The 144,179-nt window shown below is 37.2% G+C and overlaps 2 protein-coding genes across 5 annotated transcripts; one reads left to right on the top strand and one right to left on the bottom strand.

The window, feature by feature from the left end:
• Window positions 1-47,006: 47,006 nt before the first annotated feature.
• Window positions 47,007-90,126, bottom strand: METTL4 (methyltransferase 4, N6-adenosine). 4 transcript variants are annotated; one of them, XM_073790565.1, is made up of 9 exons: window positions 89,761-90,014; window positions 88,910-89,304; window positions 87,365-87,427; window positions 78,045-78,414; window positions 75,840-75,909; window positions 71,763-71,937; window positions 69,248-69,354; window positions 68,775-68,866; window positions 47,007-48,317 (listed from the first exon to the last, which is right to left on the bottom strand). In XM_073790565.1, exons 2-9 carry the CDS (start codon window positions 89,297-89,299, stop codon window positions 48,187-48,189), a joined length of 1,398 nt encoding a protein of 465 aa, XP_073646666.1. In that variant the 5' UTR covers window positions 89,300-89,304; window positions 89,761-90,014; the 3' UTR covers window positions 47,007-48,186. The 4 variants fall into 4 exon arrangements, with proteins under 4 accessions (XP_073646666.1, XP_019776360.1, XP_004320794.2 ...); XM_019920801.3 differs by lacking the exons at window positions 47,007-48,317; window positions 89,761-90,014 and adding exons at window positions 61,759-62,688; window positions 90,037-90,126; XM_004320746.4 differs by lacking the exon at window positions 47,007-48,317 and adding an exon at window positions 61,759-62,688 and having other exon boundaries at window positions 89,761-90,011.
• A 60-nt stretch (window positions 90,127-90,186) lies between these two features.
• NDC80 (NDC80 kinetochore complex component) lies at window positions 90,187-143,324 on the top strand. The gene is made up of 17 exons (XM_004320745.3): window positions 90,187-90,307; window positions 91,852-91,961; window positions 93,342-93,419; window positions 96,300-96,423; window positions 96,528-96,700; window positions 97,390-97,492; window positions 110,474-110,563; window positions 112,723-112,816; window positions 114,285-114,391; window positions 115,144-115,288; window positions 117,663-117,868; window positions 120,763-120,915; window positions 123,797-123,886; window positions 131,131-131,223; window positions 131,747-131,877; window positions 132,712-132,814; window positions 142,902-143,324. Exons 2-17 carry the CDS (start codon window positions 91,861-91,863, stop codon window positions 143,037-143,039), a joined length of 1,929 nt encoding a protein of 642 aa, XP_004320793.1. The 5' UTR covers window positions 90,187-90,307; window positions 91,852-91,860; the 3' UTR covers window positions 143,040-143,324.
• Window positions 143,325-144,179: the final 855 nt, after the last annotated feature.

The raw sequence follows: 144,179 nt of genomic DNA, 5'->3' as shown, positions 1-144,179 counted from the left end.
TCCAGATCTTCATCCATAAAGTATGCACATATATGTGTGTTCGCTCATGTGTGTGTCTGTAAGGTGTAGTGGGGAGAATTACTCTATAAAGTCTTTTTTAATTCTAAAAAGAACATATATTTTATACCAAAATGTTCTATTATACAACACTTTTATTCTGAAGTCACTAAAAGAAACATAAACTCCAAACATCACAGCTGTGACTATTCAGCACTCCTTAGTTACAAGTAGTTATACTACCATTTAATGGTACCATTAAAAATGCATTGTCACCATAGTAACTGCAACATTACAAGACACCAGATCTCTCCCTGAAATTCTCATGCTGAGCAGCATACATCGTCTTATGTAATAGTTGCTTCCACATTTTATTTTTTTAACTGAGAACACATAGTTTTCCCTTCTTCCTCAATTTGTTTGTAACCATGAAAACCTATCAAGAATCTGCTTTTTAAAAAATTTTATAATACTTGGAAATATATAGTACCAGTTGTCAACTGTGCCACTGTCTTGTATATTGGGAAACAAAAATGTTTCCACTCTAGGCAAAATTCTGATGTAATTCTCCTCCCACCACCCTTCATCTCTTTATCCCTATTTTTCCTCTCTGTTGGCCCTTTGCCTTTTGGCTCTGTTTTTTAATTCCCCCACTCCTGATACTCTGTCATTTGCACATCCTATATCCTATTTCTCCCTAGGTGGTCACTAAGAACCAAAACATTAGTAGATACTGATTTGAGAAATGAACTCACAAGGTTATCTGCATTTTAAGAGAGGAATCTTGAAGGCTATGAATCTTTCAAGACTCAAAGAAGGAAAGCTTTAATAGTCCTGGGTCAGTCATTTGGAATAGAGCAGCCAGACTCATGCCCTTTCAACCAACCCTAGACAAACTACCTTCTATGCCATCTAATTTTGAGGTCCCTCTTTTTTCCGTGAAAAAAATGTTTCTTGAGTACCTACCCAGTGCTCTCCTAGGCACACCCAGCCAATGAGACAGATAAGTGCATATCAAATATTTCTATCTAGTTCAAGGGGAGAAAGAAAACCAAAAAGTAAACAAAAAACATAAATTCAGGTCCAAAACAGCTTTCCAAGTAAAGGAACCCACTGATGCCAAGTCCTGAGATAGGGAAGAATTCTACATGTTTTTGGAAGAGGAAAAGGCCAGTGGGTCTGGAGCACAATGTATGAAGAGGAAATTGGTTCAGGATGAGGTCAGAGAGAAAAGTACAGGCCAGTTCCTATAAGATCCTAGAGACAGTAGTGAAGAGTCTGGATGTTATTCTAAATCTAATGGGAAGTCAATGGAAGACTTCAAAGAGGGGAATAAAATTACCTGAATTACATTTTAAAAAGATCACTCCTGGCTTCTACATAGAGAATAAATGGAGCAGGAGACAAGGGAAGAAAGGAGACAAATTTGAGGAAATTTCAATAGTCAAAGTCAGGTACATTGGTGGTAGTAATTGCCAACAAGGGCAACAGCATGGGTGTCAGAAGCTTCTTTTCAATTAAAATGAAAAGCCTTTGACTAGGATGTTAGAAAGTTTCATTCACTTTCACATCTCCCCAAATGCCATCATGACCTCTATTATCTAGTCCAGATTCTGATGGACAAGTGAAAACAATACAATCAAACCTCTTCTATTCCAGGACTCCGTGTCCAGCTCTGATTTGGTCAAATGCTTAAGTGAAGCACATATCACAGTCTCTCACAACATTTAATAACCAAAAGTAAAAGCGATAAACACGACTTACACAAAACAGAACAGAGTCAGAACCCAGGCAGACACCAGCATTCTCACCTCCCAATGTGTACTTCTGTCCACTAGCCCATACCTCCAGTGATTCCAAATATGTTCCATTATCTTAATACATAGTCCAAAAATCCTTATCTGTGCAGCAGCCATCCAAAAAGAATGCAACAAATAAGTGATGGAAATAATTAAGTAGTTAATTAACCTTCAGATGTCAGGAGAAACTTTAGCAGAGGTTTGCCATTATCTTATTTAGAAAACTGAATCTATTCCACATTAGTGTCTATGTTATGTGCTACTTTTATGTAGAATCATAGAACGGCAGGTTGTTAGAGCTGCAAAGAAACCTTAGAGTTTATCTTAATACAACCCCTGATTGTATAAATCAGTAAATTTAAATAATTTTGCCGAGATCACAATGCATACCAGAATCAGGTGCTAAACAATAACACCGGTGGTACCTTCCCTCACAAGTCTGTATTCAGTCCACTTATTTTATCCCTTTCCCAAAACCCTATCCTATCTCATGCCCTCACTTCCCTGCTTTATTAGCTTATATTCCACGGGCACAGCTATAACCACTCCCTTCCACGTATGCTCAATTATCTTGACCCTCACACACTGTCATATTCTAAGCCCCAAGCATGATTAAATCCACCTTTTAGCTACTCCACACTTGTACCTCAGCATCTGAAAATGTCTGGAGAAAAGCGCAGCTGACAGTTCTCAGTTAAGTGTAGAAACGCTAACCTCAAGGGGCTTCTGGTGTTTCCCTGTGATCCTAGTGAATTTCCATAGTCAATTTCCCTCCCACTCTGCAAATCACACCTTCTCCTTTAGCCTCAAACTCTGTGACTCCCTACCACCTTCATATCTTCACAAGAAGAAAACTGAAGCAATCACAAGAGAACGTTGAAGCACTCCCCACCAAAACTGCCCTCTTGTCTTCAGGTGTACCCATGTATCCTGCCTTCCCTTCTGTTCTAGAGGGTGAACGTTCCCATGCATCTAGTTCCTTACTTCTTTCCTCTCCAGAACATCGCTTTTGCAATTGTCTATCTCTGACTTGATTCATCCATGTTCCCTTTCTACTGGAGATACATGTGCATTTGTCCATGATTCTGCAATTTAGGCTGGGTTCAGTCACTCATGTGGCTGCAGTCACCTGGCAGGTCACCTAAAGCTGAGGTCTAGCATGACCAAACTCCCCTGTCTAGTAGTTAGCTCAGACAGTTGACCGGGGTGTCTCAGTTCTCTTCCACATGGCCCTTCCAGCAGGATGGCTCCAATTTCTAGTAAAACGGTGGAGCATTCCAAAAGGGAGTGAGCAGAATCTGCAAGACATCTTAAGACCTTGCTGAGAAGTCACACATCACTATCACTGCATTGTAGTGCCCAAAGCAAGCTACAAAGCCAGTCCAGATTAAAAGAGAGGAGAAGAGACTCCATCTCTTGTTAGGAGGGGCTGCAGATAATTTACGGCCATATTTTAATCCAACACAATCAAGGTAACTGAGGAACTATCAATGTCTCACTTGTTGAAAGCAAAAAGAAGCCTCCTTAAACACTATCCCGACATCTTCAAATGTTCTTATTAAACTTTCAGAGAGAGAATTATGTCCCAGGCTGGAGCTATGTTAATCATCTTCTCCCAGAATTCCCCTTCTCAGTAACATTGGAAATAACTTCAAAAAATTGTTGTTTCTTCCTTCCAGGATGTTTAACATGCTGCCCTCTCAGACACACCCCCATTTTACAGCAAAGTGGTTGCCAAGAACAGTTGGGGGAAGTAGAGAAAGGTGAGAGTGAGGGAGGGATTGCTATGTATAGTATATGCATTTATTTTGAGTTAAAAAACAAGTCATTTCAAACACTTCACTCAATTAAATCATAAAATATTAGGAGATGGTAGAATTTCAAAAGGTCTTCAATGGAAAAAACTGAATATTTAGATTGTATCAGTCAACTTGGGAAGTAAATGATAGATTCTGATGATAGGTGTATATAAGTTTGCGTGGAATATTGGGTGGAAAAAGAAGAGTAATAGATATACATTAGCTATTTAGAATAAAATGTGCTGATACCGGGCCTTGAAAATTACCATAGGGAGCTTAGTTAATGAGGAGAACAATCTAAAAACATTGTGTTTGTCCTAATATGGAGAAAATTGTATTCTCTTAGCAGTCGATACAAAAATTCCTTTGTAGGGAGAGCATCACCTTTATTAAGAAGAAGCCGCTTTGCAATAGAAACAAATTGGCTGGGCTTTGGTTTCTTGAGGAAGAGAGAAGGCAGTTAGCATTAAAAAAGAGAGAGAGACAAATGTTTTGCTTGAGTGAGTGGAAGAGAGGAAAACCCAAGGTTGCCCAATGCTGATAGTGGAGGGGAGTCTAGAGAAAGACACTGGGTTCAAGGGAAGGAGAGACTCTGGGGCAATAAAATGCTGGAGGGAGATATTTTACGGGAAATGTTGAGTGTAACAACCCCCTCTCCCCAAAAAACAGCAAAGTCTACCAAAATCCATAAAATGCTGCATGTGCCCGAATTTTCTTCCTTTACAGACTCTTTAGGTTGCAAGTGGAAAAAAAAGTCCTCATCCTAACTAGTTTAGGCAAGGGGGGAGGGGTGGGAGAAAGGGTATGGGGCTGGAACCAGGGACTGGAGCACATTAACTCTCTCCATCTCTCATCTCGCCATCTCTGGATGCCAGCCTCAGCCCGTCTCCTTGCCAGCGTGAGGGACTATGAGTCTCAGCTGCTCCAAGCCCCACATCCCACAGCTTCACCACTCCACTGAGGCCAGAGGCGCTCCTATCACGGGCCCAGCATGGGTCCAATGTCCACCCCTAGACCATCACTGTGGCCAAAAAGATCACAGATCACAGCTTCCATTGCATGACAGTGGAGGTGCTGGTCCAAAAAAGGGGAGGAGTTTTGACACACAAAACAGTAAACGTCTAGTCCAGTCTTTACGTGGAAAATACTGAAGGGTCTAGGTCTACATGCCAGGTGGTTCACGAGTGAGAAATAGTCACCAACATTTGGTGCTACAAAGCCAAATACTGAATTACTTTTAGTGTGAGAAACAGTTTAAACCATATACTAATCATTTTTTCTTTAGTCATCAAGTAGAATATTGTGTCATTTCTGCTTTCTGTTTTTTCAAGAAGAGGCCCTTAGCAGGTGGCAACAGACTAGGGTTAGGATATGCTAAACACAGTAAATCAAAAGACAATTTCTCACATTAACTTTTTTCTAGTCCCATCAGGCCTTAATATATAAACGCATACATATATTTCTGTGATATCATTCATACACACAAGTGTTCAAAGGAAATATTAAAGAAAATTTTAATTACACATACATGAAATACAAAAGGGCAGGAACCTTGTATCTGTTATGCAACTAAAGCAAATTGGAACTGAAATATAGCTGTTTTGCCTATTAGCAAATTTCTCTCATGTATGGTATGAAATCAAACCCTTTAGGTTTTATCTAAGTTACTGTCTCCAAGTCTTTCTTGCTTATTTTGAGCTTAAAATAGAAAGCAGTAATACTTTGGGGCAGCTAAATATGAAAAGGAAGCAAAACCACTCAATATCCATCTTTAGATGGTGAGCTTTATATGTAACAATAACTGTCACGTTATAAAGGTAACTGTCCATCTTCTCGCTATACATGCTACATACCTCAGGGTGTTCACTTCTGTCAGGAAGCAGCTTCACTACCACAAACCATATTTTCCAGTAAGGGAAGAAAGAGTCAGCTATGACTTCTGGGTAGTTCGTGACCATAAAGATCTCATTGCTTAGAATAGGAAGCACAGGGACACTGCTGGGATTTTCATTGCTGGTAAATTACCAGGAAGGAGAGAAAGCATGCAGCTACTTTCTTATATACTCTCCTTACCAAAAAAGGCCTTCTTTTCCATGCCTTGTTAGATGTCTGTGCAGGAGGATAACACAGGAGACCAAAGAGGAAATAAGCTTACTGCAGAGAGAGACTGTTTAGATATGTTTTGAGCTGGAGTAATCACACCCAGGCTCATCTTTTCTTATCCTTTTCAAGCAGATGATTGCTTCAGATAAGCCTGCCACTCTTTTCACACCAGGTGATCAGGTAGTAGTTGTCCAGAGTTGATTTTAAACAGAAAGTGTACTGCCTAAAATAGAGTCCCATCAGCAGTTAAAGGAGCTTTGTACCCTAGTCACTTGTATTCTACTTGTTATAAAAAAAAAAAAAAAAAAAAAAAAAAAAAAACACATTGCTGATCCAAGCAAAACTACATGGCACACGAGGTAGAAATAGGCCTAAGCAGAGTCCTCCCTGGAGGGGGCTACATACCTATTCTGCCCACCTGGATAAATGCAAATGTCAGTAAGAGGAATTGACCCAATTCAGGTATTTCTCCTGAATAATCTCAAAAGGCTTAGGAGTTTCTGTTTGATTATTTGTTGGTTGGCTAATTGATCAGTTTGTTGGCTCAGCATCTTAAAAATACAAGTATAAGCAATGTTGACTGAACATACCTATTGGAATGTATTATAAAGAATACAGGGAAGATTCAAGATGGCAGAGGAGTAGGTGGATGTGGAGTTCATCTCTCTCCATGGATGCATCAGGAATACACCTATAGATGCAAAAATTCTCAGAGAACACCAGCTGAAAACTAGCAGAAGACCTTGGACACCGGAAAGGACTATAAAGATCCCTGCATAACTGGGTAGGACTGAAAAAAGAAGGGAGAAGGAGGAGGAGAGGAAGCAGGAAGGGACCTGAACCCTGGGGCGAAGGAGCTGAAGCAGAGGAGAGATTCCCGAATTCAGGGAAACCCTCTCTCCGATGGGGAAACCCCCTCTCCTATGGGGAAATGGATTGGGACAGAAGGGAAGCATTTGAGGCTGTCAGAAGAGGGTGAAGCCACCAATCTGTGGCAGACAGGACAAAGTGAGAAATACACAGATGTACCACAGCCTGTACCACAGGCTCTGTACCACAGGCTCTGTGGCTCTGTACCACAGCCCTACAAGCCCCGGACTGGACGTGTGTTCACAGGACACTATATAATGACCAAGAGATCAATCCAAGAAGAAGATATAACAACTGTAAATATCTATGCACCCAATATAGGAGCACCTCAATACATAAGGCAAATGCTAAAGCCATAAAATGGGAAACCGACAGTAATACAATCATACTAGGGGACTTTAACACCCCACTTTCACCAATGGACAGATCATCCAATGTGAAAATGAATAAGGAAACACAAGCTTTAAATGACACATTAAACAAGATGGATTTAATTGATATTTATAGGACATTCCATCCAAAAACAACAGAATACACTTTCTTCTCAAGTTTTCATGGAACATTCTCCAGGATAGATCATATCTTGGATCACAAATCAAGCCCTTGTAAATTTTAAAAAATTGAAATTGTATGAAGTATCTTTTCCAACCACAATACTATGAGACTAGATATCAATTACAGGGAAAAAATGTAAAAAATACAAACACATGGAGACTAAACAATACACTACTAAATAACCAAGAGATCACTGAAAAATCAAAGAGGAAATCAACAAAACCTAGAAAAAAATGACAATGAAAACACGATGACCCAAAACCTATGGGATGCAGCAAAGCAGTTCTAAGAGGGATGTTTATAGCAATACAATCCTACCTCAAGATACAAGAAACATCTCAAACAACCTAACCTCACACCTAAAGCAATTAAAGAAAGAAGAACAAAAAAAAACCCAAAGTTAGCAGAAGGAAAGAAATCATAAAGATCAGATCACAAATAAATGAAAAAGAAATGAAGGAAACAATAGCAAAGATCAATAAAACTGAAAGCTAGTTCTTTGAGAAGATAAAGAAAATTGATAAATCATTAGCCAGAGTCATCAAGAAAAAAAGGGAAAAGACTCAAATCAACAGAATTAGAAATGAAAAAGGAGAAGTAACAACTGACACTGCAGATATACAAAGGATCTTGAGAGACTACTACAAGCAACCATATGCCAATAAAATGGACAACCTGGAAGAAATGGACAAATTCTTAGAAAAGCACAACCTTCCAAGACTGTACCAGGAAGAAGAAGAAAACATGAACAGACCAATCACAAGCACTGAAATTGAAACTGTGATTAAAAATCTCCCAACAAACAAAAGCCCAGAGCCAGATGGCTTCACAGGCGAATTCTATCAAACATTTAGAGAAGAGCTAACACTATCTTTCTCAAACTCTTCCAAAATGTAGCAGACGGAAGAACACTCCCAAACTCATTCTATGAAGCCACCATCATCCTGATACCAAAACCAGACAAGGATGTCACAAAAAAAGAAAATTATAGGCCAATAACACTGATGAACATAGATGCAAAAATCCTCAACAAAATACTAGCAAACAGAATCCAACAGCATATTAAAAGGATCATACACCATTATCAAGTAGAGTTTATCCCAGGAATGCAAGGATTGTTCAATATATGCAAATCAATCAATGTGATACACCATATTAACAAACTGAAGGATAGAAACTATATGATAATCTCAATAGACGCAGAAAAAGCTTTTTGACAAAATTCAACACCCATTTATGATAAAATCTCCAGAAAGTGGGCATACAGGGAACCTACCTCAACATAATAAAAGCCATATATGACGAACTCACAGTCAACATCATTCTCAATGGTGAAAAACTGAAAGCAGTTCCTCTACAATCAGGAACAAGACAGGGTTGCACACTCTCAACGCTATTAGGCAACATAGTTTTGGAAGTTTTAGCCATGGCAATCAGAGAAGAAACAGAAATAAAAGGAATCCAAATCAGAAAAGAAGTAAAACTGTCACTGTTTGCAGATGACATGATACTATACATAGAAAATCCTAAAGATGCTACCAGAAAACTACTAGAGCTAACCAATGAATTTGGTAAATTAGCAGGATACAAAATTAATGCACAGAAATCTTGCATTCCTATACACTAACAATGAAATTTCAGAAAGAGAAATCAAGGAAACACTCCCATTTACCATTGCAACAAAAAGAATAAAATACCTAGGAATAAACCTACCTAAGGAAGCAAAAGACCTGTGTGCAGAAAAGACACTGTTGAAAGAAATCAAAGATGATACAAACAGATGGAAAGATATACCATGTTCTTGGATTGGAAGAATCAACATGTGACTATACTACCCAAAGCAATCTACAGATTCAATGCAATCCCTATCAAACTACCAACGGCATTTTTCACAGAACTAGGACAAAAAGTTTTACAATTAGTATGGAAACACAAAAGATCCCGAATAGTCAAAGCAATCTTGAGAAAGAAAAGTGAAGCTGGAGGAATCAGGCTCCCTGACTTCAGAGTATACTACAAAGTTACAGTAATCAAGACAGTATGGTACTGGCACAAAAACATAAATACAGATCAATGGTACAGGATAGAAAGCCCAGAGATAAACCCATGTACATATGGTCACCTTATCTTTGACAAAGGAGGCAAGAATATACAGTGGAGAAAAGACAGCTTCTTCAATACATGGAGCTGGGAAAACTGGACAGCTACACAGAAAAGAATGAATTTAGAACACTCCCTAACACCATATACAAAAATAAACTCAAAATGGATTAAAGACCTAAATGTAAGGTGAGACACTATAAAGCTCTTAGAGGAAAACATAGGCAGAACACTCTATGACATAAATCACAGCAAGTTCTTTTTTGACCCACCTTCTAGAGTAATGGAAATAAAAACAAAAATAAATAAATGGGACCTAATGAAACTTAAAAGCTTTTGCACAGCAAAGGAAACCATAAACAAGACGAAAAGACAACCCTCAGAATGAAAGAAAATATTTGCAAATGAAGCAACTGACAAAGGATTAATCTCCAAAATATACAAGCAGCTCATGCAGCTCAATATCAAAAAAACCAAACAACCCAATCAAAAATGGGTGGAAGACCTAAATAGACAGTTCTCCAAAGACATACAGATTGCCAACAAACACGTGAAAAGATGCTCAACATCACTAATCATTAGAGAAATGCAAATCAAAACCACAATGAGGTATCACATCACACCAGTCAGAATGGCCATCATCAAAAAATCTACAAACAATAAATGCTGGAGAGGGTGTGAGAAAAGGGAACCCTCCTGCACTGTTGGTGGAAATGTAAATTGATACAGCCACTCTGAGGAACAGTATAGAGGTTTCTTATAAAACTAAAAATAGAACTGTCATACGACCCAGAAATCCCACTCCTCGGCATACATCCTGAGAAAACCCTAATTCAAAAAGATACATGTACCACAATGTTCACTGCAGCACTATTTACAATTGCCAGGACATGAAAGCAACCTAAATGTCCATCGACAGATGAATGGATAAAGAAGATGTGGCACATACATACAGTGGAATATTACTCAGCCATAAAAAGGAATGAAATTGAGTTATTTGTAATGAGGTGAATGAACCTAGAGTCTGTCACACAGAGTGAAGTAAGTCAGAAGAGAAAAACAAATACCGTATGCTAACGCACATATATGGTATCTAAATGATGGTACTGATGAACCTAGTGGCAGGGGAGGAATAAAGATGCAGACATGGAAAATGGACTTGAGCACACAGTGGGGGATGAGGAAGCTGGGACGAAGCGAGAGAGTAGCAGTGACATATATACACTACCAAATGTAAAATGGATGGCTAGTGGGAAGCTGCTGCATAGCACAGGGAAATCAGCTCGGTGCTTTGTGACCACCTAGAGGGGTGAGATAGGGAGGGTGGGAGGGAGGCTCAAGAGGGAGGGGATATGGGGATATATGTATACTTATAGCTGATTCACTTTGTTGTACAGCAGAAACTAACACAACATTGTAAAGCAATTGTATTCCAATAAAGATATTGAAAGAAAGAAAGAAGGAAAGAAGGAAAGAAAGAAAGAAAGAAAAGAAAGAAAGAAAGAAAGAAAGAAAGAAAGAAAGAAAGAAAGAAAGAAAGAAAGAAAGAAAGAAAGAAAGAAAGAAAGAAAGAAAGAAAGAAAGAGAATCCAGGAATACAGAGAGACATAAACCCAGCATACACAGACCCCACACCACAAATATAGCAGAGTCATCCTGGTGTTCACCCCCAGCACCTCTCTACTGAGGCACTGGTAAAAGTGCTAGCCAGGGGCAGCTGAGGGAACCATTCCTGTTCTGGTTCTGTACAGATCCTTTTTTCTTTCACTGTCCAATGTACATAATTTGTTAATTCTCTTTTATGGCCAAATAGAAACATGTTCTATCTGCTTTGGTCACTTCCTTACACCAAAGCTGATAAATTTTCTCTGTCTGAAATTGCCCAAAGTTCAGATTCATAAACTTCTAAACCGTTACAGCCTTTATTCGACAGCCCGTAACAACATGGCTTGTTTCTAACTCATCCCTCATGCAGGTGATGTAAAGGACCACTACTCCCTCCACCGCTGGTGAGAATTAAACAACTTCTGGGCTAAGTGCTACCTCAAGGCCTCTTTTCTTTTTTTTTTTTGCGGTACTCGGGCCTCTCACTGTTGTGGCCTCTCCCGTTGCGGAGCACAGGCTCCAGACGCGCAAGCTCAGCAGCCATGGCTCACGGGCCCAGCCGCTCCACGGCATGTGGGATCTTCCCGGACCGGGGCACGAACCTGTGTCCCCTGCATCGGCAGGCGGACTCCCAACCACTGTGCCACCAGGGAAGACCCAAGGTCTCTTTTCTTATTACTCAAAATAAAAATCACTTTAGGATTTCTTTCTGTCAAACACCCCCACCCTTCACATTTATTGTTGAACAATTTCAGGCCCACTAATGAAGGCATTAAAAAATACATTACAAAATCTATAAATTATGGAAACCTTGTTTATTTTACAAATGTGTTCACTGTAAAATTCACTTAACACATTCTTCTAGCTTCTGTGAATTCATTGCAGCTCTATTTACAATAGCCAGGACATGGAATCAACCTAAGTGTACATCAACAGATGAATAGATAAAGATGTGGCACTTATATACAATGGAATATTACTCAGCCATAAAAAGAAACGAAATTGAGTTATTTGTAGTGAGGTGGATGGACCTAGAGTCTGTCATACACAGTGAAGTAAGTCAGAAAGAGACAAACAAATACCTACCATATGCTAACACATATATATGGAGTCTAAAAAAAAAAAAAAGGTCATGAAGAACCTAGGGGCAAGACGGAAATAAAGACACAGACCTACTAGAGAATGGACTTGAGGATACAGGGAGGGGGAAGGGTAAGCTGAGACAAAGTGAGAGAGTGGCATGAACATATATACACTACCAAACGTAAAATAGATAGCTAGTGGAAAGCAGCCACATAGCACAGGGAGATCAGCTTGGTGCTTTGTGAACATCTAGAGGGGTGGGATAGAGAGGGTGGGAGGGAGGGAGACGCAAGAGGGAAGAGATATGGGGACATATGTATATGTATAACTGATTCCCTTTGTTATAAAGCAGAAACTAACACACCATTGTAAAGCAATTATACTCCAATAAAGATGTTAAAAAAAAAGAATTTTGAAATTATTTAATTTACATGCCACATTTTAGGATCACACTATTACTAAGCAAAATTGGTTTGCTACTCTTTCTAACATATACTTTTTTTTTTCATTTTAACATCTTTATTGGAGTATAATTGCCTTACAATGGTATGTTAGTTTCAGCTTCACAACAAAATGAATCAGTTATATATATACATATGTTCCCGTATCTCTTCCCGCTTGCGTCTCCCTCCCTCCCACCCTCCCTATCGCACCCCTCCAGGCGGTCACAAAGCACCGAGCTGATCTCCCTGTGCTACGCGGCTGCTTCCCACTAGCTATCTACCTAACGTTTGGTAGTGTATATATGTCCATGCCTCTCTCTCGCTTTGTCACAGTTTACCCTTCCCCCTCCCCATATCCTCAAGTTCTCTAGTAAGTCTGTGTCTTTATTCCTGTTTCACCCCTAGGTTTTTCATGACATTTTTTTTCTTAAATTCCATATATATGTGTTAGCATACGGTATTTGTCTCTCTCTTTCTGACTTACTTCACTCTGTATGACAGACTCTAGGTCTATCCACCTCATTACAAATAGCTCAATTTCATTTCTTTTTATGGCTGAGTAATATTCCATTGTATATATGTATCACATCTTCTTTATCCATTCATCCGATGATGGACACGATGGTTGTTTCCATCTCTGGGCTACTGTAAATACAGCTGCAATGAACATTTTGGTACATGACTCTTTTTGAATTTTGGTTTTCTCAGGGTATATGCCCAGTAGTGGGATTGCTGGGTCATATGGTAGTTCTATTTGTAGTTTTTTAAGGAACCTCCATACTGTTCTCCATAGTGGCTGTATCAATTTACATTCCCACCAACAGTGTAAGAGGGTTCCCTTTTCTCCACACCCTCTCCAGCATTTAATGTTTCTAGATTTTTTGATGATGGCCATTCTGACTGGTGTGAGATGATATCTCATTGTAGTTTTGATTTGCATTTCTCTAATGATTAGTGATGTTGAGCATTCTTTCATGTGTTTGTTGGCAGTCTGTATATCTTCTTTGGAGAAATGTCTATTTAGGTCTTCTGCCCATTTTTGGATTGGGTTGTTTGTTTTTTTGTTATTAAGCTGCATGAGCTGCTTATAAATTTTGGAGATTAATCCTTTGTCAGTTGCTTCATTTGCAAATATTTTCTCCCATTCTGAGGGTTGTCTTTTGGTCTTGTTTATGGTTTCCTTTGCTGCACAAAAGCTTTTAAGTTTCATTAGGTCCCATTTGTTTATTTTTGTTTTTATTTCCATTTTTTTAGGAGGTGGGTCAAAAAGGACCTTGCTGTGATTTATGTCATAGAGTGTCCTGCCTATGTTTTCCTCTAAGAGTTTGATAGTTTCTGGCCTTACATTTAGGTCTTTAATCCATTTTGAGTTTATTTTTGTGTATGGTATTAGGGAGTGATCTAATCTCATACTTTTACATGTAGCTGTCCAGTTTTCCCAGCACCACTTATTGAAGAGGCTCTCCTTTCTCCACTATACATTCCTGCCTCCTTTATCAAAGATAAGGTGACTATATGTGCATGGGTTTATCTCTGGGCTTTCTATCCTGTTCCATTGATCTATATTTCTGTTTTTGTGCCAGTACCATACTGTCTTGATGACTGTAGCTTTGTAGTATAGTCTGAAGTCAGGAAGCCTGATTCCTCCAGCTCCGTTTTTCGTTCACAAGACTGCTTTGGCTATTCGGGGTCTTTTGTGTTTCCATACAAATTGTGAAATTTTTTGTTCTAGTTCTGTGAAAAATGCCAGTGGTAGTTTGATAGGGATTGCATTGAATCTGTAGATTGCTTTGGGTAGTAGAGTCATTTTCACAATGTTGATTCTCCCAATCCAAGAACATGGTATATCTCTCCATCTATTTGTATCATCTTTGATTTCTTTCATCAGTGTCTTTTAATTTTCTGCATACAGGTCTTTTGTCTCCTTAGGTAGGTTTATGCCTAGATATTTTATTCTTTTTGTTGCAGTGGTAAATGGGAGTGGTAAATGATTTCACTTTCAGATTTTTCCTCCTTAGTGTATAGGAATGCCAGAGATTTCTGTGCATTAATTTTGTATCCTGCAACTTTACCAAATTCATTGATTAGCTCTAGTAGTTTTCTGGTAGCATCTTTAGGATTCTCTATGTATAGTATCATGTCATCTGCAAACAGGGACAGCTTTACTTATTCTTTTCTGATTTGGATTCCTTTTATTTCCTTTTCTTCTCTGATTGCTGTGGCTAAAACTTCCAAAACTATATTGAATAAGAGTGGTGAGAGTGGGCAACCTTGTCTTCTTCCTGATCTTAGTGGAAATGCTTTCAGTTTTTCACCATTGAGGATGATGTTGGCTCTGGGTTTGTCATATATGGCCTTTATTATGTTGAGGAAAGTTCCCTCTATGCCTACTTTCTGAAGGGTTTTTATCATAAATGGGTGTTGAATTTTGTCAAAAGCTTTCTCTGCATCTATTGAGATGATCATATGGTTTTTCTCCTTCAATTTGTTAATATGGCGTATCACGTTGATTGATTTGCGTATATTGAAGAATCCTTGCATTCCTGGAATAAACCCCACTTGATCATGGTGTATGATCCGTTTAATGTGCTGTTGGATTCTGTTTGCTAGTATTTTGTTTAGGATTTTTGCATCTATGTTCATCAGTGATATTGGCCTGTAGTTTTCTTTCTTTGTGACATCCTTGTCTGGTTTTGGTATCAGGGTGATGGTGGCCTCGTAGAATGAGTTGGGGAGTGTTCCTCCCTCTGCTATATTTTGGAAGAGTTTGAGAAGGATAGGTGATAGCTCTTCTCTAAATGTTTGATAGAATTCTTTTGTGAAGCCGTCTGGTCCTGGGCTTTTGCCTGTTGGAAGATTTTTAATCACAGTTTCAATTTCAGTGTTTGTGATTGGTCTGTTCATATTTTCTATTTCTTCCTGATTCAGTCTTGGCAGGTTGTGCCTTTCTAAGAATTTGTCCATTTCTTCCAGGTTGTCCATTTTATTGGCATAGAGTTGCTTGTAGTAATCTCTCATGATCTTTTGTATTTCTGCAGTGTCAGTTGTTACTTCTCCTTTTTCATTTCTAATTCTGTTGATTTCAGTCTTCTCCCTTTTTTTCTTGATGAGTCTGGCTAATGGTTTATCAATTTTGTTTAACCTTTCAAAGAACCAGCTTTTAGTTTTACTGATGTTTGCTATTGTTTCCTTCATTTCTTTTTCATTTATTTCTGATCTTATTTTTATGATTTCTTTCCTTCTGCTAACTTTGGGGTTTTTTTGTTCTTCTTTCTCTAATTGCTTTAGGTGCAAGGTTAGGTTGTTTATTCGAGATGTTTCCTGTTTCTTAAGGTAGGATTGTATTGCTACAAACTTCCCTCTTAGAACTGCTTTTGCTGCATCCCATAGATTTTGAGTCGTCATGTCTCCATTGTCATTTGTTTCTAGGTATTTTTTGTTTTCCTCTTTGATTTCTTCAGTGATCACTTCATTATTAAGTAGTGTATTGTTAGCCTCCATGTGTTTGTATTTTTTACAGATCTTTTCCTGTAATTGATATCTAGTCTCATAGCGTTGTGGTCGGAAAAGATACTTGATACAATTTTAATTTTCTTAAATTTACCAAGGCTTGATTTGTGACCCAAGATATGATCTATCCTGGAGAATGTTCCGTGAGCACTTGAGAAAAATGTGTATTGTGTTGTTTTTGGATGGAATGTCCTATAAATATCAATTAAGTCCATCTTGTTTAAGGTGTCATTGAAAGCTTGTGTTTCCTTATTTATTTTCATTTTGGATGATCGGTCCATTGGTGAAAGTGGGGTGTTAAAGTCCCCTACTATTAATGTGTTACTGTCGATTTCCCCTTTTATGGCTGTTAGTATTTGCCTTATGTATTGAGGTGCTCCTATGTTGGGTGCATAAATATTTACAAGTGTTATATCTTCTTCTTGAACCGATCCCTTGATCATTATGTAGTGTCCTTCTTTGTCTCTTGTAATAGTCTTTGTTTTAAAGTCTATTTTGTCTGATATGAGAATTGCTACTCCAACTTTCTTTTGGTTTCCATTTGCATGAAATACCGTTTTCCATCCCCTTACTTTCAGTCTGTATGTGTCTCTATGTCTGAAGTGGGTCTCTTGTAGACAGAATATATATGGGTCTTGTTTTTGTATCCATTCTGCGAATTTGTGTCTTTTGGTGGGAGCATTTAGTCCATTTACATTTAAGGTAATTATCGATATGTATGTTCCCATTCCCATTTTCTTAATTGTTTTGGGTTCGTTATTGTAGGTCTTTTCCTTCTCTTGTGTTTCTTGCCTAGAGAAGTTCCTTTAGCAGTTGTTGTAGAGCTGGTTTGGTGGTGCTGAACTCTCTCAGCTTTTGCTTGTCTGTAAAGGTTTTAATTTCTCCATCAAATCTGAATGAGATCCTTGCTGGGTAGAGTAATCTTGGTTGCAGGTTCTTCTCCTTCATCACTTTCAATATGTTGTGCCAGTCCCTTCTGGCTTGCAGAGTTTCTGCTGAAAGATCAGCTGTTAACCTTATGGGATTCCCTTGTGTGTTATTTGTTGTTTTTCCCTTGCTGCTTTTTATATGTTTTCTTTGTATTTAATTTTTGACAGTTTGATTAATACGTGTCTTGGTGTATTTCTTCTTGGATTTATCCTGTATGGGACTCTCTGTGCTTACTGGACTTGATTAACTATTTCCTTTCCCATATTAGGGAAATTTTCAACTGTAATCTCTTCAAATATTTTCTCAGTCCCTTTCTTTTTCTCTTCTTCTTCTGGAACCCCTATAATTCGAATGTTGGTGCGTTTAATGTTGTCCTAGAGGTCTCTGAGACTGTCTTCAGTTCTTTTCATTCTTTTTTCTTTATTCTGCTTTGCAGTAGTTATTTCCACTATTTTATCTTCCAGGTCACTTATCCGTTCTTCTGCCTCAGTTATTCTGCTATTGTTCCCATCTAGAGTATTTTTCATTTCATTTATTGTGTTGTTCATCATTGTTTGTTTTATCTTTAGTTCTTCTAGGTCCTTGTTAAATGTTTCTTGCATTTTGTCTATTCTATTCCAAGATTTTGGATCATCTTTACTATCATTATTCTGAATTCTTTTTCAGGTAGACTGCATATTTCCTCTTCATTTGTTAGGTCTGGTAGGTTTTTATCTTGCTCCTTCATCTGCTGTGTGTTTTTCTGTCTTTTCATTTTGCTTATCTTACTGTGTTTGGGGTCTCCTTTTGCAGGCTGAAGGTTCGTAGTTCCTGTTGTTTTTAATGTCTGTCCCCAGTGGCTAAGGTTGGTTCAGTGGGTTGTGTAGGCTTCCTGGTGGAGGGTACTAGTGCCTGTGTTCTGGTGGATGAGGCTGGATCTTGTCTTCTGGTGGGCAGGTCCACGTCTGGTGGTGTGTTTTGGGGTGTCTGTAGACTTACCATGATTTTGGGCAGCCTCTCTGCTAATGGGTGGGGCTGTGTTCCTGTCTTGCTAGTTATTTGGCATAGGATGTCCAGCACTGTAGCTTGCTGGTCGTTGAGTGAAGCTGGGTGCTGGCGTTGAGATGGAGATCTCTGGGAGATTTTCGTCGTTTGCTATTATGTGCAGCTGGGAGGCCTCTTGTGGACCAGTGTCCTGAAGTTGGCTCTTCCACCTCAGAGGCACAGCACTAACTCCTGGCTGCAGCACCAAGAGCCTTTCATCCACACAGCTCCTTAATTTGGGATGATTCGTTGTCTATTCATGTATTCCACAGATGCAGGGTACATCAACGTGTAGGTCGCGGGAGGGCGTCTGTTCTTTGCTCAGACAGGACGGGGTTAAAGGAGCCACTGATTCGGAGGCTCTGGCTCACTCAGGCCGGGGGTAGGGAGGGTCACGGAGTGCAGGGCGAGCCTTCGGCGGCAGAGGCCGGAGTGACGTTGCGCCAGCCTGAGGCGCACGGTGCGTTCTCCCGGGGGAGTTGTCCCTGGATCCCGGGACCCTGGCAGTGGCAGGCTGCACAGGCTCCCCGGAAGGGGGTTGTGGATAGTGACCTGTGTTCGCACACAGGCTTCTTGGTGGCAGCAGCAGCGGACTTAGCGTCTCATGTCTGTCTCTGGGGTCCGCACTTTTAGCCGCGGCTCGCGCCCGTCTCTGGAGCTCCTTTAAGCAGCGTTCTTAATCCCCTCTCCTCGCGCACCAGGAAATAAAGAGGGAAGAAAAAGTCTCTTGCCTCTTCAGCAGGTCCAGACTTTTCCCCGGATTCCCTCCCGGCTAGCCGCGGTGCACTAACGCCCTGCAGGCTGTGTTCACGCCGCCAACCCCAGTCCTCTCCCGGCGCTCCGACTGAAGCCCGAGCCTCAGCTCCCAGCCCCGCCCGCCCCGGCAGGTGAGCAGACAAGCCTCTCGGCTGGTGAGTGGCGGTTGGTTGGCCCTGATCCTCTGTGCTGGAATCTCTCCGCTTTGCCCTCCGCACCCCTGTTGCTGTGCTCTCCTCCGCAGCTCCGAAGCTCCCCCCTCCACCACCCGCAGTCTCCACCCGCGAAGGGGCTTCCTAGTGTGTGGACACTTTTCCTCCTTCACAGCTCCCTCCCGCTGGTGCAGGACTCGTCCCTATCCTTTTGTCTCTGTTTATTTTTTTATTTTGCCCTACCCAGGTACGTGGGGGGTTTCTTGCCTTTTGGGAGGTCTGAGGTCTTCTGCCAGTGTTCAGTAGGTGTTTTGTAGGAGTTGTTCCACGTGTAGATGTATTTCTGGTGTATCTGTGGGGAGGAAGGTAATCTCCACGTCTTACTCTTCCGCCATCTTCCTGGAAGTCCCATATACTTTTATTAATGTACAAATATTCATTGCCATATGGTCATTTACAAATATGCATTGTCTATGCGGTTCCAGTACATTAAAAGCTGGAACAAAGCAGTGGAGCATACTACTACAACCCACTCCTTCCACAACAAGGTCAAGTGTAAAGTTCTTCTCCAAATCCCTGACAGGACAGTCAAGTGACTTGTGGGGGAAAAAATTAAAATACTATCTCTAGGGAAGATTCAAAAATGCCAGATGGAAACTCCCATATCAAACAAGGTGGCAGACTAGACAACCTGAAAAACTATAAATGTTGACTTCAGTATACTCATACCCTCTTAAATGTATTCCTGAGAGAACAAGACAGTAAGAGAATCCTCCAAAGCTAAAAAAAATCAACATAGTTCAAGTATGCTGAGTTTTAGCTATACTCTGGAGTGGACATGTGAGTATGTTTCAATAAATTAAGGTCACGAGTTTTAATGACCATATGGAGACAGAAAGTAAGACCCTGGGCTCAGACAAGGCAAGATATTGAAACTGAGACCTTCACATCAAGCCAGAACTCTCAAAGGTCAACACTCTCAGTGAGAGGTGCACTAGGAAAATTTCTGCTCATAACAAAGAAAGTAAGAACTCTTGTCCCTCTTACCTTGACTCTGTGCATCTGTTATCTACCACTGTATCATAACAAATACCCAGAACTTTGTGGCTTAAAGCAATGATGATTACTATTTTCTAACCTAAGTCATTCTTGCAGTTGCCATCAAATGGCAGCAGGAACAGCTGGAAGATTCAAGATGATCTCACTCAGAGGTCTGGAGCCTGGGTGCTGGACCTCCTCCCATGTGACCTTCATCCTCAAGATTAGACCAGGTTTTCTTACATCTTTGCTCAGGCCAGCCTTGCATCATGGCCTGACCATGCTTCCAGCCCTCCCCTGCTCCCTATCTGCTTCCTTCCACACAGGCATTTTCCTATGAAATCCCTGCACAGTTAATCCCATCTTGGTGCCTGCCTCTGGGAGGACCTGGATTAACACACTAATTTTTATGCAAAAAGTATAAATTAGGAAGTGATTATTTGCTTAACAAAATAATTCCATTAAATAATGAATTCCCTTAGAGCATTTTCCTCCTTTTTTAGTTTGAATTTTTTTTAACTTCAGAAAAGTACTGAAAATAACATAAATACTTATGTACCTAACACCTGTAATGGACTAAATTTAGCACATTTTATGTGATTTGATTTAAATACAATTTTTTCAGGAAGATGTCTGCTGAGTTAGACAAAGTATTACTGGATTAGTGTTCTGACTCTCAGAAGTATTCTGTTCTGTTCATTCCCCCAAAATCACAGGTTCTAGGGCAACTCCAGAAAATTAGTTGTCTGATTCCTCGGTGTTGTGAATAATGGAAATGCTAAAGGATTACAATAAGCAATCTATAATGTGTACTGCTTGTTCATTTTTTATTTGGGGGCCATTTGTTTATGACCCTCCTTTAAAGATCCCATTATATGTCTCTGTAAAAGTCAGTATAGTGGTTCAGCAGCATTGATACTCAGGTAGGAAAATGTAAGCCTCAGTATTCCTACTTCTCATGTCTTGTATTGATTTACCTAGTGGGGTACCATCGGTGTCACTTACACCCATTATTTCTAAGAACAGTTAAACCAGAAAAGCTTTAAAGACCTAGACTTCAAAATGAAAAGAACATCTTTGAAAGAAAACACATTTGGAAGCAATGCTTTTATCATAAATATTTTTTAACAGCAGAGAAATATATAAGAACATCTACTTTTTTCTCTAAATAAAAAATTACACTTTCAGAAGGCTTTGGGACTCTTCCTCTCCAAAAGAAATGTGTTCCACTATATGTATAAACAAGGCATGGTTTTTATTTCTAGCTTTGTATCAATCATGAGAAGACTTGTTTACTTCTCTTCACTGAGGCTTTATTGCTTTTTCCCATTCACTCAATCAAATACAAAACTTGTGGCTAAAAAACACCAGGACATCTAGATGTACTCCACTGTCCAGTTATGTTGACCATGTAACACTAAATGTCCACCAAAAATTAGTTCACCTCTGTTTGGAACAGCAATAAAGAAAAATATCGCCTTTTAATTCCATACCACTCAACTTTTCCCTAAACTCTGTTGAAGGAGCAGCTTCAGGCAGCTTTCCTTGCATATAATCTACTACCTGCTTCCTCATTAAGACACCTCTTTAAATACAAAAACTGTCTATAAGTTGAAGAAAATAAAGTTTTTTTCATGAACATGTTTATCATAAACCTGAGTGGTTCCAGACACTTCTCTGTACTGTCTTCAAGGCTAGACTTCCTGCTTTCTTATCGGAAATTTTACTCCATCATTCTACTGAGTTTCCTTCAGCTATGACTTTAGGATTGGATGTCTGTAAGAAACACCAAGGAGGTGACCAAAACTCAGAGACATGGGCCAGAATCCCTGATGTCACTGCCCCTCCTGCCAGAATCTTTCCTCTGGAGAGCGCTGAAGAATTTGTGTTTAGTCATTTTGAAAGTAATCCCCTCAAAGTTTATTATCTTAGTCTGTTCGGGTTGCTGTAACAAAACACCTCAGACTGTGTGGCTTATGAACAACAGAAATTTATCTCTCACAGTTCTGGAGACTGGAAGTCCAAGATCAAGGCCCCAGCATGGTCTTTGGTGAGGGTCGTCTTCGTGGTTCATAGCCAGTGCCTTCTTCCTTTGTCCTCACATAGTAGAAAGGGTGACAGAGCTGAATTCCTTCCTTAAGAAAGTCTTCCCAAGGCTCAGATGAAAGCAGAGACCCATATCAGAAACGTCGGCTGAGAGGTCTGGCATTCCTTGTCTGGTATGCACCGCACACACAGCCAGGCCTCACTGATCCCCTGGCAGGCTGTCACTGCAGGCTCCACATGCCTGTGTGGCACTCCTACTGTGTTAACGACTCTGCCCTCCTCACCCCCAGGAGCCTGTGACTTGTGCTGGATCACCCACTACCTGGCCTCAGTGACTGGTCTAAGGAACAGGCATGTGGCCCATGACAGGTTCCCATTGTCACCTGGAAATTTCTAACTGTATTCAGGCTAGAAGGTTCTCCTTCCTCTTGAGCTGGGATGTGTAAGGCTTCAAGCCCAGAGTTAGCCAAGGCTCTGTGCCCTCATAAATGGGAAAAGCTGGTGTGAAGTAGGAGAAAATGAAGTAAACAAGTAGAGGGAATCAAGACCAAAGGATGGAAAGAGCACTTTGAAATTTTTGATTATCTTAGTCCAGTCATCCTTGAGATAGCAGATAGCTCTTTCCCACCCTCTTCATAGTCAGTTAACTGAACCAATTAATTCCCTATTTTTGATAAAATTTGTGCAAGTTAGGTTTCTGAAATACAGAATCAAGGAGTCCAGACTCCTTGTCTTCTACTGTCTTCTCCTGTCTTCTACTTTTTATGCATACACAAAGCCACAGTCTTAAACAAGATTTTGTGTGTGTGATCATGTAATAATTAAAGCTGTTTTATTGAATTTTGTATTTGAAATGAATATCTCAGTATTTCCTGAGGATGGGAGTCCGTGAATAAGTGCCACCCTCCTGTCACTCAGGTGGACAATTAATAGGTGCAATCGACATGGCTCCTCGGAGAGTCCAGTAGGATGCAGCTTTAGCTCTCACAGTGGTAAACAGCCAGATGATGGATCAGCTTTCCCTCCTGCCCTCACCCACACACAAATTCTTATCTCAGCCTCTGCTCGCAGGCTTAGACAAAGACACACTTTTGGTAAAGCACTTTATAAAGACGTGGCTCATGAAAATTCTCCCTCTCCCCTTCTGCCTTGCAAGAGTCAGTGACCAGAAAAGAGCAGTGACGATCAAATTCTGACCAGAGTCCAGAAGAAGAAAGCAGAAAGAGGACTTTATGCTCATCCCACCCTTCCATCTCAGTACACTCCTCTCTCCAACCATCCACCCTTCTGTACCTCAACCCATATACTCATATTTTCTTTAAAACCCATCCAGTAACTCCTTGATGTAAGATTCTAGAGATTCTATTTATTGAAGCCCTGTTTTTCCTGACATTCACCTGGCCTTGGTCCTGCAATAATCACACTGGAAGAGAAAACATGATCATGACTCAGGCTCTGAATGAGAAGAAGAACAAAATTCATTATTTTACCAATAATACAATAAACTAATTTAAAGGAAGTAAAGTACTCTCAAAACACCACTTTAAAAGAATAAAGGACAATTGGACTCTTGGCTATAAGAACCACATTCTGATAACTATAAAAAAATTATATATCGGGCTTCCCTGGTGGCGCAGTGGTTGAGAGTCCACCTGCCGATGCAGGGGACACGGGTTCGTGCCCCTGTCCGGGAAGATCCCACATGCCACGGAGTGGCTGGGCCCATGAGCCATGGCCACTGAGCCTGCACGTCTGGAGCCTGTGCTCCACAACGGGAGAGGCCACAACAGTGAGAGGCCCGCATACCGAAAAAAAAAAAAAAATTATATATTCTACTTGCTTTATATCATATGTTACAGTATTGTACTTTGTTCTCCCAAAATAGTATCCTTTCTTTCATACCTTTTATTCATCAGCACAGTTATTCAATAACCTAAGGAGCCATACTCAAACAGGAAAACTGTACAAAATAGTAAAATAACCTTGGCTGACCAGACTGATTGACCCTCCAATCTGGGTTCTGTCACCTGCTAGATGGACACCATTAGATAATTTCAGTAAAAGCCCAATAATCCAATAGGATCCAGACTGATACTGTACCAGTATAAGTATTGGATTTTTCTATACTACAGAGTATTACACTACTGATACCATAGATACCAAAATATATCTCAGTTTTCATCATCAACTCTCCAATACAACACTTTGATATTTTATTATGAAAGTATGGTACTATAAGTAGACAACATAATAGAAGAGCATATTCTAGAAACCACTGAAAACAATGGACTATCAATACACTAGTAAATCAATACCTATTAATATTATAAATGGCATAAATATTAGTTTGATTTTTCACAGGGCACTTACGTTAGTATATAAGATAATTCATTGCAGGAGATTAGGATGCATAGTATCTACACTAAATAATATTTAAAACTTTAAAAAATTACCATATTTATAACTTAAACCATAGTTTCTTTTTTCACCAAAATTATAACACACTATTTAGAGTAAATGTAACTTGAATGAACTTATTCACACATTTATTCATTCAATAAATATTTCTTGAAGACAATTATGTGTCTGGGGATAAAATAATACATAAAAAAGAAATGTATCCCAGCCTTTGGGAATTTATAGTCTAGTCAGGAAAACAGACAAATAACAAGCAATTAGAATACAGAGCAACATGTGTCATGATGGGAGAAGTCCAACCTACTTTAGCAGTGCCTAAGAGGAGTACTTAACCCATATTTGAGGGGTCACAGAAGCTTCTAGGAGGAAGGGACAATTAAGCTGAGACTTGTAAAATAAGGAGTAGGGGCTGGCTAAACACAGGACAAGCACAGAGATGGAGAAAATTTAAGTCAGAGAAGCCATATGTTCAAAGGCCTAGAAGCAAGAGAGCAAGATATACTCTTTGAGGGACTGAAATAAGTTTCATAGGACCATATAATCCAAAGATTTTAAATGCTTCATATTCCTTAGTGTGAATAAAACTTACTTTATATAAATTAACTTAAAACTTTCCTCCCTGGTGTGGCTGCTCCACCGCTGGGATGGATGCACTACTGAGGCATCAATACACTGATGCCACTGATACAGTCCCTTGGTGATCTTCAACCAGTTGTCACCAAGGAAAAGTCTTTCCTTCCCTCTTTACAACCTAATCATAACTGTTTAACTGATGTTACTTAAAGAAGTGCCGTGCTTTTTCTCACACAAACTATTAACTAGAGCTAATATGCCTTATTAACTATAGGCAGATGTACAACTTCAGTAACATAATTCATCAAATTTTAGAGTCATTTATTTAATGCCAAGCTTATTTGCTCCTGGACTCTTTTTCTTCCCTCTTCCTCATTCATATCTTGTGGCATTTGTGGATAATAGTTTGAATAATTTTTTCATCAATACCTCTTAAACAATGACAATGATTGATCCTTTGTCTCATTGCAGTGTATTTAAAATAACACTAATACCAAATTTAATTTCTTCCTTGTATATGCTTTTATTATTTTCAGTTTCTGAGATAAACTCAGAAGATCTTGTTGCTCTCATTCTGTGAGTTTACCACTGAAATCCACAACCACAGAGGGTTTGAAGAGTTAGCTAAAAAGCTGAACATGAGGATTATCTAGCTTATTTTCAAATAAAGAATTAGGTTTGGCTAAAATCTAAATCACTCAGATCTATACACTACAGAATGACACCTTTTTCGGTTTTTATTTTACGTAACCTCTCCATGCCTCGGTTTAGGTTTCCTTACTGGTCAAATGGGGAGAGTAATGTCTACTTTACATTCTTAACAAATGAAGAATTCCTGGTGTGTTTAAGTGAGCTTACTGATTCAGATAGATAAGGAAGTACCACAGAACAAAGCCCAAACCAAATCATAATTTTTAATTAATATGAATTCCCAAAACTAAATGCAAATGAGGACCTTTAAGAAATTAGCAGTTTCCTAGAAGAAAGGAGTTTATTTTCCAGGAAGCTGCAAATTTTTCAGCACTCATTTGTCTCCATTCATTGTAGCACAATTGAAGGCTTCTCCTCTTGAGGACTCACAGCCATTTCAATGAATAAACCAACCAGAAACAGGCTCTTAATATAGTGTGCTGTTATACAGATTTCCTTTCAATGATTCTTCAACTCTATCAGATGTAGCCAAGGAAAAAAGATTCTTAACCTCGACATATAAATATTCAAAACTAAGTTTCTACTATCTCTCTCAAAAGTAAGCAGCATGTCCAAGTCCAGAGTTAGGCACATAATAGGATTAACTGAGAAAAAAAAAAAAAAACACAGTGTATCAAGTTCACTAATTTAGAAAGAGTTTCCAAAAAATTGATAAGGAAAAGACAAAAAAACTAGTAGGAAAATGGCCAAAACATATGAACAGTTTACAGAATATGAAAGATGGAATGGCTCTGGAGCATATGAAGTAATGTACAACTTTCCTCAAAATAAGAGAAGTGCAAATTAAAACAACACTCAGCCACCATTTTTCAACTATTAGATAGGCAATGACCAAAACGTTTAACACACTGTGTTGGTAAATGTGTGGGGAAATAGACAGTATAATATATGGCTGGTGGGAATGAAAATTGATTCAACTTCTATGAAGTGCAATTTTGCAACATATATCAGGTAATATACTCTTTTTTTTTTGAGTCCCTAGAGCAGGTTCCTTTTTTTTTTTAACTGAAGTACAGTTGATTTACAATGTTATGTTAGTTTCACGTGTACAATAAAGCAATTCAGTTATATATATACATATATATTCAGTTATATATATACATATACGTATATACATATACGTATATCAGGGGAGGGGAATATCTACATATATATTTATTTACATATGCATAAAATACTTCTGGGAGTATATTTAAAAACTGATAGTATTGTTTGCTTCCAAAACAAAGAATTGGATGGTGGAGGAATGGAATGAAAGCCCTTTTGTAATTTTTGAATATTTTAATCATGTGGATGTATTTCCTATACAAATAAATAAGTAAAATTTAGATTAAAAAAAGACACCCTAGGCTGAGCATCTGGAGCTCTGATCACTGGTTCTATCTTAGTCCCTGTGGTCTTAAGTCATCTCCTCTGTGGCTCATTTTTCCCTTCGAAGACTAAGGAAGTTAGACTGGCAAATCTCTAAGGTTCCCTCTAATTGTAGACTTTTAGGCATGTGTAAGAAATCATAGCCTCACGGAAAAAATAGAATAATACTTTTCTGCATTTCACATATAAAGCTTAATGGTGGCTCTGGCCAACAGAATTGTGATTCATTTCTTCATAATCACATAGCAAAAGCCCAGATTCTATGCAAACAGTCCCAATCTCTTCTACAAACACATGGCAACAACACGGTCTTTATGGAAACTGGAAGTATCCATGCAGAGCCCCTGTAACCACATGTCAAGCCAGCAGGTGCCTGGACTGTCCAATTCAGGACTGCTGAAGGCAGGTAGTTCTCACTTTTTAACGCAGCCCAGTTAAGGAATGTCAAAGACCCCTAGATCCATCCACCTCACCCATTCTCACTATAATGTACATCTGCTTCATTCAATACAGAAGTATGCTGGTTTATATCTGTGCATACACAACTCAGTGCTGCATATACAACTTAGTGGTTGGCATACACAAATATATATATAATGTATATATAATACATATATTTATGTAATAATACATATTATATGTATTTACCTTAAGGTAAGCTCGTATATACTAACATATGTGTGTGTATATATATACATATACATGTACATGTATATTTTTTATATATATATATATATATATACACATATATATTACCTTATGATAGTAATTTACCTTAAAGTCTGCTTAAGATGAAAAGTAAGGACCAAGAATAAATTTGTTGCAGATAAGCAACTGTAAGGTTAACCAAACAACTCACAACACTCTAACATTTATAATTACAAAACAAAACAGCACCAACTAAAAACCATACCATACTCAAGATGATATCATACAGGGCTGACATAGGGATAACTTTCTGCTTGATACCATGGGAACTAAAACTATCCACAGGTGGGTAAGTGCAACAGGAATTTTGTAAACTTGCCAAGAACTACATAGTAGCCAGGCTCTTTAGCCACAAATGTACTGAATGAGAGCCCTCTAGTTATCTGGTAATTCTCCTTTATGAAAGTCAAATTTTAGTCAACTTTAAAAACTCATTTAATAGATTATTGGTAATTAGCTCTTACTCATAACCTAAAAATGAAAGTCTACAGAACATATCACTTGCCTCCATTTTCCTCATTTGTTAAAACAGTAACAATATTTATTCTACCTTGCAGGATTACTTTGAGGACCAAATGATAAAAAAAGGTTGTAATAATATTCTATATACTGCAATGGGGTTGATATAGTTTGCAGACATAACTCATTATTATTAAATCCTAAAATGGCCCTGGCTGCAATAGCCATGCGTCCTTGAGCTGCTATGGACAATCACTGTTGAATTGTTAAAGGTCTCAAAGGCTCCTGGAAGACCAAGGAATTTTGACAAACGTTAATGTTTAGCTGAGTAACTGAAATTAAAGTTATTAATAAAACATTGTTTAGAAAACTATATATTGAGGGTGAACTGACAGATTTATACAATCAGCATATATTTAATTAATATAAACAAACTTCCTAACAAGGGTGGTTTGCTGGTGTACTCCATCTCTAGTTTCTGATAAACAACTGTTGAGGAAGCAAAAGGAGCCAAATTTTCACATTCTCTTCTTGGGAAATATGCCCTGTAGATATTTAATAACACATTCTGCTTTCTTGAAATCATTATATTAGTATATACAAACTTACCTTCAGGATCTGTTTTAATTACAAATGTGTCATGCATAAAACATGTGGAATCTTTTCAACATGTTCATTATCCTCTGCCCCATTCTTCAATTCACAAGGCAAGTTTAATTGTGGTATATTCATCAACTCTCCTTTAGTCTTAAGATTTCTACAGATATTAGTTCAGCTGAAATTTATAGAAAACAGTCCTCTGGCAGGTTACCCCTGATTGGGTTCCACTTGAGAGGACAGTATTAAACAATGCACTGGAAAACACACAGGCACCAAAGCCACATTAAATCTATGCGCCATCCCACAGGGCTCTGATTATGGAAATAGATTCACATATTTCAGTGACAATATTAGCAGCCACAATTCTTTCTCAAATGAAACCTGAAGCAAACACGCAGATTAGCACCAGTTTAACATTTTTTAAAACTTTGTTTTTAAGCGGGCTTCGGAGGAAATGATTACAGCCTTCCTGCTTACTTATTCTCCCTACTTCACTAGCATAACATGAGCTTAATTAGATTATGTTGAGGTTATTTGCTCTTCTGAAGTCTGAGTTTCTATGAATATTGAATCATTAAATAATTGCAGTGGAAACATTAAAAAACAAAACCTTTTCCCAAATCAAAAGAGATTCAAGAAATCCCAAGCTACCTAAGGCTAGAGAGACTGAATAGTAATTAGTTGGTAGAAACACTAATATTTATTTGAGACAATGGACCCGAAGTTGATTCTCAGATGAGGAGCTTAAAATAAAAAGCCATAGATTGTGAAAATAAAGAGGCAAACTAGTAAAGAAAGCTAGAGAACTTCAGGAAAAAACAAAAGTAAGAACTTGTTAGAATTGGATGGTGGTGTTAAACACTGAGGACATCATAGGTGATTTTTTATAATAAGGGTTAGGTGCCCTGAGGAGAGAGGGTCTAATTGAATTGGCATTCAAGTGGCTGAAAGGAAAGCAATTTTGACCAGCCACCAAAAAGTGGTTTTGAGACCCAGATAAAAGAAAAACAAAAAAACTTTCTCTCCCAATAAGGAAAGATGAGACCAGAGAGAAATAGCTCTGCCCTTATACTAGAGCAATTGTTTTCTTTCCCGTTGCAGAGCACAGGCTCCGGACGCGCAGGCTCAGCGGCCATGGCTCACGGGCCCAGCCGCTCCGCGGCATGTGGGATCTTCCCAGACCAGGGCACGAACCCGTGTCCCCTGCATCGGCAGGCGGACTCTCAACCACTGTGCCACCAGGGAAGCCCAAGCAACTGTTTTGTATCCTTTTTTCCAAGACACTTGACAGATGATCAAATTATGTTTCCATTTAAGACATATACCCCACAGGCACACACACACACAAAAAAAAACTAGGATATTAGACGTGCAATTTTTCACCATATTTCATCCTTCTCTCTTCAACTCTAGAATTGTTAATGTGCGACTGTACCATCTTTTTGGGATAAGTACTCTAATGTGTGGGGAAAGTTAAATATTCATTACTTGGAATATATCTTATGATTTAGACACCTCAGGCTGTTACCATACCTAAGCAGAGAGTAAGACAAATTAGGAAGGGCAACTGGAAATTCCTAGAGAAGGCCAAAGTATCTGTCCACTTGTCAACAAGCTCATGGGAGCCCACAGGTCAAAAGACTCTCTGGATCTGAGCCCCATCACTCGTGACCAGTCCTCCACACCAGGAATCAAGACATCTCTACAGAAGTCACACTGCCTTCTATTTTGAGGGTAGGAAATTAGAATGAATAAAATCCAATCCAAATTTTTTAAATTACAACTTATGAATTTTAAATTTTGGAAATCTTTGAGAACGTATAAGCTCACAACTACCCCCCACCCTACCAACCAACATAGAATTTTCTTTAAAATACTCTATAAAGAATAGATTGTGGGGCCTCCCTGGTGGCACAGTGGTTGAGAGTCCGCCTGCTGATGCAGGGGACACGGGTTCGTGCCCCCATCCGGGAAGATCTCATATGCCGCGGAGCGGCTAGGCCCGTGAGCCATGGCTGCTGAGCCTGCACGTCCGGAGCCTGTGCTCCGCAACGGGAGAGGCCACAACAGTGAGAGGCCTGCGTACTGCAAAAAAAAAAAAAAAAAAAAAAAAGAATAGATTGTGAAAACAAAAAGTTGGCCACCCAGGGAACTTGCTTGTGATTTGGATCTGGTTAAAAAGTATGAAACTAGGGAATTCCCTGGTGGCCCAGTGGTTAGGACCCAGCAATTTCACCACCAGAGCCCAGTTCAATCCCTGGTTGGGGAACTGCACAGCACAGCCAAAAAATAAATTAATTGATTAAATTAAAAAAAAAATAAAAATATGAAACTAAAAACCCACCACAGGGTATTGAAATATACAGAGAAAAATCAAAAAAATCTTTCTTATCTTTTAGGAAGCTTATTTCATGTACATCTCTCCCTTCCTGAGATGCCGTACTTATTGTCATCCCTCTTCAGACTGGCATTGACTCACATACTCCCAGCAAGCTTATTTAATTGTTCTGCTTTGTCTTATCTCTCCAATTAGATTGCAAATTCCAGATGATCATGACTGTACTCTTCTCAGCCCTTTGGGCAACACTAGGCACCAAGAAGCCATCCTGCTAAATTCTTATATGATTAATTAATTAAGCAAATTTAATTAATCCCTACATTTCTCTAACATTGTTTTCTTGCCATCTATTATTTTTTGTTGTTTTATTTAAACGTAATTACAATTAAAGTAAAACAAAATAAATATGTGTGTGAGTGTATATAATACCTAAAGGCAACTGGCGGATGTCATAAAATTAAGGAGAATATGTCTACCTTTAATCAGATACATCATCAAAAACTAAATATACTTTTAATCTTCAACAGCAACTGCTTTTAGCATGGGAATGTTGGTGAGCTCTTAGAATAAATAAACCAAAATGCACATCTGAATATAAGGAAATTTTTTGTCCTACATATTAAACTCCTAATAACACAAGTTGTGTTTATTTTAATATATCATTCTAATGGTTTCCTTTTATATTAATTTTACTATTCAAAGTTATCTTCTTATATCTAGAGTCACTTCCTTAAAGAAATCTTTTATTTCAATAAGTCTGAGAAAATATAAATCTAAGCAACACAACTTGTAACTTAATTTATAGAGACCTGCATTTACAGCCACATTATTAAATTCAGAATTAAAGATGAGCAGTGCCTAATTGTAAGTCCCTGACTAGTTTTGCAGAAATCCCAACCTAGAGGACAGCACAAAAGCCAGCAACTTGATTTCTCATGTTTTGTTCATTACAGAGAAAATTACAATGAGGAAAATAAATCAACAAAAAGTCATGTGTAAGTAATTTGAATTCCTCAAGTAACAGAGGACAAATATTAGGTCAGATCACTGGTTCTCACCCCTTGCTGAAAGTTGAAACCCCACAGCTTCTAAAAAATACCAGTGTTTGAGGGCTTCCCTGGTGGCGCAGTGGTTGAGAGTCCACCTGCCGATGCAGGGGACACGGGTTCATGCCCAGGTCCAAGAAGATCCCACATGCCGCGGAGTGGCGGAGTGGCTGGGCCCGTGAGCCATGGCCGCTGAGCCTGCGTGTCCGGAGCCTGTGCTCCACAACGGGAGAGGCCACAACAGTGAGAGGCCCGCGTACCAAAAACACAAACAAACAAACAAATAAAAAAATACCAATGCTTGGGCCCCAGCCCCAGAGATTCCAATTTACTTTGTCTGGGAGAGTCCCAGGCATCTGTAGTTTTAAAAGTTCCTCAGATGATTTTAATGTACAGCCAGAGTTGAGAACCATTAGGTTAAATGATACAAGACTGCAAATAAGATCTCTTAAAAAAAAAAAAAATTCTTACATTTTCCCTCTGTCTACTTCCAGCGCTAATTCAGGTAAGTCTGAACCGCCCATTAAGTAGAGCCTGCTTTATATGGAATTAAAAATCAACATACACACACACATCAACCTGTAGGTTTCTCATGAAAACCATCTGTCAAAATTATGCTTTGTGTAGATACAGCCAAAATTGTAAAGACTAAGTTTATAAATAATGTTAATTAACTCTTTAATTCTATTGTAACTCCATGGACACTTTTGGTCTGAAGTGATAAAAGCTAAATCAATCTAATTTAAGTGAAAGAAAAAGGGAGAGTGGATTTATCAGCTAATAACCGCAAAGGACCGTAATAGATCCAACATTACCCACATTAGATCCAAGGCCCAAACAATGTCACCAAGACCTGCTTTCTCTCTCTGTCTCATACTCCCTTGCTCCCATTCTTAGCTCTGCTTCCCTCTAGATGTTGGTCTCCTTCTCTCTGTCAATGAGCATCCTCCAAGTGACAGGAGCCTCACTTCGCATCTTTGCAGAAACCTTACCCAAAAGGCAAAATATGGTCTTTCCTGCTCCTCCAGAAGAAAAGTCCCAGAAATTGACTCTGATTGACCTGAATTGGATCACAAGCCCATGCTAAAAATCCCAAAATATTATCTATATACAAGTATATCACTTGACAACCAAACTGTGTTTTAAAACATTAACAGGGGGGCTTCCCTGGTGGCGCAGTGGTTGAGAGTCCGCCTGCCAATGCAGCGGACACGGGTTCATGCCCTGGTCCGGGAAGATCCCACATGCCACAGAGTGGCTGGGCCCGTGAGTCATGGCCACTGAGCCTGCGCGTTCGGAGCCTGTGCTCCACAACAGGAGAGGCCACTACAGTGAGAGGCCCGCGTACCGCAAAAAAAAAAAAAAAAAACATTAACAGGAATGGACATAGGAAAGAACTAGAGAGATTAAAAGACCAATCTGGAGAACTCTATGTTTGTCTGGAACAAAATACACGTTACAGGAGATATTGTAGTTGAATTACAGAAATAGTCAAAGGTCATATTAAGAACAGACTTTTATCTTAAAGGGATGAACTTGATTTTTATTCTGAGAGCTAAGAGGGCCACAAAAGGATTTCAGCAGAAGAATGAGATGATCAGATTTGTTTTAGGAAAATTACTTTGGCATGTGGGAATAGATGGAACAGAATGCATTTTAAAAACAGAAACCAGTTAGAAAGATATTGCAGCTATCCACATGAAAAGACACCTAAACTTATACTAAGGCAACAGTAAAACAAAAACAGGAAATGGACTCAAGAGATTTTAAGGAGGCGATATCAACGTCAAACTAAACTGTATATGGAGTATTCAGAAAGGGAGAGGATACAGAATGACTCAGTGATTTCTGGCTTGGGAAACTTGGAAGAAAGTGATGCTATTCACTAAGAGAATTCAGGAATAGAGGTAGATGTGGAAGGAGTAGATTATAAATTCAGTTTAACATATTAAATTAGAGTTATCTATAGGATCAAAATGGAGATCAATTCTATACTATAGAATAGAATATACTATAGTATAGAATTCTATACTATACTATACTATACATTCAGCTGAAAGATCAACTTTAATTGTGAAGCCAATTGTGTTAGATAATTAGTGCATAACTACATTAAAGTCACTTCTTAGGACAAAGGCAGAACTAAGAGCAGTGAGCAGGATGGGGAGTCATCTATTTTTAATAAATATGGAGTTGAGGGGGGTTTAGTATGTAATCCCAACCAGAATGGTGTAAAAGGTATTCTACCTCATGGCATGAGCCCCAAAGGAGGTCCAGCGTGAGAGGAGAAACAAAGATTTTTGAAGTGGTTAGTGAGGGCAAATGGATGCTGACCCCGCCTCACTCCTTCCCAGATCTGTGGTTTGTAGCACTGAAGAGGAGTGTGGTCACTTGGCCAAGATGCTAAGGGAGTGGGAACTCTGGTGGAAAGCCAGGTGATCTAGTTTAGATTTCTTTCTTTTTGGCTCTCCAGTATCCAAACCAGGGCTTGGTCTTGGGAGGAAAAAAGAAAAGAAGCCAAAAAGGAGCAGTGTCTCCTTCCCCCGGCCCCTGAAAAGAGGGTTTGTGACCCAGGTTCCGCCAATTCCATGGCACACACTCCCCCTGGAGGCGGTCACGTAAGCGTGCAGCCAACCTGAGAAATTCTTCACGGCACAGGTAGCAGTGGTTTTTGTTGGTGGTGGGGTTTTTTTGTTTTGTTTTAGGAAAGTCCTAACTTTTTTTTTAAGGTTATACTCCATTTATAGTTATAAAATATTGGCTATATTCCCCATGTTGTACAATACATCCTTGTAGCTTATTTTATATCTAATAGTTTGTACATCTTAATCCCCTACCCTATATTGCCCCTTCCCTCCTCCCCACTGGTAAACACTAATTTGTTCTCTAAATCTATGAGTATGCTTCTTTTTCATTATATTCACTAATTTGTTGTATTTTTCAGGTTCCACATATAAGTGATATCATCACAGTATTTGTCTTTCTCTGTCTGACTTATTTCACTTAGCATAATGCCCTCCAAGTCCATTCATTTTGATGCAAATGGAAAAATGCCTGAATAGTATTTTATTTATATATATATATATATATATATATATACCAAATCTTTCTTTATCCATTCATCTGTTGATAGATACTTAGGTTGTTTCCATATCTTGGAAATTGTAAATAATGTTGCTATAAACATTGGGGTGCATGTGTCTTTCTGAATTAGTGTTTTTGTTTTTTTTCAGATATACACCCAAGAGTGGAATTGCTGAGTCATAGGGTAGTTCTATTTTTTGTTTTTTAAGAAAACTCCATACTGTTTTCCACAGCGGCTATACCAATTTACATTCTGCTCCATTGATCTATGTGTCTATTTTTGTGCCAGTACCATACTGTTTTGATGACTGTGGCTTTGTATATAGTCTGAAATCAGGGAGACACAGATAGCAGTTTAAATAACAAGTAGGATGTGAGGCATACTGTAAACATTAAGTATTCTAACATATGATATCTCCTAAGCATCAATAGGGTAGAAAAGGATTTCCAATACTCACTTCATGCCTAAAAGCACCATTTTCTATCATGTGAATGTATTCTGTTGTCTGCTCTAATTTGACAATTTGGGTGAGGGAGGTGGCAGGGAATGGAGAGGTATGACAATTTGAAAAACAACAGCTGGTATAACTGTAAACATAAAATGTCTTGGTATTTTTTTAACTCTAAAATATTAATTTCCACATATATTTTATTATTAGCTTCAGAGTATGGATGGCTGAGAGTCCAGTGGTAACAGTGATGGAGGTTGTGACCCAGTGGCAGCCCCCTAAACAAACTGACCCAGTTCCTGTGATTCCAGCTGTAGCTGCCCAGTTTCCCTTGGCTCCTGCCTGTTACCTGAAAACTGGGTTTGCCTCTTGGTGGGTGTAGAGCCAAAAGACACAACCAAGACAAAGAGTGGGAGAAGGAAGGATTTATCACTTGCAGCAAGTAAGGAGAACATCAGGGATATTTCCCAAAGTAGTGTCTCCCCAAACAGCAAAACTGGGGAAATTTTAAGCTAAGGGTACATGCATATCCACGAATGGGCTTGAGCAGAGTAGAATTCAGCATAGTATTGGGGCAAAGGTTGACAGAGTCCAGGCTCTAGTTGACTGAAGTCATGAGGGTCAGCAAAGGTCAACATCATCATTCCTTAGGTTCCAATTAGTCTGGTGGTTGAGTGCAAGAGGAGGTTTAGATCTTACAAAAAAAGCTCAAGAATATGCTTCAGGCTAATCTTTACCTTTTAAACAGGACTGGAAGTCTTCACAACTGATTTATTGTCTCCAATATGGTTAAGTTATTTCCCTGGCCTGTTGTTCTTACATTGATTTGTTCCCTTAAAATCATTAACTGCTGAGACTTATTCTTCTGCAAGGGCAAGCACTACGGCCAGGCTTAGATCACAAAATGGCTTAGGCCTAAAATGGCTTTTCTTGTCAAGAAAGTTATGTCTGGTTCATTTCCTCCAGGGACCCACCACCCTATCTGCATACATGCCCATTTTCTGAGACTGGTTCTCAATCCTTCCCATTACTGGATATCTTTGCAATGAATTCCTTTTCTTCTTAAGTTAACCGAAGTTGGTTTCTGTTGTTTGCAACCAAGCAACTCTAATGGTAAGGGTAACAAGCACTTTCAGAGGCAGAATGAAGGCTGTACTATGCTAAAGTCCCTGGCTCTCTTAAGACCCCTAGATTGTAATATTAGAAGTGTCACAGAGTTTCTAGACATAAAAGCAAAAGTTCAAAGGAGAAAAGTGATGTAACAAAATGAAAATTAAAATATTTCTATGTCAGAATATACCATAGCTAAAATTAAAAGGCAAACTAAAAGAGTACATAAGAAAATGTCAAGGTGTCCTGGGCTTTCCAAAATTAGGAATATCTCCCTTCTCTGGTCAAGACCGTGTGTTGGTTGTTTTGCTCCCCATAAGAAAGAAATTATATGAGACAAAACTTGGCAAAAGATTTTAGTCTCTATTTCTTATTAAATGCAGGGTCTTGTAGTACTTCAGCCTGCAGAGTTCCTACCCTCTGCCTGAAGGTAAGATTCCACAACGAGGTAGACATTCCTGGGCTTTAGAGATGGTGAAACTCCCTTGGCAATGAGCTTCTTGGTCGAGTGACAGAGGGATGGTCCTTGACCTTGACAGTTAAGCTTCCATGGGTGTGTCTACAGTCTTATCAAGGCAGGGCAGAGGATGGAGGGAGAAGTAGGGAGAGGATAATGCTCCCATCCCATTAATTGTTTCACTCAGGCAAGAAGTTACAATTCCAACTGCATATCTACTTATAATTTTCCTTCACCTTACATGGGCTACCGAAAGAAACATACATAAGGCAAACAACCATGATTGCTAACTGAAGGGTTTTTAGCAGATGAGTAGAACTTCCATGTTTTCTTGTGATGATTACATAGCCCATCTCTGGGAAGGGCACAAAGACAAGGGTCACCTCACCTACACAAAGAAGGCATGGTCACACTCTAGTCTCCCATCTGCTTCCCATGAGAAGGAAAAATTATTTCACAGGCATCAGATCTCATGGAGGAAACTGTCCTGAGGTTCTTCCAACCCATATAAAATCACTTTGTCTCTACACCTTGGACTCTCACATCTTGGATTCAGCTTCACTCCCACAGCAGTAAAATTACATCTGACTTATTATGATAATTAATACGTTGAACTTCAACAAACTCAGTTTTGAAACTATGGAATCCTTTTCCATGATAGGCAGCCCTGTTAACCTGGATGATCCAGCATGTAGAAGGTCCAAATGGCAAGTGGAAAAGCTGGCAAAGAGAGCAGTGAAGGGATAGCTTGAGAGGAAAGAGTTGCAGCACAGAGCCAGGCTGGAATAACCACACTGGAACGGGCACAGGCCTAAAGGGGTTGACATTTCAGGGACATCAAAGGTGACAGAGCTGAGAGGCAAAGTGAGATTAACTAGTCATTGTTCTGACTGGGATGCATCACAAGTTACTGTGCTGAGACAGAAGAGTATATTGTGTGTTGCCTTTACTAAAGGCAGAAATCTCTAACCTACAGAGGATTGATCTGATCTGGACTCTGAATTGAACACTGGTTTTAAAAAAATTTTTTTTTATGTTTTAGCAAATTATAGCTGCTAGTAGACTGAGTTGCCCGGTGAGGGTGAGGCCCATATCACAGTGGAAGTAACCAGAATTCTGGTGACCTTTTAGGGAAGCAGAGTAAAATGACATCAAGGCGATGCTCTGTCCTCATACTCAAACTCACAGGACTCCTGTTCTACTTTTATCTTTACACATAATTTTTCAATCAATTTGCTTCTATTCTGTACTCTATAAATCTGGCACTTATAAACTGTAAGCCCAGGAGGCCAAGGACTGGGTCTGCTTGTTCCATACCATAACCCCAGCACGGTCCCTGATAGGTAGGTATATAATAAATATTTGAACTAATAAATTAATTACACTGTTGACCCAAGTGCCAAGCACTCTATCATCATATCTCCCACTTTTTCAAAATGTACTGAAAAAAGTCAAGAGAAAACATCTAAAACAGTCTCATGTTATTTTTTAGGTCCTTTTTCTTGGGTATGAGCAAAACTATTTTGTCACAGATTAAGGACTTAAAGCAAATTCTAACAATCGAAATTACAAGTAGGATACTTAGAATATTATAAAAATAAAGTATATCAATACATGAAATCTTCTAGGTTTCACTGAGGTGGGCACAAGTTCCGGATATTCATTTCCCTATGGACACTTCACCTCCATCAGGTGAATGCATACTCTGCTATATTTAGATAGGGGGTAGTAGTGGGAAGTGGGTGGTACATGACTATCAGAACAGCAGCAGTTGTATAATTTTACACAGAAATGTCTTGACATTTATAGAAGAAAGTTTTCTAAAATATTAAGTTCCACAGATATTTCAGCAATAAACTATGAAACATTAAAAAAATGACATGAAAAATTTGAATGGTGACATAAGAAATTCAGTAAAATCGGAAAGTATATTTTGCATAATAACAATTCTTAACAATATATGTCTTTTAGCAAATGTTTATGAATATCTTAGAGAAATGGGGTACAGATTTGTAGCCCTTAAATATTTCAGAAAATAATTACTTCTAAGTACAAAACAAATTGACTAATACTCCCCTACTATTGTAAGTTACTTACTTTAGCAACTTTAAATTGTTTGTAAACTATACATTTACAATTGAGCTAATATTATAGAACAGCTTGTGGAGTTATTCAAATCATTAACTTTCCCCAGTTAGTAAATATGTAAGAAAGCTATTTTACTTGGAAAGGATTTTCTCCCATGAAGAAAGTAAGAGCATCCACTCTTACAGTAATCTGCCCATCCTTAGGTCTTCCAATCTTTCTGTCCCACTGAAATGTCTTTTCTCAGGAAAGCCATGAAGGTTATTGAAAAATTATATCTTCCTTAATATTTCTGCAGTTCTGAATCCTCTGCTAATCCCCTCCTTCCGGAAAACTTTCTCTCTTTCATTTGGGGAGAAAGGAGAACTGGGTTTGAGACCTAACTCTGTCTGTAGGTATAACAAGTCACTTAACCTTTCTGTGCCGCATAAATAAAAGAGGAATACCAATAGCCTATAGGATTGTTGTGAGGAAAAATAAGACCCTGTAGGTAGCAGTCCTTGGTAAACTGTGAAGTTATAGAGACACATTAATGTATTATATTTAGCAAGTAAAATTTCTGCTCACTCTGTCAAAGCTCTCTCTTCCCTCCATTCACCTTCAACTTTAATGCCAACATCTCCAATCCAGCATTAAACATATACTTATTGAGTTCCTACCATATAATAAAGCACTGTGAGAAGAACTAAAGAGCCATAAAGGAATAGTCAAGAGGAAGGAGAAAATCGTATGGGCTCAGCTGTCCCATTGTATTTAATACAATAGAACAACCTTGAGACATGTTGTATACAAGCAATAATCAAAATGCTTGACATTTTTTTAACCTAAGCTTTTTTTCTCGTTTTCCTTTCTTTACATTCTTTCACTTGCTAAATTTCAAGAACGCCAAGAAAGGAAAAATATATTTTTTTAATTAAAAGCTTTCACAGCTGAACTTACTATAGAACACTGTACCCTTGGAAACAATGAACCATCCTTCCCATCAATACATTTAAAATCATAGCGTGATGTGATAACAAAAATACTATATTTCTTAGTCTTAACAAATGGAAAGGTTGACAAAATCTCTCAAGTTCCTGATTCCTCCACTGACTGCCTAACCTCATCAGCGATCCTTGGGAGCATGTTCCTGGTCCTAAGCCCCTGAGACCTCTCCTACCCAGGTGAGCCTAGACGGACCATGAGTAATGCAAAGACTCCTTCCAAGGCTAGAATTGTACTGTCCACTCATCCTCTGTACTTTACCCTAGTGCCTGCTAAGCTTTCAAAGGATGAAAGTGAAAGGGGAGGTAGACCTGGGCCCTTCTTACCATCATATTGGAGAGAAAAGAAGGGCAATGAAAAGGAAGGGAAGGAAAAGGGAGAGGAAGAGATACAAAATAGATGCCCACTCCCCCCAAAAATCATGCAGAAAAAAGCACTTTTAACCTCCTTATACTTCCCTCTGAAACTTTCCCCTTTATGCCAATTTCCACCCCACAGTCTAGCTGTATGCACCTGAGGACTCCATTAAATATCTCAGTTACTTTTCCCTAGAAGGCAGGGATGAGCAAGTGTGGTTCCTTGAGCCCACACAGAGTAAAGAGTAAGTCTCTACATCATCAATTTAACTATTTCAATCATGTTTTCTTTTATGAAACTCAGTCCTGAATTTGTCAAAATGATAAAAAACCATTCCCAATGGAGGAAATTTAAGTGGTTTTTTTTTTAATTTGCTTGCATATTTTATTTGGACCTGTCCATATCTGCTATGTCTATTAAGCTCTTATTTTTAGCTTCATTTTTGGTGAGCTAAGAGAACACAAACCTCTCCTCATCGAATGGCCTGAGTACCTCTCAAACTCAACTTTAATGAGCTGAATTGGGTCAAAATACATGTAAAGATTGGCCTTTGGAGAATAACCGTTACCAAGATGATATCAATAGAGAGAAAACGCCACATGTAATCCTACTGAAACCATACTTTATCAGAGCTAAAAGGAACCCTGGATTTCATCGACTCGAGTGCTTTGTGAAATGGGTTCTGTACTGTAGTGGAGGAGCCTGGGAATTACTGAGAGATAAAGGGATAGCTTAATGCACAGGACTCTGCTGCCCCTTCTCATCCCACCCCTAACTTTCACCTCTATCTTTCTTTTGAGAAAGATATGTTTCCATTGTTAAATATAAATTTGAAAAACAAAAGACCCCTCATTTTATGAGTAAGTAACAGTCCAGGGAGATAATTTGTCCAAGCTGCTTAATGGCATAGCCAGTTCAGAACACAGGTCTTCCCATTCCACGATACTATACTGCCTCCTCTCCAAAAACAACTTAACAGAATCCACTACACAGAGACAGAGAGAAGCTGTGCGCACTTAACATATTTTTTTGGTAACTCAAATTCCTTTTTTTGTTGTTGTTTACAAAATACTACTTATGAAAAAAATCAATTTGAGAGTCTGAGTTGATAAAGTTACCATTAGTCACATGTGGCTATTTAAATTTAAATTAATTAAAATGAAATAAAATGAAAATTCCAGTTCCTCAGTCCACTAGCCATATTTCAAGCACTCGAGGGCTCCACATGACTACTCTGTTGACAGCACAGATATAGAACAGTTCCAGTGCCACTGCTACAGAAAGTTCTATTGGAAAGGAATGGTGTCGACAATATCTCAGCATGCCTAAACAAAACAGCACTTGATTCGTGTGTCACAAATGCCACCAAGAGACGTTAATCACCTCAATTCAGTATTATAATCCCTTTCAAAGAAGAATAGGGCAAGACGCACATTTCACTCCCCACTTTCTTCCATTTAGCTAAGAGTTCAATTGTACGTCATACATAAACGTTGGAATTTATCCTGTCACAATGGAAAACAGAGTCAGTCATGTTCAAGGAGAAAGTTTATATATGGGAAAAATGATTGTTCAACTCATTGCTAATATCTTTCCTAAATATAATTTTCATATGAAGCAAATAAAAATGGAAATAACATTGTCAAGGTTTTTTTTAATAGGGTTAGGTGAGGAATCTAGGAACTCTATGTTGATACTTTATTATTAAGCATTCTCCACAAAATCAATCCACAAATTAGAGTTGGTTTTTTATAATTTAAGAGGAAATTCCTAGAGTATGATTTATTTGAAGGTTACATACCTTTTTGACAATACTACAAAGGACCATAAAACATTTGAGAAAATAATATTACCATTGTAAAGCAATTATACTCCAATAAAGATGTAAAAAATAATAATAATATTACCATTAAAAAGACTTCAGTTTGGGCTTCTCTGGTGGCGCAGTGGTTGAGAGTCCTCCTGCCGATGCAGGGGACACAGGTTCGTGCCCCGGTCCGGGAAGATCCCACATGCCGCGGAGCGGCTAGGCCTGTGAGCCATGGCCGCTGAGCCTGTGCGTCCAGAGCCTGTGCTCCGCAACGGGAGAGGCCACAGCAGTGAGAGGCCCGCGTACCGCAAAAAAAAAAAAAAAAAAAAAAAAAAAAGGTTTCACTTTAATGTTGGGCCTGGTCCCAAGGTAAGTCAAATTGCTTCAGAAATTCTTTGGGAGCATAGTAAAAGATAAATTAGTTCTTTTAGAATCAAGAGCATCTTAAAATGAAAAAGAAGGGCTCTAAGATAAAAATGATATTAAAGACAGAAAGAAGGGTACCTGGGAATTTTACAGCAAGTCCTCATTTCCTGACATTACTAAGTATTACTTAAAGGTAAACATAAAGCTTAGCACCTTTGCTTTTCTTGCTGGAACTCTTAACAAATATCACAGTTACCTTTCTTACTAAACAAGGAAATAGCCATTATTTAATACTTTTTTTTAAAACACAGTCAGGGGCTTCCCTGGTGGCACAGTGGTTAAGGATCTGCCTGCCAATGCAGGGGACACAGGTTGGATCCCCGGTCCGGGAAGATCTCACATGCCATGCCGTGGAGCAACTAAGCCCATGCACCACAACTACTGAGCCTGCGCTCTAGAGCCCATGCTTTGCAACAAGTGAAGCCACGACAATGAGAAGCCCGTGCACTGCAACGAAGAGTAGCCCCCGCTTGCCTCAACTAGAGAAAGCCCATACGCAGCAACAAAGACCCAACACAGCCAAAATTAAAAACAAACAAATAAATAAATTTATTTTAAAAAAAACAGTCAGAATTATGATCTGGTATTACAATATGGAAATGCCCATTCTAGGTAATGTTCTTATTAAAGTATGTAGGGCAGACTTCCTATGCACCTTAGTGGTTATAAGATTATATATATAACCATAAAGTCTCCATCAAAAAAAACTGTTAGAACTAATAAACAAATTCGGTAGAGTTGCAGGATACACAATCAACACATAAAGATCATTTGCATTTTTATACAATAATAACAAACTATTGGAAAGAAAAATTAAGAAAACAGTCCCATTTATAATAGCATCAAGAAGAATAAAATACTTAGGAATAAATTTCACTAAGAAGGTAAAAATTTTGTATGCTGAAAACTATAAGATATTGATGGAAGAAATTGCAGAATACACAAATGTAAAGATATCCCATGCTAATGGATTAGAAGAATTAATACAGTTAAATAGCCCATATTATCTAAAGCAATCTACAGATTCACTGAAATCCCTATCAAAATTCCAATGGCTTTTTTCACAGAAATAGAAGTACAATCTTAAAATGTATATGGAACCACAAAAGACTCTGAATAGCCAAAGTAATCTTGAGAAGGAAGAACAAAGCTGATTTCCTGATTTCAAAGTATATTATTTCAAAGCTAGAGTAATCAAAAGAGTATGGTACTGGCACAAAAACAGACACATAAATAAACAGAACAGAATACAGAGCCCAGAAATAAACTCATACATACACGGTTAATTAATTTATGACAAAAAAACGAAGAATATACAATGGGAAAATACAGTCTCTTTAATAAATGTTGTTGGGAAAACTAGAAAGCCGCATGCAAAAGAATGAAACTGGACCCCTATCTTACACCATACACAAAAATCAACTCAAAATGGATCAAAGACTTGAATGTAAGACCTAAAACAATAAAACTCCTAGAAGAAAACAGAGGGGGTAACCTCTTTGACAATGGTCTTGGCAATGATTTTTTTTAACTTGACACCGAAAGCAAAGGCAACAAAAGCAAAAATAAACAGAGGGACTACAGTAAACTAAAGAACTTCTGCACAGCAAAGGAAACCATCAACAAAATGAAAAGGCTAGTGAAGTCAGTCAGAAAAAGAAAAACAAATATCGTATATTAACGCATATATATGGACTCTAGAAAAACAGTACTGATGAACCTACCTGCAAGGCAGGAAAACAGACGCAGACGTAGAGAATGGACTTGTGGACATAGGGAGAAGGGGAGGGTGGGAAGAATTGAGAGAGTAGCATTGACATATATACACTACCATGTGTAAAACAGATAGCTAGTGGGAAGCTGCTGTATAGCACAGGGAGCTCAGCTCGTGCTCTGTGATGACCTAGAGGGGTGTATTGGTGGGGGCCGGGGGGGCAGTGGGAAGGACGCTCAAGAGGGAGGGGAAATATGTATACATATAGCTGATTCACCTTGCATTGTTCTAACACAATATTGCAAAGCAATTATACTCCAATTTAAAAAATAAACTTAAAATAAAATAAAATATCCATCTAATATCAAAAAAAAGAAAAAGAAAAGTTCTATGGAATGGGAGAAAATACTTGCAAACCACATGTCTAATAAGGGTTTAATAACCAAAATATACAAGGAACTCATACAATTCAAGAGCCGAAAAGCAACCAAATTTAAAAACAGGCAAAGAACCTGAATTGACCTTCTTCCAAAGAAAACCTACAAATGGGCATAGGTATATGAAAAGATGCTCAACATCACTAATCATCAGGGAAATGCAAATCAAAACCACAATGAGAGAACCCCCTGGCAGTCCAGTGATTAGGATTCTGGGTTTTCACTGTCAGGAGCCCAGGTTCGATCCCTGGTTGGGGAACTAAGATCCTGTAAGCCACGTGGCGCAGCCAAAAAAAAAAAAGCCCACAGCGAGGTATCACCTCACACCCGTTAGGATGCTTATTACCAAAAAGCTAAAAGATAACAAATGCTGGCAAGGATGTGGATAAGAAGGAACCCTTGTGCACTGTTGGTGGGAATGTAAACTGGTACAACCACTATGGACAACAGCATGGAGTTTCCTCTAGAAATTAAAACTAGAACTACCATATGATCCAGCAACCCCACTCTGGGTATATATACAAAGGAAGTGAAATCACTATCTTGAAAAGACATCTGTATTCCCATGTTCATTGTAGCATTATTCACAATGGCCAAGGTACAGAAGCAACCTAAATGTCCACTGACGAATGAATGGATAAATAAAATGTTATATATATAACATATGTAATATATATATATCAGAGAAAGACAAACACTGCATGGTATCACGTATATGTAGAACCTTTAAAAAAAAAAAGTCAACTTATAGAAACAAAACAGAACAGTGATGGCCAGGGTCTGGGGATTAAGGGGGGTGAGGAAAATAGGGAAAGTCTGGTAAAGGATACAAATTTTCAGCTATAAAATAAATAAGGTCTTACTAGAGCATGGACTTGAGGATATGGGGAGGGGGAAGGGTAAGCTGTGACAAAGCGAGAGAGAGGCATGGACATATATACACTACCAAAAGTAAGGTAGATAGCTAGTGGGAAGCAGTCGCATAGCACAGGGAGATCAGCTCGGTGCTTTGTGACTGCCTGGAGGGGTGGGATAGGGAGGGTGGGAGGGAGGGAGATGCAAGAGGGAAGAGATATGGGAACCTATGTATATATATAACTGATTCATGTTGTTGTAAAGCAGAAACTAACACACCATTGTAAAGCAATTATACTCCAATAAAGATGTTAAATAAATAAATAAGGTCTAAGGATCTAATGTATAAATGGTGACTGTAGTTGATAATACTGTATTGTATAACTGAAATTTGCCTTTAATGTTTCCATCAACCTAAGGCACTCAAAAAAAAAAAGCCATTCAGATTATATAGCAAATAAGGAAGAATAATAAGCAACTATCAATACAAAATGCAACAGCTCAATTACAGAGAATGAGAAAATGAATAAAGGTTGAAAATTACTTACAGATGTCATAGAGATAAGATAAAACTTTATAATGAAAGCTACATTTTGGAAATTTCATGTAATGCAGTTAGAGGTATATTCTGGATATTCAGAGTTATCATTTTATTGATCCTTAAATAATGTTTTTTACTGTAGCTTAAAAGAAAACTAACTGAATTATTTTATCCACCTGTCTCTTTCATCAGGACAGATGATACTTCCAGCTCTCATTGGTCTCAAGAAATTTACCATATTTCTCAACATTCTAAGTTTATGGTATCTGTAGGTTGGCATTTCAACGACAGCATATACCATCTCACTCTAGAGACCAGAAAAAATGGGTACATGCTGATTAATTTCCATATTTGAACCAGAAAGAAGAAACCTTTGTGCTAAAAGCAGCATATTCTGGCATTACTTAGAGCAACTGGCATAACGCCTGGTGGGAACGCCTGTGCACAGTGGACATTAAAGGGTTTATAATCTTGCCTAATTGGCCTTGAGTCCTAGTTCTGCCATTTACTAGCTGTGAGACCTTGGATCTCCCTTTCATCATCTGTAAAACAGCAATAACAATAGCTTCCTTTCAGGATTGTTGTGAGACCTAGAAATAATTATGTAGGTAGTGTATCTCTTATTTTTAAACTAGTTTTTTTTTTTTTTTTTTTTTTTTTTTTTTTGGGTACGCAGGCCTCTCGCTGCTGTGGCCTCTCCCGTTGCGGAGCACAGGCTCCGGAGGCGCAGGCTCAGCGGCCATGCATGGCTCACGGACCCAGACGCTCCGCGGCATGTGGGATCTTCCCGGACTAGGCACGAACCGGTGTCCCCTGCATCGGCAGGAGGACTCTCAACCACTGCGCCACCAGGGAAGCCCTAAACTAGCTTCTTTATCAACATAAAATATTCTCACGGCAGGAAGACAGTTGAACAGTACTTAGCAGGACAAAATGGCATTCATACTTGTTCATGTTGAAATAGGTTACTTCTGTTTTAGGCTAAGATAATCTCAGTTGTGTCGTTTCAAAGCAAATTCGTCCCTAAAATGTTTAGTGCATCTCCTTTCACTTCTACCATTAGATGCCCCCTTCCTTTCAAGAGAAGTTTGATGATGTAGCTGAAAGTGAAGTAATCAAAGGATTGAAAATCTGTAATTCAGGCTTCATTACTTGTTAGCTCCATAAGCTATGGTCAATGACTTAACTTCTCCAAATTCTAATCTTCTCAACTACATAGTCCACATAATAACCCCTAAGCTGGTCTATCTCAAGGAAATACAAGGGAAAAATGCGCAATTTATGGAATGGTTCTTTTTAATCAATAAAAGCATCAACTTTTCCATATCTGGAAAATATTTAGTGAATACATTGAGAAAATACTCAGACTACTTAGTGAAACACTTACATTGACCAATTCACTCTTATGAAGATAATAATAGCAGTGGTACATTGCCTTTCTCGCAAAGTAAATTTAGCAATGCAATTTTTAGTAATGGCAAGAGTATCTCACTTGAAATTAAGAGATTTGTGTTAATTTCCATTAATCATTTAATATGCAATCGTGCTTTATTCACTTTAATGTACAAATAACGTACAATAAAATATATTCATTTATTTGTTCAACAAATATTTATTGAAGACCTACTAGGTGACACCACTGTTCTAGGCACTGAGGATACAACAAAAAACAAATTACTGTTTAAGTAGACAGTATATCTTCACATACATAGTCTCATTTTGATACTCAAAACCACTACATGAAGTGAGCTGGTGAGGCCAGAGATGTCAGTAGATTTTACCAGGATCAATAACAAGTTGTGTCAGCTTCAGTCCAGTTCTTCTGATTCTTAATACAGTTCTTCCTATATTCTCTGTGAAAATGTAAGTGCTGATTCTTTCAAGTATAGCACTCTAGGGACTTCCCTGGCAGTCCAGTGGTTGAGATGCCACACTCCCAATGCAGGGAGCACAGATTTGATCCCTGGTCGGGGAACTGGGATCCCACATGCCACACCGCCAAAAATAATAATGATAATAAATAAATAGAAAAAAACAATTTTTAAGTTAGTTAAAAAAAAAGTATAGCACTCTACTGGACAAGATTATACTACCCCCAGATGACCTAAACCCAGCTAGAAGAAATACTCATTCCTGTAAGTCCTGGGAACGACAATGGTTTTTTTGTAATGAAATAGTAAGACATTTAAATTAAAAGCTGCTTCCAGTTACTTCCCATTTTTCTGCTCATTCTATATAACAAAATTCCTTAACAGAATGATTTATATTAATTCTCACCATCTTCCTCCCCTCTGTTATCTCTTTAATTCACTCCAGTTAGACATTTATACTGCTACTCCATTAAAATCACCTGTGTTAAAATGACCAATCTGGTGCGCATTCATTTTATTCCAAACATATGCATCATTGATGCAGTTGATTAACCAACTGCTTGTTTAAGCATTTTCTTTACTTGGTTTCAGAAATTTCAGTCTTGTTACCTTCCTTTCCCAGATCCCCTTCCTTTGCCATCTTCCCATCTTTTCCCATTTTCCCTTTCCATTTTCCTTTCCTGGGGTAGAAGAATTAATGGCAGGCAGAAGTATGGAGGTGAGATGAGGACATGTGAGGCACCTTGGCAGCACGCCTAATGGTGTCCAGGATGTGGGATGTGAAGGAGTGAGTGAGGCAGCCACATGGAAGCATAATTTCAGCTTTCTCAACCATGCCCAAGAATGCAGGGGCGCTGCAGAAGGTGGGGGAAGGGCCCCACCTGCACAAAGAAATATTGGCAAGTGTCTCCAGATTGATTAATAGCTTCAACTTATCTCCAACCAAAACCCAGTAGGTATTTTTCTAGAAACTATTATCCTGATTCTAAAATTTATACAGTAATTCAAAGTACCTAGAGTAGCCAAAACAACATTATGCTAGGTGAAATAAGCCAGACAGAAAGATAAATACTGTATGATCTTACTTATATGTGAAATCTAAAATAATCAAACTCATAGAAGCAGAGAGTAGACTGGCAATTACCAGAAAAGGGAGGGGGAAATGGGAAGGTGATGGTCAAAGGGCACAAAATTTCAGTTGTGCAAGATAAGTAAGTTCTTGAGATTTGCTATACAGCATAGTGCCTAGAGCTAACAATACTGTATTGTATACTAAAAATCTGCTAAGTAGGTAGATCTTAGGTGTTCTTAATACACACACAAAGGCACACACAAAATAATAACAATAATAGAAGTGGGAGAAAATTTTGGGAAGGTGATGGACATGTTTATGGTCTTGATAGTAGTGATGGTATTATGGGTATATGCTTATCCCCAAACTCATCAAGTTGTATTCATTAAATATGTACAGCTTTGTACATGTCATTCATACCTCAATGAAGTGGTTTAAAAATAGAAAGAAGAAAGAAAGAAAGAAAGAGAGAGAGAGAGAGGGAGGGAGGGAGGGAGAGAGGAAAGATTGATTGACTTTGGAGTGAAACAGACTGGGATTCAGGTCCCAGTTTTGCCACTTACTAGCCATGTGACCTTGGCCAAATCATTTAAACTCTCTGAATCTCACTTTGTTCATGTGTAAAATGAGGACACCACAGAAGGAATAATATGATGTCTGAGATGTTCTTTTTAACAATCCAGGTAGGAGTGGGCAGGGGTATGAATTAATCAAAACTGGCCATAGGTTGATAATTACTGAAGTTGGATGATGGATACACAAAGTTTCATTATATCATTGTCTCTATTTTGCATGTATTTGAAATTTCTATAATACAAACCTTAGAAAAATTAATTTTAAAATATGAATGCCTCATCAGAAAAATGGATAATCAGAAGGAACTACTGATGATCCATGCAAGAAATATAAATGGCCAAACATTCTTAACTGTTTGATTTCACTAATTTTTAAATGGAAATTTACATACAAAGATAATATCTCTTAAGTGATGACCAAAAGTAAGAAAGAAGAATAAAGGTTGTGAACTGATCTTACTTGATTTCAAGCCTACAGTAATCATGATAGTGTGGAACTGACATAAATGAAGACATAATTCAATGGAACAAAACTGAGAATCCAGAAATAGACACATATATCTTTGTCAATTGTTTTCAGCAAAGATGCCAAGGCAACTCAATAGTGGAAAAGAAAGATTTATCAGCAATTAGTGCTGTAAATAACTGGTTATACATTTGGGAAAAAACGAACATTGACCTTTACCTCTATACAAAAACTCACACAGGAATGTTCATATAAACTTTATTTATAATAGCCCCAGACTAAAAACAACACAAATGTCCATCGACAGAAGAATTATAGTAGGAAAATTCTAAGAATGACCCCCAATAACCCACATCCTAATATACTCTCTTCTTCTCTGATTATGAGCTGAACCTATGAATATGATTATGTTACCTTATGTGGCAAAATGGAGATTATCCAGGTGAACCAATTAATCACAAAACCCTTCAAAAGCTGAGTGTTTTCTCTGGCAGATGGCAGAAGGTGAAGTCAGTGAGACTGGAAACACAGGAAGGATTTGACACACTGTTGCTGGCTCTGAAGATGGAGGGCGTACAGCCCCTAGGAGCTGAGAGCCACCTCTGCTATCAGCCAGGAAGGAAACAGAGACCTCAGTCCTACAACCACATGGAACTGAATTTTGTCAACAATCTGAATGAGCTTGGAAGCAGTCTATTCCCTAGAGCCCCCAGATAAGAGCCCAGATTGACCAACAATTCCTTGCTTTGGCCTCCTGAGACTCTATGCAAAGAATCCAGTTTAGCCTGCCTGGAATTCTTACCTACAGATTTGTGAAATTAATAATAATAATAATAAATAGTGTTGTTTTAAACTACTATATGGTAATTTGTTACATAACAATAGAAAACTGATACATATTTTGGTACCTGGAAGTGGGGTGTCATGATGATAAACACCTAAAATGTGACTTTGAAATTGGGCAATGGGCAGAGAGAGACTGGAAGATTTTGAGGAGCATGGTGGAAATCTTGAACAGACTGTTAGTAGAAATATGGACTTTAAAGATACTGCTGGTGAGGACCCAGAAAGAACTGAATGGAACTCAGAGGAACATGCATTTGGAAACTAGAAGAAAGGAAATCCTTGTCTTGTAGAGACAGAACACTTAGCAAAATTATATCCTGCAGTTATATAGGAGAAAGGAAAATTCAAAAGTGATGAACTTGAATACTTAGGAGATTCCAAGCCAAGGGTTGAAGGTGTTCCCTGTTTTCTTCTTGCTGCTTATAGTAAAATATAAGGGGAGATAAATTGAGGAAAGGACTGCTAAGGAATCAGGACTTGCTGATTTGGGAAATTCTCGACCTATCCAGATGGAAAGAGATGCTAAAAGTAAGAGATTGCTTCTGAAATCATGGCATTAAGAACAGGCTCAGGCTGGGCATGTAACCATACAACTCTTTGCTGAAACCCTGGAAAGATCAAAGGGTCAGAGTATTCAGCCACACAAAAGATCCTTCCAAGTGATTAAGCGTCTTCCTAACAGATTTTCTCTATCAAGAGGGCCTTGAGATAGTTTAAGAGCACTGCCCCTCAGCCAAAACACAGAGATCTTTAAAAGATTTGTGGATTTGGCTCTTGTCTGATGGGAGTGAATTCCAAACAAGATCCATAGCTTTTTGAGAATTTTATATCAGCAGCCATAATACCAGTGTGGACTGAACGTGAGAGAGTATAAAGTGAAAAAAAAAGGCTGTCAAGTCCCCCAAATTCTACTGACAGGAGGAGGCTGATAAAATAATTCAGCTGTAAACACATGCTACCTTTCATAGAAAAGGATGATTCAAACTATTAGGTATAAAATAAGCTACAAGGATCTATTGTACAACATGGGGAATACAGCCAATATTTTATAATAACTATAAATGTGGTATAACCTTTAAAAATTGTGAATCACTATGTTGTACACCTGTAACTTATATAATATTACTGTACATCAACTATACTTCAACTTTTTTAAAAAAGAAAGAAAAGAATGAATCAAAAGATGAAAACAAAAGCCTAGAGAGCAGAATCAGAGGATGGAGCCAAGAACCCAAAGTGCAGAGCTCCGAACCACCCATTATTGCCAGGCCTTGAAGCTTTAATCAAAGAACTCTGCCTGGAGTTTACCTGGCTGGATTTTTTAACTGCTTTGGACAAGGAAAATTGTTATTTTTTTCCATCCTCCCCTATTTTTCAACTGGAATAGCTATAACTCTTATGCTATGCCCATCCAACTACTGTGGGAGTGTTGGAGGCAGCTGAAGGGAATTTTGCCCAGGAGCTGTACTTAATGGATTACACCAGAGCCTGTTCTAACCTGATTTAGATTTAGATGATGAGATTTGGGACTTTTAAGCCAGTAGAATTTATATGATGGAATGATACTATTTCGAACCTTAGGACAGGCTGAATGTATTTCACTTGTGGGACAGGCATGGATGGTTGTGGGCCAGAGGTTGGGTCATATTAGGCAAAATTCTAAGAATGACTCCCAGTGACTTGTATAACCTCCACTTTGAGTTTTGTGGGAACCTGTGACATGATGAACTATCACTCCCATGATTATGTTACACTATATGACAAAAGGGAGATTATCCAGGTGGGTCCAATCTAATCACAAAAGCCCTTTAAAAACAGAGAATTGTCTCTAGATGGCAGCACAAGGCAAAATCAGACAGAGTCAAAGGGTAAGAAGCACTCAATGTGCTACTGTGACCTTGAAGATGGAGGGAATCATGGGCAAGGACCAGAGAGCAGCCTCTAGCAGTTGATTTGACTCCTAGCCAACAGCCAGCAAAGAAACAGAACTGAATTCTGCTATCAAACTGAACGACCTTGAAAATGGATCCTTCCCGGGAGTTCCCTGGTGGTCTAGTGGTTAGGATTCAGTGCTTTCACTGCCATGGCCCAGGTTCAATCCCTGGTGGGGGAACTGAGATCTTGCAAACCACACGGAGTGGCCAAAAGTTAAAAAAAAAAAAAAAGAAAGAAAGAAAGAAAATGGATTTTCCCCTACAGCTTCCAGATAAGAGCTGAGCCCGGCCAACGCCTTGTTTTTGGCCTTCTGAGATCCTGAGCGGTGAACCCAGCTGAGACTGCTCAGACTTCTGAACTACAAAACTATAAGCTAATAATAGGTGTTGTTTCAAGCCATTATGATTGTGGTAATTTGTTATGGCAGCAATAGAAAACTAGTACATGAATAGGTAACACATGGTATGTCCATACAACTGAATACAACTCAGTAATAAAAAGGAATGAATTATCAATACACACAAAAAATGGAAGAATCTCAAAATAATGACGCTGAGTGAAGGAAGCTAGGTAAAAATAAGTAAGAGTACCTGCTGTATGATTTCATCTATGTACAATTCTAGAAAATGCACACAACTCTATGATGCAGAAAACAGATCAGTGCTTGCCTGGGGATAGGATGGGGAAGGGTGGTTAAGGAAGGTGGATTATAAGGGGCCATGAGAAAATCTTAGGAGATGATGACTGTGTTTATTATCTTGTTTCTGATGGTGGATTCACAAGTGTACACATAAGTCAAAGCTCATAAAACTGTATGTTATAAAATGTGCAATTTATATCATTATACCTCAATACAGCTGTAAAAATGTTAAAAGTAAGCCTTCTAGACACTGTAGAAAAGATTCCCAAATAACATTTTCATTCAAAAGGTAGAAAATGCAGAGAAGCAGATTTTTTTAATCCTGTTAATTTAGCCTCCAGTTAAAAAATAGTGTGCACTATCTTCTATATTTCTATAAAAAGAATTTTTAAAGCTTACAATCTACAAAGAACAAAATGCTTCCTTTGTAACTCTTCTGAACTTGCACATTTTAGCTGCCTACTGTCTAGTAACATCATTACAGCCACTACCTAGAGTTAGAAAATAAACCAAAATTTAACCAGCATGTGGTTCCTGTTCTCCATTTCTCACATTGCTCAGTGACCTCGAAGTGATGTGCTTCTCTAAACTTCTGCATCACTTTCCATCTGTTCCCCAGCTTAGTGTTTACTGTATACTGTGGTTTATTAAGCTCTCATGGTTTCTTGCAGGAGTCTTGTCTATTCCATTGAATTCAAAGATACCTGAAGGCCAAGAGTCCATTCATTCATTCATTAAATATTGGCAGTTCTAGATATGCTGATAAGAGAAACATAAATTAAAAATTGTCCTGGGCTTCCCTGGTGGCGCAGTGGTTGAGAGTCCGCCTGCCGATACAGGGGACACGGGTTCGTGCCCCGGTCCGGGAAGATCCCACATGCCATGGAGCGGCTGGGCCCATGAGCCATGGCTGCTGAGCCTGCGCGTCCGGAGCCTGTGCTCCACAACGGGAGAGGCCACAACAGTAAGAGGCCTGCGTACCGAAAAAAAAAAAAAAAATTGTCCTACCTCCCATAATCTCCTGAGATGAAAAAATCTATTGTTTAAAAAAAAAAAAAAGGGAGCCACCTACAGAATAAACCACTTTCTGATTTCCTGATAAATGTGAGGAAAAACCTAGCTAGATAATCCATGTATGTGAAAAGTGGCTCTAAAAGAAAGAATAAAGGCTTTCCTTTAGGAGACAGAAAAAGGTGGATCACAAAATAAGAGGTGCTAAAAAAATAAATAAATAAAATAAGAGGTGCTGCCAGGAAGACTGTGAATAAAGAGAAATAAGCATATATATTGAATACCTTCTAGGTACCAGGCCCTACGCTAGGCACTTAACATACGTTATTTCACCTCATCCTCATAATAATCCTACAAGGTCCAAAGATTAGGCCTCTTAACCTCAAAAAAGGAAACAAAACAGGAAAACATAGTTTAAATAATTATTCAAATTCACTCAGAAGCCACATATTACGACTCAATATATAGATCCAGCTGATCCCAAAGCCTAGTTTTTTTCCTGACAGAGGAAGGTCCATGAGCAAAAGCAGAGTCCTAAATTCAGGTAAAAGCAAATATCCAGTTAGACTAACATTTAAGGCATATATGGGAATGTTGGGAGAAGCAGCTAAAAATCAAGCTAAGTACCATATGTTTTTCCTTAAAGATATTGACCAAAAATGATTTTAACACTGCAAATGACCATTCATTTGCCTTAGTCATCCAAAGTTATCCCATTGTCATGTCACAGTTATCTGATAATTAGTACAAAGTCTAATCAGAAAAAGTTGACGAAAAAAATTTTTCTCATGGTCTCCACTCCTAGAGATCAATTTGTTTTTATATAGTCCCAAGAATTTGGACTGATACTGAAAAACTCCAACAAGTTCACTCAAGTTCACAGAAGCCCTAGAAAACCTAGGTTAACTCCTAGGAATATTTAGAGGAAAATATTTAATGTAATTATCATGGTATTCTGGTATTGACTTGCTTTCAAGCTGGAGCAGACTGGTCAATAGAGCCATGAATTTGGACTTCCCTGGTGGCACAGTGGCTAGGAATCTGCCTGCCAATGCAGGGGACACGGGTTCGAGCCCTGGTCCAGGAAGATCCCACATGCCACAGAGCAACTAAGCCCGTGAGGCACAACTACTGAGCCTGCGCTCTAGAGCCCGCAAGCCACAACTACCTAGCCCGTGTGCCACAACGACTGAAGCCCACATGCCTAGAGCCTGTGCTCCGCAACAGAGAAGCCACCGCAATGAGAAGCCCGCGCACCGCAACGAAGAGCAGTCCCCGCTCGTGGCAACTAGAGAGAAAACCCGCGTGCAGAAACAAGACCCAACGCAGCCAAAAATCAATGAAGTTTTAAAAAATAGAGCCATGAATTTAATTAAGACCCTCAGTGGAGTTTTGGGTTGTCTATACCCTGATAGCAGATAACCATGGTGCATTAAATAATTTGCACCTGTACTTATGTTACTTAATCTAACAATTTGAACAACCACCTTCAAGTCCAAGTCTGTATCTTGCAGAAGGGCTTCCTTAAAAATGTTAAATTTAAAATGGCTAAGCTGATTGAGGTAAATACAATTGCATGGTAAATGTGCTCACAGCTTATGTCCAAGGGTTTAGCAGGCTATCTGATTCTGAGTGATTCTGAGTTGCACTCAGGATATCAGTTCAACTAATGTCACTAAAATCTCTAACAAAAAATACTGTGTTAATAATCCAAGACTGATGATATCACATACTGAGAAAGGTATGTTTGGATGACTACATATGAACCATTCTAAATTTGCTTCAGGCCAAACAGTGGATCCTCTGATTAGCAGCTGATGAGCCTATTAAGATCTCAGGTTCATTAGCAAACATGGTACAACATAAAGTGTCTTAATTTAGGAAACAGAATAGAATTCAAGTCTTGGTTCACTTATTAGCCATGTCAGTTCACCTCTATGAACATGTTCTCTCATTATAACTACAACTTCATAAGACTGCTTTGAGAATAAAGTGATATAATTGAAGTAAAAGAACTCTGGTAACCAGAAAACCATGCCAACAATGCTGTGGTGCTTCCCAGCATGTGGTAAGCCAACGGTACATGATATGTCAAATGAGGTAAATTGAGCAGCATCTTCAAGGAAGGGAAAGCCATTGAAGGTGATTATAATCCTCCTCTGAATCACAATCAGTACAAAATCCAAGTCTCACTGAAGCTGAAAACACAAATTCGCTAAACATACGTCTCTAGAGTACCAAGCCTGAAAAGGTAAGATTTGGGGGCCTACAGTTTTCTGGTAAGAGTGAGTTTGAGCCATAGAATTTGGATAACTAGACCAGGACAAGGTAGATAGAGCCTACAGTGAGGATAGAGCAAAGGCAGCAACTAAAGCAAGGCTCAAAGTTAAGCCTCTGATATTCACATACTCAAAGAATGAACAAACTTCAAAAATAACAATTTTATTTGGCAAAATCAGTAAATAAATTGGCAAACTTGACAGATAATCATTTCAATGTAACATTTTACTTAGTAGATAAATATTTGTAGAAAATCTATAAATAAACTCTTTTCTCAAAACTGTAAGTGAAAGGCCAAACACAATAGATTACATATTCTATGATTCCATTTATATGAAATTCTAAGAAAGCAAAACTAATGATACAAAACAAATCATTTGCCAAGGGCCAAGGGTGGGAGGATGGGACTGACTGCAAAAGGACATATCAATTTTGGGGGATGAAGGAAATGTTCTATATCATGATTATGGTGGTAGATATATATGTATGCTTTCAAAACTCATTGAATTCGACACTGATAATTGGAGAATTTTATTATGTGAAAAGTATACCTCAAAAAAATTTTAAAGCTCATATGTAATAAATCAGCATGCTTTTCAAAGAACCATTTCAGTAAAAATATTTTACTTAGTAAACAAATATTTATTTGTAGAAAATCTGGAAATAATATTTAAAAAATTTTCACAATCATGAGCAGTAGTTACTTTCTTTTAATTTTTATTTTCTAATTTAATTTTTATTTTATATTGGGGTATAGTTGATTTACAATGTTGTATTAGTTTCAGGTGTATAGCAAAGTGGTTCAGTTATATATGTACATATATCCATTCTTTTTCAGATTCTTTTTGCATATAGATTATTACAGAACACTGAGTATAGTCCCCTGTGCTAGAGAGTAGGTCTTTGTTGATTATCTATTTTATATAAAGTAGTGTGTATCTCTTAATCCCAAATTCCTAATTTATCCCTCCCCCCACCTTTCTCCTTTGGTAACCATAAATTTGTTTTTGAAAACAATGAGTCTTTCTGTTTTGTATATAAGTTCATTTGTATCATCTTTTTAGAGTCCACATATAAGTGATATCATTGTCTTTCTCTGTCCAATCTACTTCACTTAGTAAAATCTATAGGTCCATCCATGTTGCTGCAAATGGCATTATCTCATTCTTTTTTATGGCTGAGGAACATTGCACTGTATATATTTACCACATCTTCTTTATCCATTCCTCTGTCAATGGACATTTAGGCTGCTTCCATGTCTTGGCTATTGTAAACAGTGCTGCAATGAACACTGGGGTGCATGTATCTTTTTGAATTATGGTTTTCTCCAGATATATGCCCAGGAGTGGGATTGCTAGATCATATGGTAGTTCTATTAATTTTTTTAGTTTTTTAAGGAAACTTCCACACTGTCCTCCATAGTGGTTGTACCAATTTACATTCCCACCAACAGCATAGGAGGGTTCCCCTTTCTCCACACCCTCTCCAGCATTTATTGTTTGTAGACTTTTTGATGATGGCCATTCTGACCAGTGTGAGGTGATACCTCATTGTAGCTTTTATTTGCGTTTCTCTAATAATTAGCAAAGTTGGGCATCTTTTCATGTTTTTTTGGCCATCTGTATGTCTTCTTTGGAGAAATGTCTGTTTAGATCTTCTGCCAATTTTTTGATTGGGTTGTTTTTGTTTTTTTGATATTGACCTGCATGAGCTATTTGTATATTCTGGAGATTAATCCCTTGTCGGTCACTTTGTTTGCAAAGATATTCTCCCTTTCTGTGGGTTGTCTTTTCATTTTGTTTATGATTTCCTTTGCTGTGAAAAGGCTTTTAAGTTTAATTAGGCCCCATTTGTGTATTTTTGTTTTTATTTTCATTACTCTAGGAGGTGGATACAAAAAGATATTTCTATAATTTATGTCAGAGTGTTCCACCTATGTTTTCCTCTAAGAGTTTTATAGTATCTGGTCTTACATTTAGGCCTTTAATCCATTTTTTTTTGTGTATAGTGTTAGAGAATGTTCTAATTTCATTCTTTTACATGTAGCTGTTTTCCCAGCACCAGTTATTGAAGAGACTGTCTTTTCTCCATTGTATATTCTTTCCATCTTCGTCATAGATCAATTGACCATAGGTGCATGGGTTTATTTCTAGGCATTCTATCTTGTTCCATTAATCTATATTTCTGTTTTTGTGCCAGCACCATACTGTTTTGATTACTGCAGCTTTGTAGTATAGTTTGAAGTCAGGGAGCCTGGTTCCTCCAGCCCCATTTTTCTTTCTCAGAATTACTTTGGCTATTAGGGGTCTTTTGTGTTTCCATACAAATTCTAAAATTTTTGTTCTAGTTCCATGAAAAATTCCATTGGTAATTTGACAAGGATTGCAATGAATCTGTAGCTGCCTTGGGTAGTATAGCCATTTTGACAATACTGATTTTTCCAATCCAAGAACACATTATATCTTTCCATCTGTTTGTATCATATTCCATTTCTTTCATCAGCATCTTATAGTTTTCAGAGTACAGGCCTTTTGTCTCCTAGGTATTTTATTATTTTGATGCAATGGCAAATGGGATTGTTTCCTTAATTTCTCTTTCCAATCTTTCATTGTTAGTGTATAGAGATGCAACAGATTTCTGTGTATTAATTTTGTATCCTGCAACCTTACCAAATTCATTGAGGAACTCTAGTAGTTTTCTGGTAGCATCTTTAGGATTTTCTGTAAACAGTGACAGTTTCACTTCTTTTCCAATTTGGATTTCTTTGGTTTTGGGGTTTTTTTTCTTCTCTGATTGCCATGGCTAGGACTTCCAAAACTATGTTGAATACAAGTGGTGACAGTGAACATCCTTGTCTTGTTCCTGATCTTAGAGGAAATTCTGTCAGCCTGATCTCACTGATCTTAGAGGAAATGCGGCCAGCTTATCACCACTAAGGATGATGTTAGCTGTGGGTTTGTCATATATGGCCTGTATTATGTTGAGGTAGGTTCCCTCTATGCCCATTTTCTGGAGAGTTTTTATCATAAATGGGTGTTGAATTTTGTTGAAAGCTTTTTCTGCATCTATTGTGAGATGATCACATGGTTTTTATTCTGCAGTTTGTTGATGTGGTGTACCACACTAATTGATTTGAGGATATTGAAAAATCCTTGCATCCCTAGGATAAATCCCACTTGACCATGGTGTATGAACCCTTTAACGTATTGTTGGATTAGGTTTGCCAGTATTTTGTTGAGGATTTTTGTATTTATGTTCATCAATGATATTGACCTGTAATTTTCTCTTTTTTTGTAGTATCTTTGTCTTGTTTTGGTATCAGGGCGATGGTGGCCTCACAGAATGAGTTTGGGAGTTTTCCTGCCTCTGTAATTTTTTGGAATAGTTTCAGAAGGATAAGTGTTAACTCTTTTCTAAGTGTCTGACAGAATTCACCTGTGATAGATAGAATTCATCTGGTCCTGCACTTTTGTTTGTCGGAAGTTTTTTAATCACAGTTTCAATTTCAGTACTTGTGATTGGTCTGTTCATATTGGTCTGTGATTGGTCTGTTCTTCATGGTTTAGTCTTGAAAGATTGTACCTTTCTAAGAATTTGGGCATTTCTTCCAGGTTGTCCATTTCATTGGCATATAGTTGCTTGTAGTAGTCTCTTATGATTCCTTTGTATTTCTGTGGTGTCAGTTGTAACTTCTCCTTTTTCACTTCTAATTTTATTGATTTGAGCCCTTTCCCTTTTTTCTTGATGAATCTAAAGGTTTATCAATTTTGTTTATCCTTTCAAAGAACAAGATTTTAGTTTCACTTATCTTTTCTATTGTTTTGTTCATCTCTATTTATTTCTGCTCTGATCTTTATGATTTCTTTCCTTCTACTAACTTTGTTTTTGTTTGTTCTTTTCTCTCTAGTTGCTTTAGGTGTAAGGTTATGTTGTTGAGATTTTTCGTTTCCTGAGGTAAGATTGTATTGGCATAAACTTCCCTCTTAGAATTGCTTTTGCTGTATCCCAAAGGTTTTGTATTGTCATGTTTTTGTTTTCATTTGTCTCTAAGTATTTTTTTATTTCCTCTTTCTTAGGTGATCCATTGGTTGTTTAGTAACATTGTTCAACCTCCACATGTTTGTGGGGTTTTTTTCCCAAATATTTACTTATTTATTTATTTATTTTTGGCTCTGTTGGGTCTTCATTGCTTCATGCAGGCTTTCTCTAGTTGCAGTGAGCAGGGGCTACTCTTCTTTGCAGTGCACAGGCTTCTCATTGTGGTGGCTTCTCTTGTTGCAGAGCACTGGCTCTAGGTGATCGGGCTTCAGTAGTTGTGGCACACAGACTCAGTAGTTGTGGCTCATGGGCTCTAGAATGCAGGCTTAGTAGTTATGGCACATGGGCTTAGTTGCTCCACAGCATGTGGGATCTTCCCGGACCAGGGCTTGAACCCATGTCCTCTGCATTGGCAGGCAGATTCTTAACCACTGCACCACCAGGGAAGTCCCATGTTTGTGTTTTCTACAGTTTTTTCCTTGTAGTTGATTTCTAATCTCATAGCAGTGTGGTTGGAAAGGATGCTTGATATGATTTCAATTTTCTTAAATTTACCAAGGTTTGCTTTGTGGCCCAGCATGTGATCTATCCTGGAGAATGTTCCATGTGCACTTGAGAAGAATGTGTATCCTGCTGCTTTTGGATGGAATGTTCTATAAATATCAATTAAGTCCAAGCAGTGTTTACTTTCTGACATTATTAAGAATTTATTTTTCTTCTAGAAAAACAAGCAAAACTAAAAAGTAATTGAAAAGTGACCCTGAATGAAATTTAAAACCCTCCAAAAAATGTTTCATGAACTCAATACAATGATGCAGTACTTAGCAGGTCTTTGAATACATTTTCCAGAATGTAGCAGTATACTAGATGTTCTAAATTCAGGTTGTACAGGGGTCAGGAAGACAATATAAGTGAGTGGCATGGGACAAGGGTTACTGTGGTAAACTGGAGAGTACATGGCCCTTCCCAAATAAGCTGCCACCACTGGGTCCCACAGACTGATGCCAGGAAAGAACACAGGCTGCAGTGTAGCCAGAGTTTCTGACGTTTAAAGAAAGGCAGAAATATGGACTTATTATGTGAAATTTCCTGATTTTTTAGAATGATGGCTCCAATTTTTTTTACAACACCATATGGGCCAAACAAAACACACCCATATATAGAATTGTGATTTCAGGTCCATAGTGCATGCTTTCTGAACTTTTTCAGTAACAAAGTCTTGCCATCGTTCTAACTGCTTACCTCTTTATTTGTAGAGCCCAGAATAATGTGAAATACTAGTGCAACTGAAGTAAAATTCATCTCAAAATTATATGACAGCTAGTCACTTCTAATCATTTTGCTGAAAAACCAAGTCCTGTTTACATCTCTAAGCATACTGGTTGGTAATAAAAGGAAAACTCTATTAGAATGAACAGAGAAGGAGTGAGGAAAAACTGAAGAAAAACACAATTTTAAGAACATAGTCAACTTTTAGACTCCAGGGCAACAAAATAATCCACATGTTGAAATTTGAGAACTTCATTGCCCCAACTAGTCCAACCTGGCTGTAAATTTCGAGCAAACAATTCCAAACATTCCCCCTCTGGCTTGATATAGTCTTTTAGAACCTCTGTCCAGAAAAAAAAAGAGAAAATAACACGAAAATTATTATTAAGGAAGGAATCAATTTCCTTTAGCAGTAAAGAGTAGAAAAGCAGGGATGTTTCCTTAAAAAAAAAAAAGGCAAGTTAATTTCAAGGATTTCATCACAGGCTTTACTATTTATAGTTAGAAAGTCATTTGAAATAAACACCCTTGAGATTGGGAACAATACCATCAGCACTTTCAACAGTCCTGATTTATCAGTTTTCATTTGTAGATTTTAACACCCACATCGGTAACTTTTCAGTCTTCCAATAATGCTGACATAGCTCCTGAGTACTAACTTAATTTATTTTTTAATAAATGTAATCCATGCATGAAAAAAAGTCTATAGGAACAATACAAAGACAACTCACTTTAAAAACTAAGATAAAACATAAGTCTCTGCAAAAACATACTTTAGTGTAAGAGTTGGAAACACAGAGAAATATTCAGAACATATATCTAACAAATAACTCTACCTCCTCAGCTATAACTTGGTAGTACTGAGAACACTCCTTCACTTCCAAATTACAGATCTTTCTTTACCTAAAATTTCACCATATTATTTCCACAGTTAAGTATTCCTTATTCAATGTATTCATAACTACTGAAAATTATATTTTGTTAGGAAAATGGCATCTCATCTATACCTTGGCTAAACAGCTGTGATCTACACTAACAGAAAAAAAGAGAATACCGTAGAAGCTTTTTTTTAAGCACATGCTCATTTGAATAACAAATATTTAAATCAATTTAACCTTGATCACGTTGCTGGTTAGCTATATTTTTTTGATATATGTATATTCTACGACAGGAACCGAGTATGAAAATAACAATTCAGGGATGAAAAGTCACTGGAACTGGCAAAATATAGTTCTTAATTGCTATATAAGATTGAGCTTGGGAGAAACCCATCAAATTCCCTTTAGCAACGATAAGGATTCCTTAGAAATACTTGATATAAGTTAGATGTGAAAGATAATATATTAAAAAATGTATATTTCATGTTCTTCAGATGATCTCACAGTAAAATAATTGTTCATCTGTCTGAAAGCACTGGTCCTGATTATCAAAAATCAAAGAATTTAAAGTATTCATTGTCTATAACTCACCAAACTCAAATCTGGGCTTTGATAGCTTCTAGGTGATGCTTACATGAGACTTCTAGTCCTTTCATAAGTATATAATTAAATGCTATTAAACTTGAGTGAGAAAAATTTCCCCAGAGTCTTAGAACAATAAACTTTTATATCACTTTTCCATTTTTGCCCCATGAATTCAATGCCTTACTGGCCTCAATTCACTTTTAATGTCGTCTAAGGTTATACTGAAGGCAAGGTTTTGTTTTCTTGTTTCTGCTTGTTCAGTTCTTTGGTACAAAGATGTTAGCAACTCTATTTTGGAATTTTAAACTGGAGTCTAAACTGGAATCAGCCAGTCAATAATGTTTACTATTTCTGAGGGACTTCCCTGGTGGTCCAGTGGGTAAGACTCTGTGCTCCCAATGCAGGGAGACCAGGTTTGATCCCTGGTCGGGGAACAAGATCCTGCATGCATGCCGCAACTAAGAAGCCTGCATGCCACAACTAAGACCTGGCACAGCCTAGATAAATAAATAAATAAAATTTTTTTTTAATGTTTACTATTTCTGAGCACCCATTATAAGTGCTATGGGACTTAACAAAAGAAATAGATATCCATGTCTTCTAAGAGTTCACTAGCTAATAGAAAAAGATGGCCAGGTACTTGGAGTGGAAAAATACATGAAACCTAAACCCATTTATCACCTTCTACTTTATCAATGGAACACATTTCTGCATGGCTTTTTTCCTTTCTAGCTGAGAAACACAGAAAATCAAGGAGTAATGTTTTTGTACTGTTAACCACATATGTTTAATTTCAAAACAAAGCAAAAGAAATAGAGGGAAATTAATGGGAATATTTTATTCTTACTAATTTTAAATATCAATTTAAAAGAAAATGCGAGATCTTAAAAGTTCTCATCACAGGAAAAAAATTTTGTAACCATGTATAGGCTTATTGTGATCAGTGAATATGTATATATATCTTGAATCACTATGTTGTACACCTAAAACTAATACAATGTTATATGTCAATTATCTCAATTTTAAAAAAGCAAATTCAAATGTATAAATTTAAATGTGAGTATGCCAATATATATAAATAATTACATAACATCTGGCATTAGTAAAACATACTTGTAACCAATGGAGAAGAAGTAATTCATACATAGCCCGTCATTCCCCTTCTGCTTGGGAGCAAAGGGCATGGCTGGGGGAAAAGCGGCTCAAATGTCAGTGCATAAAATCTCATCAAACTATATTTAACTGTTCAGATACAAATTGTTGCGAGTAAAGTAGTAAAAAGGAGTAGAAATTCCTCTAAGGTACAATATGAAAAACAAAATTTTCATTCAAATACTTTTATTTCATGATTTTCCTACCTTAAATCTTTAAACTTAAAATATTATACATTTATGTTAGGTTATAAGCCATAGCTATTGTTGGCTTATGTTTCAGTCTATAGGAAGAAATTTCAAAACTTAAAAAGAGTAAATGTCTCATTTTGAAACAGAATATGCTTCCAATTTGGTGTTTTTTACATTTTGCAGTAGAAATAACAAATTAAAACTTGTTAAAAGAAAAAAATTGGTGTTTCTAGAAGCAAAAGAGAGAACATTTCATTTTGTGAATTGGCATAAAGCAGTTTAAGAACATTTACATGTAAAAGTTCTAAGCATTATATAGAGAACATGTATTATCCCAAATCCTAGGGTTATGATTCAGAGTAAAATACTATTTTATTTATTTTTATTTATTTTTAACATCTTTATTGGAGTATAATTGCTTTACAATGTTGTGTTAGTTTCTGCTGTATCACAAAGTGAATTAGCTACATATATACATATATCCCAATATCCCCTCCCTCTTGCACCTCCCTCCCACTCTCCCTATCCCACCCCTCTAGGTGGACACAAAGCACTGAGCTGATCTCTCTGTGCTATGCAGCTGCTTCCCACTAGCTATCTATTTTACATTTGGTAGTGTATATATGTCCATGCCACTCTCTCACTTCAGAGTAAAATATACTGCAGAAATCTGCAAGTTGCTTTCTGATGGCTTTGTGTGGCTCTGTATCCAAAATACAGGCACTTGCTATCCAGTAACATGAACTCAAAAATAAAGGATTATAAATACTTCTTGTCTACCAGTACTTAACCAAAACATAAGAATAACATATATTGAGTCACACAAGATTTTCCCCCCCAAAATCTAACTTTTCTTTTTAAATATTCTCAATGCTAAAAATGTGTTTGTGCTGCGCTCTACTGGGAACACAGCAGAACTGCACTTCATAACTACAGGCCGTAATATGTACTAATTTTTATTAGTATTAATAAAAGACTAATTTTACTCACTATTTTATAAAACCTTATATTTTGTTTCTTTTTTGTTTGTTTGTTTTGCGGTACGCGGGCCTCTCTGTTGTGGCCTCTCCCGTTGCAGAGCACAGGCTCCGGACGCGCAGGCTCAGGGGCCATGGCTCATGGGCCCAGCCGCTCCGCGGCATGTGGGATCCTCCCGGACCGGGGCACGAACCCGTTTCCCCTGCATCGGCAGGCAGACTCTCAACCACTGCGCCACCAGGGAAGCCCTAAAACCTTATATCTTAAGACTACTCTTTAAACATAATCTATGTAAAATGAATTAAGAAATAGTTTAACTATCATTTGGGAATGAAAGGTTTTTTGGGTCTGGCGCCTGGATTTTTAAAAGTAAAAAAATAAGCCCTAAGACAAACCCTAAATTAAGCTTTGGTACTCACCAAATGATAAAGAAAATTCAAATGAGAAGAATACAAATTAGATTTCCTCCAATGAGTATAACTGGTGGCAAACATAATTTTTTTCTCAAAGAACAGTACAGCTACACTTGTCATTTAAGTCAAATGTTTACCGCATTAAAGAATCTATAACAGTCCAAAGTTTACAGGCAATTATTCACTAAGAATCCCTCTAAGTCAAAGAATGGATCAACAGGTAGACATCTGAACATTTCTCAAATGAATTAACACTAAAGACTCTCAGTATAAGCAATTTAAGATAATAGAAATCTTAAATGCTACCAATAAGCATTCTCTTGGGAATTTGAATTCACCTTTCTATGTATCCTAGCTCATGAATTATCCCATATTCTGCAAAATCAGGTGATAAGCTGATAGCCTATAGTCTTCCTGAGTGGCAGCTTGAAAGTTTTGGTTTATTTAAGCCAGGACCACCAAATTAATAAAATATATATTTCTAAAGAAAAAATTTTAACAGTAAACTTTGAATGTCAAATTCAGTATCTCTCATATTCCTATTCCTATTACATTCCTATTTTTTTATTCTTTCACTTGAAAAATTTAGCATTTACTGATCTTCTACTATATGCTACAGAATTTCAAATATAAACAATCCTCACAACTCTGAAAGATTTAATATCATTATTCCCCCTTCCAATGTCGACTTTCAGGTGGAAAATTATTAGAGTAACTTGCTCAAGTAGCAGAACCAGGATTCAAACTCATGTTAGTCAATCTGAAAAGCTAAAGCTTTCCACTATTCCTTGCTGCTTAGTTTCATTAAATGATGGACATTATACTAAAGCATTAAGACTAGTAAGAATTGCAGGCTGCAGCAATTACCTTTCCAATGGTTCAGAAAAGCAACACCAACTCAACATAAAACTGAGAGTGTCTACCAACTATCAAGGGAATTCTTTTTTTTTTTTTTTTTTGCAGCCCTGTCTGGCTTACCGTTAGCCAAAGGATTCCATCCTCAGAAACATCCCTTTGCCAACTGATGCTTCTTGATACTTGACCATCTCTCTGACTGCTTTCTGCGCTCTTGGCTTTAGAGCCAGCAAGGGATAGAACCCTGAGACTACAATAAAGCACCTAGCAGAACTAGTCCTCACATGCACCATCAGTCTTCATTCTGCTGAGGGCAGTGATGGGATAACAACCCAGTTAGTAAGGGGAACCTAAAAAATGGCGAAGAGGAAAGGCTGAGGTAATGTAGGACTAATCTGCATGGGTGCACTGGGTGGCCACGCGGCTCCGTCTCCACTTCAACAGTGTTTTAAAATAACAGACCCTTTTTCCAACCACCAGCCACCCTCCAGACTCTTTTCCAGTTGCGACCTCTGGGACCAAGCAACACCACTTTTGCGGTCAGCTCCTTAGTGCCACCCACGATGACCTCCCAGATTCGTGAGAATTATTCCACCCAAGTGGAGGGTGCGGTCACCCGCCTGGTGGACCTGCATCCGCGGGCCTGCTACACCTACCTCTCTCTGGGCTTCTGCTCCGAGCGCCACAATGCGGCTCTGGAGGGCCAGGGCCCTGCCTCCTTCAGCGGGTTGGCCCAGCACCTCTCCAAGATGCAAAACCAGTGTGGCAGCAGCGCCCTCTTCCGGGACATGCCGAAGCCGCCCCAAGATGAGCGGGGCAAAGCCCTGGACGCCACAGAAGCTGCCATGGGCTCGGAGAAGAACCTGAAACAGGCCCTTTTGGGTTTGCATGCCCTGGGTTCTTCCCACACAGACCATCTCTGTGCCTTCCTGGGGAGCCACCTCCTGGATAAGGAGGTGAGACTCAAGAAGATGGATGACCACCTGACCAACCTCTGCAGGCTGGCCGGCCCCCAGCCAGGGCTAGGCGAGTACTTAGGACCAGTAGTAGCCTTCGAGCCCAGAGGCCCTTGAGGGCCCGATTCCACCTCCTGGTCTCAGGGCCTCTGCCTGAGCCTCTCCCTGCTGCCACTAGGCAGCTATGTAACTGCCTGGAGCCCTCTCCCAAGCTACGGACCAACTGGAAACAATAAAGCTTTCTGTAGCAAAAAAAAACCTATTCTCTATTCCATAAATTCTGCTATATGATTTTAGAATATTAATTAAAATAACATATATCTGATTTAATTTCCAAATTTCTAGACTATTCAAATACTATCAATACATTCAACCCTTTTGTCAATTTCACATAAGTCATAACTATTTTATAAAAACATACCAGCAAGAGGTGGCTTATGTGAGTGAAGCGTACAGGGCACACTGACAATTAACTTGTGATCTGGAATGGGGAGCTCTTTTACATCTGCATTCCTATTAAAACAGAACAAAAACGTAAATTATATTTTAGAGGACAATTTTTTACATATAAGCCACAGTTGCCTTGATTTTTTTTCAACTTTCCAATAGTATCTGAATTTATAATAAATTTAAGAATAGAAATAATGGAAATCAACAACATAAGTATTAAGAAATTTCAGATAGTTTCGTTTTCTACAATAATGACTCTTACATATTAGATAAAGCAAAAGATAATATAAAATTTCATGTGCCGTACCATTCACACTTATCTCGGCCATTTTCAGATTTTCAAAAATGTAAAAATTAACAAAAACTAATGATCACTGTATTAATAACTTTTAAAAGCCTTAAAATCAATACATTTATACAATTTTGAAAAATCACCTTTCCTACCTTAATGGTAAAGCAGCTTTTTCTCGAACTCTTCCCAGTATAAGACCTTCGTAAGGCTTTTTGTGTGGAGAATCTAATGGGAACACAAACTCTCCTGAACTGGTGATCTGATAAAAAGGAGTCAAAAACAAAAACAACCCATACATCTGTAAATATCCAGGAAAAGGATTGGGTTTTTTTTCTACCACTATACAATTTTCACCAAAGAAAAGGAAGTATTAAACCTCAAGGCTACCGCAGTCCAATAAAAATATAATGTGGGCCACAAGTTTAAGCCACACATGTAATTTAGATTTTCTAGTACCAACATTTAAAAAAGCAAAAAGAATGAGGCAAAATTAATTTTAATTGTATTTTAAGTTTTAAATAATTTTTAATTATTTTTAATTTAACCTAACATATCTAAAATATTACCATTTCAATATGTAATCAATTCAAAAAATTATTGAGGTATGTTATATTCTTTCTTTCATACTAAGTCTTTTAAATCCAAAACACTTATATTTTACATTTAGCACCACGTCTCAATTTGGACTAGCCACATTTCAAGTGCTGAAGAGCTACATACTGCTAGTGACTACCATAATGGACAAGGCAGCTATGAAGGACTAAAAAATTTTAAGTATCATTTTATCATCTTGCACACAAGAACCTCTATTTTTCATTAAAATTTATTATTGGAAACCATGCCATCATTAATTCATTTATTTGTTCAAATAACATTTACCTATTACTGGCAATGTGACTAAGTCAATTACAATACAGTATTTTCCTTTACTTATAGGAAACAATGGCATTAAATACTGTCAGAGCTAAAATTAATAATGAAGGAAGCTCAGGGATTGATGAGATAGACAATACGTGGTCCAATTTCTTGGCATTATAAATCCAGAAATTCAATCTTATCATTTCATCCTGGAGTGATCAGACTCCCAAAGACTCACTTTAGCTAATCAAACTCAAAACACAATTTATAATAACAATATCAAATCATTAATTAAGCATTGAAGAAAATATTTTCACTATCAGAATATTCATATCTATTCTCTGTGGAACCCTTTACCCTATATCGAGGTATCTAAAAAACCAAGTCCTTTTATCACCTCTAGGGCCCACGAGAAACAGCATCTATTCCACACAGCACTGTATAAACACTGGCAAATTCTTATTCTTTGGATATCCTTTATACTCAATGCAGATTACTCCTTCTGATATAACAATATGTTCAACTACCTAATAAGTATTTCATAAAACATATTTTTGTTTTAAGCTATAGTCATATCATACCATCTCATAGAACTGATTACTACCAGAAATGAACAGTCTTAGTTTTCATGTATTAGCATTTTACTGGTTTTGATTTCAGAAGGTAACCTTTTCGTGACTTTGGCCTCAGTCTCTGATTATAAAAGAACCGCCATAATAGACAGAGTGGAATGGAGTTTTATATTCCTGTTATGGTCCTACAGCAAATCAACCAAAGCTAAGCCCAAAGCACAACTGTAAAAGCAAAGACACAACTTAAGTGTTTGTTTGCCAAGTCTCACAAAATAGGTGCAAATAAATAATGTACACAGCTTTTAGAAGATATTCCAGTACACTACAAAGTACACAGAGCACATAAAAATAGAACCTGTGTCTAAAATGAATATACAGTTATATAAATATTATATAAATGTTAAAACATTCAACCCATAATAACCTGGTTTACCTTTTTAAAATTTAGGAGGGGCTTTCTGGAATTCACCTGGTAGACAATGTATCTTTAAAAGGATGTCCAATGAACTCTGAACTGATGCCTTATATTTTTGTATTTTTTGGTATTTTTATACCAAGCAAAGATATTAAAGATCATTCAACCAATCCAAGAGTTGGAATCATTTCTTTCAAAAACAGGCATGAGGAACTAAGTTAAGGTTTAAAGTATAAAAGGTCCTTGCTTCTAGCATTTTCCCAACTCTTCCACAGTAGATTTCTTTGCTATCTCCCTCTCATCCCCAGAAACATAAGAAAAAAAGAAAGAAGGAAGGAAGGAAGGAAGGAAGAGAGGGAGGGAGGAAGGAAGGGAGGAAGGGAGGAAGGAGAAGAAAAAAGAAAGAAAGACAGAAGTCACAAAGGGCAGCTGAAATTTTGGATGAGTAAAGAGGAAGAAGATGAACAGTAAGACAATTTCTATGTTTAGTGATGGACAAATTCCCCAAAGTTTTTGTTTGTTGTTTCTTAAACTACAGACATCAGAGCTTTTTAAAATGTCATCCTGATATCTCCGAGTGATTTCTGAAGGCCAGCAGTTTGGGATTCTACTACAAAAATATACAGAACAAATAGGTAAAAAGTCTTGCGAATAAGAAGACAAAGGTATTTAGTAGCAAAGTAAACATTTTAATTAGACCATGTTGAAGGAGTAGAGCGGTGACATGTTAAGCATTAAAAAGTAGATGCTACCTTTATGTGACTTGTATGTCACACCTTATTAACAAATAAAGTTAACAAATACATTAACTTCTAAACTTACTTTTACCCAGTGCCATTCAGCAACTATCTCCACAGACCAAGAAGGGTAAAGTTCTTCCTTAACAAAACGTAGGTGCTTCTGTCTATTCGTCACCCAAGTAACAACAAGACAGTTTGGAGCAGCCAGCTTAGGGATAGGTATCTGCTTTATTTGCAGTGGTGATAAATAACTATATCTAAAAATAAACAGAAAAAAATATTAGCAAAATTTGCTGCAAAAAAGAAAAATAAGCAGGGAGAAAACCTGTATAACATTGACTCCACAAACACAAAGCTCCTATATTTATTTGTGCAACTAAACATGAAGCCACACTGACACCCAGTGGACATATTATTACACGCAAGTCAGAAATAATATTTTTAGTTTTTACTAATTTAAAATGATGAAGCCATATTTCTTTATCATTTCTAAATGTATTACATTTCAGTAATTTTACTAATATTTTCTATATGCTTTTCTAACATTCAAAATTAAGCAAATATTATGGTTTGATAATCTGTACATTACAAAGGGACCCCATTAACAGTCTTGAAACTACTATCTCAATATCCCACGAACATCTTCAGTCTATCATCTTGTTTCTTTCATCCTTCCCAATCAGTTCTACTGGGCTCTCTGAAACTCTCATGCTTTCATTACAAAAAAAAATTCTACAGTCTTGCACCTCCTGGTCGTTAGTAGTATGAAGTCTAGTTTCTCTTGCTAAAACACTACTTGCTCTACAATACCCCATCAAACCAATGTGGCCCTTTCTCCAGCATCCAACACACACAACAGAAAGAGGAGAGGTCAGTATTCTCCTAGCTCCCCTACTGCCAGTTCCAGGCTATCAGCCATCTACCTTTGCGTAAAATCCCCTTCTCTTTGAGAAGTACGCTATCTAGCCTCCAATGTTCCTTATCGAACCTATTACAGCCTCACTCTCCATATTCAATGAGGATTTAAGTTCTGAGATCCTTCTACCTCACCAACATAAATCTTGCCAGTATCCTGGGCAATTTCAAAGCACAGGCTAATTAATGTACACACTCACCTATTCTTCCCCTAAATAAATACCATTGCATTCACTCCACTTCAATAATCCCTTCGAGTGGCCAAAACCTGGACGTTGTCATCACTCAAACTTGCTCCATTTCTGAAACCATATACACTGATCTCTGGTCATTACTTTTTTTTTTTTTACATCTTTATTGGAGTATAATTGCTTTACAATGTTGTGTTAGTTTCTGCTGTACAAAAAAGTGAATCAGCTATAAGTATACATATATCACCATATCCCCTCCCTCTTGAGCCTCCCTCCCATCCTCTGTATCCCACTCCTCTAGGTCGTCACAAAGCATCAAGCTGATCTCCCTGTGCTATGCGGCTGCTTCCCACTAGCTATCTATTTTACATTTGGTAGTGTATGTGTATGTCAGTGCTACTCTCTCACTTCGTCCCAGCTTCCCCTTCCCCCCACCGTGTCCTCAAGTCCATTCTCTATGCTGTGTCTTTATTCCTGCCCTGCCACTAGGTTCATCAGTACCGTTTTTCTAGATTCCATAAACATGCATTAGCATACAGTATTTGTTTTTCTCTTTCTGACTTACTTCACTCTGTATGACAGACTCTAGGTCCATCCACCTCATTACAAATAACTCAATTTTTTTCCTTTTTATGGCTGAGTAATATTCCATTGTATATATGTACCACATCTTCTTTATCCATTCATCTGTCGATGGACACTCAGGTTGCTTCCATGTCCTGGAAACTGTAAATAGTGCTGCAATGAACACTGTGGTACATGACTCTTTTTGAATTATGGTTTTCTCAGGGTATATGCCCAGCAGTGAGATTGCTGGGTCATATGGCAGCTCTATTTTTAGTTTTTTAAGGAACCTCCATACTGTTCTCCATAGTGGCTGTATCAATTTACATTCCCACCAACAGTGCAGGAGGGTTCCCTTTTCTCCACTCCCTCTCCAGCATTTATTGTTTCTAGATTTTCTGATGATTGGCCATTACCTCTTTTCCGTCACCAATTCTTTGACTTTACCAAAGCATTCAGTCAGTGCCCCATTCCTCCACTTTACTGAGTCTATCAGTTTCTTCCTGCCCACACTTTCTCCTCTTCCTCACATACTACCAACCACCAATCACTCCTCTGTCTTCTCACTATACCCCTAACTCCAATCTCCCCTTTACTCTTTCACCCCATAACTCCTGCAAACCTCCAATCTTAAATTCAATTCAATTTCAACACAATTCAATTCAACTTCTTCATATGGAAAAAAATCAGGTGGAGAAAAATGCTAAACTGAAGAATTGGCTCAATTAAGTCCATTCTTAGGTTCTCAAAACTACTCATCAATTCTTTTACTTATCCTTGGTCAACTACTACAAACCTTCATCTCTTTTCAAGTCTCGCCCAAACTCACTCTTTGTAGATGAAGTTAACGCATATATCAATTAAAAAAAAAAAAGCCATCAGACTGCTTCAATTACCTAACCCTCTCCCGCCTGGTTATACGCTTTCACTTACCCATTGCTATACATTTCCTCTTAAAGGATAGCATGGCTTCATATATTTAAAGCTTATCCCTCCAGCTGTGTTCTCTTATTCTCATCTTCTAGTCTATTAGTGATGCTAATTACTCCCCTCCTGTATTTTCAACCTCTCTAGTAGTTCCTTACCATTAGCCTATAAATATACTTATACTATACACTTTTCCTTTCTTTTCTTTTCTTTTTTTTTGGTTAGTTTTTCTATATACTATATACTTTTAAAGGAAAGAAAAGGAGAGAAGACTTGGGCAGGGGGAGGGTGGAGAAGGGAGAAAGAAAGGAAGAGAAGAAAAAATAACAGAAAAGAAAAAAGGGAGAAATACCCTCAGTTAGGTCTCCTGTCTACAGCTAAACTAAGGACTGGCCTATCCAGATAATGCATAGTAATCTCCTTTTCTTAGCAGCCTTAATTCCATTTGGAATTTTAATTCCCCCTTTCCATGTAACCTAACATATTCACAAATTCCAGGGATTAGGACAAGGGCATGGAGGCGGGTGTGGGGGGAGGGGGGACAACAGTATTCTACCTACCACAGATGCTAAAACTGGTAACAAGATATTTACATATATCACAGTATCTCCCTATATGATTTCCTTTTTAATTTTCTAATAAAGGAAAATTAGAAAATTAAAAAGGAAAATTAATTACCTATTTTGATAATTACATTATGATTATATAAGAAAATATTAATATATTTGTTTTCAAGAAATACAGAATAAAATATTCCAGAGTAACTTACTTCTTCCTAAATAATTTATTCTCATACAGTTCAGAAAAAAATTATATATACATAGATATCTACACACATGCACAAATACACACATATAGAGAATAGCTACAGGAATTCTTTGTATGATCCTTGAAACTTTAAGAGAAAAAAGTCCAATTATTGGTACAGCTCATAAACAAAAAGCATAACAAGATAATTGTGGAGAAGAAATTTCATACGAACTTTAAGTCAAGGTAATAGGAACTGTTCAGTCTAGAAAATCGAAGAGTGAGAGGAAATACAACTGAAGACATTCACTAGAACTAGAGGGAAAAACTTTTTTAAAAAGCTATTAAAAGGGAATGTCATCTTACTAACTAATTGAACTTATCACTCTAAAAGGTTACATAAAAGAAATGGTGGCATAAATAAAAACAAATTTCAGAATGAAGTAGACCAATTCATTCATAGCAGTATTAAGGAATACTGTATTTTGGCACATATTTCTAAACTTCAGAATTTGATATCAAAGAAGGCAAAAATGTTGCCTTTTGGTGTTATAGAAACATCCCTGAACTGGACAGTCAGTAACCTTAATCATTAATAAATATATTACTTTTAACATTCTTAACCTACATCTACATATAGTTCTAGTTCAAGAGAATTATCTACTTAAGGGAATTAAAATCTTAAAACGAAAGTGTTTTAGTAGTTTCAGACAATCTATTATCATAAAGTAATGCTTTTAGCATATGTAACTAGAATGTACAAAGGACAATAGCTTTGAGAAAGCATATCTAATAGATAAATTATTTATACTTACCTGTTACTTCTTTTAACTGATTTGTTCTGCCATGGTGGATCTATCACAATTACATCATATGTTTTCTTACCTGAAAACAAAGAGACAATTTCAGAAAATATCTTCTATACGTATCACTTTAAAAACTAAACATGTTCTGAGACTTCCTGGCGGTACAGTGGTTGGGACTCTGCACTTCCACTGCAGGGGGCATGGGTTCCATCCCTAGTTGGGGAACTAAGATCCCACATGCCACATGGCAAAAAAAAAAAAAAAACTAAACATGTTCTTCAACAATGAAGTGCATTCACTACAGACACAAATATACTGGAATGCAAGAAAAGGATTTGTGGCATTTATTCAAATAATTTATCTAAAATAATTAAGAGATTCCCCTTATAATTTAGTACCTCTGGGATTTTAACATAATTTCACCTATTGCAGAAACTTCCTAAAAATAACTACAGCTCCCTTAGCTAGACATCAATGATTTATAAATGTCCTATAAGTCTTGGTAGCCATATTAACTTGGTCCTTTCAAGCCTAGATAGGGTAGGTGTGGGTTTTTTGCTTCTGTTTTTCAACTTTTTACATGAAATAAAACTTGTCTTTTGACTGATATATTGACCACAACAAAATGTCCCCAATAGTCTACTAGTGTTCTTTTCTCTGGACCAGGATCACACATTGCATTCAGTTGCCATGTCTCCTAAATTTCCTCCAATCTGGAAAAGTTCCTCAGTCTTTCTTTGCCTTTTATGACCTTGATACTTTTGAAGACTACTGGCTAGTCATTTTATAGAATGTCCCTCAAGTTTGGGTTTGGTATTTCCTCGTGATTAAATTTAGGTTCTTTATTTTTGGCAAGAGTATCACCATGCCATTATCAGGAAACACAGTGTCAAAATGTCTCATTATTAGTGATACTACCTTTGATCATTTGGTTAAAATGCTGTCAGCCAGGTTTCTCCAGTTTTACTTTTGTAATTAATAAGTATTTTGCAGGGAGATATTTTAAGACTGTGCAAATATCCTGCATCTCATCTTTTCATCCACTATTTTGACACCCAAATACTATGATGTGTGCCAAATGGAAATTTTCTAGTTACATCATTCTACCTACATTTATTAATTGGAATTTTACTGTGAGGAAGAGCTGTCCCTTTTCCTTTTATAAACAGAGGTATATTTTTGTAAATGTACAATCTCATAAGTGATCAAAAGAATGCAAATTAAAATAAGGAAGTGATGGCTTTTAAACTATTAGAGTAACAAAGATCAAAAAGAATGGGGAAAAAAATGTTCAAATATAGCATGATTTTCTCATTAATTTGTTATCTTGTCATTTACCCTGAAGAATTTATGACACTGTGACATGAATAACCAATCATTTATAAGACGGTGTGAAAGTAATTAAAAGAAGCTTTTCATTAATAAGCTATGTTATGTTAATAATGTAAAATTTTGCTTAAAAATGTCCAAATAACATTAAACAGCAGATTAAATTCAATTTGGTCAATATACCTCTTATCTACATCATCCCTTAGAATATTATAATAGTTATAATTTGTTAGAAACATAAATCACTGAGCTAAGCTCATGATGCAGATTATCTCATCTAATCCCCAAAATCACCCTTGGAAGTAGGTATTATCATATCCATTTTATAGACTAGGAAACTGAGGCTCAGTTTTGTGAAGTGCCTAAAGACTCATAGTTAAGCTTCAGAATCTAAATTCAAATTCAGGTGTATATGACTCTGGACTTAAATATCTAAATTCTTAACTTTATACAGGAAAATATTTTGAGAAACTTTAAATAATAAACTTGAACAGTAGCTTAAAATGTAACCTAAAAGGCTAGGAATGGTTTGGGAATTAACATTCGTATATGAAGTGTTTCTACTTTGCTATGAACAAAAGCTAAATAAAGTTATTTGGTCAACCCCAACTGTACCCTGAATTCCTAAGTACAGAACAGTAACTATGTTTACTCTCTTGGGGACTAGTTAAGTTTTTGACCCTTTGTTTGTAATAAGAATTTTTTTAATTTTTAAGACAGAAGTCAGCACTTTAAAATTGAATTTAAAAGAAAAATACACTGAGAAAATTAAGTGTTTACCCTATCACAAAATGCTGGTGCTCATTCAACATTCAGACTTGTTCTTGACTTCTGAGGCCACAAAAAAATTATCTTTTTCTAATAATAAACATAATAATTACTTACAGCTCAGAAGCGGGTACATACAAGAAATGTCAGACAAAAGAAAACTGCTTTTTGGTGGCAGCAGGTATTTCTGTCCCATTAAAGTGATCATTTTTGTAAAGCTAGAGTTGTTTTCAACAATCCGTGAAAATAAATCCTGCTCTGTAACAGATATATCATCGTCCATCAATTGTAACGTCTGAAGTTCCATTTCATTCAGAGAAGGCAAATGCTTTGCCATTTCACATAATTCTGACAAATTGCAGGTATCAAGTGGTAAAGTAATGGGCTCAGTATACTTGTCCCGTTTTTCATAAAGTGGATGAAGAAAGCCACTTCTGAGACCTTCTTGGATTAACTGTGAAGATCCATCCAAAATCAGCCCCCTGATCTGTAAGAGAATTTTTTTTAAGTACATTAAAAAGTCACTAAAAAGAAAATAAATAAAAAAATAAAAAGTCACTGACATTAAAACAATTTTCTAAATAATAAAGTTCCTACTATGCTTTGAATATTTCAACTCTTGGATTAAAATCAACATTCTTAATGCTTACAGGAAAATAACTTTATACTACAAAAAGAGTTAGAAAGTGTGAGTATACCTTTGAAATGCTATTTCTTAACTGTGGAATGAAACAAATCTCATAAACTCACTGAAAATTAACTAACCAAACAATATATTGAATACGTAGAAAATGTATCCTTAAATCTTTATACGATAAATTTGATAATGTTTCTAAAAGAAACTGGAATTTCTAATTTATAAAAAGAATTAAGGGAATTCCCTGGCAGTCCAGTGGTTAGGTCTCCATGCTTTCACTGCCAAGGGCATGAGTTCAATCCCTGGTCGGGGAACTAAGATCCCGCAAGCTGTGCAGTGTGGCCAAAAAAAAAAAGAATTAAGTTTAAATCACATTTAATCTTAAATTTTTCTAGTAACTTAATTTTTTACATACTTATTTATTTACTTATTTGGCTGCGCCAGGTCTTAGTTGCAGCATGCAGGATCTTCATTGCAGCATGTGAGATCTTTAGTTGCAGCATGTGGGATCTAGTTCCCTGACCAGGGATTGAACCCAGGCCCCTTGCATTGGGAGCATGGAGTCTTGGCCACTGGACCACCAGGGAAGTCCCCCTAGTAATTTAATTTTAAAATAAATATACCTTTGATTTTATAAAATATAGCTTGAATTGTAAAAAAAGAAAAAAATTAACTCTATAAAATGAATATATAAACAAAGGTTTTCAATAATACAACCAAAATAATTATAAAATTAAAAGCCAAGTTCTGCTTCTGGACAAGATGGAGTACCTTTAATCCGAAATTACTTTTAAAAAAATATTTTTAAAAAATGGTTTTCAGACCTTGGATGGATGTCAAGCAGTGTAGAACAGTAGTCCCTAAAAAAGGAGAAACGAGCTGCTCCAGCTTACCGCCTTGAGAAAGTTTCTAGGTAGCAGTACAGGAAAGAGACCCATTCAGAGCCCAACAGTCTCTCTGAGTTAAGGAAATACAGCTGGGAGTCTGGAAAGGCCAAGGCAGCTAGAGTTTGCAGGGAAGGATACCAGAGAGGAGAGAGCTGCAGAAGGTCAAGTCTCCAGCTGAGTAGTGATCAGCACATGTATGTGATGAAATACCCAAGGACAGGGAAAGAACCAGATAAAATGATCAGAGGGAGAAATCCCCAGAGTTCACACAGGGCTTGTGCAGCCCTTTTTTTTTTTTTTGCAATCGCGGGCCTCTCACTGCTGTGGCCTCTCCCGTTGCGGAGCACAGGCTCCGGACGCGCAGGCTTAGCAGCCACGGCTCAAGGGCCCAGCCGCTCTGCGGCATGTGGGATCTTCCCGGACTGGGGCACGAACCCGTGTCCCCTGCATCGGCAGGCGGACTCTCAACCACTGCACCACCAGGGAAGCCCGTGCAGCCCATTTTTAAAGATTAGGAAAAAAAAGTAGAAAGGGATATTAAGGCACTCATTATAACCATATTCATATGTTCAAAAATGTAAAGAAAAAAATGAACCTGTTAAGAAGAGATAGGGAAACTATAAGAAAAGACCAAATTGAGTGTCTAGAAATTAAAAACTACAATGCACAAGTGAAAAATACACTACATTGGAATTACAGCAGATTAGACACTGAAGAAGAAAAGGTTAATGCACTTGAAAACAGCACAATAAAAGCACCCAAAATGAAGGGGACAGAAAATATATTTGAGGAGACAACAGCCAAAAATTTCTAAATTTGCTGAAGACTATGTATTCACAGATCCAAGAAGATCAAAAAATGGAGGAGGAGGAGGAAGAGGAGGAAGAGAAAACTACATTAAGGAACATCACAATTAAATTGCTGAAAACGCTCAAAGCAGCCAGAGACTTCCACTTCCAACCAAGATGGAGTAATAGGAACAAAAGCTTTCAAGACACTGGACATCAGGCAACAAAGGAGAGTGAAAGAAATCATAGGTAAGCCCTATGACTGCCCCAGCTAACTGCCTGAAGATTTTCCAAGGCACAAGAAGAATCTGGGCAGAGTCTAGAAGAAATCCAGAGTTATGGAGACAGAGCTGAGAATATGGGGATGCCAAGACAGAGCACCCAGGAGAGTATCAGAGAGGAAAGAGCTGTACAGAGAGAACTCTGTATATCTGCAGGTAGTCACACTGGAGAAATTCCTGTAAATACTGATCACTCCAAGTGTGTGGGGGAACTATCCAAGGCCAAGAAAAGAACCACCCAAGAGGACTAAAAGAAACAGTTTCTTGAGCTCTCACAGGGCCAAGAATAGTACTTGTTTCCAACACTCAGACCAGAAAACATCATGATTCACAGGACAATTGGGGGACATTTCACCATGGGTCTCGCTGTGTGAGCAGAGGCACTGATAGCTTTTGTTCCAGAATAAATTTTCAAGGTGTTGGTTTGTAACCTCAAGAGCTTCCCAGGTGAAATCTGAAACTGGCCCCTGTACACAGAGGGCAAGGAGAGACCAAAGAAAAGAGGCAGACCACTCTAGATGGGAAGATGGCAGGTTTAACAACAAGAGAACTTACAAACGAGGCTTGTCTTGGGAGGCTGCAAGACAAGTAGATCTCTGTACCTGTCGCCCAGAATCCTAAAAGTTTATACAGAGTTCTTAACTGGGTTCAGTCACATACACAGTCCAGATCGTCTCAACAACAGCTTACTCTCTCAAGGCTATGTCCTTGAAAACAGCTCCCACTGTGGGAACGGTGGGCAGAGTGTACAGTCCAAAGACAAAGGAGGGATGAGGAGCCTCCAAGTGTCCAGGTCAACCAGTGGTCATATCCTCAAGATCAGTTCCTCCAACACAAGGATATTCATATAGCATGGAAGACGGAGATCATGTCTCCCTCCAAGCCAGAAGGCAGATCTGTTTGCTGTCCAGGTTAATAAAGGCTCACTCTGGAACAAAGGCTGGACAGGTTTGTTTGCAACCCATTTTAAAAAACTGGGATTCCCTAACCTTGGGGTTCTTTAGCTATGAACCAAATCTACTGCATGCAGAGCATATACCGAGGCTCCTTGGCATCGTCCCCATGGAATACAAGGGAAGTCTGTGAACAGAAAGTATATGCTTCCTGCTATGCAGGGAGCAATAAACTCCTTATTTAATAAAATCTTAGGTCTAAATCTATTTTAATAAAATCTGAGACCTAAACTTGCTAGCTTGTTAGCTTCCAAATAGAGTAAAATCTCAGACATTTCATCCCAGTTCTTGACAGGGGTATTGCGTAGATAACAGATTTTGTGTCAGTAAAAAGGAATAATCAGCTTTAGTCTAAAAACATCATTCTAAACTCACCTAAGAAAAATCTACCCAGTAATTGATAGACCAATTAAACCAAAAATCTCTAAAGACACAGAAGTTCTGAACAACACTACCAACTTAAACTGACATTCATAGAACACTGCATCCAACAACTATAGAATACGTATTCAAAAATACATTAAAAATAGCACACAATACAGTCACAAAGATAATTCATATGCTGGACTATAAAGAAAGGCTCAATAAATTTAAAAGGCTTGAAATCATCAGAGTATATTCTTATACCCCAACGGATTTAAGTTAGAAATCAATAATAAGAAGATATCAAGATAAACCCCAAATATCTGGGAATGAAACAGCAGACTTCTAAATAATTCATATAGGTCAAAGATAAAATCACAGAGGAAATCAGAAAATATTTTGAAGTGAATGAAAGTGAAAATACAAAATATCAAAATATGTGGAATGCAACTAAAGCAATGATTCAAGGCAAACTTATAGCTTTAAGTGCTTATATTAAAAAAAATCTAAATTCACTGTCAAAAGCTTCTACTTTAAGAAGTTAGAAAAAGAGCAAAGTAAACCAAAAGGAAGAAAATAATAGAGAACAGATATCAACAAAATAGAAAATAGACAGACAGCAAAGAAAATTAATTAAGTTAAAAGCTGGTTCTTTGAATATACTTGACATCAAGTCATGTGTCTAATAAGGGATTGATATCCAGAATATAAAAGAACTCCTAGGGAATTCACTGGCGGTCCAGTGGTTAGGACTCCAGGCTTTCGCTGCCAAGGGCGCAGGTCCGATCCCTGGTCAGGGAACTAAGATCCCAAAAGCCGTGCAGCGTGGCCAAAAAAAAGAACAAAACTCCTAAAACTCAATAACAACAACAAAAACCCAATTTAAAAATGAGTGAAGGACATGAATAGGGACATGAACAGACATTTCTCCAAAAAAGACATACAAACAGCCAACAGCACATAAAAATATGCTCAACATCATAAATCATCAGAAAAATGCAAATCAAAACCACAGTGAAACACCACTCACACCCATTAGAATGGCTGTTAAAAAAACAAAAACAGAAAGTAAGTGCTGACATGGATATGGAGAAACTGGAAACCCTTATGCATTACTGGTGGGAATGTAAAATGGTACAACCACTGTGGAAGACAATAAGGCAGTTCCTCAAAAAATTAGAATTATCATATGATCCAATAATTCCACTTCTGGGTATATTCCCCAAAAAATTGAAAGCAGGGACTGGAACTGACATTTGTACGCTCATGTTCATAGCAGCATTATTCACAACAGCTAAAAGGTGGAAACATCCCAAATGTCCATTAACAAAAAAATATATAAATAGGCACTTCCCTGTTGGGGGAAAATAAAAATCATTCAGGAGATAAATAATGGTGATGGTTACAAAACAATGTGAATGTACTCAGTACAACTGAATTGTACACCTAAAAATGGTTAAAGTGGTAAATTTTATTTTATGTATATTTTGCCACAGTAAAAAAAAAAAAAAAAATTTACAAAAAAAAGCTGGTTCTTTGAAAAAACAACAACAACAAAATAACAAGCCCCTAGCAAGAAAAGGAAAGAATACAAATCACCAACATCAGGAATGAAAAGGGGCATCACTTATCGTCACAAATCCTACAGACATTAAAAGCATGATAAGAGAATACTATGAACAACTTCATGCCAATAAATTTGACAAGTTGGATGAAACAGACAAATTTCTTAGAAAATACAACTTGCCAAAATTGACATAAGCAAAAGCAGAAAATCTGAAAATCCCTGTTATCTATTAAAGAACCTTATATTATTCCTAAAAACCTTCCCCAAAAGGAAACTCGAGGCCTAGATAATTTCACTGGTGAATTAATTCAAATATTCAAGGATGAAAAAACACTGATCCTAAGAAAACTTCAACGAAGAATGTATAGCAGATGGATGTATATGGATGTATAGCAAATGAAAAGATTCTCAACATTATTAGTCATTAAGGAAATGCAAGTTAAAACCTCAATAAAATACCACTACACACTTAAAAGAATTCCTAAAATCAAAAATCTGATGATATCAATGCTAGTGAGGATATGAAGCAAAGAGAGTTCTTATACTTTGCTGGTGGGAAATGCAAAACAGTACAACTACTTTGGAAAGCAATTTGGCATTTTTTTATGGAGATAAATATAACATTAACCATCAAACCAAAAATACCATGCCAACATGGAAATTTAAAACTCTATTACAAACAACTCTTAAGCAAATCCCTAGAAAACCATGATATATCAATGAAATTTCACATCATGACAATTACAACACAACATATCAGAACCTATGGTATGCTGCAGTGCCCCAAGAAAAAAAATCATAACATTGAATACTTCCATCAAAAAAAAAAGAAGAAAAAAAATGAACTAAGACAACTCAAAAAGTCAAAAAAAGAAAAAAACAGAAGGAATAAATTAAAATGGATTAAAGCAGAAATAAGTTAGACATTTTTAAGGTAAATTAATTTCAAAAACAACTAATAAATTAGGCAAAGCATTAGCTAATCTATCAAGGAAAAGGAAGTAAACATACAACATAAATAGTGAAGGCAAAATAACCACAGAAACAGACTATTCATAAACAAATTTGAAAAATTAGATGAAATGGATAATATTCTAAGATAACATAATTTACCAAGATTAACTACAAAAGAATTTTTTTAATCTAAAATTGATTTCCAAAGAGGAAAAAGGAAAAGCTGTCAAAGAAGTATCCCCACAAAAAAAGCAACATACTGAGATGGATGCAAAGGGGAGCTCTACCAAACTTTTAAAGAACAGATTACTCCAGAGAATTGGGGAGAAAAAAAGAAAAACTTCCAACTTCTAACACTGAAATATGTAAATATCTGTATATAATTATATATATAAAACAAAAAAATTAAATATATCAGACCAATCTCACTTACGACTGTTCCAAATAAAACAGTAGCAAACAAAATCCAGCAGAACATTTAAAAAATAATACATCATGGTCATTTGGAATATATACTACAAATGTAAGGTGGTTACATATGATTAAAAATCAAAGGAAAATATTAGGAGAAAAATCATCCATTCAATCTCCATAGATGCTTTAAAAACATTTGATAAAATTCAGTAACCACAGTTGATAATAACACTCAATAAATAAGAATACACAGAAACTTCTTTAACATGCTATTTCCAACTCAGCCCAAAACCCAGTGGAGAGGAAATCATCTCCTACAAAGTCAGGGACAAGGATAGATACTCTCACAAACGTTACTTAATATTGTATCATATTTTCCAGCCTATACAATTAGAGAAGATAAATAAAATAGGGATATAATAATTATAGAGGTGTAAGTAAAACTATTAATATTTGCAAGAGTTATAATTATTACCTGAAAAATCAAGACATTCAATTTTTTTAAATTAATGCTAGATGTATATAAAGAAAATTTTACAGAATAACAACAGAAACTTAAACAAATGGAAAGACACATTTATGTTTTGGAGTAGGATCACAACATCTTAAAGATGCTAATAGTAGATGTTTATAAATTTGATTGCCGTAAAAATTTCAACAGGTTAGTTTTTCTAACCAGACACTAAAATTGATCCTAAAATTCATGTGGGAAAATAAACAAAAAGCCCAGGAAAATTCTGTAAAAAGTAGCAATGATAAGATGGCCCAGGGTGGGGGGTGGGGGGGTGGAGGGTGGGGAATAAGTAACCACCACATAAGATATTAAAACATATTCACATTATAAAATCTCAAAAGAGATTGGCAAATAAATAGTGAGACAAACAAGTAAGACTTAAAGTCCAGAAATAAACTCAAATACTTATGTGAATTTAGTATATCAAGCATCTCATATAAGGAGGGAAAAACTGCATGAATAATGGTAGGACATATAGGTAGTCAACTGGATCCATACCTCACACTGTATACCAGGATAAAGTCCAAATGGATCAAGATATAAATTTGAAATAAAATCATAAATGTTCTAGAATAAAACATGGGAAATTATTTTAAAACCTTGAAGAAGGAATACTTCTCTAATTATGATTCCAAAATTCAGAAGTCATAAAAGAAAAAAATGATAAATTCAACTAAATGAAAATATAATATTGTCTGCATGGCGAAACCAAAACCAAAAAAAATCATAATTAAAATTAAAATGACAAACTGGGAAAAATATGCTTGTAATTTACATAATAGACAAAGACCTAATTTCCCCAGTATATAAAGAGCTCCTATAAATCAGTAAGAAAAAGAACAATCCAATTTTTTTAAGTATGCAAAGGAAACAAACAGTTCACATAAGAGAAATACAAATGAATTTTAAACATACATTGCAATGCTTAACTACATTCATAATAAGAAATGCAAATTAAAGCCATACTAAAATACTGTTTTTCAACAATTAGATTGGCAAACATCAAAAACTATAATATACTGTAATGGTGAGGATGTGGGAAAACAGGCAAAATTATACAGTTCTAGTGTGCTAATAAGATGATACAATCTCCATAGCAGCAATTTGGCAGTATCTATCAAAATGTTCAAACCCTCTGACCCAGAAATTTGACTTGTCGAAATTTATCCTGCAGATACCACACATAAATATAGAAAATGACATGTGCATACTATACCTAAATGTCAGCAATTAAAGATTAAGTAAATAAAAGTAGGAAAGACAATGAGATCTAAAACAATTTGAACCCTCTGTTTCCTCTCATTTCTTTAACTCCCAGATCTCAGTAACCTCTAAGTTCTAGAAATACATCCTTCATATTATTCACTTTCTTCTGCCACTATCTTAAGTTGTTTTACCTACTGACAGTAGGCTTTTATAACTCAGAAAATTTCTGGACTTAACCAATATAGCATAAGTTTACTTATGTTAAATATGTAAATGAGAAGTATATGAGATTTTAACAAAAATTGGTTTAAATTGTTCATTACAATAAAAGTAATGATAAATCACTCCAGTGTTAAATTTTAACCTTGATCAAAATGACTGCTTGAGGGACTTCCCTGGTGGCGCAGTGGTTAAAAATTTGCCTGCCAATGCAGGGGACACGAGTTCAAGCCCTGGACCAGAAAGATCCCACGTGCCGCAGAGCAAATAAGCCTGTGCACCACAACTACTGAGCCTGCGCTCTAGAGCCCGTGAGCCACAACTACTGAGCCCGCAAGCCACAACTACTGAGCCCGCGAGCCACAACTACTGAAGCCCGCACACCTAGAGCCCACGCTCCGCAACAAGAGAAGCCACTGCAATGAGAAGCCTGTGCACCATAGTGAAGAGTAGCCCCGGCTCGCCACAACTAGAGAAAGTCCGGCAGCAGCAATTAAAACCCAACACAGCCAAAAGTAAATATAAATAAATAAGTAATAATTTTTTTTAAAATGACTGATTGATTTTTAAGAACATCCTTATTTACGTTGTCCTTTTATTTATACTAGTTCACATTAACCTTCCAAAGTCATCAATGAATATTTTACACCGTACCTTTGTATGGTATTCCATAGCATCCAATTCACCTTGATTGAAAACAACACATCTCTTACGCTTCTGAAGAGTAAATTACAGGGAAAAAAATTATGTGGCCATCATCAAAATAATGATATTTTGAAATATATTAGTACTTCCTTTTTCTTTATCACATTTTCCATATTGTGTATCTCATTCTTTAAGAGGTAATAACTACTGAGGTCGAAATAAGTGCAAAGAATATGGACTGGGGAGGTAAGATTTCCCCAATAATAATAATTATTATTATTACTATTATTACAAACTTAATGGGTGATAAAAGGCCATGTAGGCGTTATCTACTATTAGTAAGAACTAGTATGACATAATAAAATGGCACTGACATCCATAGAACACAAGGAAACTGTGACACTGTATAAGCGTCACCAGTGTCATCTATCAGTTGATATATGGTATAATTATTCTGAACTTTCTTAATTTCTACAACAAAAACAATTCACAAGGTACTTTTAATAGATCTTTATGTGTAATCTGAGGATTAGGTATAAATAAGATATATTAACACTGTTCTACATCTAACAACTCCATAGCAAAGAACATGTAAGTCTGCAATATAGAGCAGGGACTTTGTACTTTTCATTGCTGAAATCTCAGTGCCTACATGGTGGCATAACTCCTAGCAGGCTAACAACAAAAGTTCTTTGGCTGAATAAATACATGGACTCTCTATTACTTTCCTTATTTTAATTCTCAACATGCTTTCTTATTTAGTATCTTTCTTCCCCACTCAATTGTAAGATCTAAAAAGGCAGAGATTATATTTATCTTGTTTCATCACTCCTTGTACAACAGCACATAGAAAGATCTCAAACATTTATTGGGTGAATAATGAATGTAATTCCTATCTCTAACAAAGAAAATGTTAATATGATCTATCTGAAATGGACTTTGTATAATCACCTCTGAGCTCTTCAAATACATAAAAAGTATTCATGCATAATTAATTTGACTCTATATGGCACTCTCAAAACTTTTGATTGCACCAATGTGTATACAAATATATATATTTTAAGAATATATATTTTCCATAGTAGCTGTCTAGTTTTATCACTAGAAACTTTTCAAAAATATCACCCTTCTTCCAAACATTTATTATACAAGCTTATCCCCAAAGGATAAATCTCTAAAATTCCTTTATACTGCTATATACTGCTTTAGAATTTTACAGAGAAACATATTTTTGAGCAAAAATAGGTATAAAAACATGCAATTAATACGAAAACCTAGGCAGACGGTTTCTTTTTTTGTTACTTAGTTTTGTTTGTTTAATTTACAGAGCATTCACTTTTGAATCAACTTTGCTTACTTCTGAAATATGCAAATTTGGTCTTCTAAGAATGGTAGAATGTTAGCAAAAAGTTAAAAATCACTCTGGATATGCTAAAGTCTTATTATGCTTTATTGACTATTCTTTATACTTAGTAAATCACAAGATATTTGAGATGCTGGAATAATAAATTTGTGTTCTCTGTAGAAAAATTTAAATTTCTTAAAACTTATTACCTTCCCATTAACAGAAATGGAGATTTCTTTCTTAACATCATTTACTAGATCTTCCTTTTCATTACTTTGTTGGCATTCTTTGTGAATAGCAGAAGTTATATAAGGTTTGGTGACATCAAACAGTTCAGATCGAAAAACATATTTTTGTATGAACATTTCACAATTTCCTCCATCATCATTTTCTGGCTTAGTGGTAGAAGCAATACAGGTAGCAGAGGCTCCAAAAGAGGACACAGAATCCACGTGAAGAGTATCAAGGTGAACAGAAGAAGTAGGCTCATTTTTACTGCAACAAGGCTCATGATGCTGGTGAAGTTCATAACTTATCTTGTTAATGAAAGAAAGATGATCCAGTAACCATCCTGGCGATAGCTCACGCACCACAGACATTCTTCCTTTAAAACAAACAAACACCTCTGAGAATTAGACACTAGAAGTAAAACCCAACTTTCCTAATTAAGTTCTAAACTCAGACAGGAAAGGTGACGTGCCCAAAATTACAACTGGTTGATGGCACAATTGCTACAAGACCCAGGTATCCATCCAGACTTCGGCTCTGAGTTCCCCTCCCACCACCCACCACTCTCCAACTTTGGGGCTGTGTTTGCCTCTGAGTTCAAACGCAGGTAAGGGGGGATGTCATATTTTAGCAAAGTAACCTACTTTGCTCACGTCACTTTTCTCTCCTAATTCTCGGCCCCACACTGGATCCTCCAGCTTTCCGCAGGCCACCGCTAGAGCACCTGGAACCCCAGAGAGCACTCATGCCCTGAGCCCGAACCTTGGTGGCGGCCTCAGCAGCGCGACCCTGGGGCCGACTGCACCCACACTGGGCCGTCACTATCTCCTACCTCGCCGCCTCCCTTGTCAGAAAAGTGCACCCCGCCTTCCCAGACTTGCTTCATGAAACAGCACCCATCTAAACAGTGGTCCTGAAAGACACTCCTTTCAGGGCAAAGGAAAAAACAAATCTTTTCTAATAGTCAACGGGAACCGCCATGTTGCTGTACGGAAAAAACGTTTCAAGGGCTGCTTGGAGCGCTCTGCTCGCTACTCAGGGACGTAAAGCGCTCGGGTGTTCACAGCTAAATTTAAGGGTCGGACCAGACTTCTCAGAGGACGCTTACAGCTTGCCGGAACACGCCCGAACGCGCCCGTGAGGCGGCGGCATTTCACCAACACGCAGAGTTCCGGCGACGAGCGGCGCGAGAGAGTTGCGCACGCGCGCGCATATGTCGTGCGCGATGACGTCAGCGACGCCGGAGATTTTAAAATTCGAACGGCGCCGGCGGGTGGAGGAAGGAGGTTGTGTTTTGGCGGCTGACGTTTTGTTTAGCGGGCAGTAGCACGGTTTACAGCGGTTCGGTCCCTGCGTCGTATCGGGAAGCTGGAAGAAAGGTGACTAATGACTTTGCGTTAATTTTGTTCTGGCAGCACTGGGCTAGAGGGAGAACGCCAGGGCGCCAAAAAGTTAGATTCACGGGCCCTGAGGAGAGACGTTTTGGTGTTTGCTGTTGTAACCGGCCCCCGGGCCCCATCTGTTCTAGGCGCTAGTTTCCCGGAGTCCAATAAATTTCTTATGGCAGTGATTTTCCAAGGGAGAAGGGGAAGGCCAAGGTGACACCTGTGGGGTGAAGAGGACATGGAGAGAGGAAAAGGGGAAGAATGGATGGGAGCAGGGAGAGGAAGGACGAAATGAAGAACTGTTTGCTATGGTGCGTTTGAGATACTAGTGTAACATCCTGGTGGCCGTGTAAGGAGTACCTCTGAAAGTCTTAACCTCAGATTTTAAGAGTACATTTTAAGTGGAGATTGGGAGTGGACAGATAGGTGAGAGTGGAAAAGTTTAATAGATCAGAAGCGTATACTGAAGAAGAAATAGCCAAACAAAGAAGTAAAGAGTGTAATCAGTTTAAAAGACAAAGGAGAGCCCCAGGAAGTAAAAGGATAACCACAGATGTCCATTTTCTTGGAAACCAGGGCAGGACCTGGAAGGGCTAGGTGTATAGTGTCTAATGCCTCAGAGTTAAGATAGGATCAAAAGATTTGTCAGTCATGAGTATCTCAGGAGGCAACCGTTTCAGTAGATGGGAAGGGAATGAGATGTGAATGTGGTCTGAGAAAATGGAAGCAGTCTGTAGACCAGATAATTTATCCTTGATGAGAGGGAGATTGAAGCTCGAGGGGCAGTAATTGAATAATGTAAATGGGAAACAGTAGGTTAAGGACAGAGCAGGGGAGATGGACATTAGGAAAAGAAAACTGAATAGCTCTGCTCCAAGACCAAAGAAAATGAAACATCAGAGGTAGTTCTTGTCAGTAGCCTCTGACTTCCCATTGAAATAGGCACAGCCAACAGTGGTGATGTGGTCTGAGTTAGGATTTAGGAGTTTAACTACCATAAATACCCTGTGAAGGTAGGAATCATACCTTATTCACCTTTGTATTGTTTGCATTACTTTCACACTCCCTTCTACATGGTAGGCAGTTAGTAAGTGTTCATGTGTGTTGAATTTTTTTTTTTTTTTTTTTTGCGGTACACGGGCCTCTCACTGCCGTGGCCTCTCCCGACGCGGAGCACAGGCTCGGGACGCGCAGGCCCAGCGGCCATGACTCACAGGCCCAACCGCTCCACGGCATGCGGGATCCTCCCGGACCGGGGCACGAACCCGTGTCCCCTGCATCGGCAGGTGGACTCCCAACCACTGCGCCACCAGGGAAGCCCTGTGTTGAATATTTTTAAATGGAGTTAAATAGATAGATGTTCCCTGCAAATTAGGACTTCACCTTACATGAACAAGCAAAGATAGCCCGGGAAAGATTATCTTGAAAAAACAGTGAAACTTGGCTGCCTTTCTGTTTGAGGGTAAAGATAATAGCTGTTGCTTAATGTACCATCTGTGTCTGGAAAGACTTGTTCATTACCAAATTCGTGAATGCAGGTCATAAACATGAAACGCAGTTCATTTTCTACCGGTGGTGCTGGCCGCCTCTCTATGCAGGAATTAAGATCCCAGGACTTAAATAAACCAGGCCTCCATACCCCTCAAACGTGAGTACCTATGCCTTATTGTCTTTGGCAAAGAAATCTGTAAAGGAGGTTAATACAAAGATGTAGTATGAGTCATATTGTGATGAATCTTATCTGTTCTCAGTGGTACCTAACTTGGAGTCAGTGAAGGCTAAAAAATGGGCATGTTACTAGGTGTTGTGTTTTATCTCATTTGATAGTTAAATCTCCAAAGCCACGTCTTTTGCTAGGCAATCCCTGAGGGACCGCTAATCCCTTTTCAGCACTCTTCCACTCATTTATTTTCCTCCTTTTCTGTAGAGCTGCTTGTTTGAGCAGGTTCTCTGCTGTAACTTCTATTTACTGAGGTGTATCCAACTAGCACAGTTCTCAATGAAAGGTATTATTTGCCCTGACAATTAGCTGCAGTTTAGTAGCAGCCTACAGAACACCACTTCTCCAAACTATTTCCTCAGGATTCACTGGAAAAAAAAAGTGCCCCAAAGAACTTGCTGTCACTGTAGTCAATATCCTGTAATGATCTGTAATTGGAAAGAATCTGAAAAAGTGTGTGTGTGTGTGTGTGTGTGTGTGTGTGTGTGTATCTCAATCACTTTGCTATGCACCTGAAACATTGTAAATCAACTGGACTTCAATTTTTTTAATAAAAAATAAAATGAGGGGGAAAAAAGAACTTAAAATCATAAACTAATTTTTCCCTATGAATGAATTTCTTACAATTAAGAGAAGGCTATTTGTAACCGTGTTGAGTGCTAGTATTCCTTCTCTATTACCAAGGTACAGGTTACTTGCTAACTGTTCTTAAGTTACTTGGGTTTACATAGTATGAGCCTCTGCTACTTATAGAAATTTGAAATATTTATACATTTTTTTCTTCTGAAATCAGAGAAATGTTTTGTACTGTTGCACATTACTACTCCAAAAGATTTGTGCCTTGAATTGCATTCAAAGCTAAAAGGTTGCCTTTGTCAATGTTTCTGGTCTGTAATTGACGTAATGTATGTTCTTAAGTGTAGCTGCAGTCTAATAAAGAGTGAGCCTCAAAAGAAAAAATTTTAAATGTGGCTATCATTCTATGATTGAAAATATCTATTTTTAAGTTATTTCTTTTCCTTTGACGTTGTTATCCATAAATGTACATATTTTAGGATAATTAAAATTACAATGTAGATATGGGGTTTTTTCCTCCTTTTTTCTTAACATTTTAGTGTTAAAACTCATACTATGTTGTAAGCCTATCCTATTTTTGATAGCTATGATTGCTGCTAAAAATTTTCATGATTTTGAATTATTCTTATAAGTAATGAGGAAGAGGGGTTGGTTCCAATGTATTTACAAAAGTTTCTTGAACTAATATTTTTCCACTTATTTAAAGAGTTTGTTTTTCTCCTTTTCTTAAAGCAAAGAGAAATCAACCTTTGGAAAATTGAGTATTAACAAACCCACATCTGAAAGAAAAGCCTCTGTATTTGGTAAAAGGTAATGATTTTTTTTTATTAATTCTAATGGAAGGGATTCTTATAGCCATGCATTGAGCTAGATACTGTCAAAGTACAAAAAATTAGATGGCATGGTCCCTTTCAAGAGAAAGTTATAATCTAGTTTTCCTCTGTTTTAAATGGTTAAAATGGTTATATTTGCTTTAGGTTATGCTGAGATATATCAGCACATTTAGACCACTATTTCATTGTTACAAGTGAATACTTGATTGAAAATTCTACACATAGCTTTCACATACTATGGAATCATAGCATTTTAAAATTAGGAACCATCATCTAGTCCAACATCTTAGCCAAAGACTTTTTTTTACTAAAATATTAAGGACTCCAAAGAGCTTTTATCTTGTGGGCTGTATCTGTTGATATTAACTATATTAGAAAATAAAACTGAGAAAAAAAATAGTACGTATTAATTCAGTTTAAAATAACAATAACCCAGGACTGCGCTTGTGATCCAGTGATAAAGAATCCGCCTTCCAATGCAGGGGACACGGGTTCTATCCCTGGTCGGGGAACTAATATCCCACATGCGGTGGGGCATCTAAGCCCACGCACCACAACCACTGAGCTCGCACACCTCCACTAGAGAAGAGAAAACCCGCACGCCACAACTAGAGAGAAGCCTGCATGCTGCAATGAAGAGCCTGCACGTCGCAACAAAAGATCCCACGTGCTTCAACAAAGATCCTGCGTGCTGCAACTAAGACCTGAAGCAGCCAAATAAATTAATTAATTAAATAAGTAAATATTTAAAAAATAAAGTAAAATAAAATAACAGTAACCCATTACATGTTAATATAAATAACATGCTTTAATTTTTTAAAAATAAAACTATTTCAGTAAGAAGAGTGACATTTATATTTTTGCAAATCTCTTTAATGTCTGGCTTAATAGAAGATAGCTGAATTCTCATATCTGCTTCGGAATTCAGTCTGTTATAATATCTGACATCATGTAGCCAACCTCTGGAAAACTCCACTGTACACTCAACGAAAGAATAAGAATGAAAGGTGTGAAAAAAATCTTAATTTTATTGGGAAAATAGTTTTGACTTCTCGATCCCCTAGGGCACACTTTGAGAACCACTGTCTAGAGTAGATCAGTAGTTGCCTAGGCTGGGGGTAGGGTAAGGATTGACTGGTAAGGGGGATAAGATTTGAGATGATGGAAATGTTTAATATCTTGATCGTGGTAGAGATTACACAGGTGTAAATATTGTCAAACCTCATCAAATTGTATGCTTTAAACAGGTGCATGTTATTCTAAGCAATTATACCTCAATAAAGTTAATTTTTTAAAGAAATTTCCAACTCCAAAATAGAGAAACTGTTCATCTCACCAAAAACAAAATACAACTTTGTTTTAAAACAAATGTTTATTTAATTATATTTTGAAAATATTTAGAGATGACATATTTGTTACCTTATGAAAAGTCTTTGTCATGAACCCAAGTTAAACTGTTTCTGGTGTTTATTCTAGTTGATAAAAAATCTTAAGGCATTTTTGTAATGTAACTTTCATCTCAGAGCTGAATGTCAGAGATACTGATGCTAATGATTATAAAATCTAACTTCTGCTGAGCATTTTTGTAAGCCAGAAAAGTGCTATTTTATCTCTCTTTTAATCAATCCTCAGAACTGCCCTATGTGTAGATACTGTTATTGTCTTCATTTTAGACATTAGGAAATTAAAGCACAGGGGTTAAATAGTTTACCCAAGGTCATACAACTAGTAACAGAGACAGAATTTTTAACCAGACTCTGCTTCTAGACCCTATTCTCTTAAACTATAAGTTGAATGATACAGTATTTTGAATGATACAGTATTTTGATTGGTTGGGAAATTCTTTTATAATTTGAAAAGCTATCTATTAGTACAGTTTTGTGTAGAATAAGAGCTGAGTCTATACATGTATTCTTTCCTAGTAAAAAAAAAATTAAAGATTAAGTAATAGCAGTATGTAGAAAAGTGGATCTCAAATAGCAAATTCTCAGGGGAAGAATTAGCTAATTAGCTAGTTAATCAGAGCAGTGGCATCAGAGAGCCCAAGGTAAAGAACTTTTAGATCCTGGTCAGGAGAGAACTTGAAAGCAGCAAGCAAACATGCAGGGAGAAATTGTTTTGATGAACAGAGTTCAGACATTACAGCAGTGTTCATTGTAACTCAGTTTTGTGGCATCTGTCCAAAACGGAGAAGTATTGTCCCAAGGATATTTAATAAACTACAATGGTTAGGTAAATTGTGCCACAAAGAGAAGCAAAAGAAACCATTATAAAGATTTAAACAAATGATGTTTTATTTTGAGAGAGGGGCTTAAGATGGAGCATATATGCTATAGCTATTAATGACTAAAAAGTAGCAACATATGTTTATGGTAAATAACAATCAGATACATAATATTGCACGACACAATAACATTTATGAGAAAAAGCACAATCTTTCAACATCTCAAATTTTCCTGCAATAAATAATGGTAAATAAAGGGGTTGGAAATGAAGGAGCAATCATGGAGGGGCAAGTAGGTTGTTGAAAGAATCTGGGTTATTGAATAGACCTGGAGAACAGTTGGTGCAGAAGACCTAGTGGACTCAAAATGCACAGTTTTAGAGGATGATGTATGTGTTAGTAATGCAGAGCACCAAAGTGTACTTTTCTTCCCACCTCATTTTATACTTTAATCTTCATTATTTGCTCTTTTTTTCTCTGCTTTGAGTAAGAGAAATCTTAGTTAAATAAAAACCAAAGAATTGAACTTTAATGTTTGGTGCTGATGTTAAAATATAAAATTGCCTTGAAATAATTTAGGCTTGACCACAGAAGGAAATAATTTTGACTGACTTTTTAAAAATATGTTTACAGAACTAGTGGACATGGATCCCGGAATAGTCAATTTGGTATATTTTCCACTTCTGAAAAAATCAAGGACCCAAGACCACTTAATGACAAAACATTCATTCAGCAATGTATTCGACAGCTCTGTGAGGTATTTTATAATCTTAACCATTCGAAATTGTGAGTGTTTTCTTAAGTATTCTTCAATAATTTTCCTATTGTAAAATGTTTGATGTTTCATAAAAATTATTATAGTTTCTTTCAGAAAACGGTTATGCATATAGCGTATCCATGAAATCTCTACAAGCTCCTTCTGTTAAAGACTTCCTAAAGATCTTCACTTTTCTTTATGGCTTCCTGTGCCCTTCGTATGAACTTCCTGACACAAAGTTTGAAGAAGAGGTTCCAAGAATCTTTAAAGATCTTGGGTTTGTATGTTATATTTCTCATTAGCCTAGAGAGATTGTTGGAACACAGAAAAGAATGAAACTCAATAAGTGTGTAAAGATTTTGAGTTAGAGAAATAATATATTTTAAGATGGTCACTATGGGCCACATATGCAAGATAAATTGAAAAGGCAAAAAAAACAACTTTTTGGAGATTATTACTGAACTACAGATGATAGATCATAAAGCCCTCAACTACTGATGTGACGAGGAATAGATAGAATAGGCTAGCTACTGCAGATTTTATAGAAACAGAAAAGATAGGATTGAAGGCCTGGTGAAAATGGAGTAAGAAAGTCCAGAAAAGCCTATGTAGAATAAACACAGGGGGAGAAGTGGATTTGAGGAGGAGAAATACATACATGTGGTTTATTTGGGGTACATTGGATTTGAGGGAACAATCTTTCAGGAGAGAAGTCCAGCATGTTGGTTGTAAATCAAGTTCTGCTTAGGGAATATATGTACAAAGTAATCTGCAGACAATTAAAACAAAATACACAAAACCATTTGAGGGTAAGAAGACGAAGGAGAGAATCTCAACAAGTATCTTCTAAACAAGTCGAGACTGATGGTATATATGGGGAATTTTTTTTAATGTAACTTCTTGCTTAATTTAGCCATTATTTTTACAAAATTAACATACTGGCTTATGTTTTCTGATTTTTCATAGGTATCCTTTTGCATTATCAAAAAGCTCCATGTATACAGTGGGGGCCCCTCATACATGGCCTCACATTGTGGCAGCCTTGGTTTGGCTAATAGACTGCATCAAGGTATTTGATTTCTCATTTTAATGATATATATAGGAAAGATTTTTTTTTACCTCAGGGTATTTCTATTTCTCTCCCAATCTTGCTTTTACCAATTATCTCAAAATCTGCATCAGTTTTCAGTTTTCAAAGCACTTTTTGTTTTAAGTTCTTCAAAATGTTAATATATGATTCCAGAAGTGAGGAAAGGAAATATCACAATGGCAAGGAGATCATTTGTTTTCATGAGGTTTTACAGCTCAAAAACAAACAAACAGAAAAAAAAAAAAACACAGCAAAATAAGTCAGTAGGAATTTCCCCCATAACATGAATTTGGTTTTCTTCCCCTTTTTATTTAAAGTCCATATTCATTGCAAAAGTTCTGGAAAATACAGAAACGCGTACACAGAAATTGGTATACTCATAATCCCACAACTCAGAGGCAACAACTTAAAACATTTCTTAGGATATAGTTTTAAAGGTGCATTTTTGCTATGCAAATTATGTGTATATTTTCAACTTTTGATACATATTGACAAATTTCCCTCCAGAAAAATTGCACCAGTTAAAAGGTCCTCAACAATGTCTGAGAATACCCATTTTCCCACATGATAGGCATTATTGTTTTAAAATTTTTACCCATTTGGGAGGTGGAAATGTAGTTTGTTTTAATATATTATTAAAGTGATTATGTTTTTGAATGATTTATCATTATCATTGCTATTTCTTATAACTTGCTTATATGTGCTTTTTTGGCCTATTTTATATTTCTTTCTAGTATTACTATAAGCCTTTATATATTGAACTCCTTACATATTAAGCTTATCGATGTTTTTAATAATTGACAACATGACAAGCAAAAGATAATATTTTTGTATTTGCAATTTTTGTTTTTAAACTTGAATATTCACACATTATAACTGCATATTCATGTCTTTTGACTTTTTTATCTTATTTGCAAGATCGCCATTTTGTATGTCAAAAAGAGTTGAATTGGGTAAATAAGCTCTTATGTATATGGTGCAAATGTTTTTCCCTCATTATCCTTTTGATTTATGTGCTGTATTTTAATTGGTTGCAAATGTAAATATGTACATTGTTACCTAGTCTAATGCAGTCTCTTCCTTCTACAGCTTCTGAGTTTCCTGTCCTACTTAGTGCTGGAATCCTTAGAACTAATACTGTCCCCTGACATTCTCTTGGCCGTCAGCAAGCCCATAACTAAATGTAGGCAGGCACTGGGGATGGCTTTTGACCCAGGAGATATACTGGTACATTCAGCACCACCAATTTTCAAGAGAGAAGTAGAAATCCACTACCATAGTCCATTAACAGAACTTAAGTTTTATTGAACTTTATGTATAACTTTTATGCGTTCAGTTTGCCTCTCCTCAGTGATACACGTGGACGTTGGGTAACCACCTCTCTGCTCTTCCCTCCAAATACCACTATTGTCATTAGAACACCTTACCCTTGTTTGCCTAAGCAGCTTAGGTCATTGTTATGTTTTAGGGAGATAGCATTTCCACAGTGATACAGGAGCTTCTGTATGGAGTACCTGCTTTGGCTTCTATTGGGGAGGGACCTCTTGAGATGCCTCCAAGTCCATTACATAGACTTGGAGGCATAGGTTGAAATCCTCTCCTTCCTATCTTAATTTGCTTGAGGTAGTGCAACTGAACACTATAACAATGTAAGAATCAATGAGAGAGCATTCATAGGTTTCTTATGCTTTCTTTCCCACTTAACAGAATCCTAGGTAATTAGCCCCACTTAGGATGGTCTCCTTTACTCCCATGTTTTTTAAAAAGTGCTTTCGCTTTTTTCCATAGTATTTTTATGGCTTCTTTGTATTGTGTTTAAATCTTAAACCATCTGCAATTTATTTTAACATTAAAGAAAAGGCAATTTTATTTTTTAAATGACTCATTCATATATCTCAATACCTTTTATTGGATAACCCATCTTTTCCCCTTGATTTTTTTTTTCTTTAATTTTGTTGAGATATAATTGACATACAGAACTGTAAATTTAAGGTGTACAGTGTAATGACTTGACTTACATTGCCAAATGATTACCACAGTAACTTTAGTTAAAATCCGTATCTCATATAGATGCCAAAAAGAAAAAGGAAGAAAAATGGTTTTTTTCCACATGATGAGATCTTTTATGATCTACTCCCTTAGCAACTTTCAAATATACCAAACAGTAGTGTTTGGTGTATACACATGTTGTATATTACATTCCCAGGACTTATTTATCTTATAGCTGCAAGTTTGTACCTTTTGACCTCTATCCAGTTCTCCTACTCCCTAACCCCCTGCCTCTGGTAACCACAAATATGATCCCTTTTTGTTGGCTTGTTTTTTCAAAATTCCACCTGTTAGTGAGATCATGTAATATTTGTCTTTCTCTGTCTGACTTATTTCATTTAGAGTACTGCCCTCAAGGTCCATCCATGTTGTCACAAATGGCAGGATTTCCTTCTTTTTATGGCTGAATAGTATTCCATTGTGTGTACATATGTGTATGTGTGTATATATATACACATATACCACATTTTCTTTATCCATTTATCTGTCAGTAGATGCTTAGGCTGTTTCCATGTTGTAAATAATGCTGCAGTGAACATATATGTACAGGAATCTCTTCAGCATAGTGATTTTGTTTCCTTCAGATACATACCTAGAGTGGAATTGTTGCACCGTGTGGTAGTTCTAGTTTTAATTTCTTTAGGAACCTCCATGGAAACCAGTGTTTTCTGTGGTGGTTGTACAAATGTACAACAGTGCACAAGGGGTCCCTTTTCTCCACATTCTTACCAGCATTTATGTCTTGTCTTTTCCATGTAAGCCATACTCAAAGGCATGAGGTTTTCACTGTGGTTTTGATTTGCATTTCCCTAATAATTCGTGATGTTGAGTACCTGTTGTCCATTTGAATATCTTAGTACAAATGTATACTCAGGTCCTTTGCCCATTTTTTTAATTTCATTATTTCTCGGCTATTGTTGTATTACTTCTTTATGGATATTGGATACTGACATCTTATCAGATAAATGCTTTGCAAATATTTTTTCCCATTCCGTAGGTTACCCTTTCATGTTGTTGATCATTTTTTTGCTCTGCAGAAGCCTTTTAGTTTGATATAGTCCCATGTGTTTATTTTTGCTTTTGTTGCCTTTGCTTTTGGTCTCAAATCCCAAAAAATCATTGCCAAGACCACTGTCAGGGAGCTTACCGCCTATGTTTTCTTCTAGGACTTTGTTTTGTTTTGTTTTTAATGTCTTGATTGGAATATAATTGCTTTACAATGGTGTGTTAGTTTCTGCTGTATAACAAAGTGAATTAGCTATATGTATACATATATCCCCATATCCCCTCCCTCTTGCATCTCCCTCCTCCTTCCCTATCCCACCCCTCTAGGTGGTATCAGAGCACCAACCTGATCTCCCTGTGCTTTGCAGCTGCTTCCCACTAGCTATCTACTTTACATTTGGTAATGTATATATGTCAGTGCTACTCTCTCACTTCGTCTCAGCGTACCCTTCCCCCCTCCCCGTGTCCTCAAGTCCATTCCCTACATCTGCATCTTCATTACTGTCCTGCCCCTAGGTTCATCAGAACCTTTTTTTTGTTTTTTTTTTTAGATTCCATATATATGTGTTAGCATACGGTATATTTCTCTTTCTGACTTACGTCACTCTGTATGACAGACTCTAAGTCCATCCACCTCACTACAAATAGTTCAATTTCATTTCTTTTTATGGCTGAGTAACATTTCATTGTATATATGTGCCACAGCTTCTTTAAACATTCATCTGTTGATGGACACTTAGGTTGCTTTCATGTCCTGGCTATTGCAAATACTGCTGCAATGAACATTGTGGTACAAGTCTGTTTTTAAATTATCGTTTTCTCAGGGTATATGCCCAGTAGTGGGATTGCTGGGTCATACGGTAGTTCTATTTTTAGTTTTTTAAGGAAACTCCATACTGTTCTCCATAGTGGCTGTATCAATTTATGTTCCCACCAACAGTGCAAGAGGGTTTTCTCCATACCCTCTCGAACATTTATTGTTTGTAGATTTTTTCATGATGGCCATTCTGGCCGGTGTGAGGTGATACCTCATTGTAGTTTTGATTTACATTTCTCTCATGATTAGTGATATTCAGCATCCTTTCATGTGTTTGTTGGCAATCTGTATATCTTCTTTGGAGAAATGTCTGTTTACCTCTTCTGCCCATTTTTTGATTGGGTTGTTTGTTTTTCGATATTGAGCTGCATGAGCTGCTTGTATATTTTAGAGAATGATACTTTGTCAGTTGCTTCGTTTGCAAATATTTTCTCCCATTATGATGGTTGTCTTTTCATCTTGTATATGGTTTCCTTTGCTGTGCAAAAGCTTTTAAGTTTCATTAGGTCCCATTTGTTTATTTTTATTTCCATTTCTCTAGGAGGTGGGTCAAAAAGGATCTTGCTATGATTTATGTCATAGAGTGTCCTGCCTATGTTTTCCTCTAAGAGTTTTATAGTGTCTGGCTTTACATTTAGGTCTTTAATCCATTTTGAGTTTATTTTATTTATTTATTTTTTTGCGGTACACGGGCCTCTTACCGCCGTGGCCTCTCCCATTGCGGAGCACAGGCTCTGGACGCGCAGGCTCAGCGGCCATGGCTCACCGGCCCAGCCGCTCCACGGCACGTGGGATCCTCCCGGACTGGGGCACGAACCCGTGTCCCCTGCATCGGCAGGCGGACTCTCAACCACTGCGCCACCAGGGAAGCCTTTGAGTTTATTTTTGTGTATGGTGTTAGGAAGTGTTCTAAATTCATTCTTTTACATGTAGCTGTCCAGTTTTCCCAGCACCACTTATTGAAGAGGCTATCTTTTCTCCATTGTATATTCTTGCCTCCTTTATCAAAGACAAGGTGACCCTCTGTGTGTGGGTTTATGTCTAGGCTTTCTATCCTATTCCATTGAACTATATTTCTGTTTTTGTACCAGTACCATACTGTCTTCATTACTGTAGCTTTGTAGTATAGTCTGAAGTCAGGGAGCCTGATGCCTCCAGCTCTGTTTTTCTTTCTCAAGATTGCTTTGGCTATTCGAGGTTTTTCATGTTTCCATACAAATTGTGAAATTTTTTGTTCTAGTTCTGTAAAAAATGCCATTGGTAGTTTGATAGGGATTGCGTTGAATCAGTAGATTGCTTTAGGTAGTATAGTCACTTACACAATGTTGATTTTTCCAATCGAAGTACATGCTATATCTCTCCATCTGTTTGTATCATCTTTAATTTCTTTCATCAGTGTCCTATAGTTTTCTACATACAGATCTTTTGTCTCCTTAGGTAGGTTTATTCCTAGGTTTCAATGGTAAATCGGAGTGTTTCCTAAATTTCTCTTTCAGATTTTTCATCATTAGTGTATAGGAATGCCAGAGATTTCTGTGCATTAATTTTGTATCCTGCTACTTTACCAAATTCATTGATTAGCTCTAGTAGTTTTCTGTCAGCATCTTTAAGATTCTCTATGTATAGTATCAAGTCATCTGTAAACAGTGACATTTTTACTTCTTCTTTTCCAATTTCGATTCCTTTTGTTTCTTTTTCTTCTCTGATTGCCATGATGAAAACTTCCAAAACTGTGTTGAATAATAGTGTTGAGAGTGGGCAACCTTGTCTTGTTCCTGATCTTAGAGGAAGTGGTTTCAGTTTTTCACCACTGAGAACGATGTTGGCTGTGGGTTTCTCATATATGGCCTTTATTATGTTGAGGTAGCTTTCCTCTCTGCCTACTTTCTGGAGAGTTTTTATCTTAAATCGGTGTTGAATTTTGTCAAAAGCATTTTCTGCATCTATTCAGGTGATCATATGGTTTTTATCCTTCAATTTGTTGATATGGTTTAACACATTGACTAATTTGCATATATTGAAGAATATTCGCATGCCTGGGATAAACCCCACTTCATCATGGTGTATGATCCTTTTAATGTGCTGTTGGACTCTGTTTGCTAGTATTTTGTTGAGGATTTTTGCATCTATGTTCATCAGTGATATTGGCCTGTAGTTTTCTTTTTTTGTGACATCTTTGTCTGGTTTTGGCATCAGTGTGATGGTGGCCTCATAGGAGTTTGGGAGTGTTCCTCTCTCTGCTATATTTTGGAAGAGTTTGAGAAAGATAGGTGTTAGCTCTCCTCTAAATGTTTGACAGAATTCACCTGTGAAGCCATCTGGTCCTGGACTTTTGCTTCTTGGAAGATTTCTAATGACAGTTTCAATTTCAGTGCTTGTGATTGGTCTGTTGATATTTTCTATTTTTTCCTGATTCATTCTCGGAAGGTTGTGTTTTTCTAAGAAAAATTGTCCATTTCTTCCAGGTTGTCATTTTATTGGTATACAGTTGCTTGTAGTAATCTCTCACGATCCTTTGTATTTCTGCAATGTCAGTTGTTACTTCTCCTTTTTCATTTCTGATTCTGTTGATTTGAGTCTTCTCCCTTTTTTTCTTGATGACTCTGGCTAATGATTTATCAATTTTCTTTATCTTCTAAAAGAACCAGCTTTTAGTTTTATTGATCTTTGCTATTGTTTCATTCATTTCTTTTTCATTTATTTCTGATCTGATCTTTATTATTTCTTTACTTCTTTTAACTTTGGGGTTTTTTTGTACTTCTTTCTCTAATTGCTTTAGGTGTAAGGTTAGGTGGTTTGAGATGTTTCTTGTATCTTGAGGTAGGATTGTATTGCTATAAACATCCCTCTTAGAACTGCTTTGCTGCATCCCATAGGTTTTGGGTCATTGTGTTTTCATTGTCATTTTTTTCTAGGTTTTGTTGATTTCCTCTTTGATTTTTCAGTGATCTCTTGGTTATTTAGTAGTGTATTGTTCAGTCTTCATGTGTTTGTATTTTTTACATTTTTTCCCTGTAATTGATATCTAGTCTCATAGTGTTGTGGTTGGAAAAGATACTTCATACAATTTCAATTTTTTAAAATTTACAAGGGCTTGATTTGTGATCCAAGATATGATCTATCCTGGAGAATGTTCCATGAAAACTTGAGAAGAAAGTGTATTCTGTTGTTTTTGGATGGAATGTCCTATAAATATCAATTAAATCCATCTTGTTTAATATGTCATTTAAAGCTTGTGTTTCCTTATTCATTTTCACATTGGTTGATCTGTCCATTGGTGTAAGTGAGGTGTTAAAATCCCCCACTATTATTGTGTTACTGTCGATTTCCTCTTTTATAGCTGCTAGCAGTTGCCTTATGTATTGAGGTGCTCCTATGTTGGGTGCATTTATATTTATAATTGTTATATCTTCTTCTTGGATTGATCCCTTGATCATTTTGTAGTGTCCTTTGTCTCTTGTAACATTCTTTATTTTAAAGTCTATTTTAACTGCTATGAGTATTGCTACTCCAGCTTTCTTTTGATTTCCATATGCATGGAATATCTTTTTCCATCCCCTCACTTTCCATCTGAGTGTGTCCCTAGATCTGAAGTGGGTCTCTTGTAGACAGCATATATATGGGTCTTGTTTTTGTATCCATTTAGCAAGCCTGTGTCTTTTGGTTGGAGCATTTAATCCATTCATGTTTAAGGTAATTATCGATATGTATGTTCCTATGACCATTTTCTTAATTGTTTTGGATTTGTGTTTGTAAGTCTTATCCTTCTCTTGTGTTTCCTGCCTAGAGAAGTTCCTTTAGCATTTGTTGTAAATCTGGTTTGATGGTGCTGAATTCTCTTAGCTATGGCTTGTCTCTAAAGCTTTTGATTTCTCCAGCGAATCTGAATGAGATCCTTGCCAGGTAGAGTAATCTTGGTTGTAGGTTCTTCCCTTTCATCGCTTTAAGTATATCATGCCACTCCCTCTGGCCTGTAGAGCTTCTGCTGAGAAATCAACTGTTAACCTTATGGGAGTTCCCTTGTATGTTATTTGTCGTTTTTCCCTTGCTGCTTTCAATAATTTTGCTTTGTCTTTAATTTTTGCCAATTTGATTACTGTGTGTCTCAGCGTGTTTCTTCTTGGTTTATCCTGTATGAGGCTCTCTGCGCTTCCTGGACTTGGGTGGCTATTTCCTTTCCCATGTTAGGGAAATTTTCGACTGTAATCTCTTCAGATATTTTCTTGGGTCCTTTCTCTCTCTCTTCTCCTTCTGGGACACCTGTAATGCGAATGTTGTTGTGTTTAATGTTGTCCCAGAGGTCTCTTAAGCTGTCTTCATTTCTTTTCATTCTTTTTTCTTTATTCTGTTCTGCAGCAGTGAATTTCACCATTCTGTGTTTCAGGTCACTTATCCGTTCTTCTGCCTCAGTTATTCGCTATTGAATCCTTCTAGTGTAGTTTTCATTTCAGTTGTTGTATTGTTCATCTCTGTTTGTTCTTTAATTCTTCTAGATCTTTGTTAAACATTACTTGCATCTTCTCGATCTTTGCCTCCATTCTTTTTCCGAGGTCCTTGATCATCTTCACTATAATTATTCTGAATTCTTTTTCTGGAAGGTTGCTTATCTCCACTTCATTTAGTTGTTTTTCTGGGGTTTTATCTTGTTCCTTCATCTGGTATAGCCCTCTGCCTTTTCATCTTGTCTGTGTTTCTGTGAATATGGTTTTTGTTCCACAGGCTGCAGCATTATAGTTCTTGCTTCTGCTGTCTGCCCTCTGGTGGTTGAGGCTATCTAAGAGGATTGTGCAACTTTCCCAATGGGATGGGCTGGTCGCAGAGGCATTTTTTTTTGGATGGTTAGCAGCTTGCTTTTTTTTTTCTTTTCCTCTATGCTTCATCTGGTTTCACTTGTTCACAGGGTGCTTCATGCAGAGGCCTCGCACCTGGCACTTAAGATCAGAGTGCCTAGTGAGAAGTGGCTGCACTGACACCTCCTCTTCTAGGAGTTTTATAGTTTCGAGTCTTACATTTAAGTCAAGTCCAATTCAAGTTAATTATTTTGAATGGTGTAAGACAGTGTTCTGGCTTCATTCTTTTTTACATGTGAATATCCAGTTTTCCCATCACCATTTATTGAAGAGACTGTCTTTTCACCATTGAATGTTCTTGGCTCCCTTGTCAAATATTCGTTGTTGTATATACATGGTATACATGGGTTTATTTCTGGGCTCTCTATTCTGTTCCATTGGTCCATGTGTCTGTTTTTATGCTAGTACCATAACTGTTTTGGTTGCTATAGCTTTATAATATAGCTTGAATTCAGGAAGTGTGATGCCTCCTACTTTGTTGTTCTTTTTCAGGATTGCTTTGGCCACTTGTGGTCTTCTGTGGTTCTGTATAGATTTTTAAATAGTTTTCTCTAGTCAGCTTAAAAAATGCCATTGGAATCTTGATAGACATTGTATTGATCTATAGATGCTTTTGCATAATATGGATATTATAACAATATTAATTCTTCCAAGCAATGAACACGGGATATCTTTCCATTTATTTGTGTCTTCAGTTTCTTTCATCAGTGTCTTGTACTTTTTTTTTTTTTTTTTGTGGTACGCGGGCCTCTCACTGTTGTGGCCTCTCCCGTTGCGGAGCACAGTTTCCGGACGCGTAGGCTCAGAGGCCATGGCTCACGGGCCCAGCCGCTCCGCGGCATGTGGGATCTTCCCGGACCGGGGCACGAACCCATGTCCCCTGCATCGGCAGGCGGACTCTCAACCACTGCGCCACCAGGGAAGCCCTGTCTTGTACTTTTCAGTGTAGAGATCTTTCACCTCTTTGGTTAAACTTATTCCTTTATTGCTTTGATGCTATTGTAAATGGTATCATTTTCCTTTTTTTTTTTCAGATAATTTGTCATTAGTATATAGCAACACTACTGATTTTTGTATTTTAATTTTGTATCCTGCAAATTTACTGAATTTGTTGATTAGATCTAACAGGTTTTATTTGTTTGTTTGCTTTTGAGGGGGCTTTAGGATTTTCTGTATGTAAAACCATGTCATCTGCAAATAGAGATAATTCTACTTATTCCTTTTCAATTCTGATGCCTTTTATTTTTCTTGCCTGATTGCTCTGGCTAGGATTTCCAGTACTATGTTGGATAAAAGTGGCAACAGTGGGGCTTTCCTGGTGGCACAGTGGTTGGGAGTCCGCCTGCCAATGCAGGGGACACGGGTTCGTGCCCCAGTCTGGGAAGATCCCACATGCCACGGAGCGGCTGGGCCTGTGAGCCAAGGCTGCTGAGCCTGCGCGTCCGGGGCCTGAGCTCCGCGGCGGGAGAGGCCACAACAGTGAGAGGCCCGGGTACAGCAAAAAAAAAAAAAGTGGCAACAGTGGGCATCCTTAACTTTTTCCTGATCTTAGAGTAACAGCTTTCAGTTCTTTACCGTTGAGTATAATGTTAGCTGTGGGCTTGTCATATATGGGCTTTATTATGTAGAGGTACATTTCCTGTATACACAGTTTGAGAGTTTTTATTATGAAGTGACGTTGAATTTTGTCAAATACTTTTTTTCTATTGAGTTATTGTATGATTTTGGTTTTTTTATTCTATTAATGTGATGTATCACACTTATTGATTTGCATGCATTGAGCCATCCTTGCATCCCATGATAAATCCCACTTAATCATGTTGAATGACCTTTTCAAAGTGCGACTGAATTTGGTTTGCTAATATTTTATTGAAAATGTTTGCTTCTATATTCTCATCAGGGATATTGACCTGTAGTTGTCTGCTCTTATTGAATTGCCTAATTATTACTGTTCTTGATTGATTTCTGTTGGTACCACTGTTTTCAAACAAAAATTTTTCTGTTTTATCATTTAGTTGTGATGTTTCCAGATAGAAGATAATGTTTTTCATGTTGAAGCTTATCTGCCTCTTTCTAATTTTTATCAAGAATAATCATTGAACCTTATCATATGCTTTTACAGGATCTATTGAGATGATTGTTTTTCTCAACCTGTTGGTATGACATGATAGGATATTGGTTCCCTAATAGTCTCTGTTTGTTCATTGTTGGTTATTCCTTTGCTATACTCCTGAATTCAGTTTGTTAATGTTTTGTAAGTAAAGTTTTATTTCTTCTCTCTCATTATGCCTCTTAACACAGAGCTTATAAGCACATCCTTATTACGGTGTTTGAGTGATAGGAGTTTTGCCAAAGTTGCCCCGTCTCCCCTCTACCAAGGAACATGAATAGGAGGGTGCATATGCTCCACTAGCTCTGTGATTAACCTTTTGGTTAATAACCAAAGTGGGCTAGGGCGTTACTCATCTCAAATCCCTCTGAGTCCTTTTCTTTTCTTATAATATAATACCCTTTTAGAATATGAAGGAGTAGTATTTTATTGGTAAATGCCACCTCTGGGTAAAAAATGATTACTCAAGTCCATATTTCTGGTTATCTCTATCCAATTTCAGGTTGAAACATTTTCAACCAAATCTTCTCAGTACAGAAGAACTTCTAGTTATTGTAGTAAGAGTCTTTCCTATAGCTCCTGGGGATCTGTTTGTCCGTTGTAAGGCTCTCCTTGAACCTTGCAGAGTAGCAAGAGTTTTCACAAGGACCTTTGACAAGGCAACAGAAACTCTGTCTTTATCTACCCTGATGATAAGATATGAGATTCTGTTCTTCATCTTGGGCTCTGCCTTACATGTCTTTAAGACTTAATTAAATCTGATTGTCACTTGAGGCCTTGTCAAGGGACGAAGAGGTAAAGGATGAGTTGATAGAGCTTACCTGCATCCACCCTAGATATACAAAAGGTCTAATGAGCGCCTTTGGAATAGGAAAGGAGCAGATAGGACAAGCTGCTCTAGACTAAGGACAGTATCCCCACTCAGCAATCCTATCTATATATGAATACTAGGGTAAGAAAATGTAAAGAAATATTTTCAACAGAAACCACATTCTTCTTTTACACTCCTAATGCATAGTCCATTTTTGTAGAGTTTAGTCTTCATTATATTAGATATACGTTGATATCTTTACATTTTATAGCAATTTCATTTAAATTTTCTAATTTTCTTTTTTTTTTAAAGGTTATATTTCTAAAACAAGTTATAAAAACATGTGTTCCAAAATGGAATTTATGTGCCTTAAAAACCTTTAGGCATTTTCCTTTTAGCTTGTTAATTATAACATCTGAATGTTTGCTATAATTTATTATCTGTTATCACTTTCAAGGTTAAATATTTGTATTTCTGAAGATTTTATATTGTAAAATTCAATCTAAAGTGCATGCTTATACAGTCTGAAGGAGGCAGTAGATAACATTTGAGCACCAAAATTGAGTTTATATAAAAGAGAAATAATTACTTTTGGCTTACCTTTTGTGGCAGTTCTGTTTTGGATTCTCAGAATTGCATTAAAACGTGTGTAGGGGGCTTCCCTGGTGGCGCAGTGGTTGAGAGTCTCCCTGCCAACACAGGGGACATGGGTTTGAGCCCTGATCTAGGAAGATTCCACATGCCACAGAGCAACTGAGCCCGTGCGCCACAGCTACTGAGCCTGTGCTCTAGAGCCCACGAGCCACAGCTACTGAGCCCATGAGCCACAGCTACTGAGCCCACGTGCCACAACTACTGAATCCCACGTGCCTAGAGCCCGTGCTCCGCAACAAGAGAGGCCACTGCCATGAGAAACCTGTGCACCTCAACGAAGAGTAGCCCCTGCTCGCCACAACTAGAGAAAGCCCATGCGCAGCAGCGAAGACCCAACACAGCCAAAAATAAATAAATAAAATAAAAATTTTTTTTAAATGTGTGTATATGTTCTCAAGTGTATAAAAAAGATCAGCATATTTTTCACTATAGAATAGAACTAAACATGGAGCCCATCCTTTTTTAATCCTAAGAGATTTAGTTACTAAAATATCAAAAGGATTATATTTTAAGGTTTAAAAGAATAACTTCTCACGAGACTTTGTCAGGCAGTAATGTGAATGCTCCTAAAAATGACACTGAAAACAAATTTGACAAAACATGAAAGCTATGTGATTTCCTCAGAAACTTAATCAACTTAATATTTTGCTTGTGTACTAAATAGTTACATAATGCCATGAAAGAAAGCTCACCTTTATTTGATGATGGACAGCCTTGGGGAGAAGAAACTGAAGATGGAATTATGCATAATAAGGTACCTTACATTACTGTAAACATTAGAGTTATCTTAATATTAACTAAATGTGTTATTATTGAAAGTGATATATTCTTTTGTAGAACTTGGCTTTTTGCTTCCTGAAAAATCTGCTAAAACTGATTTGGGGAAATATTAGTCAATGGAATTACTCTAGAAATCACATTGTAGTTTCCTAAAAGTAACTAGGAACGGAAATTTGTAAATTTTAAGTAAGTTAAAAAAGCGGTGCAATTAGAATTACGTCATAACGTTATTGTTATATGTACAGATGTAATATTTCTCTTTCTCCCCTATCTTTTATAATGAAGGTATCAATACTGGCATCATTATTGTAATATAGTATTTTGTCAACACAAAGCCTGAAAGACTGGGTCTTTAAATAGATGGCATGTGGGTTTTTTGTTTGCTTTGGCTTTTTAGTTAGGCATATTGCACTTAAGAGTTGCCACTTCCAAAAGTGATTGAGATAAAAGTTGGTTCCCAAACCATCCTGTATTGGAGCCTTAACTATGTAACTAACCCTACCCTATTTCCTAAAATACATAAATTTATATATCCAAAGGGAGCAAACACCAACTCCAAGGAATAAATTTATAGTATTGAGATTAAACATTAATGTCCCCAGCATATATAGTTCCTATAGTGTATATAGGTCCTACTATGTAGGACCCTAAAGATAAAAAAAAAAAAAATTCTCTGTTCTTCACTCTTTGGAGCATTTGTCATAAAAAGAAAGTGGAAATAACCTCAGCTTCATCTTTTATTACTACCTGGGAAATAGTTCAAATAGAAAGATGTATCAACTGACTGGCATGGTAGTGTTGCTTTTTTTTTTTTTTCAAACAAAGAATATCATACCCCATTACTACTTCATCAGTGATCCTTGCTGGAGAAGCAGCTAGAAAGCCTTTGATCCTCTTGAGAGAATTCTCTTCCCATGTTGCAATATGTGTATGAGACTAGATTTATTGGTGCCTCAGTTCTCACCCAAATAAAATTATAATACCTACTAAATGACTAAATATTAAATTTATTGGTATTCATCCTAAATGTTAAAACAGTAAAAGTTATTCTTGCTATTCTAGCTGTTATTTCAGATGACAATATATAGAGAAGCACTTGGGAAATTATAAAGTGCTATTTTTAATTTTAAAGTAAAAATTAATTTTAAATTTAATTAAAAAGAGTTACCAAAGTATCCAACTTCATCAGATTCTGAGCCTCAGCTTTGTAGATCTAGAAATTCAATTTTTTTTTAACCTGCAAAATCACAATTGACCAAACTTAAGGAAACGTTCACTCTTACCAAATTCACATCTGAAAAGGAATAAAAATGTATTAATTTACCACCACTGACACATCTTTCCAGTTACAGAAATACTCATACCCCCTATTCAGGGCACCCCTTCAGTATCAACCAAGTAGTAAGAAGATTGTTTAGTAAGCAGAGAATCAGCACAAAGGGAATTGGTTTATCTTGAGGGATGTGTACTTCATCTGGCTGTGGAGAATGCTGATCAGCCATCCTTGCCTCCTAACAAAGTACACATCTTCAGTAAGCAAAACACCTCAGAATTGCAAAATAGAGTATTATTTTCTCTTGGATAAATATTAAGAGTACTAATAGTCTACTGTTTAGATCTCTACTAACCATGCCATGTTTTAGCATGAAGTTACAATGTAAGTTATAGCCTTTATTAATTATGTTCTGGTTTTCACAGCTAGATCTTGTCAGTTTAATTAGACTTAAATGATCAGCAATTCATTTAAATTTTTAATTAGTTAGATTATCCCTAAAGATGCTCAAGTTTACATTTTATGTTGAATTATATTTATTAATAATCTTCCTTGTCTAACCTTCTCAAAATTCTGAAGATATGGGGTTTTTTTAACCATTTACTAAGTATCACCTTTATCCAAATTGAAGTATTCTTTTCATCCTTATTATTCACTATAGAAGTAGCAGACTAAGTAAATCTGTGCAGCATAATTAATGATATTCCCTAGGTTTGTATCTCATTTACAGGAGTTCATGTAACCACTTAGTGTTCCTGACTTTTATTTTTTTAATTCAAATTTAAATTTCTACTTAGAAAAATGAAATAAACTAAATAGAGAATCATGGCTTTGTTTTTAAATCTGCTTAACCCAATCAGTTGTTTTTGGACTACACCATAAAATGCTATGAGAGTTTCATGACTGGTGCCGACAGCTTTGAAGAGATGAATGCAGAGTTGCAGTCCAAGCTGAGTAAGTGTTCTCATTCCTAGAGTGCTTGCTTTGGGTCATTTAACTCCACTCAAGGAGTTGTAGCCCATCTTACTATGCCTAATGTAAATGCGTTTAGATGCCTCCTGATTTTTATCATAACTGTTTCTTTGGTGGAGAGGAGTAAAGGTTAAGCAGAAAGAATACTGGTGTTGGAGTCAGACCTGAGGCATGACCCCTTACTGGCTGTGTGACGTTAACAAACTACTTAACCTTTCTAACAGTTTTGCAGGATTAGATGGCCATGTTTATAAAATGTCAAATGTGCTACCCAGAACACACAATATAATCAGCAAATGTTATTCCTCTTGGGGGATGATATCCCTGTGATATCCTTGCCTTATTATTTTAGAAATTAAAGTACTGGTTAGTCAAAAGATCTATGGTCTCTTTCAAAATTTATGTCACATAGTTAATGGGCTATGATATTTCCAAAGAAAGAAATTATTTTTCCACTTAGCTAATCTAGTGACATTCGGTATTTACTGGCTAACTTTAAAATATTCCGGAGTATTATTTTACATTGTTGTTCCTTTTTTGTAATAGTCTTGTATATAAAATGCCAGAGTGGTAGGTAAAATAGATAAGTTTAAGACGTGTAAAGCGATCCTCCAAAGACTATGGAATCAATCAAAATAGGAGATCACCCTGCCACTATTAGCACAAAAAGTGAAAGCATTCTCTTTTGTTTCCATGGGATATACTTTCCTGAAGAATAAGCGGAACAGGGACTTCCCTGGTGGCGCAGTGGTTAAGTCTCTGCACTCCAGTGCAGGGGGCCCGGGTTTGATCCCTGGTCAGGGAACTAGATCCCACGTGCATGCTGCAACTAAGAGTTCACATGCCACAACTAAGGAGCCCACGAGCCACACTAAGACCCAACGCAACCATATAAGTAAATAAATATTTAAAAAAAAAAAAAAGAAGCGGGACAATTTCAGCTTGTCCATATGAGAAGGGGAGCAAAGAAAATGATGTTGTCTTTTTTTTTAAGAGGAAAATTCATAGTGATCTAACACTGAAAGCATCTTTGCTTTAATATTGTGTTATAATTAATTAAGCATATGAATTATATTCATTTATTCAAACAATATTTATTATATACATACTGTATACCAGCCACCATGCAGGCACCGAGGATACAGTAATGAATAAGAGGTAAAAATCTCTGCCCTTGTGAGCTTACCTTCTATTAGAGACAATAATCAAATGAACAACTGTAAGTCAAATGGTGATAAGTGCTCCGGAGGAAAATAAAGTAGGATAGGGAGGTAGAGAGTGTGGTGGACCAAAGGGAAGGGTTGCAGTTTTACAGACGGTAGGATGCCCTTCAGTGGGATGTTTTGAGTAGAGACTAGAGGAAGTGAGGGAGAGAGCAATGGTAAAAACCTGGGGGAGAATTTTTTAGGCAGATTTGAGACCTTATGAAGTTTCTGGGTTTTTTCTCCAGAGGATTTATTTAATGTAGATGCTTCCAAGCTGGAATCATTAGCAGCAAAAAACAGAGCATTGAATGAACAGATTGCAAGATTGGAACAAGAAAGAGAAAAAGAACCGGTTAGTAAACATGCTTATCTTCAACAGGCTTATACACTTACTTATACTCTTGGGTCTCCTTGGACAACACCAGCTGTTTCTTTATCTATTTTTTTAAAAAATACATTAAAAAAATAAGCTTAAAAGTTAATTTTTTTTACATAGGACAGAACTCCTAAGAAAACATGTTTGGTATCCCTAGAGCTTTGTTTTCCCTTGTGATCTGTCAGTCTTGGACTAATAGTGTTCAGAATATGATGAAAGAGTCTTACCTATTTACATAAGACCAAAAAGATCTTTAGAACAAGGTCCACATGTTATATACCTCTAGGGAGCACTACTTACAAGAGGCCCTGAGTTTTGTAGTTAGTGGAAAGAGAATGGTAATAAATGTGTTTATATAATATATTGTATCCAGAGGTCTTTCTAAAAGCTAAATGATAATATACAGATATCTAATTTTATTTTGTGTTTTATATTGCGGAAGCCCCTAGACTGTTCTGTAAAATAACAGATTTTAAATGTTTGTTCTTTTTCATTCTGGCCCTGGACTTTTTCTGTCCCAAACTGACTTCTGAAAAGTACGTACATCTTCTTAATTGGGTAATAACAGTAAGCTACCGTTTTAGTTTTTTTGACTCCCTCTAAAAGTGAAAAGGAAACTAATTTACCTTTCTCTAAGATGAATTTAAATAATATTGCTTTAACTTTCAAGTAAAGTATGGCATCATTATTGACAAGAATAACTAATCGCACTTTCTCTTCTTTTAAAGAATCGCCTAGAGTCATTGAGAAAACTGAAAGCTTCCTTACAAGCAGATGTTCAAAAATATCAGGCATACATGAGCAATTTGGAGTCTCATTCAGCCATTCTTGACCAGAAATTGAATGGCCTCGATGAAGAAATTTCTAGAGTAGGTAAGCACAACTAATGCTGAAAAAGGTCATTCAGACTGGGATGGGGACCTGTGTGGGACTTATCACATGTAGAGACAGCTTTGTCGTCTGTATCTTTTTTGCCTCTAATGGTAATGTATCAGGCAACCAAGTTTTTAGTGACTTATGTATTAGTTTTCTGAGACTGCTGTAACGAATTACCACAAACTTGGTGGCTTAAAACAATGGAAATTTATTCACTCACAGAAGGCTAGAGGTCGGAAATCCGGCAGGGCCACACTTCCTCCCAGGACTATGTGGGAGAATCCATTCCTTGCTTCTTCCAGCTTCTGGTATCTGATGACATTCCTGAGATTGTGGCCCTGTCACTCCAGTCTCTGCCTCCATCCTCACATTACCTTCTGTGTGTGTGGGTGTCTCTCTTCTGACTATGTTAATTTCTCTCTGCCTTTATCTTTTAAGGACATTTGTGATGGCATTTAGGGCCCACCTCGATAATCCAGGGTAATCTCCTCATCTCAAAATACTTAATCATATCTGTGAAGACCCCTTTACTAAATATGGTAATGTTTACAAATTCCAGGGATTAGGACTTCCTATCTTTGGGTGGTCATTATTCAACCTACTACACCTTCTAACATGTTTTCAGACACCTGGCTTTTTAAAACCAAGAGGAACCTATTCTAAGAACACAAGCTGCCTGAATATAAATATATCTTCTATTCCACCTTGTAATTAATAAGCCAGATTTTTAAATCTCTGCTGGCCTCAGTCTGCTATATTTGCCTTATCCTCTATCACCACCTCTTAAGCTACTCAGCAGCTTAAGTTGATTGAAAATAAGTTGGAAAGATGCTAGTACTATAAAAGCCCAACTAAAAAAAGCTTGTTTATATCTGGTGTGCTCCTAACCTTGTTTTCATAAACACATATGGATCTTAATCATAAAACCCTGAAAATACTGTGACACATGAATTGATTGTTGCTTCTATGGTGCCAAAAGGAGATCGAGCCATTGGCTGGCAGTTTACAAAATAAATAAATAACTATATGGACCTACTATACTATTTTCCCAGACCTCAACCTGCTTCAGTTTTATTCTTTTAGGGTTTTACAGGCTGTATCTGTGTCATGTAGGAATTATGTAGATAGTCCTTAGGATATTTGATTTAGTTCTTAGTCTATGGAATATTGATCATCTGTCAAAAATCAAGGACAATAATTATCTGGAGTATTTGATAAATTGTTTTATTTTTTTCCAAATAAGTCTGATTACATATATTAGCTTTGCTGTAAACCAACTCTTTAAATAGTTTAAACTTGACCACTAATGTTTGTTCTCCATGACGACAAGGAGCCATAAACTAATTTTTTACTATAGCAATGTTTGTAATGCAATTAAATCAATACTTTATAATATTAATAATTTATCTTCCTTATTGGTATTTAATCTAGAGAATTTTTATCCTTCACACTTCTCTTGTGAGACTTTTTTTCCAGTAATGGCAAACTGGGTGGAAGAGAGAGAAATACTTCAGCAATCATTTGCCATTGCACAGTGATTTAGTTTGAGACAATAATTTGATAACTGTTAATCTAAAATATTTTATTCTGAATTTTTTTAACTTTCTTGATTATTTAAAGTCATTCATGGCCAAGAGTGTGAATGAGACATATGTAACTCTATAGATATTGTATATTGTGGATTTTTTGTGCCGATTCCTGTAATAAATGAAGTTTTACTTAAACCAACCATTAATTCATTTTGAGCTCAGGTGTGGAGCTTCCCAACTACAGTACTGCAATACGACTGAGTTATAACAAAGCCGAGATTTTGATCCTCTCAGCCCTCAGGATGATTTCTGTGACCCCTTTGGTCATGAGCATCCTCATCCATTTATCCCAGTCTGCTTAAAAATACTGTCATATTTTTTATAAGCTATGAGTCATAAAATGTTGGCATCACTATTCGATAGAACACCAAATATTATAAATTTGATAACTTTTCTTCCCCTTTCATGATCATTTGCTGTTTGTATCTTCTCTTGGTACAATATCATCGTTCATGATTACAAATTTTAGTAAAGCAAGAACCTAACCATTATGGTTGCTTAATATCTTATGAAACCACTGAAAATATCAGTGAAATAAGAATAAACTGATGTATGTTTATATAAATATTTTTTGTTTGTGAAAAACTTGTAGCTTTTCTGACTTTTTGCAGAGAATCACGTAGGAGTATTAAAAGCATTTTAACTGAACAATAGCAGACTATCTGTTAAGTCTAACAATTCTTAATCATAATCATTATGTGTGGGGGTCAACTCTATTAAATAACGGCATCACTTTATTTGTAGGAATTAAAGGAACTTAAATTTTTTCTTTTTCAATGCAGAACTAGAATGTGAAACAATGAAACAGGAGAATTCTCGACTACAGAATATTGTTGATAACCAGAAGTACTCAGTTGCAGACATTGAGAGAATAAATCATGAAAGAAATGAATTGCAGCAGACCATTAATAAATTAACCAAGGACCTGGAGGCTGAACAGCAGCAGTTGTGGAATGAGGAACTGAAATATGCCCGAGGCAAAGAGGCGGTATGTCATACCATTCCCAGAGTGGCACTTCATTCAGACTTACGTTTGTAAAAGTCTATCCCAGTTAAGAACAACTGAGTGGGTAGAATAAATTGGCTAAAGAGGTAAAATTTTTCAGCATTGACATTTTACTAAAAACACACTCATCCCTTTATGTCAATTCAGTAACAGCCCAATTTCTCTGTCATTTTTAAGGTAGCCTGTATTTTCCAATAGTGAAACAAGAAGTGAGCAAAAAAGTCTCTAAGGCCATGAAAATAACTTTCATAAATCCCAAGCCTTTCATTCCAGAAGTGGATATGAGTCACTTCTTCATTTACCTCCTCACTACTTAAACATTTATTTAACATCTGCTGTGTGCCACTTACCATGCTGGGCATGGAGGGGAGATAAAAAGACATAGAAGCTTAAGAAACTTCCATTCTAGTTGATATTTTCTACCATGAGATCAGACCTCCAATAGAGGTTTGCACAGTGTCCTGAGGGAGCATATAGTACACCTAACCAAGATTTTGGTGCGCATGGTGTGGGGAGATGGATGGAGGTTGATTTTAGAAAGGCTTCCTTGAAGATGTACGCCTGAACTGAATTGGGAAGTATAAGGGAGAGTTAGCATGGCAAGGTTAGGGGAGCCAGCAAACAAAGAAGTCTATGGGAAAGCTCAGGGAGAAAATAGCATGGTGCACTCTGGTACCCTAAGGTTTTCGTATGGCTGGAGCTTAGTAGCAAGGGACGGGAGCATGTGCAGAAGATGAGATTCAAGGATAAGCAGAGACCAAGTGGTCAAGATCCTTTTCACGTTTAGAAGTTTGAACTTTATCCTGAAAGCTCCAGGAAGCCTTTAAAATTTTTAAACAGATAAGATCATATTTCAGAAAGATCTCATTTTCGGTAATGTGAAAAATAGGTAGAAGGGAGCAAAACAGTCAGATAAGGATATGTGGCAGTAAGGTAGTAGAAATAACAAGCTGAATTGTAGGTAATGCTATTGGAGATTCATATGTGCTCCCTCATACTCCTGACCTGGTAATCTCTGTCCCTGTGTATTAAGGAGAAAAATATACATTTATAAGAAATAGGCTGTGGTGGTGATCCCAAAAGTCTTTGAACCTAGAATTTGGTAAACCTGTGTTAGCCCTGGATTTGCCACCACATGTTTCTGTGACCTGGGCGTGTCCTCTGACTTCTCATAGCCTCAGTTTCCTTATTTATAAAATAAAGTGTGGTTAGACTAGGTCGGGAACCTGAAATGTCACTTCAACAATTATTAATATATTTTCTCTCTCAAGCACTGTGTGGGAAAGGGGAAGTTATGAGTCTCTGGACTTAGGCAAACTCTGTTTAACTAGCGAAATCTAGCTGTATGAATGCTATGTTTGATTTGAAGGATCAGGCTGAAAGGAGAAAGTTATCTGGGAAGTGGGTAAGCAGTGGCCTATGAAGGGCAAGAGTAGGGCCATGGACAGTGAGAAGAAAGCCTTAGCGTACTGAGTAGGAGAGATATTAAAGAATGGTAGCAGAATGCAAAAGGCAAACAAACATTCCACCCATTACCTTTATTTCTAGACTGATTTTTATTCCACATGCCACCTCTGACTGGTAGTGTCCTTCTGGAGCTCTTTGTTGAGATAGACATTGAGGCTGCATCTACACTCATCAGGAAAGAGGGTGATGAGTTTTCACTGTCTGAATTAGCTGTGGGAAGGAGAAATGTGCCACATGTTTGCTCTCCCTGCAGTTAGGTGTGATAAAGTGCATGGGCTTGAGAAAGCTGTTTTATTACAGAAATAAAATCCTAGTGAAAAACAGAAGAAACTACCCCTGTGATCATTTACTGTAAGGACAAATAGACCTACATACTTTAGTTGTCCCTAGAGAGCTACTGTAGTAGTTGAAATGATTTCCTGATTTATTAATAAGGAATCTTAAATTTAACATATAAGTAGTATTGCTTTTGAGAGCTGATAAATTTTTGGAAATTGCAAATTATTTAATCAGATTCCGATAAGTACTTTTGCCATTTCATTCTTTCAAAGTATTCAATTTTATGGGTGGATAACAGCAATGAGAAACTAAGTATGTACTAAATGGAGGAAGCAGTATGAAAATAAATTGCCTAGACTCTGCAAATTCATTGATTTAATCAAAAACTAGGTACTGTATGCCAAGTACTGTTTTAGGTGTTGGGGATGCAACTGCTTTCATGGAGCATACTTTCAACTAACGGAGATGAACAAATAAATAATGTATGTCAGGTAGTAATAAGTGCTATGAAGAAGAGTAAAGCAAGAGGGTAGAGAAATTGGGGATGTTATATTAGAGGGAAAGCCTTTCTGATGATATAATTTGAACAGAGCCTTGAACAAAGGGAAGGAGACCAGGAAATGTGGAACATATTAGTAAAATATTTTTATCAAAACAGTTGAAATAATATTTTGAGACTTAAGTGACTACATTTCTCTAATTTTGGATAAATGAAATATTTTGTACATTTACAAAACTAAGTTTGTTTCTGTTTCATAATTTCTCTGGTACTTTAAAAAGTAAATTTTAGTTAATACCTAAACATGGACTTTTATTCCAAACTCTTTGTCAGATAAATGGAGGAACAGTAGTATATTACTTACTAATTAATTATGGTGTTAAAACTATCCTACAATTTAATGTGAAAAAAATCTTTCATTCTTTATATTTTAAAACTGCCATTCTTACTACTAAAAATACTAAATTATAAACTCCTAAAAAAAATTATAAACTACTATAAAAATACTGAATTATAAACTACTAAAAAACACATAATTTTGTGTAAAACTGCCAAAAAATGCCAATTGTAAACCATATGGAATGGGGCTCTGGGTTTTTTTAATGTTTGTTTTTGTGTTCTTTTCTTACAGATTGAAACACAATTAGCAGAGTATCATAAGTTGGCTAGAAAATTAAAACTTATCCCTAAGGGTGCTGAAAATTCCAAAGGTTATGACTTTGAAATTAAGTTTAATCCTGAAGCTGGTGCCAACTGCCTTGTCAAATACAGAGCTCAAGTTTATGTACGTAATCGTGAGTACTTCACAAGGTTTTTAAATGATATGGTTGATGTCTGGCTCATAATATTTGTAAGTGAGAGTTTAAACTTTAGCATGTCCATAACTCAGGACTGAACATAGAAATACAGCACTGAAACTTTTTATCTTCTTTCCTCTTGGTAGTACAGATCTGCTCTCTATTGTACCTTACTCTCCAAATTATAAAGCCTTGTCTTCCTCTCTACATACTTCACCTATTCAACTATCCAATAAAAGATATGATTACATATAAAATAGACGCCAGGATTATAAAGACAAAAATGACCTGATACTTGCTCTCAAGTTGCTACTAGTCCCCTCCGCGAGAAAGACATAAAAATAAATACTATATACGTGCTTTATTAGAAGGCTTTACAAGGTATGGTAACAAGATCAGTTCTCAGAATTGAGAGAAAAGTCCCCACAGAGATGGTGAACCTGGAATGAAATCTTCAAAGATGAGATGTTTATGAGGGTGATCTGTGGAAAAGTTTCAGGCACAAGGACACACATGAAGGCATGAGATATAATAGAGCACTAAGTAACACCAGGAGTCAATAATGAGAAAACTGCACACAATTTTCAAATATAGTCAAAGGTGTAATTTGGAGAAGAAAAATGTTAATTTCAACTTCTCAATTATTCACAGATTTTAGTATTTTAGTGGCCCCCCAAAAAATGTCAGTTTTCAAAATAGTTTTTAATAGAAGCATGTCAATCGAAGTCTAAAGCCATGCATTTTTTTTCCCCTTAGAATCACTCATTTATCCCATAAATTATTTATTGAGTACATACTACGTTCCATACCTGCTAGATGCTGCAAATAAAATACCCGGAAAGAGGAATTTCCTGGTGGTCTAGTGGTTAGGACTTGGCACTTTCACTGCTGGGCCCAGGTTCAGTCCCTGTTCAGGGAACTAAGATCCCACAAACTGTGCAGTGTGGCCAAAAAAAAAAAAAAAAAAAACCTAGATACAGTTCCTACTTTCCCAGATTACAGTTTGTTGGTGGACAGACTTTGATTAAATAAAGCTAAACTCATTTTTAATAGAAAAAAATGCATCCAGTAAACATTTAATCTTTTACTGTATTGTTTCTCAAGCAATAGCTAGGTAGGTAGATAGATAGGCAGGCAGGCAGATAGAGTTTACTCACCTCTATTTTGAGTAGTTTTTCATGCTAGTTCAAGAAAACAATTTCCTGAATTAAATTGCTGTAAAAAAGATTACCTGGTTCAGAAAGAATGCATATGCTCAGAAAAGAGGGAAATTTTTTTTTTGGCTCCCTGGAAATAGTTTTACATAATAATAGGACAATAAAAATAGAAATAGCATCAAGAAGATGCAGCCCCAACTGTTATAAGTAGTATTTGGAGAAAAGTTCTTAAAGAGATTAAAGAGGCAATTGCATCTCTCAAAAAAGAACAGCCAAAATTAAAACTCAGCAGTGACTTCAAAAGACCTACTGAAAACATAGTAATGCACAGGGTTTTCTTTTGGAGTGATGAAATTGTTCTAGAATGAGAGTGCATTGTGAATGTACTAAATGCCACTGAGTTGTGCACTTTAAAAGAGTTAATTTTATGTTAAATTAATATTTTAACTTAATTATTTCAGTTTAACCATTTTAAAGTGTGAGTTTCATCTCAATAAAAGAAAAAGGGGAAGGAATGAAGTACTGTGTTCAAACAAAATCAGTAGAATAGAGGATAAATATAAGAAATGCAAGCACGTAAGAGCTTGTTGGTGTACATGTGGAGATGCAGGGAGAGTGGCATGCCCAGAGAGCATAGAAGCGCTGCATCTCTTCCCACATACCTTGCCCTATGCATCTCTTCCATCTGGCTGTCCCTGAGTTATATCTGGACACCCACCTTCCATTATTCACGGATCAACCCACCCCAGATCTCTCACAGTAGTATGTTGTTGGGGAGGGGGAAGTTTCCCTCTCCCAGGCAGTTTTGACAAGCCAGCCTGGAGAAATCACCAGCTGGAAAACTACTGCCACTGAGAGATCCTGGGATATCTGCCAAAGCAGGCAGAAAGTAAGATTTCTTGCCATGTCAGCCTCTAGGGTCTCTGACTGCAGGATCTGGTGGAAGGGAAAGTGGTGAGAGTCCCTTTTCTCTCAGTTTTGTTATAAGTCCTGCCACAAGAACTCAAGAAGGGTAGAGGGGGAATTTCCCTCTCCCTGACAGTGTTGAGATCTTCCTCGTTCCTTTTGTAGCCTCAGTCCTACATTCTGTGGCTTATTCAACCAGTCCTTGCTGATGGGCATTTGCCATGTTTCAAGTCTTCTACAACAGAGTTAGAATGAGGAGCAAAAAAATAAAGAAGAGGAACTTACTTGGCGGTCCAGTGGTTAAGACTCTATGCTTCCACTGCAGGGGGCACGGGTTCAATCCAGGGAACTAATATCCCGCATGCCACATGGCGCGGCCAAAAGAATAAATAAGTAAAAATAAAGAAGAAATATAAGCAGATAATTGTAAGACTAAATAATTGAAAAGGATTAAGAGAAAAATGATGCATCTAGAGAGCATAGCATAAAAATAAAAACTACATATAAGTTGTTTTCAAGTGTACTTCAATTAAACTAAGTGTACTTATAGAATGTTTAAATAATAGCAGTGAATTTCTAGAGTAGAGAAGCAAATCTAGAATTTTGCAATTATTCAAAACCAAAAGCAAGTTACATTCTATAGTTATAGAAATTGCATTAAAAATTTTTTGTTTTATTTTCTTACTGATGGTGTATTAGATTAAAGATACCATGGCTTCACTTTTTTTCTCCAAAAGATGCCTCATGAGAGAAATTTTGTAATTACATATGTCATATGTAACCCACATTCCTATGTATTTTATAGGTACCACTCAAAGAACTCTTGAACCAAACTGAAGAAGAAACTAATAAAGCTCTAAATAAAAAGATGGGGTTAGAGGATACTTTAGAACAAGTAAGTAATGAAACAGAGTCATTATAAACAAACATAACATTTTGTGTTTTCTGATTGATAAGGAATGAATTTTTAATAAAATATTATGAAAAATGAGAGTCAGGTACACCCTTGACCTAGAAATACTTGAAGTGACTTTTTAAGTTACTTAAACATTCTAAGCTTCCCATATCATTGATGATGAAGTGATATGAAACTGAGTAAAGCTCGCTTTTTTTCTAACGGACAATTGCCTCCTTTAACTTAAGATAATTTAGTAATATTCCTTTTTATAGTAAAAGGGAATTGAGGAGACTACCATAAAAGTAAGTATGTTATCATTTGCAGTTAGAAGCTAACTAACTATGATACATTAAGAGAATTCCATTTTACCAGATTTCTCAGGACCATAGAATTCAGGGAGATTCAACTTTAAATGTCTATAAAAGTCTATTTCCAAAAGTAGTTTCAGAAAATTCCTGCTTCTGAGATACTTGCAACATAATATCACCAATATACCTGAGAAAGAATACTATTATATTCAATAACCTTTAGAGTAAACATTGTTGATTAAGAAAAGTTAAAAAAAACTTCTCAAATGCAAGCAAAAGGTATTATTTATATAACACCAAACAGTTAAAGGAAACGCCTAGCTAATTCAACTTTTCGAGAACGATTGTGTTCTGGCTAACAGATTTCAAGATATAAAAGAAATCCTGTCTTTTTTGAGAATACAAACATTTATTTTCTCTCATCTGGAAATAAAATCTATGCATTTCACAGATAACTTTTAAAGTAATTTTATATTAGAGAGAATTTTTTCACACCTCCCACAAACAGAAAATGTTGTTAGATAAGTGAAGAGTTTCATGATACTATTGTTACTATAATTTGGGGTTTCTACAAATCTGTGGGTTTTGTAACATCACAGTATGGAAAGAAGATAGGATTTCGGACTGCTTTAACAGGTGTTCCCCAGGGGTGATGGTTATTTGAGGTAAAGTCTTCCTTTAGCCTGCTTCAGTTCAATTTCTCTCTGGTTGGAATGGGCAGTAAACCTGAAGACTCTCAAAAAGGTGTGAATTTCAAGCAATAGGAACCTCTTGACTGAAACATATTTTCAACTGACTTGAAACTTTTTTATGTTTTATTTTTTTTTTTTTGGCTGCATTGGGTCTTCATTGATGCACACGGGCTTTCTCTAGTTGTGGCGAGCAGGGGCTACTCTTCGTTGCAGTGCGCGGGCTTCTCATTGAGGTGGCTTCTCGTTGAGGAGCACAGGCTCTAGGCGCATGGGCTCAGTAGTTGTGGCACGTGGGCTCTAGGTGCATGGGCTTCAGTGGTTGTGGCACGTGGGCTCAGTAGTTGTGGCTCGTGGGCTCTAGAGCGCAGGCTCAGTAGTTGTGGCACACAGGCTTAGTTGCTCCACGGTATATGGGATCTTCCCAGACTAAGGATCCAGGGATCGAACCCGTGTCCCCTGCATTGGCAGGTGGATTCTTTTTTTTTTTTTTTTTTTAAAGGAATTTAGCCTTGTATGGCTTCCTCTTTTCTTTTTTTTTAAATTTATTTTTGGCTGCGTTGGGTCTTCATTACCGTGTGCGGGCTTTCTCTAGTTGCTGCGAGTGGGAGCTACTCTTAGTTGCGGTGTGCGGGGCTTCTCATTACGGTGGCTTCTCATTGTGGAGCGCGGGCTCTAGGTGCATGGGCTTCAGTAGTTGTGGTGCGTGGGCTCAGTAGTTGTGGCACATGGGCTTAGTTGCTCCGAGGCATGTGGGATCTTCCTGGACCAGGGCTCGAGCCCGTGGCCCTTGCGTTGGCAGGCGGATTCTTAACCACTGCGCCACCAGGGAAGCCCCAACAGGTGGATTCTTAAACACTGCGCCACCAAGGAAGTCCCTGACTTGAAACTTTTTAAAAGCTATAGGCAGGAAAGTTTGGGCAGGGTGGGAAGGCAATTATGAAATGCCTACAATAGGCTAGGCCCCATATTAATGTTCCAAAGATAAATATAACTAAAGTTTATATGAAATATAAAGCCCATTTGGAGGAGACCAATATATGCAATTATGCTAATCAGAGTTGCATTTTTTTTGCAAAACTCCTTTGGGCATAGAAAAAAATGACTTAGTAGAGGGGAACTGAAATTAAGAGGTTAAACATTAGTATTAGAATAGAAAATGAAGAAGGGGACAGGTTTAAGAAATGTTAAGGAGGTAGGACCCAAGCATTTCGTGGCCAAATGAAAGCTAGGAGAGGGGACTTCCCTGGCGGTCCAGCAGTTAAGACTCTGCGCTTCCACTGCAAGGGGTGTGGGTTCAATCCCTGGTCAGGGAACTAACATCCCATATGCCGTGCAGCCAGGCCAAAAAGTTAAAAAAAAAAAAGAAAGCTAGGAGAGAAAGAAGGATCAACAGTGACTTCCATTTTTCTGGGGTGGACAACCTAGAGGAGGAAAACCTAGTGCTGGGAGTAACCAGGACAGCTTGGGAGATGAGCTTGCTGTCCATTGACCACAGAAAACAAAAAGGGAGTTGAAGCAATAGATTCAGAACATAAAAGAGATATTGGGTCTGAAAGTACAGATTTTAGGGTCTCTAGTATATATGTGATTGTTGAAGCCAATGTGGGTGATATTTCTTAGGGAGAATTGTAGAAGAAAGAGGCAAAGGATTGGCCAAAGAAGGAAATTGTAGGAAAAGCACTTAGAAGAAGTGGACAGAATAGTTGAAGAATGATCAGAAGAGGATATGCTATAAAAGGCAAAGTAGGGAAGACTTTTCAAGAAAGGAGTGATCCTAACTAATCTTTTTGTGGTAAATATTTTACAATATATACATATATCAAATCATCTTGCTGTACATCTTAAACCTATGCAATGTTATACATCAATTATATCTCAGTAAAACTGGAAAAAAAGGGAGTGATCAGTGACGTCACATGCTTGAGACTAAAAACTAAAACTATTTTTTCTAATTTGACAAGTAGTTTAACCAAGTTAAGATGGCATAAGGTAAAATAGCATTTGAACTAGTAAAGGTTAAACAGAAATTAATAGATTAAAATAACAAAACTAATCAATCTGATAAGTACTTTAAAATAATTGCCAAAACCGTTCAAGAAAAAGCAGGAAGAAACAAAATGAGAAATGAAAACACTATAAATACGGAGGGAATTTATAAGGCTAGTGTAACCCTCATACTGCAACCTAACGAAGATTATCACAAAAGAAGAACATTAAACCAATCATACTTATGAATAAAGTGTAAAGTTTAAATTAAATATTAGCAATTGAAATTTGTTTAGCAAACTTTTTTAAGTCTGCTATACATGCCTGTACTGTAATCAGTGTTGGTGATGTAACATCTGCCTTTGTGAATTCTTATTTTGTGTGGAAAGGTGGACATGAAAACAATCACTTTCATCATAATACTTTTGGAGTGTAAATACAGCATGCTGTGGATTCTTATAATACACCAAAGATAAGCACAAGGTTCTTTCTGAAGGAAGTGGTAGGTGAGCTGAGTGATGAATAACAAGAAGGAGTTGGCCAGTGGATACATGAAAGGATACACACACATCCCTACTGCAGAAGGCCCAGAGACCAAAGAGCATGGCATGTTAAAGAATTACCATGAAAAAAAAAAAAAGAAGAATTACCATGAGTTTAAGTTATCAGTAGGGTAGAGGAGAAGCCTGGAGAAACAAAAACCTAATTCTGAGGAGACTTACTTGTTCTTGCTTACTGGTTGAATTTTTATTCTATAGGTAGCAGGGACCATTGAAGGTTTTTAAGCAAGGGAATAAAAGCTGTGTATCTCAGTAAGCTCACAGTGTTGACATTTTGAAGAACAGGTTAGAGGTACATGAGACTAGAGACACACAAGAGATCTAACAGTATTCTGAGCCATAAGGATTCAAACCAACGCTACTGCAGTGAGGATGGAGAAAAGAGATTTAAAGATTGAAACAACAGGGAATCCCCTGGGGGTCCAGTGGTTAGGACTCCTCGCTCTCACTGCTGAGGGCCCAGAGTTCGATCCCTGGTCGGGGAACTAAAAATCCCACAAGCTGCACAGCGCGGCCAAAAAAAAAATTGAAACAGCATAATTTAGTGGTCCACTTGGATGTGAAGGTTAAGGAAGAGTGAGAAATTAAGAATGTCCAGGTGTCCAGCTTTGGTATATGGTATTAAAGAAAAATTATTTATGACACTTGTTAGTGGTGATAAGGCAGACTTTATTCAAGGGGGGGGCTATTACAGTGAGGTTTTGTAGTAGGCTAGGCTCATTCCAAATACAGCAAAGAAAAGTGGGAATTTATAGCCAGGGAGCAGAGTGGGGATCAGTGGATGGAAAATTACTGAGAGGAAATATCAGGGTAAGGGGGGATTCTGGCTAAACCAACCTAACAGGTTTCTTGCTGAAGGCAGGCCAAGGTGATCAGCCATCACCTGGGGCGTGGTAGAGGATGAGGAACCGGATCAGTTATTCGGGATGGGAGATTCTGGTTAAAGTGACTTAGCAGGATTCTTGCTTAAAATTGGATAATACAGAGACAAACATGAACGCCCGAAAGTCAGCCTAATTGGGAAGAGAGTTCAGAAGATCCTGAGTAGTTTGGTCAAAGAGAGATTCTTTGTCAATGGTGATGTCCTAAAACCTTGATAAAGAATACAAAGAAGGTTGTAGAACAGAGAATTTCAGGCTGGGATATGCTGTTTCAGGTCTCTGGGATATCAAAGTAGAGAATGTCCAGTAAGCAGTTGGGGTTTGGAAATAATATAGATACAGATAGATATTTTTAGCATACATGTAATTACAGTCAGGAGATTCCCCCAGGTGTGAGAATGAGAGAGAGCTCTCCTAAGTGAGCGAATGAGAATACAGCCAAGGTGAGAATACTAGGAGAACATCCACATCCAAAGTACAAGCAAAGAAAGAGAAATCTATAAGAAAGAATTAGAAGGACCTCCCAAGACTTAAAGAGGAAACCAGGAGTTTCCATGGTCTTAGAAACCAAGGAAGAAGGTTTCAGTAGGGAGTGATCAGTAACTACAAATGTTACTCAGATTAAGTCTGAAAGGTGCGTGTTGGCTTTAGCCGTAAAGGTGTTCCTCATGACATTTGCAAGAGCAACTTCATGAACCAGAAGAGCCAGAAAGCATATTACTGGTGGAGTTTCAACGGTAAAAGAGGAAGATACTATAATCCGAAAAGGTAGTTCTTCAGGGACTACTACAAATCTATTGCAAATGTTTGAATCTAAGGAAGGGAGATGGAACAGTAGCTGGAAAGTGGTGTGCGGGAAAGATTTTTGGTTTTTTGTGTGTAATTTGTTTGTTTGTTTGTTTATGGGAGAGGTTTGTTTGGTTTTAATGATGAGGGAGAGAGTTCATGGAAAGAGGGTAAAGTTTAAAAAATTAGGAACGAAAGGAATTGATGGATTTGAGTCTGGTTGTGAAGAAATAAAAAGGCATGAGATCCAGAGAAGAGCTGGAGGGGTTACTTCTCTTCATGAAGAAAATGTGTGCCCTGCATCCTGAAACTGACTGGAAGGAAGAAGGAAAGGTCTCATGCTGGTTGGTTGGTTGACTGGAGGCAGTCTAGTGGCTTCTGTCATCTCAATTATAGAAGAAAAAAAATCATCTAATTAATTAATGGTATCTTCTTTGCTTATAAGCAACTTGAGAGCTAAGAAAGAAGGGGGGGGGGAAGAGGGAAGGAAATTTGGAAAGAGAGGAAGGGAAGAAGGAAGGGAGGGAGGGAGGAAGCCAAATCTTAGTAGGTCTTAGGGATTGCAGAATTATTGGTGATTGTTATTTTCTTTAATGCTTCCCCTGTTTACCACAGTGGAAATGTGTACTTTTGTAGTCGGGGAAAAAAAATGTTTAATTAATTGATGTAACTTTAGTAAAGCTGACATGGAAAATAGAGCTGCTCAGATAAAAGTAAACAACACATTTGATCAACCAGGAGGGCCTAGTGGAAGTTCTGATTATTTGGGTGTTGATTGGTCTTATTGCAGATGAGTTTAATGAAGCAGTTTGTTCACTTCAGAAGTAGCATATCTTTAGACTGGAAGCAAAGTTTATAGCTTCAGTAGCTCTGGTCTTTAAAATGTGAAAGACAAGTGGTATTAGAAAAAGACCTTAGAGTTAGTTTTGAGTTCTGGGCGTATGCTAGTTGTGTGATCCTGAGTAAACAGCATTCTTTCCAGCCCACTCTTCTCTTCTTGTAAATAAGAAAGGAATGTCCCTTACAAGGGACTTTGGATGACTGAATGAGAAGTACTATATGCAAGAAAAGAAAAGGGGAAAAAAAAGTACTATGTGCAGGTTTCTTTAATAAGTTTGGTCATTTTACCATCCTATCTTTTGCCAAATAACAATAGTTTCACTAAATTTTTCCCAAAAGGTATATTTTTTTTTAATTTATGTATGTGTAGAATCATCCTTTTAAAGAAAGATGTCAACTATTTTCTGTTTCCTGTTGGAAATATTATCATCTTCATCTAGCTGAAAAACATTCTCTATTAATTACCAATATCAACTGGTATCAGCACTTGTCAACAGGAAATGAACTTCAGAAACACTTTTTTCTTTTTTTTTTAGAAACACTTTTTTTTTTCCCAGTTTTGGTTTCATCAGATCTTAAAGCTCAAGCTTGAACAAGATTAAATGTAGTTACTTTATTACTCTTTGGAAGAATGCATTGACTATAACCAATTAGCAAATATTATCAAACAAAATCAATATAAATAGTTCTCTTTAACATCCCAGAAAGTGAACACACAAATGAAATCTAGATAACTAACTCAAGTAGATAAAATCTAAATAAAGTGAGACTTCAAAACTAGAGAGCAAAACAATTTGTATTTATTAAGTTAATATAAGAATATTAATTATATGTAATACTTGTATAATATATATGAGATCTTAAAAAGTACTCCCACAGCCACTAGTGGAAAAACAGATATTGGTATCTTTATTTTAGTGAGAATTAGGCCAGATTTTTAATTCCTAACTAATGCCCTACTATACCACTCTGCATTTAAATATTATGTATTAAAAAACATGTCTTCTTGAAATTAACTTCTCTTTGGGAAATAATAAATTTATAGGACAAATAAAAGGTAAGAGCCCACAAGAACTAGAAGATATAACATCGATCAGTTAGTTGATTGATAACATAAAAGTTTTATAACTTGTTAAAATTTTTTTGATGTGTAGTTATGATTTCTCAACCAAAGTTTTATTCTTCAAGTTAAATACAATGATCACAGAAAGCAGGAGAAGTGTGCGAACTCTGAAAGAAGAAGTTCAAAAGCTGGATGATCTTCACCAACAAAAAGTTAAGGTAAGAACTTTGCCCATTTGTTTAAGTTATCCAAAGCCATGTCATGGTTAATGGACTAGACATCTATTCTGACATCAAACTGAAATTTTTAAGCTATATCCTATAACTTGTCTTTAGTTTAATCTTCTCACCCAAAGTTTATTTTAAGGAGTTATTTTATTTTGTTTTTCTAGAGGACTTTTTTCTGGAATTCAGCTATTTTACCATAGAACATGTTTAGTATTCCATTAATATTTTATACTTGCATTTGTGATTCAGTATATTTCCTGTAGTACAGACTTGAAATTACTGCTAAATGAATTCTGTATAGGCCTATTGAAAAGGTCACATTTATGTTTATAGTATAAAATTTCCAAAAGACCATTTTAAAAGTCTCTTACATGTAAAGCAGTAAGCATCCTGCAAATACAAATGATGGTGCAACCTGATTTTTTTAAATGCTTTACATACATTTTTTTAAATCCTCCTGGAGTGCGTAGAATGTGAATACTGAAAAAACTTAACCATGACTTTATCCTGATAGGAAGCTGAGGAAGAGGACAAAAAATGTGCCAATGAGCTGGAGTCCTTGGAGAAACACAAGCACCTGCTGGAGAGTGCAGTTAACGAGGGCCTCAGTGAAGCTATGAATGAGTTAGATGCTATTCAGCGGGAGTAAGTTCATCTTGCCAAGATTTGTAATGTTTATTTTCAGTTTAGTTAACATTTATATAAAACTAGGTCTAAGTTTATTTGCTTTAATTTATATTATAGAGCTATTTGGGGCAGAGGGAGTGATGAGTAGAACTTAAGCAGAACAGCTTGAGACACTTGAGATACTTTCCCTAGATAAATACATTCTGCTACCATTATAGCTATTGCCCCCCTATTATCTTTTCAGTCAGAAGGGGACTGAATAGTTAACCCATAGGCTCTATGTTAATTTATATTAAAATACACTTTTTTTCTTTTAAGTGTTAAGGGGCCCTCAAAAAAACTACAAAATAAACTTTCTTTGAGGTTGGAAGTATCCAACCTTAAGAAATCACACCTTAATCCTTAAGAAAATCACACCTCTTTGTTTCCTTATTTGTAGCCTAGGGACAGAAAACTTAGTCGAAGGTATCTTTGGCATATCGTCTTTGTTTTTAATTTAAATTTGAATGCCTAAGACTCCTATTTCCTCATTCATATGTATTTAATGTCTTGTCCCTGATTAAGTTTACAATCCTTTTAGAGACTCAGGTAAACAATTTGCTCCCAAGCTTTGTATATTAAAGCATGAGGTTTTGGTGCTGTTTTGTGCTGTTGCTTGCATGGGATCTTTGAAAATGTTTTTATTTCTGTTTTAATGATTGTGAACTGTACCTTTGTGAATGATACACTGGGCAAGCAGCACCTATACCAATCACAGCCTGGTTTTATTGAATATAAAAAGAAGTGAGGTAGCTAGAACTGATATATTAGGTTTTGTCCTAGACAATTCAAACAAGAGTTTTTATCCTACAGATGCCAACTAGTTGTGCAGACCACAACTGAAGAAAGACGAAAAGTGGGAAATAACTTGCAGCGTCTTTTAGAGATGGTTGCTACACACGTAGGGTCTGTAGAGGTAAGTGTGTGAAGGTCTTTCCTACATTCTAAGAAAACTTTTTAAAACTTTTATGTATTTCTGTTTTGTTTCTACAGAAATTAAATGATAAATTTTATTTCTGTGGAAAATATGATCTAGTAAAAATTTATCAGAAGGATTTTGTGTAGCAGTGTGCATTTCGTAAAGTGATCTGTTTTACATAGGTTTACTATATAACCCAGCAGTTCCACTCCTAGGTATCAACCCACCAAAAGGAATGAAAATATATGTCCATACAAAGACTTGCAGACAAATGTTCGTAGCGACATTATTCATAATAGCCAAAAAGTGTAAACAACCCAAATATTTATTAACTGGTGAATGATATACCCATATATTGGAATACGATTCAGCAAAAAAAGGAAAGAAGCACTTACGCATGCTACAACATGCACGAATGTCAAAAACATTATGCTCAGTAAAAGATGTGAAAGCCTACATATTTATGACTAACTAATATGAAATGTTCCGAAAAGGCAAATCCACAGAGTTGGAGAGTAGATTTGTGGTTGCCAGGAGCTGGGGTGGGAATAAGGGCAGATGGGCACAAAGATTGTGGTGAGGGTTGTGCAACTCTGTCACTTAATTATTAAGTTACTCTTCTTGTTGCTTAAGGTACAAGCCCTTAATAAAAAATAATCTGTTTTATTTGCATAAACAACATACAATGATATTTATTACATCAACAGTATATAATGATGTGTGCCAGGCCATATTCTACATACTGAAAACATATTAGTACGTTTAAGATTTAATTATGATTAAGATGAAAGAGCATGTGTTAATAACAAATATTTTTCCTGTTACAAAGCAAGATTCAACTGAATAAATTTGAAGGTCAAATCGGCTTTATCCAGTGATTCATGTGTTGGGCAGCATCCCTTCTAGCAAATAGAAAGGAGCTCCAAGGAGTACAGAAAGGAAAAGGTTTTCAAAGGCAGAGGGGGAGTGGGACAAAGAAGACATAAATTTAAAAAGGATTATTTCAGGCAAGGTGGCAAGGTCACCTCCCTTTGTGGGACAAAGATTCTATTAGACAGATTACCTCACTGGTCCTGACCAGGAAATTCCAGAAGGACCAGTTAGATTACAGTCCTGGGGTAGGTTGAAACTGCAGTTAGGTTAGGTATCGAGTCCTAGTTTGGTGAGATGGACTTAGCACGAGTGACTCCATTTTGGGCCTGTTGTTCCTTTTTAACAGTTCCCCCCTTTTGATCACACTCTCAGCTTGACTGAGAGAGACGTGATCAAAATTTAAGGCGTTAGCACCACTCTCAACTATTGCTTGCAGTATTTGTTGATGCTTTGTGTGGTATTCATAGGTCATGATGTTCTTGCTTAATCCATGTAATATTCACAGATCCCAGCTCCAAGTTCACAATTGTTGATTTGGTCATTCCCTTTGCTTCTTTACTGATTTTCCAGTCTTAGGGAAATCATTTGCTTGTTGGTTAGCAGCTGCAAACATGCATTTAAAGCTTTTAAGAGAATGCAACGCACTGGGGAGACCATTATGATTATAATAAGCAAGATAATCCCCAGTGTTTGAAGTGCACTTTGAAGCCATGGTCCCCAAAACCCAAACCAATCGAAACCAAATAAGTCAAAGACCCCACTGAAAGAGTCGCCTTTTTAAGCCAAGTGGCTTGCTCAGTGATCTTACGTTAACTGAGTTTCAACTTCCGCAGAAGTGGTAATCCAGGTGTAGCAGGTGGCGTTGGCCACAGCACAAACAGTTCCTGGCTCAGCTAAAATATAATCAAGGACTATCCTGTTATCAAGAACAATTTCAGCCAAAGAGTCTAAGGATTTTTGTTGGGCAGTTGTTGCTTTAGCGGCAAATTCCATAATGCTTTCAAGAGTTAGCGAGAGGTTCCTGATCATAGCCTCAATTGCAGTAACTCCTACCCAGGGAAGGTAGGGTTCTCTCAAAGGAATCAAATCCAGAGTAATGAATCCCTCCTGGTAATTCCCATTTGAATCTGTGGCTCAGTACTGGAAATGTGACATCCATTGAGACCAGGAAAATTTTAAGGATCTGTAGAACACACAGGCAGCTTTATTCTGGTTACCCTCGCCTGTGTCACTTTGTGTAGAGCCTGGATGCCAAATTCCCCAAGTTTGGGGTTATTAACCAGAAATGAAGAAACAGACCAGGGATCTCTTGCATCATGAACCTATCAGAGTGTTTTGTTTTTTTAATGACCGATCCAGCAATTTGAAATGTTACCCACCTGAGCATTGACCTGGGAGATACGGATAATGGCATTATCTTTTCAGGCCAATGCCAGAATAAAGGAAAGAAAGAGAAGAAAGGGTTTCATGTTCAGTTAAAGCATGAATCTTGATCCAGCATCTTGGGAGGAAGCATTCTACCTCAGTGTCAGCTGCTTCTCTTCCTATCAATTTGATTTGGAGGTCTCCAGCGTTTATATAGGACCAGATGTCAGGTGGAGCCTTCTTCAGCTGGAGATGTATATCTGAGATTCACGTCCCTGAAATTTGACTGCCATCTGGGTAGTGAGGAGGATCTATTATAATTCTCGTACAAGGAAATTCAAGGCAGTCTTTGTTATTACTGACTCTAAATTAGAAATGTAGGAGAAATTTGGAAATGTTAGTTTGGAGGGTTGTAGCCAGATATTTGAGGAGCTAGAAGAATTTAGGATCCAGTCCAATTTACAGATATGTGACAAAACCTCAAAGACAATTAACAGGACTGAAATCTAATATCCACAAAGGTGCAGGCATAACTTTTCTCTCTACAATTATCCCTGTTTATTTTTTCCATGGGTAATCACAGTAAAACTAATTTGTCTGCATTAAATTTGGCTTGGTTATTTACAGAAGTGCAGCAAGAATAGTGATTGACCATGTAAGTTCTTTTTAAGACTGCTTTGCTGGAACCTTGTAAGCAAGGTACCAGGTCAAGTTTTCAAGGGGCTTTATTGGCTCCATAAAGTCAAACTTAATACCTTAAAACTGTCTCGTCCCATCTGAGTTTATGTACATCTCTGTCAAATATGACAATCCAGTTATAAGCCTTGGTAATATAGCCAATGTTTCCAGTCGTATCCTGTTACAAGAACAGATTCATATTGAACTTATGCAAATAACTTAATTATATTGCCATGAAAAGAATATTTAAGAGTTTCTGAATTCTGGAGTGTTCAGGTAGGGAGAAAAAGTAAATGTTTCATCTTAGTTTACAAAGGTATACTTTACCAATTGCTGTTAAGTCATAAATGGCTTAAGAGAAAAGGTTTCTTTAAATCTGGAAAAACAAAAAAATTAAGAAACCAGCCATGTTTTACAACAAAAAGTCATAAAAATTTTAATCATCCTCCTCAGTTCATTCAGTCCCGTGTCATTAATTCTTGTTCTGCTTAAATCCTGTATTTCCATTAATTCTGGAAATTCTTACACAGTTCATTTTTATGATCTTCAAAGTTACCAGAAACCTGTACTTTTCAAAAGTCCTTTCCGTGAATCTTCTTGAAGATGAAGCACTTTCGTAGGAACACTATTACAAAAGCATCTGAGGAAAACAATAACTGTCTGAAATGACAGAAGACTTTTTTTAAATGCCCATTGTTAAAGATTTAATAAGAGTTTATTATAATGGAATTGACAAGGAAACTTCCTTATCAAAAGGTTTTAAAATACTTGGTCAGACAGGTCACTGTGAAACAATACTTAAGTTATTTATCTAACCATAGTGACAGAAGGCAAATGCAGAAAGTTAAATAGTTGCCAAAACAAACAAACAAAACAATAGCTGTTTTAATAAGGAAGACTGTTTTAATAGGAAGACTATTTTTAATAAGGAAGCTGTTTTAATAAGGAATAAGCTGTTTTAATAAGGAAGACTCAGTTTTCTTAAGTAATCAAAGAACTGATTTAAAAAACATGAAACACAGGAAATTATTTTGACAAGACACAAAATCTTTCTTTTCTTGGCAGATTGCTTAAAAGATCAAGAAAAACCTTTGAATCACTTACTAGAAGCAGACCAATAGTCCAAGAAATTTTTGTTCTTTTAACAGATGAAAGAAATTTAAGGGTTTTTGTTTTTGTTTTTGTTTTAATTTTATTTTTGTCTGCGTTGGTTCTTCGCTGACTGTGCACGGGCTTTCTCTGGTTGCGGTGAGCGGGGGCTACTCTTCGTTGTGGTGCATGGGCTTCTCATCACAGTGGCTTCTCTTGTTGCAGAGCACAGGCTCTAGGCACATGGGCTTAAGTAGTTGTGGCACGCGGGCTCAGTAGTTGTGGCACATGGACTTAGTTGCTCCACGGCATGTGGGATCTTCCTGGACCAGGGCTTGAACCCATGTCCCCTGCATTGTCAGGCGGACTCTTAACCACTGCACCACCAAGGAAGCCCCAGAAATTTAAGTTTTAATTTTACATAAGTACACTACTGATTTTAAAGCTTATTTTTTAAATCCTTATAATAAATTCATTCTGTCTTTCCCAGTTTGATCATGCATAAATTCCTTTCACGAGATTCCTTTTCTATAAACCTTCTACAGCTATCTTTTTATTTCTAGTAACTTTAATTACATATGTATTAGAATTTTTAACCCTTAAAAACCTTAATTGCTGGTGGAAAATAAGAAGTAAACAATTGTGACTCACACTGGTATTCTGTGGCTTGCCAAATTTATAAATGCTTTTTATAAAAATGCATATTTTCTCATAGTAAATTTCTCTGTGTGTGGCACTGGACATGTTTACCAATAGACCCAAATATCTTTAGTTTTTCTGTAAAAGTGTTACCTCAAAATTGGGCTTGCCTCTTGGTGGGTGTCGAGCCAAAAGACACAACCAAGCCCAAGACTGGGGGAAGGAAGGATTTATGATTACTTGCAACACATAAGGAGAACACCAGGGATCTTTCCCAAAGCAGTGTCTCCCCAAACAGCAAAGTTGGGGAAGTTTTAAGCTAAAGGTACATACGTATTCATGAAGGGGCTTGGGCAGTCCACAGAGTCCAGACTTTACTTGCTTCAAGCCATAAGTGTCAGAAAAGGTCAACATCATCGTCCCTTAGGTTCCAGTTGATCTGAAGGTTGAGCACTTCAGGCTAATGTTCCACATTGAAACAGAACTGGAAGTCTTTACAACAGATAAAATACCTTTGCTATTGTTATTTCTCTTGTCTGATAACAATTTGTTTCTGCATTCTTCTGTTCCCTTAAGATCATTAATTACTGAGACCTGTTCAAGGGCAAGCACTGAGGCCAGGCTTAGATCACAAAATGACTTTGGCCAAAAATCGTTTCTCTTATGTCCAGAAAGCCATGCCTGATTTTCTTTCTATATTCTGTTGTGTATGTGTGTGTGTGTGTGTGTGTGTGTGTGTGTGTGTGTGTGTAAATGTCTTTTTTATATTCTATGTGTGTAAATGTCTATTTTATATTCTAAATATTACTAAGACCAGTGTCAAAGAGTGTACTGGTTATGTTTTCTTCTAGGAGTTTTATGGTTTCCAGTCATGCATTTAGGTCTTTAATCCCATTTTGAGTTTGTTTTTGTATTGAATATATGGTGTTAAAATGTTCTAATATCATTCTTTTACATGTAGCTGCCCAGTTTTCCCAGCACCACTTAATGAAGAGACCATCTTTTCTCCAATCTATATTCTTACTTCCTTTGTCATAGATTAATTGCCCATAAGTACATGGGTTTATTTCTGGGCTGTCTATCTGTTCCATTGATCTATGTGTCTGTTCTTGTGCTAGTACCATACTGTTTTGATTACTGTATCTTTGTAGTGTAATCTGATGTCAGGGAACATGATACTTACAGCTCTGTTCTTTCTCAAGGTTTTTTTTGGCTATTTGAGGTCTTTTGTGTTTCTGTACAAATTTTTAAATTATTTGTTCTAGGTCTATGAAAAATGCAATTGATAATCTGATAGGGATTGCATTGAATCTGTAGATTGCCTTAGGTAATATGGTCATTTTAACAATATTCTTCTAATCCAAGAAAATGGTATATCTTTCCAACTATTTGTGTCATCTTCAGTTTCTTTCATCAGTGTCTAATAGTTTTCTGAGTATAGGTCTTTTACCTCCTTAAGTAGGTTTATTCATAGCTATTTTATTCTTTTTAATGCAATGGTAAATGGGATTGTTTCCCAAATTTCTCTTTGTGTTAGTTCATTATTAGTGTATAGAAATGCAATAGATTTCTGTATATTAATTTTGTAATTAAGAGGCATCCCCAAAAATGGTGCAAAAGATATTTTATATTCCTCTCTCTACTGAGTACTACAGACAGAGGTCCAGGAGATCTGACTATAGTAAGAATTCTTACCCTTAGGAAGCTTCTGCCGATTTTCCCAGGATCTCATCTGCAGACTCCGAGTGGGGGTTTAAAGTATTTTCATTTCCCTTGGCTGTTCAAGGAAATAATATAGCAGTTTACCAGAAAATCCCTGACTTCTGTCAGCTCTGGGAGGGGCCCATATGGAGGCCCTCTCTTGAAGGCAGATATGGTTGAATCTGTAGGGCCATTCACTTGGCTACTTCTGTTTATGGTTTTGTAAGCCTCTTCAGAGTAGAAAGAGAGAGGATTACTAAATGAATACTCAAGTAAAGGAGGATAAAGGACAGCAGCAGGAGTTATGTCAGTCTTCTAGTCTTTTGTTTTAGGTGCCTTTTATGTCTTTTTCGTTAGCCTTTTGTAACAAACCTTTCAATGAACTATTTTGCAATTTTGAAGCTTTTTAGAGGCTTTTGTGTACTTTTTAAGTGCACTTCTTAAATTATCTATCTAACTGGAACTTTCCTCATGATGGCCACTGTACTTTCCCCGAGGGCTGGTGGCAGTTTGGTAGGACCCTGGCCACAAATGCAGTTCAGCACACACTTCTGTCAGGCAGACCATATTTTGGGGCTCGCAATCTGATGGTTACCAAGCCAAGTCCTCAAGACACAAAATTCCAGGTTGTCTTTAGTAAAATTTTGGCCATCTTTGTAGATATTTATAGCTTCTGAGACCATAAGCAGGTATGTCTGAAGGTAGTGTACTTAACTCTTTTGATTTTAAGGATCTTATTTTTATTTCTATTTATTTGGTTTTTTATTTGTTAGTTTAAGGGTTTTTTTGTTTTTGTTTTTGTTTTTGTTTTGTGGTACGTGGACGTCTCACTGTTGTGGCCTCTCCCATTGCGGAGCACAGGCTCCGGACGCGCAGACTCAGTGGCCATGGCTCACGGGCCTAGTCGCTCTGCGGCATGTGGGATCCTCCTGGACCGGGGCAGAACCCATATCCCCTGCATCGGCAGGCAGACTCTCAACCACTGCGCCACCAGGGAAGCCCTGTTAGTTTAAGTTTTGAGGGGTATTTTGTTTGGGTTTTTAATTTGTTTTTGTAGGGGTGTTTTTTTTGGGGGGGGGAAGTTCTTCCAAGATCACCATTATAAGTAATAGCCTTTGCTTAAAACAAAATTTTATTCATCTGAGGCCTCACACTGGACCCAGTCCACCTAAATCAGACCCAGTCCGATTCCAGACCCAGTTGGTTCTTAAGTTGGACCGTGTCCTACTCCAGCTGGTAACACCAGTTTCCAATGTGTCACCTGGGGGGTGGGAAAAGGATTGAGCCAGCAAACCTCAACAAATGGGATTGCAGACAGGGGCTCCACATAGATGGGAACTTGGAACTGCCACTAACAGTTCCCATGTGAATAGATTCTTGGGGCAGAATCAAGGGCTGGAGTTTCCAGTCAAATAGGAAACGTGTGGAAAGCCAATTATATCTGGAGCCTTGACACAAATAGAGCAGAGTTCAGAACTGAGAGGAACTTACCCACGGCCCTCAGAAACAGTGAGAAAGACAATGAACCAAAGGCTTCATGGGTACCACACCTGCATTTCTCATTGTTCCTGAGACCCTATCAGAAGTTCACTTCGGATCTCGTTGCTGCAACCAAAACTGTTAGAAAAATTCAACTGAGTAAATCTGAAGATCAAATTGGCTTTGCTCAGTGATTCATGTTTCGGGCAGCATCCTCTCTAGCAAATAGAAAGGAGCTCCAAGGAGCTACAGAAAAGAAAAGGTTTTTAAAGGCAGGGTAGGGGGTGGGGGGGACAAAGAAGTCATAAATTTAAAAAGGATTATTTCAGGCAAGATGGCAAGGTCACCTCCCTTTATGGGATACAAGGTTGTTATTAGGCAGATTACCTCACTGATGCTGACCAAGAAATTCCAAAAGGACCAGTAAAGATTACGTTCCTGGGGAAGGTTGAAACTGCAATTAGGTTAGGTATTAAGTCCCTTTTAGTGACATAGGCTTAGCTCAAGTGAATCCATTTATAGCCTGTTGTTTGTTTGTTTTTTTATAAGTTTTTTTTAATATATTTATGGACTTTTTATTTATTGATTTTATTTTTGGCTGTGTTGGGTCTTCGTTGCTGTGCGGGCTTTCTCTAGTTGCAGCGAGCGGGGGCTACTCTTCATTGCGGTGCGCGGGCTTCTCATTGCAGTGGCTTCTCTTGTTGCGTAGCACAGGCTCAGTATTCATGGCACACAGACTTAGTTGCTCCGCAGCATGTGGGATCTTCCCGGACCAGGGAATGAACCTGTGTCCCCTGCATTGGCAGGCGGATTCTTAACCAATGCGCCACCAGGGAAGTCCCAGTTGTTTCTTTTTAACATTCCTTTCTGTTAATTTCGTATAAACACAGAAAATAGTATTTCAGAAACATGAAGTCTCCCTTAGCTCCACCTTTCACATAGCTTGAAAGTTTAACAATAAAACTATTCCTCTAACCTGCTGTACAGAGCCCCAAAACTAAAATAAATTGCTAAATCTAAAATTCCTTGGTAATTTATTAGGAGATAATGTATTCCCAGTTGTGAATTGTTTAAGGGGAAAAAAAACTCATAATATCACATTAATAGGCTTTCATTTATTTGAAAACAGAACATTTGATCTTATATCCCCTCATCTCTCCTGAATGACATGAACTGCTGCTTGCTTGCCAGTACTTTCTCTGCTTAGTGGTAGGAACTAAGAAAAGCATCCTGGAATAAATACTAGGTCAGAAAACCTAGGTTCTACCCACTTCTTCCTAGTTCAACCACTTAGTGGCTCTATAACCTTTCATGGATCCTTTTTTAACAAGTATTGTTCATCTGAACCACAGACCAGAAAATGATTTGAGTGATTACATTTCTGGAGGTCAGAAGTCTAAAATGGTCCCTCCGGGTTGTACTCCTTCTAGAGGGTCTAGGGAGGAATCCAGTTCCTTGCCTTTTCCACCTTCCAGAGGTCACCTGCACTCCTTGGGTTGCAGCCTCTTCCTCCATCTTCAAAGCCAGCAACACAGCATCGTCTGTCCTTTCTGAGCTCTCTTTTGTCCTTATGTCTTCTCTCTCTGACTCCCACACTGCCGATTCCCTCTTACAAAGACCGTTGTACATTGGACGCACCAGGATAATGCAGAATAATCTCCTTTTCTCAAAATCCGTTACTCAGTCACATCTTCAAAGTTCCATTTACCATGTAAGATAGCATATTCACAGGTTCTTGTGATCAGGACATGGACACCTTTGAGGAGTCAGCCTACCACACCTGGGAACAAACAAAAATTCATTAACAGTAAAATGGATAAGTAAATGTTGGTATATTCATTCAACAGAATGTTATATAGCAGTATATGAATAAACTATAGCTATATGCATTAACATGAATGAATCTCAAAATTCTGTGTGGAAAAAAAACCAAGTCATAACACATTACATTTAATATTGTTCAGTAAACATGAAGGTTAAAACCAGGTACCACTAAACTAGTATATCGTTTATATATTTAATCTGTGTGTGTGTAGTAAAAGTATAAAGAAAAGTACCTTTCAGGAGAATGGTTGTGTCTGGGAGAAAAGAGGGTATAAGATTAGGAAAGGGCACAAAAGGAGCCTGCTAGGTGGATGCAAGAGTATTCTTTTTATTCCTCTTCTTACAAATGTTATACTCTTATTTGTAGATTTCACAATTAAACACTTTAAAAGAAATTAATGTTTTTACATTAACAATTGTTAATTGTTTCCACTAGAAACATCTTGAGGAGCAGATTGCTAAAGCTGATAGAGAGTATGAAGAATACACGTCTGAAGATCTCTTGGACAATATTAGAGAGATTGGAGACAAGTATAAGAAGAAAGCTGCTCTGCTTAAGGCTTCTGATGAATGAAGATAAAATGTTGATTAAGCGAGAACTTTATTAACAGTGGAAATTTTGAAATGTCCTTTGTAGGTTTGAAAAATCTCTTAGCATATCCTATATCCCTCCTTACAATGAAGTCTCATGACCACATCTTCCCAAGCCCGTGAAATATTTTTATATCTTTTATAAATCTAGTTCATTAACTAAGGTATGTATAACCTGAAATTATGATAACTGGTTGGACTGTTATCTTTTAGTTATGAAAGACCAATTATATTATGTACCTGTAGTTAATAAACTTACATCAGTAAAGTGTGTTTTTCCCATGATCTCTCTGCCTAACTTGAGATAGTTAGAAAAATAGGTATTTTGAATTAAACCAGGAGTCAGCAAACTAACTGTGGGCCAAATCTAATCACACCCATTCACTTACATACCATCTATGACTGCTTTCCCATTACAAGAGCAGAGTTAAGTGTGTGCGACAGAGATCATGTGGCCTGAAAAGCCAAAAATGTGTACTATCTGGCCCTTTACAGAAAGTTTGCCAATCCCTGGGATAAACCATACAAAGGTTGGCACTGACTGACTAAAAAACTTTCCTAATCACTTTGGACACAGAGACCCACTCCTTATCCAGAGCTAAGAAGCTAAAGTTCTTTCTGGCTTCATGCCTTCTTTACTCTGAAGTAAGTAGAAGAATATGGAATGTGAGAATCAGAAGAAATAATCTTGTTTAACCCCCTCATTTTAGAGATGAAAATATATTCCTAGAGAAGTTCTGATTTACTCATGTCATGCGTCTTAGTGGTAGAAGCCACCCTGAGCTTCTTGAACCTGCGCTCAATCCTGAGTACAGCCACAGGAGCCCTGAAACATGAATGTTCTGGATGGTGAGGGAGTCATATTAGAAAGTGGGATTTTTAGCCAGGTCTAAGTTGTTAGGAAGCTCCTCCTTAAATTGAACTAAAATCTGCCTCCAGTTGAATTTTCTATTCTTTTAACTTTATTCCAACTCTAATATAAGTCAGAATGAAGAACATGGTAAAATGAAACGTAAGCAATATACAGAACGGGATTCCAGCAACATTTTATGAAGAGAGGGCATTCAGCCTGACAGCGTGGAAACAAAGACAGGTCGTTGCTGGGAGATAATTAATAGGTATG

Source organism: Tursiops truncatus, chromosome 13 (genome assembly GCF_011762595.2).
Source record: "Tursiops truncatus isolate mTurTru1 chromosome 13, mTurTru1.mat.Y, whole genome shotgun sequence".
In the NCBI taxonomy this organism is placed as follows: Eukaryota; Metazoa; Chordata; class Mammalia; order Artiodactyla; family Delphinidae; genus Tursiops; species Tursiops truncatus.
Note: the sequence above shows the minus strand (reverse complement) of the source record. Positions and strands in the feature narration are given on the sequence as shown.

Coding starts and splice junctions, on each gene's coding strand:
- METTL4 (XM_019920801.3), bottom strand. CDS start 89,299: ATGTCTGTGGTGCGTGAGCTATCGCCAGGATGGTTACTGGATCATCTT. Junction 75,910..78,044: donor TATGTACCCGCTTCTGAGCT/GTAAGTAATTAT, acceptor CTTTGTTTTCAG/GTAAGAAAACATATGATGTA. Junction 71,938..75,839: donor TCAGTTAAAAGAAGTAACAG/GTAAGTATAAAT, acceptor GTTTATTTTTAG/ATATAGTTATTTATCACCAC.
- NDC80 (XM_004320745.3), top strand. CDS start 91,861: ATGAAACGCAGTTCATTTTCTACCGGTGGTGCTGGCCGCCTCTCTATG. Junction 93,420..96,299: donor GCCTCTGTATTTGGTAAAAG/GTAATGATTTTT, acceptor ATATGTTTACAG/AACTAGTGGACATGGATCCC. Junction 97,493..110,473: donor GGCTAATAGACTGCATCAAG/GTATTTGATTTC, acceptor TGTACTAAATAG/TTACATAATGCCATGAAAGA.